This window comes from Gymnoscopelus microlampas (genome assembly GCF_963454915.1).
Source record: "Gymnoscopelus microlampas genome assembly, chromosome: 10".
Taxonomy (NCBI): domain Eukaryota; kingdom Metazoa; phylum Chordata; class Actinopteri; order Myctophiformes; family Myctophidae; genus Gymnoscopelus; species Gymnoscopelus microlampas.
Genome location: NC_139947.1, coordinates 32,061,111 through 32,205,289, shown reverse-complemented (window position 1 = coordinate 32,205,289; position 144,179 = coordinate 32,061,111). Strand labels below are relative to the sequence as shown.

The following is a 144,179-nucleotide window of genomic DNA, read 5'->3' as shown; positions in this document are numbered from 1 at the left end:
TAACTGGAACAAACTGTAATTGTGGGTTAATATGGTCCTGTATAAGACCAGTTCAAACACTGGATGCCTTTTCCCAGTAGCCTACTTTTTGCGACTAAAATAAAATCATATAATAAAAAGGAGAAAAGAAAGAAATAGTAAAGAAGACAGAAAAAATCACATACAAGAATAAGCTCTTGGTACATTGCTGAGGGATTTTGTAATGCAAATACATGAAATAGTTTTGGTTGTCTCTTTTTTAATGGAGGCATATTTAAAATAGATGACAATGACGTCACTACTGAGCAGCTGTGGGGTTGACTTGTTTGGCAAGAGTGGATAGACTGCAATTGCAATAGCAAAGTGTAATGCATATCTGATAGTGGCAGCATTTTAAATATAGCGGGGGGGGGGGGGGGGGGGGGGGGGTTGCCTTTAGACCTCTCACCTCCACTATCTCCACTCCACTGCAGGGGGTCCTTTAAGGTCTAGGTCAGGAAATATCAGTTTAGGAATGCAACAGTTAATCAAACTAATCGATTATTAAAAATAATTGATAATCAGTTTTAATAAAATATTTGCTTTTTGGCTATAACAAGGCTTCAGTATTTAATCAGAATAATCGATTTGGTAGATTAATACTTTTTTGTTTTGTGTCAGGTTAGGTTTCATGTGGTTACATGAAACCTAACGTTCCTATTCTGGGCCAGACATTCAACAAAAGTAGCAGATCTACATTTATTTACCCAGGGTAGTTAGCTGAGCACAAGTACTCATTTTCAGCAACGCTGCACATAGACACACACAGACAGACACCCACATACTGCATATGCATTGTGAGCATATATATCGGCTATTTTCTGCAAAGATTTGGTGTACACTGTAGAGGGAAAAGAGGAGGGGACTAAGTATAGACCCGGGGACCCATGTCAACTATATAGTTTTAAGTGGTTAAACTCCAGAAGTTCTACTTTGCAGACGTCGTAATTTTTTCTTCATCAGAGTGACTGTGAGTATTACCAGCCCCAGTGGCCACGACAAGAGCCTTTAAAAAGACCGGTTTCAGTGTCACAGCTGCGTCCTTCATAAAACGGAGCAGGGCAACAGGTGGGGATGATGTGTGTGCTAATCTTCCACATTATGGTTGTTGATAACGGACACTTGGCAACCAGCTCAGTTAAAACTCAGTAATTTAATATGGAATACATCAGCAATGTGACATTTGTACCATGGAAGAAGCAAAGGTTGGGAAGATTCTGTTGATGCTAATAATAGAAATCCTCCATCATTCACTTTGGGTTTCTGTTACCAAAGGAATTTGGTGAGTGCCACAGCCTTCCAAAACAAGACATTGGGTGACCAGTGGGGGATTTTGGGATTATTTTTTTCTCTCACGCTCCTTCTCACTAAGGGCATGAAAATGTGGATTGTATTTCGCAGTGACAATCCATGCCAATTTTGGAAGGCAAGGTCGCACAGACCACCCTTCTTTACCCATCAAACCGAGCACGTGTCACATGGTGGGTGGTAGTTTGGCCCTCTAGGCCGGGCCAGCACAAAAAGTGATTCAACAACTATGATTAGAGAGCTACAGGGTCAAGTCAGGCTGAGACAAGAAAATGAAATGAATGGTGCAGTAACTACGATTTCTTTTAACTGATAAATGGGTTTAAAAGTGTTTAACTGGTAATTGTTTATCCCCCAAAATCCCCAAAAGGATAATTTGACCTTTGGGATACACAAATAAGTCGGTGTGTCCAAATACGTAGTTACTGCATTTTGCCTTTGTAGGGCAGACTGGTTTTGTCGTCTCACTGATCATTGATGTTGACTTTTTAGACACATTAGTAGCGAGAGCAATATTATCGGCATGTAGTTGAGTGTAAACAATGTTTGTCCTGAGCTGGGCCCACTGTGTACAGTACTCAAGCCCCGGCAGCTTATTGCCACATCAACCAAGGTTGCACGGAATTTGTCTCGACATTAGGGACACAAGGCAGGACATTAGAGGGACACACAATACATGCGGGTTCATATACTGTAGGCCTACTGTGTCTTCTGCACAGCACCACCACTAGAATGCACATTCAAAGCAGAGAATGCATGAAGATGTAGAAAAGGCACAGAAAAAGCTTTGCCCCATCCCCCCGACCCCCCCCCCCCCCACACACACACACACACACACACACACACACACACACACACACACACACACACACACACACACACACACACACACACACACACACACACACACACACACACACACACACACACACACACACACACACACACCGTCTCTGTCCCCCCCCTCCCTCTCTTGCCTTCCTGGCCGCTGGCATGCTTCAGGTGTTCCACAATCAGGCCCTGTGATTAGTCTAATTTGCACAAGCATTGGGGCGAGCGTCGCACCTGTTGCCCCTGCGCCGCCTGCAGCCGTGGTCCTTCAACAGGCTGACAGGCCTACAGCACAGTACGACGCATGGATAATCCATTCTGCTCACAACAGCAGCGCTGCTGCTTTCCGCTGGTACAGGACAAGGGGTCGTTTTTTTCCCCCCCTCTCTTCCACGTTCTCATATCCGCCGCCATGCTTCTGATGGCTCATTACTGGGCCATTCATAAATATTGCCAGCCACTATCCAATCCCCCCCACCACCACCACCACCACCACCACCTGCCCTCCACGCCACCACTTCCAGGGGCTTTGGTGGTTGAAAGATTTATCTTCCTCTTTTACGGCCCACTATTGTTTTCACAAGGCCCTCTCTCTCACCAGTCCCCCACCGACACCTTCTCTTACCTGCCAATGAGGTGAGTAAAGCTTTCCGTCTATCCCCCTCAAACATACAGCCCCCCCCCCCCCCCCCCTTCCACATGACAACTGACAACCTGCCCGTTTATGTTTGCTCCATTTGGATTTGAAACAGGGCCAGGAGAAAATCAAGTGACACGGGCCACACAGCATGGAAGGGGGTGGGAAGGTGGGGGGGAATGTGATCCCACTCGATTGTTGAGAGTTTATATAACGAGTGATGACAAAGTGCTTTATGACTTTGCAGTGTTTGCTGGGCCCTGCGACGGGAGGCCTTATACAGGCAAAGCCCCCCGGTGACCTTGACTTGTCAAACGCTCTCATTTTCACCAGGAAGGAGTCAGTGTTCAGCTGCTGTTAAGGACTAGCGAGCAAACTGCTTTTAGACAGTCAGCTACAGCCTCTGGAGGTGACCCATGCTTACCTACGCCATTCACATGTGATTCAGTGAGATATTGATTAAAAGCCCTATATACTTTGTTGTACAATGAAGGGCGACAATAGGCGATCTACAAGCTTGCGATGCAATGCGTTGTGAGCATTCAGATTAGCTATTTTCACTATTTTTGGAAAAAATAAAACAATTTATACATTTTATATTTGAAAGAAAATATATAATGACATGCCCAAAATAGGGATGCCAGATTGAAAGGGGTTAAAGTATCGGCCGGAGTCAGATTATCGTCCGGAGTCAATTTAGAATTTGATGGCCCGCTATTGTCTCTTCCCAGCTGTGGAATGTTCTGACTGATTGGCTCGTTAACAGTCTAGTCAACTGCTAGTCGAGTAGTAATGTCTGTCTGTCTGTCTGTCTGTCTGTCTGTCTGTCTGTCTGTCTGTCTGTCTGTCTGTCTGTCTGTGTGTGTGTGTGTGTGTCCCATCTCTCTCTCTTGAACTCAGAGCTATTTAACATTCAATCTGGGAAAGCATCTGTCATTTTAAGATTCATTTATATATATATATATATATATATATATATATATATATATATATATATATATATATATATATATATATATATATATATATATATATATATATTTTTAAAAAAAAGACACATGCGTTTCTGGATTGAATGCTCCTTACAAATTGCATTTTGTTTTTAATGTCAATAATTAAAGTAGCTATTCTTCTTCATAATAACATGTTTTTAAAGGTGATATACTGTAGTTAGTAGCAGTGACTGAGACAACAGACTGAAAAACAATGCTGTATAACTGAATGCGTGTGAGCGCACATTAGCGTCCGCAACTGGTTTCTGCCCACATCAAGTCACCATTTGACCAATGTGGCCCGGACCCCAAAATGAGTTCGACACCCCTGATTTAGATGATAATAATTTGCTGCATTCAGTATGTAGCACTGCTATCAAAGACCTACAATGTGAAATGTGAAACCACACTACAGGATTTGAAAAGGATCTGAAAACTTCAAAAAGGCTAGCTGTACTGTAGCTGATTTCCATTGCATAAAAACTCCAAATAAACCTATTCCCTAGGCAAAGAAACAATAGCCGAATCCTTAGCTATTTTCAAATGATATAGCTGCAGTGTGACCTGTTGGTCATGATAACATCAGTCCAAGAATGGATTCCCTAAGAGTAAAGGGATATTTCCAGAGGGGTAAGGCCTCCACAGGCCTCATGACACATCAAATCTGACATCAAAGTGTTCCAATTCCGCCTTCTCAAATGCTGCACGCCACATGCAGCTTATCTCAAAGGGAAGAGGAAGGGAAAGAATTCCACCACCATGCCCCCTTTCTCCGCCGTCTATGACCTTTTCCAATGCAAAGTTTTTAGGGGACACTTCCTTTGTGAGACGAGAGCAGCGCTGAAGTTCTCTGGGAGCCAATGGAGGGGTGGGTGGAAGTTAACCGTTTCCGTCACCTCAGTCAGAGTGATGGAGAAACAACACCGATCCAGGTTCGGCCTTTGAGGGTTGAAAGCTCAAGGAATTAAGGCCCCCACACTGTTTGCCTTGTTGCACTCTCTCGTTTTTTTCCCTCTCGTCCGCTTCTGATGCAAGCCAGACACTTTGCCTGTGACTGTCGCACTTTTAAACTAGAAGATATCCCTTTCTCAACTCTCAATTCCTATCCTGAGCGCCAACACCAGAGTAGTGCAAAAATGCCCTTTTTGTTTTTGTCAATGCTGCTTCAGCTTTTGGTTCTCTTACTAATGCCGACTCCTGGCATAGGACACAACAAGCGACATCAGTCGACCGTTTGTGCTGTGTGAAGAGTGCATCTTTTCAACATCCTTACATCCGATGTCATTCCCTGAGCTAGCGACCTCAGTCTGTGTAGTGAGGACATGAGGACAACAAAGTCTGGTGTGTAGCCCGCTTACACAGCATGGAGTTTCAACCAGTAGTGCTCATGCATGCCGTATGCGCTTGTGTGTGTGTGTGTGTGTGTGTGTGTGTGTGTGTGTGTGTGTGTGTGTGTGTGTGTGTGTGTGTGTGTGTGTGTGTGTGTGTGTGTGTGTGTGTGTGTGTGTGTGTGGGCTAGACAGGCCCATGGTAGCCCTCTGACTGGCTGCAGTGGGCTAACAACCCTTGCATTGATCCAAGGAGACACTCAGCCCTCTAACCTGCTGAGTGCTCAGTTCCAACGAACAATGGAGTTCAGAGCGCGTCAATACACTATCCTATTGAGTGCTCTCCGTTTAGCAGCAAGATTGATGAGGTTAAGGCAGCTAACCAGAGAGCCAAATGGTGTCAAAATCAAGGTTCCGCTTTGGGCAAACAAGTCCTCTGTGCAGTACCAATGTTGGTACTACTTGCTGGGTAATACTCAAACTCGGTTCTGGACAGGAGTCTTTTTTGTATATTTGCAAGTGTGACTTGTGTTTGCAATGGTATGCAAACTGCAGAGGATGTTGACTGGTGTGCCTTCCCTCTAAAGATGGAGATGAGAATGGGAGATTAGGATAGAGGAGGCTTTCTGGGCAGGAATGCATTGCAAATCCCATAAGACACTAAATGATGTACAAGTGCATTTATTACAGAAGGCCCCTATAAATCTAAGGTTGGCCTGAACTCCAGGGAGAGGTTAATGGATTACAAAGGGATGCCGTATCGAACCTCTGAGAAGTTTATACACCTCATCAATATGTGAAACGCTATTGATCATTCAGACCTTGACAAATTAAATTCATAAACTTGATAATGCATTGGAATATTCAGAATGCCCCGGTATAAGAGAAATTGCCTTTTTTTTCTATGCAGCTTGTCTAGCATCAGGGTTTATTGATGTGATCCTTATTGGCAAATCCATAGAAAATAGCATAGTGCTTATTCTGGGAAAACAATTGAGTAATATGAGATTTGAACTACAAAAAGAAGGGAAAAAAATCCATCGTCTCCTATTCACTCATATTGAAGATGTAACTAGAAATGGACGCTCTGCGGAGCACATATCTCCGACAGGCTGGGTTGCTCACCCAGGGGTGTGTAAGTTATGGGTTGCAGGCGTCAGGAGCCGAGGAAGCTGCGGGAGGATATAGCAGTTCCATGACACGTTATTATGGATCCCACCGCAGCTCCAGGCAAACCCCGCTGTGACGGTTCTCGCTTTTGCAACTATGCCTAAACCTAAGCTTAACCCTAACCTCAGTAAAACTATGCTTAAACCTAACCCTAACCCTAACCTCAGTAAAACTATGCCTAAACCCTAACCCTAACCCTAACCTCAGTAAAACTATGCCTGCCAGGGAGCCAATCAGACAGGTAATTCCTTAACGGTTCCCTTTAACGATTCCTATAGGGGGTTCCAAAAGGACCCTTTCAGGTCTGTAACTCTGAGTGTACAAATGGAACCAAATGGACCCTTACAGGTCTGTAACTCTGAGAGTGTACAAATGGAACCAAATGGACACTTACGATCGGCACCCAATTCGAAACGCACGTCGCGCGGCTTCCAACGGTACTCCTCCCGCCGTATTCCTCGCATCCCAGTGGCCGCAACCCGCGACCGGCGTCGGCGCAACCAGACTATAGACGGGTTTCCGAGCGACGTCATCACAGAGCAGAATGCGCAATCTGCGCATGCCTGGGGGAAAGGCGCGTTCGAAAATACAGCCCTGAGCGGCAGTGAGCGCACTGGCCAATACAAACTAATAGGCGAGTGTGCTCCGGTGCGTAATTTCCAAACGCACCCATAGGCTTACCCCCTCCTCTGCGCGGTCATATCCTCTCAATGTTTACAAACATGAAACCCGTCTATAGTACTCTACCGACTTTATTCCACTTTCTAGATAAACTTTTTTCATATTCGCTATTTCTCCCACAGTTTATTTTTCCCAATTTCGTGCCATATGTCAAAATGACCGGCTTCACCGGGAATCGACTGCTTGTACTTTGCTAAGAGATTGGTTTCATAGTTTAATTGATATTGATTTATTAGTGCATTAAATGTCCCCATCTACTTTAATGGAAAAGTGAAAAAACTCAAATTCAAGTATTTTTTTCTCAGAAACCGTAAGAGCTAGAGTTACCAGATTTGGAGGGGAGGTTCATAATTTAGTCCGAAATTATTAAAAAGATAATCACACCATTCGGCCTTGTGGTGGCGCTATAAAAGTCCACTTTACGTTTTGGCTTATAACTCTTGAACCGTAAATTAACTGAAACGTACTCCTAACAGGTTTTTGGGGGATTTTTTTTTTTTTTCGTTTCGAAACGGAAAAAAATGTACTAAGTCCAGAGCTCGATGAATGTTAGGGACCAAAAAAAAAGTCACTACCAATCAACTTTAAATTGCCTGAAACGTACTCCTAACAGGTTTTTGGGGGAACAATTTTTTTTTCGTTTCGGTAGTGACACCATTGTGTCACTACCGAAACGGAAAAAAAATGATTAAGTCCAGAGCTCGATGAATGTTAGGGAGCAAAAAAAAAGTCTCTACCAATCAACTTTAAATTGCCTGAAACGTACTCCTAACAGGTTTTTGGGGGAACAATTTTTTTTTCCGTTTCGGTAGTGACACCATTGTCACTACCGAAACGGAAAAAAAATTACTAAGTCCAGAGCTCGATGAATGTTAGGGACCAAAAAAAAGTCACTACCAATCAACTTTAAATTGCCTGAAACGTACTCCTAACAGGTTTTTGGGGGAACATTTTTTTTTTCGTTTCGGTAGTGTCACTACCGAAACGGAAAAAAATGTGCTAAGTCCAGAGCTCGATGAATGTTAGGGACCAAAAAAAAAGTCACTACCAATCAACTTTAAATTGCCTGAAACGTAATCCTAACAGGTTTTTGGGGGATTTTTTTTTTCTTTTCGTTTCGGTAGTGTCACTACCGAAACGGAAAAAAATGTACTAAGTCCAGAGCTCGATGAATGTTAGGGACCAAAAAGAAAGTCACTACCAATCAACTTTAAATTGCCTGAAACGTACTCCTAACAGGTTTTTGGGGGAACATTTTTTTTTCCGTTTCGGTAGTGACACCATTGTGTCACTACCGAAACGGAAAAAAAATGATTAAGTCCAGAGCTCGATGAATGTTAGGGAGCAAAAAAAAAGTCTCTACCAATCAACTTTAAATTGCCTGAAACGTACTCCTAACAGGTTTTTGGGGGAACATTTTTTTTTTCCGTTTCGGTAGTGACACCATTGTCACTACCGAAACGGAAAAAAAATTACTAAGTCCAGAACTCGATGAATGTTAGGGACCAAAAAAAAGTCACTACCAATCAACTTTAAATTGCCTGAAACGTACTCCTAGCAGGTTTTTGGGGGAACAATTTATTTTTCGTTTCGGTAGTGACACCATTGTGTCACTACCGAAACGGAAAAAAAATTACTAAGTCCAGAGCTCGATGAATGTTAGGGACCCAAAAAAAAGTCACTACCAATCAACTTTAAATTGCCTGAAACGTACTCCTAGCAGGTTTTTGGGGGAACAATTTATTTTTTCGTTTCGGTAGTGACACCATTGTGTCACTACCGAAACGGAAAAAAATTTGCTAAGTCCAGAGCTCGATGAATGTTAGGGACCAAAAAAAAAGTCACTACCAATCAACTTTAAATTGCCTGAAACGTACTCCTAACAGGTTTTTGGGGGATTTTTTTTTTCTTTTCGTTTCGGTAGTGTCACTACCGAAACGGAAAAAAATGTACTAAGTCCAGAGCTCGATGAATGTTAGGGACCAAAAAAAAAGTCACTACCAATCAACTTTAAATTGCCTGAAACGTACTCCTAACAGGTTTTTGGGGGAACATTTTTTTTTCCGTTTCGGTAGTGACACCATTGTGTCACTACCGAAACGGAAAAAAAATGATTAAGTCCAGAGCTCGATGAATGTTAGGGAGCAAAAAAAAAGTCTCTACCAATCAACTTTAAATTGCCTGAAACGTACTCCTAACAGGTTTTTGGGGGAACATTTTTTTTTTCCGTTTCGGTAGTGACACCATTGTCACTACCGAAACGGAAAAAAAATTACTAAGTCCAGAACTCGATGAATGTTAGGGACCAAAAAAAAGTCACTACCAATCAACTTTAAATTGCCTGAAACGTACTCCTAGCAGGTTTTTGGGGGAACAATTTATTTTTCGTTTCGGTAGTGACACCATTGTGTCACTACCGAAACGGAAAAAAAATTACTAAGTCCAGAGCTCGATGAATGTTAGGGACCCAAAAAAAAGTCACTACCAATCAACTTTAAATTGCCTGAAACGTACTCCTAGCAGGTTTTTGGGGGAACAATTTATTTTTCGTTTCGGTAGTGACACCATTGTGTCACTACCGAAACGGAAAAAGAATTACTAAGTCCAGAGCTCGATGAATGTTAGGGACCCAAAAAAAAGTCACTACCAATCAACTTTAAATTGCCTGAAACGTACTCCTAACAGGTTTTTGGGGGAACAATTTTTTTTTCGTTGACTACCGAAACGGAAAAAAAGATTACTAAGTCCAGAGCTCGATGAATGTTAGGGAGCAAAAAAAAAGTCACTACCAATCAACTTTAAATTGCCTGAAACGTACTCCTAACAGGTTTTTGGGGGAACATTTTTTTTCTTCGTTTCGGTAGTGTCACTACCGAAACGGAAAAAAATGACTAAGTCCAGAGCTCGATGAATGTTAGGGACCAAAAAAAAAAGTCACTACCAATCAACTTTAAATTGCCTGAAAGGTACTCCTAACAGGTTTTTGGGGGAACATTTTTTTTCTTCGTTTCGGTAGTGTCACTACCGAAACGGAAAAAAATGACTAAGTCCAGAGCTCGATGAATGTTAGGGACCAAAAAAAAAGTCACTACCAATCAACTTTAAATTGCCTGAAACGTACTCCTAACAGGTTTTTTCGTCTCCAGCATTTTTTCGTCACCAGCATTTTTTCGTCACCAGTATTTTTTGTCATTTTTCGTCACCAGCATTTTTCGTCATTTTTCGTCACCAGCATTTTTTCGTCACCAGCATTTTTCGTCATTTTTCGTCACCAGCATTTTTCGTCATTTTTCGTCACCAGCATTTTTTCGTCACCAGCATTTTTTCGTCACCAGCATTTTTTGTCACCAGCATTTTTCGTCACCAGCATTTTTTCGTCATTTTTCGTCACCAGCATTTTTTCGTCACCAGCATTTTTTCGTCACCAGCATTTTTTGTCATTTTTCGTCACCAGCATTTTTCGTCATTTTTCGTCACCAGCATTTTTTCGTCACCAGCATTTTTCGTCATTTTTCGTCACCAGCATTTTTCGTAATTTTTCGTCACCAGCATTTTTTGTCATTTTTCGTCACCAGCATTTTTTGTCATTTTTCGTCACCAGCATTTTTTCGTCACCAGCATTTTTTCGTCACCAGCATTTTTCGTCATTTTTCGTCACAAGCATTTTTCGTCACCAGCATTTTTTGTCACCAGCATTTTTTCGTCACCAGCATTTTTCGTCATTTTTCGTCACCAGCATTTTTTCGTCACCAGCATTTTTTGTCATTTTTCGTCACCAGCATTTTTTGTCATTTTTCGTCACCAGCATTTTTTGTCATTTTTCGTCACCAGCATTTTTCGTCATTTTTCATCACCAGCATTTTTCGTCATTTTTCGTCACCAGCATTTTTTCGTCACCAGCATTTTTCGTCATTTTTCGTCACCAGCATTTTTTGTCATTTTTCGTCACCAGCATTTTTCGTCATTTTTCGTCATTTTTCGAATGTTAGGGACCAAAAAAAAAGTCACTACCAATCAACTTTAAATTGCCTGAAACGTACTCCTAACAGGTTTTTTCGTCTCCAGCATTTTTTCGTCACCAGCATTTTTTCGTCACCAGTATTTTTTGTCATTTTTCGTCACCAGCATTTTTCGTCATTTTTCGTCACCAGCATTTTTTCGTCACCAGCATTTTTCGTCATTTTTCGTCACCAGCATTTTTCGTCATTTTTCGTCACCAGCATTTTTTCGTCACCAGCATTTTTTCGTCACCAGCATTTTTTGTCACCAGCATTTTTCGTCACCAGCATTTTTTCGTCATTTTTCGTCACCAGCATTTTTTCGTCACCAGCATTTTTTCGTCACCAGCATTTTTTGTCATTTTTCGTCACCAGCATTTTTCGTCATTTTTCGTCACCAGCATTTTTTCGTCACCAGCATTTTTTGTCATTTTTCGTCACCAGCATTTTTCGTAATTTTTCGTCACCAGCATTTTTCGTCACCAGCATTTTTTGTCATTTTTCGTCACCAGCATTTTTTCGTCACCAGCATTTTTTCGTCACCAGCATTTTTCGTCATTTTTCGTCACAAGCATTTTTCGTCAACAGCATTTTTTGTCACCAGCATTTTTTCGTCACCAGCATTTTTCGTCATTTTTCGTCACCAGCATTTTTTCGTCACCAGCATTTTTTGTCATTTTTCGTCACCAGCATTTTTCGTCACCAGCATTTTTTCGTCACCAGCATTTTTCGTCATTTTTCATCACCAGCATTTTTCGTCATTTTTCGTCACCAGCATTTTTTCGTCACCAGCATTTTTCGTCATTTTTCGTCACCAGCATTTTTTGTCATTTTTCGTCACCAGCATTTTTCGTCATTTTTCGTCACCAGCATTTTTTCGTCACCAGCATTTTTCGTCATTTTTCGTCACCAGCATTTTTCGTAATTTTTCGTCACCAGCATTTTTTGTCATTTTTCGTCACCAGCATTTTTTGTCATTTTTCGTCACCAGCATTTTTTCGTCACCAGCATTTTTTCGTCACCAGCATTTTTCGTCATTTTTCGTCACAAGCATTTTTCGTCACCAGCATTTTTTGTCATTTTTCGTCACCAGCATTTTTTCGTCACCAGCATTTTTCGTCATTTTTCGTCACCAGCATTTTTTCGTCACCAGCATTTTTTGTCATTTTTCGTCACCAGCATTTTTTGTCATTTTTCGTCACCAGCATTTTTTGTCATTTTTCGTCACCAGCATTCGTCACCAGAAAAAAAACCAGCATTTTTCGTCACCAGCATTTTTTCGTCACCAGCATTTTTCGTCATTTTTCGTCACCAGCATTTTTTCGTCACCAGCATTTTTCGTCATTTTTCGTCACCAGCATTTTTTCGTCATTTTTCGTCACCAGCATTTTTTCGTCACCAGCTTTTTTTCGTCACCAGCATTTTTTGTAATTTTTCGTCACCAGCATTTTCGTCATTTTTCGTCACCAGCATTTTTTCGTCACCAGCATTTTTCGTCATTTTTCGTCACCAGCATTTTTCGTCATTTTTCGTCACCAGCATTTTTTCGTCACCAGCATTTTTCGTCATTTTTCGTCACCAGCATTTTTTCGTCACCAGCATTTTTCGTCATTTTTCGTCACCAGCATTTTTCGTCACCAGCATTTTTCGTCATTTTTCGTCACCAGCATTTTTTCGTCACCAGTATTTTTTGTCATTTTTCGTCACCAGCATTTTTCGTCATTTTTCGTCACCAGCATTTTTTCGTCACCAGCATTTTTCGTCATTTTTCGTCACCAGCATTTTTTCGTCACCAGCATTTTTTCGTCACCAGCATTTTTCGTCATTTTTCATCACCAGCATTTTTTCGTCATTTTTCGTCACCAGCATTTTTTCGTCACCAGCATTTTTTCGTCACCAGCATTTTTTCGTCACCAGCATTTTTTCGTCACCAGCATTTTTCGTCATTTTTCGTCACCAGCATTTTTCGTCATTTTTCGTCACCAGCATTTTTTCGTCACCAGCATTTTTCGTCACCAGCATTTTTTCGTCACCGGCATTTTTCGTCATTTTTTGTCACCAGCATTTTTTCGTCACCAGCATTTTTCGTCATTTTTCGTCGCCAGCATTTTTTTGTCACCAGCATTTTTCGTCACCAGCATTTTTTCGTCACCAGCATTTTTCGTCATTTTTCGTCACCAGCATTTTTTCGTCATTTTTCGTCACCAGCATTTTTTCGTCACCAGCATTTTTTCGTCACCAGCATTTTTTGTCATTTTTGGTCACCAGCATTTTTTCGTCATTTTTCGTCACCAGCATTTTTTCGTCACCAGCATTTTTTCGTCACCAGCATTTTTTGTCATTTTTCGTCACCAGCATTTTTCGTCATTTTTCGTCACCAGCATTTTTTCGTCACCAGCATTTTTCGTCATTTTTCGTCACCAGCATTTTTCGTCATTTTTCGTCACCAGCATTTTTTCGTCACCAGCATTTTTTGTCATTTTTCGTCACCAGCATTTTTTCGTCACCAGCAATTTTTCGTCATTTTTCGTCAAAAGCATTTTTCGTCACCAGCATTTTTTGTCATTTTTCGTCACCAGCATTTTTTCGTCACCAGCATTTTTCGTCATTTTTCGTCACCAGCATTTTTTCGTCACCAGCATTTTTTGTCATTTTTCGTCACCAGCATTTTTTCGTCACCAGCATTTTTCGTCATTTTTCATCACCAGCATTTTTTCGTCATTTTTCGTCACCAGCATTTTTTCGTCACCAGCATTTTTTCGTCACCAGCATTTTTCGTCATTTGGGCGCGCTCCCACCGCACTTTTATTTTACCTCTGGGGCAGAATCTGCCAATGCTTTGTCAATACAAATGCGTGGATTCCTGGGCTTGCAGATTTTTTCCAAGAATCCACGCATTTGCATTGACAAAGTACGGTGGGAGCGCGCCCTTTTTCGTCACCAGCATTTTTCGTCATTTTTCGTCACCAGCATTTTTTCGTCACCAGCATTTTTCGTCACCAGCATTTTTTCGTCACCGGCATTTTTCGTCATTTTTTGTCACCAGCATTTTTTCGTCACCAGCATTTTTCGTCATTTTTCGTCGCCAGCATTTTTTTGTCACCAGCATTTTTCGTCACCAGCATTTTTTCGTCACCAGCATTTTTCGTCATTTTTCGTCACCAGCATTTTTTCGTCACCAGCATTTTTTCGTCACCAGCATTTTTTCGTCACCAGCATTTTTTGTCATTTTTCGTCAACAGCATTTTTCGTCATTTTTCGTCACCAGCATTTTTTCGTCACCAGCATTTTTCGTCATTTTTCGTCACCAGCATTTTTCGTCATTTTTCGTCACCAGCATTTTTTCGTCACCAGCATTTTTTGTCATTTTTCGTCACCAGCATTTTTTCGTCACCAGCAATTTTTCGTCACCAGCATTTTTCGTCATTTTTCATCACCAGCATTTTTCGTCATTTTTCGTCACCAGCATTTTTTCGTCACCAGCATTTTTCGTCATTTTTCGTCACCAGCATTTTTTGTCATTTTTCGTCACCAGCATTTTTCGTCATTTTTCGTCACCAGCATTTTTCGTCATTTTTCGTCACCAGCATTTTTTCGTCACCAGCATTTTTCGTCATTTTTCGTCACCAGCATTTTTTGTCATTTTTCGTCACCAGCATTTTTTCGTCACCAGCATTTTTTCGTCACCAGCATTTTTCGTCATTTTTCGTCACAAGCATTTTTCGTCACCAGCATTCACCAGCATTTTTTCGTCACCAGCATTTTTCGTCATTTTTCGTCACCAGCATTTTTTCGTCACCAGCATTTTTTGTCATTTTTCGTCACCAGCATTTTTTGTCATTTTTCGTCACCAGCATTTTTCGTCACCAGCATTTTTTCGTCACCAGCATTTTTCGTCATTTTTCGTCACCAGCATTTTTTCGTCACCAGCATTTTTCGTCATTTTTCGTCACCAGCATTTTTTCGTCATTTTTCGTCACCAGCATTTTTTCGTCACCAGCTTTTTTTCGTCACCAGCATTTTTTGTAATTTTTCGTCACCAGCATTTTCGTCATTTTTCGTCACCAGCATTTTTTCGTCACCAGCATTTTTCGTCATTTTTCGTCACCAGCATTTTTCGTCATTTTTCGTCACCAGCATTTTTTCGTCACCAGCATTTTTCGTCATTTTTCGTCACCAGCATTTTTTCGTCACCAGCATTTTTCGTCATTTTTCGTCACCAGCATTTTTCGTCACCAGCATTTTTCGTCATTTTTCGTCACCAGCATTTTTTCGTCACCAGTATTTTTTGTCATTTTTCGTCACCAGCATTTTTCGTCATTTTTCGTCACCAGCATTTTTTCGTCACCAGCATTTTTCGTCATTTTTCGTCACCAGCATTTTTTCGTCACCAGCATTTTTTCGTCACCAGCATTTTTCGTCATTTTTCATCACCAGCATTTTTCCGTCATTTTTCGTCACCAGCATTTTTTCGTCACCAGCATTTTTTCGTCACCAGCATTTTTTCGTCACCAGCATTTTTCGTCATTTTTCGTCACCAGCATTTTTTCGTCATTTTTCGTCACCAGCATTTTTTCGTCACCATCATTTTTTCGTCACCAGCATTTTTCGTCATTTTTCGTCACCAGCATTTTTCGTCATTTTTCGTCACCAGCATTTTTCGTCATTTTTCATCACCAGCATTTTTTCGTCATTTTTCGTCACCAGCATTTTTTCGTCACCAGCATTTTTTCGTCACCAGCATTTTTTCGTCACCAGCATTTTTCGTCATTTTTCGTCACCAGCATTTTTTCGTCATTTTTCGTCACCAGCATTTTTTCGTCACCAGCTTTTTTTCGTCACCAGCATTTTTTGTAATTTTTCGTCACCAGCATTTTCGTCATTTTTCGTCACCAGCATTTTTTCGTCACCAGCATTTTTCGTCATTTTTCGTCACCAGCATTTTTCGTCATTTTTCGTCACCAGCATTTTTCGTCATTTTTCGTCACCAGCATTTTTTCGTCACCAGCATTTTTCGTCATTTTTCGTCACCAGCATTTTTCGTCACCAGCATTTTTCGTCATTTTTCGTCACCAGCATTTTTTCGTCACCAGTATTTTTTGTCATTTTTCGTCACCAGCATTTTTCGTCATTTTTCGTCACCAGCATTTTTTCGTCACCAGCATTTTTCGTCATTTTTCGTCACCAGCATTTTTTCGTCACCAGCATTTTTTCGTCACCAGCATTTTTCGTCATTTTTCATCACCAGCATTTTTTCGTCATTTTTCGTCACCAGCATTTTTTCGTCACCAGCATTTTTTCGTCACCAGCATTTTTTCGTCACCAGCATTTTTTCGTCACCAGCATTTTTCGTCATTTTTCGTCACCAGCATTTTTCGTCATTTTTCGTCACCAGCATTTTTTCGTCACCAGCATTTTTCGTCACCAGCATTTTTTCGTCACCGGCATTTTTCGTCATTTTTTGTCACCAGCATTTTTTCGTCACCAGCATTTTTCGTCATTTTTCGTCGCCAGCATTTTTTTGTCACCAGCATTTTTCGTCACCAGCATTTTTTCGTCACCAGCATTTTTCGTCATTTTTCGTCACCAGCATTTTTTCGTCATTTTTCGTCACCAGCATTTTTTCGTCACCAGCATTTTTTCGTCACCAGCATTTTTTGTCATTTTTGGTCACCAGCATTTTTTCGTCATTTTTCGTCACCAGCATTTTTTCGTCACCAGCATTTTTTCGTCACCAGCATTTTTTGTCATTTTTCGTCACCAGCATTTTTCGTCATTTTTCGTCACCAGCATTTTTTCGTCACCAGCATTTTTCGTCATTTTTCGTCACCAGCATTTTTCGTCATTTTTCGTCACCAGCATTTTTTCGTCACCAGCATTTTTTGTCATTTTTCGTCACCAGCATTTTTTCGTCACCAGCAATTTTTCGTCATTTTTCGTCAAAAGCATTTTTCGTCACCAGCATTTTTTGTCATTTTTCGTCACCAGCATTTTTTCGTCACCAGCATTTTTCGTCATTTTTCGTCACCAGCATTTTTTCGTCACCAGCATTTTTTGTCATTTTTCGTCACCAGCATTTTTTCGTCACCAGCATTTTTCGTCATTTTTCATCACCAGCATTTTTTCGTCATTTTTCGTCACCAGCATTTTTTCGTCACCAGCATTTTTTCGTCACCAGCATTTTTCGTCATTTGGGCGCGCTCCCACCGCACTTTTATTTTACCTCTGGGGCAGAATCTGCCAATGCTTTGTCAATACAAATGCGTGGATTCCTGGGCTTGCAGATTTTTTCCAAGAATCCACGCATTTGCATTGACAAAGTACGGTGGGAGCGCGCCCTTTTTCGTCACCAGCATTTTTCGTCATTTTTCGTCACCAGCATTTTTTCGTCACCAGCATTTTTCGTCACCAGCATTTTTTCGTCACCGGCATTTTTCGTCATTTTTTGTCACCAGCATTTTTTCGTCACCAGCATTTTTCGTCATTTTTCGTCGCCAGCATTTTTTTGTCACCAGCATTTTTCGTCACCAGCATTTTTTCGTCACCAGCATTTTTCGTCATTTTTCGTCACCAGCATTTTTTCGTCACCAGCATTTTTTCGTCACCAGCATTTTTTCGTCACCAGCATTTTTTGTCATTTTTCGTCAACAGCATTTTTCGTCATTTTTCGTCACCAGCATTTTTTCGTCACCAGCATTTTTCGTCATTTTTCGTCACCAGCATTTTTCGTCATTTTTCGTCACCAGCATTTTTTCGTCACCAGCATTTTTTGTCATTTTTCGTCACCAGCATTTTTTCGTCACCAGCAATTTTTCGTCACCAGCATTTTTCGTCATTTTTCATCACCAGCATTTTTCGTCATTTTTCGTCACCAGCATTTTTTCGTCACCAGCATTTTTCGTCATTTTTCGTCACCAGCATTTTTTGTCATTTTTCGTCACCAGCATTTTTCGTCATTTTTCGTCACCAGCATTTTTCGTCATTTTTCGTCACCAGCATTTTTTCGTCACCAGCATTTTTCGTCATTTTTCGTCACCAGCATTTTTTGTCATTTTTCGTCACCAGCATTTTTTCGTCACCAGCATTTTTTCGTCACCAGCATTTTTCGTCATTTTTCGTCACAAGCATTTTTCGTCACCAGCATTCACCAGCATTTTTTCGTCACCAGCATTTTTCGTCATTTTTCGTCACCAGCATTTTTTCGTCACCAGCATTTTTTGTCATTTTTCGTCACCAGCATTTTTTGTCATTTTTCGTCACCAGCATTTTTCGTCACCAGCATTTTTTCGTCACCAGCATTTTTCGTCATTTTTCGTCACCAGCATTTTTTCGTCACCAGCATTTTTCGTCATTTTTCGTCACCAGCATTTTTTCGTCATTTTTCGTCACCAGCATTTTTTCGTCACCAGCTTTTTTTCGTCACCAGCATTTTTTGTAATTTTTCGTCACCAGCATTTTCGTCATTTTTCGTCACCAGCATTTTTTCGTCACCAGCATTTTTCGTCATTTTTCGTCACCAGCATTTTTCGTCATTTTTCGTCACCAGCATTTTTTCGTCACCAGCATTTTTCGTCATTTTTCGTCACCAGCATTTTTTCGTCACCAGCATTTTTCGTCATTTTTCGTCACCAGCATTTTTCGTCACCAGCATTTTTCGTCATTTTTCGTCACCAGCATTTTTTCGTCACCAGTATTTTTTGTCATTTTTCGTCACCAGCATTTTTCGTCATTTTTCGTCACCAGCATTTTTTCGTCACCAGCATTTTTCGTCATTTTTCGTCACCAGCATTTTTTCGTCACCAGCATTTTTTCGTCACCAGCATTTTTCGTCATTTTTCATCACCAGCATTTTTCCGTCATTTTTCGTCACCAGCATTTTTTCGTCACCAGCATTTTTTCGTCACCAGCATTTTTTCGTCACCAGCATTTTTCGTCATTTTTCGTCACCAGCATTTTTTCGTCATTTTTCGTCACCAGCATTTTTTCGTCACCAGCATTTTTTCGTCACCAGCATTTTTCGTCATTTTTCGTCACCAGCATTTTTCGTCATTTTTCGTCACCAGCATTTTTCGTCATTTTTCATCACCAGCATTTTTTCGTCATTTTTCGTCACCAGCATTTTTTCGTCACCAGCATTTTTTCGTCACCAGCATTTTTTCGTCACCAGCATTTTTCGTCATTTTTCGTCACCAGCATTTTTTCGTCATTTTTCGTCACCAGCATTTTTTCGTCACCAGCTTTTTTTCGTCACCAGCATTTTTTGTAATTTTTCGTCACCAGCATTTTCGTCATTTTTCGTCACCAGCATTTTTTCGTCACCAGCATTTTTCGTCATTTTTCGTCACCAGCATTTTTCGTCATTTTTCGTCACCAGCATTTTTCGTCATTTTTCGTCACCAGCATTTTTTCGTCACCAGCATTTTTCGTCATTTTTCGTCACCAGCATTTTTCGTCACCAGCATTTTTCGTCATTTTTCGTCACCAGCATTTTTTCGTCACCAGTATTTTTTGTCATTTTTCGTCACCAGCATTTTTCGTCATTTTTCGTCACCAGCATTTTTTCGTCACCAGCATTTTTCGTCATTTTTCGTCACCAGCATTTTTTCGTCACCAGCATTTTTTCGTCACCAGCATTTTTCGTCATTTTTCATCACCAGCATTTTTTCGTCATTTTTCGTCACCAGCATTTTTTCGTCACCAGCATTTTTTCGTCACCAGCATTTTTTCGTCACCAGCATTTTTTCGTCACCAGCATTTTTCGTCATTTTTCGTCACCAGCATTTTTCGTCATTTTTCGTCACCAGCATTTTTTCGTCACCAGCATTTTTCGTCACCAGCATTTTTTCGTCACCGGCATTTTTCGTCATTTTTTGTCACCAGCATTTTTTCGTCACCAGCATTTTTCGTCATTTTTCGTCGCCAGCATTTTTTTGTCACCAGCATTTTTCGTCACCAGCATTTTTTCGTCACCAGCATTTTTCGTCATTTTTCGTCACCAGCATTTTTTCGTCATTTTTCGTCACCAGCATTTTTTCGTCACCAGCATTTTTTCGTCACCAGCATTTTTTGTCATTTTTCGTCACCAGCATTTTTTCGTCATTTTTCGTCACCAGCATTTTTTCGTCACCAGCATTTTTTCGTCACCAGCATTTTTTGTCATTTTTCGTCACCAGCATTTTTCGTCATTTTTCGTCACCAGCATTTTTTCGTCACCAGCATTTTTCGTCATTTTTCGTCACCAGCATTTTTCGTCATTTTTCGTCACCAGCATTTTTTCGTCACCAGCATTTTTTGTCATTTTTCGTCACCAGCATTTTTTCGTCACCAGCAATTTTTCGTCATTTTTCGTCAAAAGCATTTTTCGTCACCAGCATTTTTTGTCATTTTTCGTCACCAGCATTTTTTCGTCACCAGCATTTTTCGTCATTTTTCGTCACCAGCATTTTTTCGTCACCAGCATTTTTTGTCATTTTTCGTCACCAGCATTTTTTCGTCACCAGCAATTTTTCGTCATTTTTCGTCAAAAGCATTTTTCGTCACCAGCATTATTTGTCATTTTTCGTCACCAGCATTTTTTCGTCACCAGCATTTTTCGTCATTTTTCGTCACCAGCATTTTTTCGTCACCAGCATTTTTTGTCATTTTTCGTCACCAGCATTTTTTCGTCACCAGCATTTTTCGTCATTTTTCATCACCAGCATTTTTTCGTCATTTTTCGTCACCAGCATTTTTTCGTCACCAGCATTTTTTCGTCACCAGCATTTTTTCGTCACCAGCATTTTTCGTCATTTGGGCGCGCTCCCACCGCACTTTTATTTTACCTCTGGGGCAGAATCTGCCAATGCTTTGTCAATACAAATGCGTGGATTCCTGGGCTTGCAGATTTTTTCCAAGAATCCACGCATTTGCATTGACAAAGCATTGGCAGATTCTGCCCCAGAGGTAAAATAAAAGTACGGTGGGAGCGCGCCCTTTTTCGTCACCAGCATTTTTCGTCATTTTTCGTCACCAGCATTTTTTCGTCACCAGCATTTTTCGTCACCAGCATTTTTTCGTCACCGGCATTTTTCGTCATTTTTTGTCACCAGCATTTTTTCGTCACCAGCATTTTTCGTCATTTTTCGTCGCCAGCATTTTTTTGTCACCAGCATTTTTCGTCACCAGCATTTTTTCGTCACCAGCATTTTTCGTCATTTTTCGTCACCAGCATTTTTTCGTCACCAGCATTTTTTCGTCACCAGCATTTTTTCGTCACCAGCATTTTTTGTCATTTTTCGTCACCAGCATTTTTCGTCATTTTTCGTCACCAGCATTTTTTCGTCACCAGCATTTTTCGTCATTTTTCGTCACCAGCATTTTTCGTCATTTTTCGTCACCAGCATTTTTTCGGCACCAGCATTTTTTGTCATTTTTCGTCACCAGCATTTTTTCGTCACCAGCAATTTTTCGTCACCAGCATTTTTCGTCATTTTTCATCACCAGCATTTTTCGTCATTTTTCGTCACCAGCATTTTTTCGTCACCAGCATTTTTCGTCATTTTTCGTCACCAGCATTTTTTGTCATTTTTCGTCACCAGCATTTTTCGTCATTTTTCATCACCAGCATTTTTCGTCATTTTTCGTCACCAGCATTTTTTCGTCACCAGCATTTTTCGTCATTTTTCGTCACCAGCATTTTTTGTCATTTTTCGTCACCAGCATTTTTCGTCATTTTTCGTCACCAGCATTTTTTCGTCACCAGCATTTTTCGTCATTTTTCGTCACCAGCATTTTTCGTAATTTTTCGTCACCAGCATTTTTTGTCATTTTTCGTCACCAGCATTTTTTGTCATTTTTCGTCACCAGCATTTTTTCGTCACCAGCATTTTTTCGTCACCAGCATTTTTCGTCATTTTTCGTCACAAGCATTTTTCGTCACCAGCATTTTTTGTCATTTTTCGTCACCAGCATTTTTTCGTCACCAGCATTTTTCGTCATTTTTCGTCACCAGCATTTTTTCGTCACCAGCATTTTTTGTCATTTTTCGTCACCAGCATTTTTTGTCATTTTTCGTCACCAGCATTTTTTGTCATTTTTCGTCACCAGCATTTTTTGTCATTTTTCGTCACCAGCATTCGTCACCAGAAAAAAAACCAGCATTTTTCGTCACCAGCATTTTTTCGTCACCAGCATTTTTCGTAATTTTTCGTCACCAGCATTTTTTCGTCACCAGCATTTTTCGTCATTTTTCGTCACCAGCATTTTTTCGTCATTTTTCGTCACCAGCATTTTTTCGTCACCAGCTTTTTTTCGTCACCAGCATTTTTTGTAATTTTTCGTCACCAGCATTTTCGTCATTTTTCGTCACCAGCATTTTTTCGTCACCAGCATTTTTCGTCATTTTTCGTCACCAGCATTTTTCGTCATTTTTCGTCACCAGCATTTTTTCGTCACCAGCATTTTTCGTCATTTTTCGTCACCAGCATTTTTTCGTCACCAGCATTTTTCGTCATTTTTCGTCACCAGCATTTTTTGTCATTTTTCGTCACCAGCATTTTTCGTCATTTTTCGTCACCAGCATTTTTCGTCATTTTTCGTCACCAGCATTTTTTCGTCACCAGCATTTTTCGTCATTTTTCGTCACCAGCATTTTTTGTCATTTTTCGTCACCAGCATTTTTTCGTCACCAGCATTTTTTCGTCACCAGCATTTTTCGTCATTTTTCGTCACAAGCATTTTTCGTCACCAGCATTCACTAGCATTTTTTCGTCACCAGCATTTTTCGTCATTTTTCGTCACCAGCATTTTTTCGTCACCAGCATTTTTTGTCATTTTTCGTCACCAGCATTTTTTGTCATTTTTCGTCACCAGCATTTTTCGTCACCAGCATTTTTTCGTCACCAGCATTTTTCGTCATTTTTCGTCACCAGCATTTTTTCGTCACCAGCATTTTTCGTCATTTTTCGTCACCAGCATTTTTTCGTCATTTTTCGTCACCAGCATTTTTTCGTCACCAGCTTTTTTTCGTCACCAGCATTTTTTGTAATTTTTCGTCACCAGCATTTTCGTCATTTTTCGTCACCAGCATTTTTTCGTCACCAGCATTTTTCGTCATTTTTCGTCACCAGCATTTTTCGTCATTTTTCGTCACCAGCATTTTTTCGTCACCAGCATTTTTCGTCATTTTTCGTCACCAGCATTTTTTCGTCACCAGCATTTTTCGTCATTTTTCGTCACCAGCATTTTTCGTCACCAGCATTTTTCGTCATTTTTCGTCACCAGCATTTTTTCGTCACCAGTATTTTTTGTCATTTTTCGTCACCAGCATTTTTCGTCATTTTTCGTCACCAGCATTTTTTCGTCACCAGCATTTTTCGTCATTTTTCGTCACCAGCATTTTTTCGTCACCAGCATTTTTTCGTCACCAGCATTTTTCGTCATTTTTCATCACCAATATTTTTTCGTCATTTTTCGTCACCAGCATTTTTTCGTCACCAGCATTTTTTCGTCACCAGCATTTTTTCGTCACCAGCATTTTTCGTCATTTTTCGTCACCAGCATTTTTTCGTCATTTTTCGTCACCAGCATTTTTTCGTCACCAGCTTTTTTTGTCATTTTTCGTCACCAGCATTTTTTGTCATTTTTCGTCACCAGCATTTTTTGTCATTTTTCGTCACCAGCATTTTTTGTCATTTTTCGTCACCAGCATTCGTCACCAGAAAAAAAACCAGCATTTTTCGTCACCAGCATTTTTTCGTCACCAGCATTTTTCGTAATTTTTCGTCACCAGCATTTTTTCGTCACCAGCATTTTTCGTCATTTTTCGTCACCAGCATTTTTTCGTCACCAGCATTTTTCGTCATTTTTCGTCACCAGCATTTTTTGTCATTTTTCGTCACCAGCATTTTTCGTCATTTTTCGTCACCAGCATTTTTCGTCATTTTTCGTCACCAGCATTTTTTCGTCACCAGCATTTTTCGTCATTTTTCGTCACCAGCATTTTTTGTCATTTTTCGTCACCAGCATTTTTTCGTCACCAGCATTTTTCGTCATTTTTCGTCACAAGCATTTTTCGTCACCAGCATTCACCAGCATTTTTTCGTCACCAGCATTTTTCGTCATTTTTCGTCACCAGCATTTTTTCGTCACCAGCATTTTTTGTCATTTTTCGTCACCAGCATTTTTTGTCATTTTTCGTCACCAGCATTTTTCGTCACCAGCATTTTTTCGTCACCAGCATTTTTCGTCATTTTTCGTCACCAGCATTTTTTCGTCACCAGCATTTTTCGTCATTTTTCGTCACCAGCATTTTTTCGTCATTTTTCGTCACCAGCATTTTTTCGTCACCAGCTTTTTTTCGTCACCAGCATTTTTTGTAATTTTTCGTCACCAGCATTTTCGTCATTTTTCGTCACCAGCATTTTTTCGTCACCAGCATTTTTCGTCATTTTTCGTCACCAGCATTTTTCGTCATTTTTCGTCACCAGCATTTTTTCGTGACCAGCATTTTTCGTCATTTTTCGTCACCAGCATTTTTTCGTCACCAGCATTTTTCGTCATTTTTCGTCACCAGCATTTTTCGTCACCAGCATTTTTCGTCATTTTTCGTCACCAGCATTTTTTCGTCACCAGTATTTTTTGTCATTTTTCGTCACCAGCATTTTTCGTCATTTTTCGTCACCAGCATTTTTTCGTCACCAGCATTTTTCGTCATTTTTCGTCACCAGCATTTTTTCGTCACCAGCATTTTTTCGTCACCAGCATTTTTCGTCATTTTTCATCACCAATATTTTTTCGTCATTTTTCGTCACCAGCATTTTTTCGTCACCAGCATTTTTTCGTCACCAGCATTTTTTCGTCACCAGCATTTTTCGTCATTTTTCGTCACCAGCATTTTTTCGTCATTTTTCGTCACCAGCATTTTTTCGTCACCAGCTTTTTTTCGTCACCAGCATTTTTTGTAATTTTTCGTCACCAGCATTTTCGTCATTTTTCGTCACCAGCATTTTTTCGTCACCAGCATTTTTCGTCATTTTACGTCACCAGCATTTTTCGTCATTTTTCGTCACCAGCATTTTTTCGTCACCAGCATTTTTCGTCATTTTTCGTCACCAGCATTTTTTCGTCACCAGCATTTTTCGTCATTTTTCGTCACCAGCATTTTTCGTCACCAGCATTTTTCGTCATTTTTCGTCACCAGCATTTTTTCGTCACCAGTATTTTTTGTCATTTTTCGTCACCAGCATTTTTCGTCATTTTTCGTCACCAGCATTTTTTCGTCACCAGCATTTTTCGTCATTTTTCGTCACCAGCATTTTTTCGTCACCAGCATTTTTTCGTCACCAGCATTTTTCGTCATTTTTCATCACCAGCATTTTTTCGTCATTTTTCGTCACCAGCATTTTTTCGTCACCAGCATTTTTTCGTCACCAGCATTTTTTCGTCACCAGCATTTTTCGTCACCAGCATTTTTTCGTCACCGGCATTTTTCGTCATTTTTTGTCACCAGCATTTTTTCGTCACCAATATTTTTCGTCATTTTTCGTCGCCAGCATTTTTTTGTCACCAGCATTTTTCGTCACCAGCATTTTTTCGTCACCAGCATTTTTCGTCATTTTTCGTCACCAGCATTTTTTCGTCATTTTTCGTCACCAGCATTTTTTCGTCACCAGCATTTTTTCGTCACCAGCATTTTTTGTCATTTTTCGTCACCAGCATTTTTCGTCATTTTTCGTCACCAGCATTTTTTCGTCACCAGCATTTTTCGTCATTTTTCGTCACCAGCATTTTTCGTCATTTTTCGTCACCAGCATTTTTTCGTCACCAGCATTTTTTGTCATTTTTCGTCACCAGCATTTTTTCGTCACCAGCATTTTTCGTCATTTTTCATCACCAGCATTTTTTCGTCATTTTTCGTCACCAGCATTTTTTCGTCACCAGCATTTTTTCGTCACCAGCATTTTTCGTCATTTTTCGTCACCAGCATTTTTCGTCATTTTTCGTCACCAGCATTTTTTCGTCACCAGCATTTTTCGTCACCAGCATTTTTTCGTCACCGGCATTTTTCGTCATTTTTTGTCACCAGCATTTTTTCGTCACCAGCATTTTTCGTCATTTTTCGTCGCCAGCATTTTTTTGTCACCAGCATTTTTCGTCACCAGCATTTTTTCGTCACCAGCATTTTTCGTCACCAGCATTTTTTCGTCACCAGCATTTTTTCGTCACCAGCATTTTTTCGTCACCAGCATTTTTTGTCATTTTTCGTCACCAGCATTTTTCGTCATTTTTCGTCACCAGCATTTTTTCGTCACCAGCATTTTTCGTCATTTTTCGTCACCAGCATTTTTCGTAATTTTTCGTCACCAGCATTTTTTCGTCACCAGCATTTTTTGTCATTTTTCGTCACCAGCATTTTTTCGTCACCAGCAATTTTTCGTCACCAGCATTTTTCGTCATTTTTCGTCAAAAGCATTTTTCGTCACCAGCATTTTTCGTCATTTTTCGTCAAAAGCATTTTTCGTCACCAGCATTTTTTGTCATTTTTCGTCACCAGCATTTTTTCGTCACCAGCATTTTTCGTCCTTTTTCGTCACCAGCATTTTTTCGTCACCAGCATTTTTTGTCATTTTTCGTCACCAGCATTTTTCGTCACCAGCATTTTTTCGTCACCATTATTTTTCGTCATTTTTCGTCACCAGCATTTTTTCGTCACCAGCATTTTTTCGTCACCAGCATTTTTCGTCATTTTTCATCACCAGCATTTTTTCGTCATTTTTCGTCACCAGCATTTTTTCGTCACCAGCATTTTTTCGTCACCAGCATTTTTTCGTCACCAGCATTTTTCGTCATTTTTCGTCACCAGCATTTTTCGTCATTATTCGTCACCAGCATTTTTTCGTCACCGGCATTTTTCGTCATTTTTTGTCACCAGCATTTTTTCGTCACCAGCATTTTTCGTCATTTTTCGTCGCCAGCATTTTTTTGTCACCAGCATTTTTCGTCACCAGCATTTTTTCGTCACCAGCATTTTTCGTCATTTTTCGTCACCAGCATTTTTCGTCATTATTCGTCACCAGCATTTTTTCGTCACCGGCATTTTTCGTCATTTTTTGTCACCAGCATTTTTTCGTCACCAGCATTTTTCGTCATTTTTCGTCGCCAGCATTTTTTTGTCACCAGCATTTTTCGTCACCAGCATTTTTTCGTCACCAGCATTTTTCGTCATTTTTCGTCACCAGCATTTTTTCGGCATTTTTCGTCACCAGCATTTTTTCGTCACCAGCATTTTTTGTCATTTTTCGTCACCAGCATTTTTCGTCACCAGCATTTTTTCGTCACCATTATTTTTTGTCATTTTTCGTCACCAGCATTTTTTCGTCACCAGCATTTTTTCGTCACCAGCATTTTTCGTCATTTTTCATCACCAGCATTTTTTCGTCATTTTTCGTCACCAGCATTTTTTCGTCACCAGCATTTTTTCGTCACCAGCATTTTTTCGTCACCAGCATTTTTCGTCATTTTTCGTCACCAGCATTTTTCGTCATTATTCGTCACCAGCATTTTTTCGTCACCGGCATTTTTCGTCATTTTTTGTCACCAGCATTTTTTCGTCACCAGCATTTTTCGTCATTTTTCGTCGCCAGCATTTTTTTGTCACCAGCATTTTTCGTCACCAGCATTTTTTCGTCACCAGCATTTTTCGTCATTTTTCGTCACCAGCATTTTTTCGTCATTTTTCGTCACCAGCATTTTTTCGTCACCAGCATTTTTTCGTCACCAGCATTTTTTCGTCACCAGCATTTTTTGTCATTTTTCGTCACCAGCATTTTCGTCATTTTTCGTCACCAGCATTTTTTCGTCACCAGCATTTTTCGTCATTTTTCGTCACCAGCATTTTTCGTCATTTTTCGTCACCAGCATTTTTTCGTCACCAGCATTTTTCGTCATTTTTCGTCACCAGCATTTTTTCGTCACCAGCATTTTTCGTCATTTTTCGTCACCAGCATTTTTCGTCACCAGCATTTTTTGTCATTTTTCGTCACCAGCATTTTTTCGTCACCAGCATTTTTTGTCATTTTTCGTCACCAGCATCTTTTCCTCACCAGCATTTTTCGTCATTCTTCGTCACCAGCATTTTTCGTCATTTTTCGTCACCAGCATTTTTTCGTCACCAGCATTTTTCGTCACCAGCATTTTTTCGTCACCAGCATTTTTCGTCATTTTTCGTCACCAGCATTTTTCGTCACCAGCATTTTTTGTCATTTTTCGTCACCAGCATTTTTTGTCATTTTTCGTCACCAGCATTTTTTCTTCACCAAAATTTTTCGTCATTTTTCGTCACCAGCATTTTTCGTCATTTTTCGTCACCAGCATTTTTTCGTCACCAGCATTTTTTCGTCACCAGCATTTTTTTCGTCACCAGCATTTTCGTCATTTTTCGTCACCAGCATTTTTTCGTCACCAGCATTTTTCGTCATTTTTCGTCACCAGCATTTTTTGTCATTTTTCGTCACCAGCATCTTTTCCTCACCAGCATTTTTCGTCATTCTTCGTCACCAGCATTTTTCGTCATTTTTCGTCACCAGCATTTTTTCGTCACCAGCATTTTTCGTCACCAGCATTTTTTCGTCACCAGCATTTTTCGTCATTTTTTGTCACCAGCATTTTTTCGTCACCAGCATTTTTCGTCATTTTTCGTCGCCAGCATTTTTTCGTCACCAGCATTTTTCGTCACCAGCATTTTTTCGTCACCAGCATTTTTCGTCATTTTTCGTCACCAGCATTTTTTCGTCACCAGCATTTTTCGTCACCAGCATTTTTCGTCATTTTTCGTCACCAGCATTTTTTTCGTCACCAGCATTTTTCGTCATTTTTCGTCACCAGCATTTAAAAAAAAAGTATCAATACAACGATGTAGAAGTACTCTGTTACAAGTAAAAGTCCGGAATTCAAAATGTACTTGAGTAAAAGTACAAAAGTATTGGCATCAAAATGGACTTAGGGTCGGTTGCACCAAGAGGGATTAAGCTTTAACCTGGTTTAAATCAAGGTTTATCTATTAATCCAGTTGCACCAAACTTTAAACCTAGTTTCCACTAACCAGGTTTAGTTTTAAACCATCCTTTTAATCTTGGTTTTCATTTTCACAGTAAACCTGGATAATGTGAATCCTGTTGCACCACTACTTTAAACTCCAATTTAAACGTCAGTAAGGGATTAATTTTAAACTTGCAGTACAGGTGGTTTAAATGTAAACATGGCAGCATATATCAGATGGCTCCATGAAAACGAAAGAGTAGCTCAAAGAAAAATAAGGGACCGTCTAAACCCAGTCGAATGTTATGAGAATGCTGAATTTAAAAGGCGGTTTAAAAGCCATTACTTTTGGCTGCAGGAGATATTTTTAACACGCCTGCCCACATTATCTCAAAAGTGAATAAAAAAAGTAATTCTAATGATATTTGGCTCAAGAGAAGAAGTATTCCTTTTTATTTACAGCGCAAATCCAAGATGGCGGACACACAACAAAGTTTAATCCATGAAATAATCAGTGTTTAAAGTTTTAATCACTGTTTAAAGTTTTAATCACTGTTTAAAGTTTTAATCACAGGTTAAGGATTTAAATCACAGATTTGTTAAGCAATGCTTAAAATTAAGTGGTGCAACACAACTCGAATTAAAATAAATCCTAGATCAACAAATCTTTGATTAACCCTAAACTAAGCTTTATTTAATCCCTTTAGGTGCAACCGACCCTTAAAGTACTAAAATGTTTTACTGAAGTAAAAGTATCAATACTGCAATGTAGAAGCACTCTGTTACAAGTAAAAGTCTGGTGTACAAAAGTATTGGTATCAAAATGTACTTAAAGTACCAAAAGTACTGAAGTACTGAAATGTTTGAAAATAGCAGATCTACAAGCTCACAACGTGGTAGTTAGTTACTTTCCCACCACTTAGATTGGATACTTTCAAACAGCTGATGCATAAAATAGGGTCAAAGTGGTTCAACTGATTTTGACAGTTTTTTCACGAAAAATGACGAAAAATGCTGGTGACGAAAAAATGCTGGTGACGAAAAATGACGAAAAATGCTGGTGACGAAAAATGACAAAAAAATACTGGTGACGAAAAAATGCTGGTGACGAAAAATGCTGGTGACGAAAAATGACGAAAAATGCTGGTGACGAAAAAATGCTGGTGACGAAAAAATGCTGGAGACGAAAAAACCTGTTAGGAGTACGTTTCAGGCAATTTAAAGTTGATTGGTAGTGACTTTTTTTTTGGTCCCTAACATTCATCGAGCTCTGGACTTAGTCATTTTTTTTCCGTTTCGGTAGTGATACTACCGAAACGAAAAAAAAATTGTTCCCCCAAAAACCTGTTAGGAGTACGTTTCAGGCAATTTAAAGTTGATTGGTAGTGACTTTTTTTTTGGTCCCTAACATTCATCGAGCTCTGGACTTAGTCATTTTTTTTCCGTTTCGGTAGTGACACTACCGAAACGAAAACAAAATTGTTCCCCCAAAAACCTGTTAGGAGTATGTTTCAGGCAATTTAAAGTTGATTGGTAGTGACTTTTTTTTTGGTCCCTAACATTCATCTAGCTCTGGACTTAGTCATTTTTTTCCGTTTCGGTAGTGACACTACCGAAACGAAGAAAAAAATTGTTCCCCCAAAAACCTGTTAGGAGTACGTTTCAGGCAATTTAAAGTTGATTGGTAGTGACTTTTTATTTGGTCCCTAACATTCATCGAGCTCTGGACTTAGTAATTTTTTTCCGTTTCGGTAGTGACACTACCGAAACGGAAAAAAAAATGTTCCCCCAAAAACCTGTTAGGAGTACGTTTCAGGCAATTTAAAGTTGATTGGTATTGACTTTTTTTTTGGTCCCTAACATTCATCGAGCTCTGGACTTAGTAATTTTTTTTTCCGTTTCGGTAGTGACACTACCGTCACCAGCATTTTTTGTCATTTTTCGTCACCAGCATTTTTTCGTCACCAGCATTTTTTGTCATTTTTCGTCACCAGCATTTTTCGTCACCAGCATTTTTTGTCATTTTTCGTCACCAGCATTTTTTCGTCACCAGCATTTTTTCGTCACCAGCATTTTTTCGTCACCAGCATTTTTTGTCATTTTTCGTCACCAGCATTTTTTCGTCACCAGCATTTTTCGTCACCAGCATTTTTTTGTCATTTTTCGTCACCAGCATTTTTCGTCATTTTTCGTCACCAGCATTTTTTCGTCACCAGCATTTTTCGTCACCAGCATTTTTCGTCATTTTTCGTCACCAGCATTTTTTTCGTCACCAGCATTTTTCGTCATTTTTCGTCACCAGCATTTTAAAAAAAAGTATCAATACTACGATGTAGAAGTACTCTGTTACAAGTAAAAGTCCGGAATTCAAAATGTACTTGAGTAAAATTACAAAAGTATTGGCATCAAAATGGACTTAAAGTACTAAAATGTTTTACTGAAGTAAAAGTATCAATACTGCAATGTAGAAGCACTCTGTTACAAGTAAAAGTCTGGTGTACAAAAGTATTGGTATCAAAATGTACTTAAAGTACCAAAAGTACTGAAGTACTGAAATGTTTGAAAATAGCAGATCTACAAGCTCACAACGTGGTAGTTAGTTACTTTCCCACTACTTAGATTGGATACTTTCAAACAGCTGATGCATAAAATAGGGTCAAAGTGGTTCAACTGAATTTGACAGTTTTTCGTTTCGGTAGTGTCACTACCGAAACGGAAAAAAAATTACTAAGTCCAGAGCTCGATGAATGTTAGGGACCAAAAAAAAAGTCACTACCAATCAACTTTAAATTGCCTGAAACGTACTCCTAACAGGTTTTTGGGGGAACATTTTTTTTTCGTTTCGGTAGTGTCACTACCGAAACGGAAAAAAGAATTACTAAGTCCAGAGCTCGATGAATGTTAGGGACCAAAAAAAAAGTCAATACCAATCAACTTTAAATTGCCTGAAACGTACTCCTAACAGGTTTTTGGGGGGACGATTTTGGCCTCCACACTTAGTGATTTTTTCGGATTTAACTTTCGTTTCGGTAGTGACAAACTTTCGTTTCGGTAGTGACACAATGGTGAAAAAAAAAGAAGTCACTATAAAGTACTACCAATCAACTCTAAATTGCCTGAAACGTACTCCTAACAGGTTTTTGGGGGGACGATTTTGGCCACCACACTTAGTGATTTTTTCGGATTTAACTTTCGTTTCGGTAGTGACAAACTTTCGTTTCGGTAGTGACACAATGGTGAAGAAAAAAAAAGTCACTACAAAGTACTACCAATCAACTGTAAAATTGCCTGAAACGTACTCCTAACAGGTTTTTGGGGGGACGATTTTGGCCTCCACACTTAGTGATTTTTTCGAATTTAACTTTCGTTAAACGAAAATTACCAATCAACTCTAAATTGCCTGAAACGTACTCCTAACAGGTTTTTGGGGGGACGATATTGGCCTCCACACTTAGTGATCATTTCGGATTCAACTTTCGTTTCGGTAGTTTGATTACAAAATGTAAGTTGTGTAAAAAATAATCTGACTATACTAAGTTGTTATTTGTTTGTTTAAGTCAGGCTATACTCTACTCAGAGTCATAAGTTTACAAAATGTACTAAAGTACAGTGAATGTCTGTGCGATTTGTCTCCATCACTGAAAATAACGTATATGTAAACTGATGTCATGTGCAGTTGGGGTGAAGAAAAACAACCATTTCACTCCTAATAATACCTATTTGATTTGACATCCTGACTTGCTGCTGTAGCTGAGGCTTGAACCTGTTACCTGCGGCTCACTAGTCAGTGACTCTATCCATTCACCTACAGCTGTTTCCTTGGAATCTGCGGTTCTGAAACCTTTTGTTGTCAACCCCCCAAATTGACATGTATTTGGGCAGTGGACCCCAATGTGAAAAGATGTAGTGTCAGGGCCCCCCATGAAAAAGATTTATATTTATGCTGTAACACATTTTTTTTAAAGTTATTTGTCTTGTTTGTTGTTCAAGTCAAAGCACCAGGAAGGCTGTACTTGTCAGCCATCTGTTAGCTCAATGGGTTGAGACGCAGTATTCAAGATCCAGAGGCCATGAGTTCAAATCCCATTGATGTCTTTCCTATGATTCTTTCCTTTGCAGACTGGCTTCCAGAAGATCAACTGAAAACTACCAGGAAGGCTATATTTGTCATCCAACTGTTAGCTCAATGGGTTGAGACGCAGTATACATGATCCAGAGGCCATGAGTTCAAATCCCATTGATGTCTTTCCTATGACTCTTTCCTTTGCAGACTGGCTTCCAGAAGATCAACTGAAAAGTACCAGGAAGGCTGTACTTGTCAGCCATCTGTTAGCTCAATGGGTTGAGACGCAGTATTCATGATCCAGAGGCCATGAGTTCAAATCCCATTGATGTCTTTCCTATGATTCTTTCCTTTGCAGACTGGCTTCCAGAAGATCAACTGAAAACTACCAGGAAGGCTGTACTTGTCAGCCGTCTGTTAGCTCAATGGGTTGAGACGCTATATACATGATCCAGAGGCCATGAGTTCAAATCCCACTGGTGTCTTTACTGTGATGCTTTCCTTTGCAGACTAACTTCTAGAAAAACAAGTTAAAACCACCAGGAAACCTGTAACTCTCAGCCAACAGCTTAGCTCAACTGGTAGAGCGTCTGTCCAATAACATGACTTGACTTGACTTGAGTGGGTTCGATTCCCACTCGAGTCAAGTGTCCCCGGTAACTTGAGGCAACGGATAAATTGACTGATATCCTTAGTGATGCTTCCCTTTGCAGACTAACTTCTAGAAAAACAAGTTAAAACCACCAGGAAACCTGTAACTCTCAGCCAACAGCTTAGCTCAACTGGTAGAGCGTCTGTCCAATAACATGACTTGACCTGACTTGAGTGGGTTCGATTCCCACTCCGAGTCATGTGTCCCCGGTAACTTGGGGCAACGGATAAATTGACTGATATTCTTCGTGATGCTTCCCTTTGCAGAATAACTTCTAGAAAAACAAGTTAAAACCACCAGGAAACCTGTAACTCTCAGTCAACAGCTTAGCTCAACTGGTAGAGCGTCTGTCCAATAACATGACTTGACTTGACTTGAGTGGTCAAGTCAAGTCAAGTCAAGTCTACGGATATCAGTCAATTTATCCATTGCCCCAAGTTACCGGGGACACTTGCCTCGAGTGGGAATCGAACCCACTCAAGTCAAGTTAAGTCATGTTATTGGAAGCTAAGCTAAGCTGTTGACTGAGAGTTACAGGTTTCCTGGTGGTTTTAACTTGTTTTTCTAGAAGTTAGTCTGCAAAGGGAAGCATCACTAAGGATATCAGTCAATTTATCCGTTGCCCCAAGATACCAGGGACACTTGACTCAAGTGGGAATCGAACCCACTCAAGTCAAGTCAAGTCATGTTAATGGACAGACGCTCTACCAGTTGAGCTATGCTTTAGGCTGAGAGTTACAGGTTTTCTGGTGGTTTTAACTTGTTTTTCTAGAAGTTAGTCTGCAAAGGGAAGCATCACAGTAAAGACACCAGTGGGATTTGAACTCATGGCCTCTGGATCATGTATACTGCGTCTCAGCCCATTGAGTTAACAGATGGCTGACAAGTACAGCCTTCCTGGTAGTTTTCAATTGATCTTCTGGAAGCCAGTCTGCAAAGGAAAGAATCATAGGAAAGACATCAATGGGATTTGAACTCATGGCCTCTGGATCATGAATACTGCGTCTCAACCCATTGAGCTAACAGATGGCTGACAAGTACAGCCTTCCTGGTACTTTTCAGTTGATCTTCTGGAAGCCAGTCTGCAAAGGAAAGAATCATAGGAAAGACATCAATGGGATTTGAACTCATGGCCTCTGGATCATGTATACTGCGTCTCAACCCATTGAGCTAACAGTTGGATGACAAATATAGCCTTCCTGGTAGTTTTCAGTTTATCTTCTGGAAGCCAGTCTGCAAAGGAAAGAATCATAGGAAAGACATCAATGGGATTTGAACTCATGGCCTCTGGATCATGAATACTGCGTCTCAACCCATTGAGCTAACAGATGGCTGACAAGTACAGCCTTCCTGGTACTTTGACTTGAACAACAAACAAGACAAATAACTTTAAAAAAATGTGTTACAGCATAAATATAAATCTTTTTCATGGGGGGCCCTGACACTACATCTTTTCACATTGGGGTCCACTGCCCAAATACATGTCAATTTGGGGGGTTGACAACAAAACGTTTCAGAACCACAGATTCCAAGGAAACAGCTGTAGGTGAATGGATAGTCACTGACTAGTGAGCCGCAGGTAACAGTTTCAAGCCTCAGCTACAGCAGCAAGTCAGGATGTCAAATCAAATAGGTATTATTAGGAGTGAAATGGTTGTGTTTCTTCACCCCAACTGCACATGACAGCAGTTTTATATCAGTTTACATGTACGTTATTTTCAGTGATGAAGACAAACCGCACAGACGTTCACTGTACTTTAGTACATTTTGTAAACTTATGACTCTGAGTAGAGTAAAATATCTATAAATCCTTAGTACATGTTATTATGTGCCCTATAGTAAAGTGAAGACAGTTCATCATTTACAACTGTCTGTTAATGTGAGTTTCTCCTTACCTGTTGCAAACTACCTGGCTTTCATGAATGCAGATGCCAAACAATTACTAGAATTATCTTTCATGTTTAATATATGATTCGTAAGACATTCGTAAAGAGTGTGTTGACCATTTGCTAACGTTATCATGGGCCTTGTTGTAAAGTGAAGACTATGCATTATTATTTCATGTTTAACAGTGATTAGTAAAACATGTGACATCAAAAAGTGGCAAAAGTAACGTTATATAGTATACAAGTATACAACAATTTATTAAGATATAAAATGTAGCAACTCTTGGCCACAGCACACACACTGACATTTAAACAAAGAAATTAATCACAACAGAATCACAGAGTAGCAGCTTGGAGCCTCTGCAGTCACCACCTCCCAGTGCAAGTTAGCTTTAGCTGCTAAGCTAAACTGCTAAGCATGGAGGACATTACTAGCCTACACATCAAAACAAACATTGTGATTAAAAAGAAACCTGCCATCTTTCAAGAAATTTGGGGACAGTTCATGCAGTTTATGGAAGGTAACCCTTTAGGACCTGTGTAAATAAATAATTCTGCTACTTCGTATTGTGGGAGGGAAATTCATGACCATATCTTATTATTTTTGTTTGTTTGTTGGTTGTTGTTGTTGTTTTTTGTTTTGTTTTTATGTCTTTGTAACGTTTTGTTTAATTTTTGTTTTTGGATGCCAGATGCTATGTATATGTATGATTGCTATGTGTTGTCTTTTTGCTTTATTTTTGTTTGTTGTTTTATTATAGACATTTACTACAATTGCCATATTGTTGTGTTATATACCTGAAAATGCCAAATAAATATATTGTTTAAAAAAAACAAAAAAAAAACATTGTGGATACAAACAGCCACCATCAAAATACCCCCTAGTCATAATGCTACTTCCTGTGTGTAAGATTAGCCATTTTATGTTACCTCGATCACCTGCAACAAGACAGTTAAAACACATAAAACATGAATTAGACATATTTCTGTCCAGTCTGCAACTGCATCACTGTTCACTTCCTCCCTAGTAGGCTACTGCAGGTGTAATGCAGGTAATCAGTGTGTTGCCAGATTTTGCAAAAGAAACAAGCGGACAGGTCTATGAAAACAAGCCCAAAAGAAGCAACTAGGCTCAGGCTCATGATAACGTCTGCAAATGGTTTACATACTCTTTACGAATGTCTTACGCATCATTTGCTTAACATGAATGATAATTCTAGTAATTGTTTGGTGTCTGCATTCATGAAAGCCAGGTAGTTTGCAACAGGTAAGGAGAAAGTCCACATTAACAGACAGTCATAAATGATGAACTGTCTTCACTTTACTGTAGGGCACATAATAACATGTACAAAGGATTTATAGATATTTTAGGAATGTTTTACAAAGCATGTTAAACATGAACAAACACATTAACAGACAGTTGTAAATGATGAACTGTCTTCACTTTACTATAGGGCACATAATAACATGTACTAAGGATTTATAGATACTTTAGGAATGTTTAACAAAGCATATGTTAAACATGAACAAGCTACCAATAGCTTGTATATATTATGTAACATCAGTTACAAATGATTTAATAATCATTTACAGATGTATTATACATGGCTTATTCATGAATAGTTACTAATACCTTTATAGATGATTTGTAACCGTAGTTATAAAGGTTTTAGTAATCATTTACGAATGTCAATAAACAGGTTGTTAATGATTTGTTAATAGTCTACAAACTGCTTATAAACGTTTATAAATGCTTTAGAATGGGTCGTTACAAATGATTTAATAATCTTTTACAGATGTATATAAATGGCTTATTCATGAATAGTTCACTACTTACTAATACTTTACAAATGATTTGTAACTGTAGTTATAAAGGTTTTAGTAATCATTTACGAATGTCAACAAACAGGTTGTTAATGATTTGTTAATAGTCTACAAACTACTTATAAACGTTTATAAATGCTTTATAACGGGTCATTATTGTAAAGTGCTACCAAATCATTTGTAGTTTGGGAGATATTTAACTTTAAGCGCCCAATGAATTGTCAATGCGGCCAATGGACATTTAAAGGCAGGCTTACAACTACATACTTACGCCTAGTAACCTCAATCATACTTTAAAATGTTCATCTTACTGTGGACATGTTTGCCTGAAAAGGAATCTTTGAAATGTTTAATAGTTTAAGAATTGTACTCCTTTACAAGTTCAGAGATTTAGAATGGAGGTCGATGGACGAATTTGGGACCTCAAAAAAACACTTTCACCTAGAAACTCCATTCACAGTTCAAAAATTCCACCTTACTGTGGACATGCATGCTTGAGATTTTTTCTTTGAAATCATTTGTATTTTGGGAGATATTTAACTTTAATCGCACAATGCATTGTCAATGCGGCCAATGGACATTTAAAGGCAGGCTTACAACTACATACTTACGCCTAGTAACCTCAATCATACTTTAAAATGTTCATCTTACTGTGGACATGTTTGCCTGAAAAGGAATCTTCGAAATGTTTAATAGTTTTAGAATTGTACTCCTTTAAAAGTTCAGAGATTTAGAATGGAGGTCGATGGACGAATTTGGGACCTCAAAAAAACACTTTCACCTAGAAACTCCATTCACAGTTCAAAAATTCCACCTTACTGTGGCCATGCATGCTTGAGATTTTTTTCTTTGAATCTTAAAGGGGCTACACCATGAATTAAAAAAATATATATTATATATAAATATTGCCCCCTAATACGTTTTAAACAGGTTGTAAGCCTAAAAAACATCCAGATATTTTTTCTCACAATCTGACTGTCTGTCATTCCAAGCTTTTTCAGCTGCAATACCAAAACGTCCTATTGGGCAGGGGGGAGCTACTGAGCAATTCTGTCTGGCCATCATCAATGCAAAATCAGGGCAAGTGACATCACTTGCCCTGCCATTCTGAAATGGCCTGTTCAGACACGCCCATTCAGGAAATCCATGAAATGAGCATGAATGACTGAATGTTAAAAAAATATATTTTTTTGGGTACAAGAGACACTGGGGAGCCCAAAAAATACTAAAAACCAAAAAAAAAATGAAATTCATGGTGTAGCCCCTTTAAGTCTTGGGACTCAAGACCCAAAAGAGAAATTTGATGTCTCCCCGGGAGCCGGGACCCAAGCCTCAAGACTATTGAGCTAAAAAGTTTGTGAACCACTGCCATTTAGAACAGTGGTTTTCAACCTTTTTCATGCCAAGGACCCCTAAATTGACATACATTTGGCCGCGGACCCCCATCTGAAAATGTTTTGTGCCAGGGACCCCCAGAAGATTTGAGTTAAAAATGTATATATATTTCAAAGATATGCACACATTTTCAAGATTTTTCAAAAATAGCAGATCTACAAGCTCGTAGCGCGGCACTCGGTGCCGCGCTATGAGTTTGTAAACCCACCGTAGAGGCAGGAACTAAAATCTCGCCTCCCCTAGAAAATGAAGTAAAAGACTGACTGAAAAACAAGCAGTGAAAAAAATCCAAACTATATAGTGGTCGTCTGACCATTAGCCCGCCTCGTCGTCCATTCACGCGGGCAGGCAGCTAATCACCACCGTATCCATTCAGCAAAGCGACACTCGCCTATATAGTGATGCAAATATACAGTATGCCTTTGTCTTCATGGGGCACCAGGAGTGCCAGGGGTGGGGGTCTGGGCCATCACCTGTACTGAATACCGGTCAGGTGGGCACACTGGACATCTGGGCACACAAGTTTCTAGACAACTGGGCACACCGGATAAGTGGGCATACGGACATCTGGGCACACGAGATGAATGGGCACATGGACATATGGGCACACAAGATGACTGGGCACACGGACATCTGGGCACACGAGATGACTGGGCACATGGACATCTGGGCACACCGTATGACTACCAAGGATTTTTGTGTTCCTTTGATATTTAAGTACCCCCCGCCCCCCCCACTGTGAGAGAGAGACGGTGGGAGACATTGTGTAATGTCTGTTACTGAGATAGTGTATTGCAGTGTGTCCTTGCAGTTCTGACAGCATCCTCATCCATTTGTTGTGAGCTGTGTATTGCCTCTCCCATGTGTGTGTGTGTGTGTGTGTGTGTGTGTGTGTGTGTGTGTGTGTGTAGGTTGAATCGGTGGAGACTCTTACATTCTAACCCTAACCCTAAACCCTAACCCTAACCTGGGTGGAGGGTGATTATGCGGGTGAACTCAGTGGAGGAGGGCCATTAGGTGTAAGCAGTGGGGAGGGACCACTAGGTTGAATCAGTGGAAACTGTCACATCCTAGGCCTATACCTAACTCTCATCCTAACCCTAGGGGGGTGATTATGCGGCTGTCTGAGGGGGGGAACTCAGGAGCGTCTGCTCAGGAACTCAGGAGCAGACAATTCACAGCAGGGGTTCACTAATCTCTGGATTTCATAGAAAGGGGGGGGGGCACATCAAAGCAGAGTGCCCAGCTGTCTTGTGTGCCCACTTGACTGTGTGCCCAGTTGTCTTGTGTGCCCAGTTGACAGTGTGCCTAGTTGACTGTGTGCCCAGCTGTCTTGTGTGCCCAGTTGACCTGTATGCCCAGACGGCCGTGTGCCCAGTTGGTTTTTGTGCCCACCTGACCGGTTACCCCTGTACTCACCTGGCATAAAAGGGGCTCTGAGAGCAGCTTGAGCCATTCATTACTAAACTACAACATGAAGAGACCACCGCTCAATAATTGATTGATTGATTATACTTGCTTATTGTTTTTATTAACGTTTTTCAGTTTTGTAGTCAGTGTGTAGTGTTGTTGTTAACTTGTTTCCCCCGAGATTTTTCCCCGAGTACCCCCTCGACACAGCCTGGTCTAGCTCGACAAAGTCGCACCTTTTCAGCCTGGCTTGACGTTCATGGAACGGAATAAACCAGGCTGTACGGACCAGACTTTGTCAAACCTGGATTTGACTTTCTCCTTTAGTGTAATAGGCCCCAGAAAGTCTTCTTTGGCCTATTGGCTGCGTGGCGTGGTTTCCAAAATTAGCTGCACGCAGACATAAAGACACTCATGCACAGACACACAGAGCGCAGGTGAAAACATAATCTCCGCCTCCTGGACTGTCAGAGCTAATGATAGCTCAGATTCAAGATAAGATTTATTGAACTTCAGACAATGCAGAATAGATGTAGGTTACTATTGCAGGTCTGCTACAACTCTGTTCTTTTAAATCAAAGCCGAAGACCTTTCGGTTTGCTGCAGACAAAAACGAAACATTCTGCATTGTAAATGTATTATTTTTCTGTTATCTTACTTGCTTTTATTTTTCTATTGCTTCATTACTCTCGTCATAATGTCTTAATGTTTTATGTATATAACTTTGAATTGCTTGAAATGTGCAATACAAACTTGCCTTGCCTTGCCTATTGCTCAAATCTAAGCTGTCAAAATTAAATGTGATTGATATTAATCAAATTAATCCTCCTAGTTCATGACATCCCATTTATGGTACTTTAACAATCTCAAGTTTAATTTATACTCCATTGCGCAAGGTGTTGCTTGCCAAAAAGTCAATGCTTAGTGTTATTCTCAACAACTTATTTGAAATGAATGTGACCAAAACAGCTAGTGATAAATGGGATTTATTACAATTACAGTATATACATTTCTGGTTGATATCAGACAATTATAAGCAGGGTACAGAGACACTTTAGGACCACTTCTTTTCTACTTCACTATTCCCCCTCATCAGCCAAACTCGGTCGTTCATAACCAAATCCAGTTGTAAACAAGAATAAACAGTGAAAAAACATCTCATTTTACAGTATTATGTTCTATTGTCAAGTCATCCTTTACACAGAAAATAGGCGTTTGACAGTGTGCAGGCAGGGTATACTGTGACTACTGTCACACGCAAATGTTCAATGTGCCTCTAGTTGTAACTGTACTAGAACAGTATAAAATGCCATTAGAGTTCTCCTCAATCGTGGACTCTTTTCTCGTCAGCTGGAGACAGAGTGAGTAATTCAATATGAGCATTCATTTGTTGGTTTCAGTTTCAATCAGGGGGTATTCACTTTTTTTCAACCCCTACCCTCTTCCGCCTCCACACTTTGAGCCAAGACCAGGCACACCAAAAGAGAAAAAAAAAAGTTCTGCAACTTCCATCTGTGGCAGCGCTCATTGTTTTTACCACAGTTTAATTACAAAATATTGGCGGCGTTTTGCGTAAAGATTGCTCACTGTGGGAGGCCCCTATATAATTTGGACCGGAGGGTTTGTCACGGAATATAATATAATGCAACAGGGCTTTCGGTATTAGATTTCCGCTTTTAGCCTCCTTGACATTTCAAGCTGCATGAACTAATACATCTGTTATTTGTTGATCATTTGATTATTAACATACTTCACAAACCAAATCAGCTGCCCTGCTGGAGACAGAGATGCCGCTGAGCAGACAGCCTGGGCTTTTTCACCAGCCCCCCATCCCCCCTGCCCACGCACACACACACAGGCATACACACACGCAGGCATACACGCAGGCATACACACACACGCACGCGCACGCACACGCACGCACGCACACACACACGCACGCACGCACGCACGCACGCACGCACGCACGCACACTTCAGCCGTCAGGGAAAAGAAAAACGCATTTATCTGCCACCCCTCCTGCTTTGAGTGTATGAACACAGTCTGTGACACCGGCATGGAACAAAACCCGTCATCACATTCTAATCTCAAATTTCAGGGCTTTTATTTCACCCAAATGCCACTCTGCTGGCCTTGTGAATTATTGACAGACTGACACCAATGCGAAAGGACACATAAAAGAGGCTAAAAGCTCCATGCCCTGGAAGAGCCTGTCCTCTCCTATTGCCGCCAACAGGGAAGACAGGAGCTGTGCTAATGATTCTCTGGAACTTCATGGTGACTTTGAGGCTAGGAGGCACCTCCGGTATGACTCCTGACCCAAAACTGTGGTACACAAGCGGGGTTGGAGACGTGCCATGTACTGTACAGCTTCTTTGGTCTGTCACTACTGCTAGCTCCCTGTAGTCACTGTGGCGCTGCCAGAGGCTCAGCAGCATGTGTGGCTGATCAACTCATGAGAGTCGCCTGAGACGATGAGGTACTTGCATACAGGTTCTTGAAAGTAATTTTTTTTTGTGTGAATATTGCTCGTTCATTTCTCGTTCCTGCTGAAATCCCACATTGTGTGTGGCTTTTCACGCTGAAAAGTAAATTGAGGTAAGCTGGGTGTCAACTAGGTTGCTTCACCCCCTTCCCACCTCTGCTCCTTTTTGCTCTTGATTAAAAGGTAATAATAATAAAAATAAAACATTAATTGGGGGGAGAAAATTAAATGAAAAACAAAAACCGAACACAACCCCCCCCAAACAAACAAACAAAAACAAAACAAACTGATAACATAAAACTGAGAATGACTCACTCAAGAGGAGCAAAAATGAAACCAGTGGGCTGAAATGAGAAGCTGTGTTACAGTATTGTTGACAGTTCTAATCCACCTCGCTCTCATTGCTCGCCCCCTCAGGCCTCCTCAGTTTGTCCACCTGCTCGTTGATCTGTCCATCCCCGCCACGGCGGTCCTCCGTCTGCATGCTCACGAGCTCCCCTTCCTCCACATGGCTTACATCCTCCTCCTCCTCCTCCTCCTCTTCATCACCATCATCATCATCATCTTCCTGCTCCTCCTCTTGCTCCTTCTTCTCCTCCTCCCCCTGCACCTCCATTCGGACCTGGTCTTTCAGATCCAGGGGGAGCGTGGCTCCCAGGCACAAGCCGCCGGCATGTCCGTTGATGCCGACGTGGGCGCCGTCGGGGTCCCCCAGGACGTCCTGGGGGCTGTGGTGACCATCTTTGATGGGGGAGGAGCACGCAGACTCATTACTTACGGGGGAGATGTCGCTGCTGCTGTGCGTGTGGTTGACGGACGGCGGACTGGAGGCTGGCTTCAGGGGGATCTGCCACGATGGGATCTTGGGAACAGAGGGCGTGGCAGGGAACTGCCTCCTGTGTGGCACAGACAGGACATGAGGACAAACATGGCTAGAATCAGGCCTGATCACAATGTCACCAAAGCAGGAGTCATCAATGTGTCTGTGGCAAATTTTAGATTCTTTTTGTTTGACATATAACATTATAATGTTGCCATTTTGATCATAAGACCCAATTACTGAATGTCAGTCTCCAGGTTTTCTCCAGAATATGTATGACACTGATTTACTATGACACTATACTATATGGCACATTAATTAGGAGTCCACTAGGACAGTGCTTCTCTAACTGTTTTATTTTCAAGGACCCCCATAACAAATGGAACCAAATGGACCCGTTCCATGTGTGCACAAATGGAACAAATTTGTTCCATTTGTGCACTCTCAGAGTTACAGACCTGTAAAGGCTATAGCTCTTTATGTGTTTGTGGTAATTATTATTATCCGCTCATTTGTATGTCCATGGCAAAAATAGAATTTTGACAAAAATGTCCACCACAAGCCAGCATGGCGATGACCCCTGCACCAAAGCATTGCTGTGATCAAAGTGCTTGAAAGTACACAGCATATAATCAGCAGTAACTGGGCGTATTGCGGCAAGAGAAAGAGCCCCTGTTCAAAGTAAGATGTTCAAATGAGAACAGAACATACATGTCTTTTTGTCCCTAAATTGCCAGATGTTTGTCACACCTGGTAAAGATGGTCTAAAATGTTTTTAATTGCATCCTCTGCAGCGTTTTCAGATCAAAAACTCAAAGCTGTATCTTAAAAGGGATCATTGCCGACGGACTGAATAACAACAGTTTACAGCGGTTTCGGATCATTTGAAGAGAAGGGGAACCAGCTTAGTGACAGATGGTTGTTGTGATTTACCCCATCACCAGAGAAGTAATTGAGGGAGACAGGCAAAAGTGTAGAAAGCAAATGACCTGAAAGGCCTTACTACTGATTAGGATGTACAAGACAAACAAAACATGCTCAACCCTACTGTTCTATGCCAATTTTCTGACTTTTGTCAGTTTTCTGACATAAACCATTACTTGAGGCTTCATTAGCAGCAATGATACATAATCATGCATGCTAATGGCTAGTATAAATCAGGATATCCAAAGTAGTGACAGACGGTACCTGACTAGATTGGGCAACCGAGGCGAAAAGAACGGGAAGAATTCTAATACGATTCAATGAGACCTTTGACAACATGACCTCCTTTAAACCTGGCATTAGCATGCATCTTAAATGTTTTATTTTTTATTATGAAGGTGCTTTTCATATTCATACTGTATGTATTCAGCTACGTACAGTATAATACCACCATTACCTACTTACCAATATATACATATTATATATTTTTGTATTTGTGCCTCTATTCATTCAGGACTGACTACATAAAGGGTCATACCAGGTTGGAAGGTTCAAGGTTCAAATGTATTTGTCAGCAATACCAATTACAGAGTTTGAAGGTTTTGAGATAAAGCAAAAGTGCCGAAGCTGAGATGAATTGGACATGTGCGGAGGAGGGATGAGGGGCATATTGAGAGAAGGATGCTGGAGATGAAGCTGCCAGGCAAGAGGAGAAGAGGAAGGCCAAAGAGGAGGTTTATGGACGCAGTGAGAGAGGACTGCAGGAGGTTAGAATGACGCTGATGGGTATTAGCCAAAAGAAGAAGAGTATTTGTACCTCTCTTTCGACTAAGAAATTATGTAGTAGCATTTTAACACTTGTGTGCAATTGTGGTTGACAGCATTGATGTACAATAATTGTACTTTAATATGCCATCTATCACAATTGTAGCACAATTTGTGAGTTCTACTCTCAGGAAGGATGGCGTGCTCATGTCATTGGTACACTATATATATATATATATATATATATATATATATATATATATATATATATATATATATATATATATATATATATATATATATATGCACACACACACACACACACACACACACACACACACACTCTGCACATTATACCATATATATGTATACATACAGTATATACTGTACGTATGTGTGTGTATATATAGACTAGAGGTTTGTGTGTAATGTAACATTATTTTTTTATGTCATAACCTGTTTAAGGTGAATTACAAAAATGATTACAACATCCCCATTGCCTTGTTTCAATTGTTTTAAATACAGTACATACATACCGTATATAAGATTAAGAATGTATGCTTACGTTTTCAGAGGGAAATAATAAAGTAACTGTGTTTGGATCTGTCAGGCACATTTTCAATACCAGCCAAATAATTTGTATGTGGATGCAGAAGACTCATTTGAATACAAAGGTTAATAGTATGTCTGTTTATTTGGCACTGGACACAATTGAGTCAAATACATCACGTTAGACATGGCCACCCGGAGGTTGCCAAGCATTGTCCTATTGCTCAGGGATGTGATCAGCAACTTTAAAAAAAAAAGAAAAAAAGGAGGAAAACAGTGTCTCCCGTACCCACATTAGATATACAGTAAACGATCTAGGTAGATCTAGTTACCTGCTGAGCAGTAGGCCTTTCAAAGAAGCTATCTCACCCTTCAGCTCTCCAACGCTCTGACTGTCAAGGATACGGTTGGTTGCAGAGGATGCCTGTGAGATGGAGTAAGTGAGATAAAGGTTAACAACTTTCAACCTGGCGCACCCATTTTGGGAATGTCACTATAGGCAATTAAAAAAAAAATACATATGAAATTAAAAATAATTCATAAAAGCTCAAATATATCTAAGTAGATCTGCTATTTTTGCTATTCGTTGTACAACAAATTATATAGGGCTTAAGTGGTTAAGGGCTTAAGTGGCACACACACACACACACACACACACACACACACACACACACACACACACAGTTCAGGTAACATGGATGTTTACAGTAGAAGGTTATGGACATGTTCCGCACTTATTTCACTGTTTCTTCTGCTTTCACTTACTGTAATTGTAAAATGAGGACCCAATTTGTACAGAAAGAGGAAAAAAAGTTTTGTTTGAGGGCAAACAAAGGTAAACAAATATAGCAGATGCAAATCATAGATACATGATCTTGTGTAGTCATCAGTTACCATAGTACAACTTCACAATAGTCTGCCTATGAGGCTGCATGTTATGACAGAAAGGAAGACAAACAGTCCCAGTACTGTCATCTTTACGGCCATCATTACTCAAAATGGCTACTGAGAGTGAATCATGCCATTTTTACATAATTTTCCATACCGCCTAGGAAAGATTAGGGCAGGCCAGGAGTTTTGGATAATGGCCTCATCTTGAACAATGGTATCATTCATGAGGGCAGACCTTAACTTGGCAGTTTGTTTTGTTCTTTTTGTCTTTTATCAAAGGTGAGTGTTATCATTGCACTTGGCATAGCATGAATTGCTACAGGGGAGCGACGGCTAATTGTCACATCACGCAAAATATTTGAATGGCAAATTGGCGTTGAAAATCCGTCTCTGTGGACTTTTATTTTTCCGGGCAGGGGCATCAATTGTCAGAGGAAAATATAAGCTGATGTATGTTTTGATGATAAAACGCAGACAAATGCAAAGGTGATGGCAATGACCTTCTTTGTTAGTGTGCAACTCGCGAGCAAACTCTCCGGGAACACAAACGTGTGGCATATTAAGTGGGCAGGCGATTGAAAATCCACACAGAAAACTCCTCAGTTTTAATTTAACTCTGAGAGCATAAAAATGGACCCGCAAGGACCCATAAGAGAACAGGATTTTACTAGCACATTCTGGTAGCGTGTTTTTCTTTCTTTTTTTTCTTTTTCCAGACGGCTGATGTTCAAGCTGATTGCACCTGCATTCCTCGATCCCCTTCCCTCAGTCTATTCCTGAAGAAAAGTACAAAGCTGGCTGGGAGAGAGCAGGGAGAGGACCACGGGGAGGTGAGGCAAAGGATGGGGTGGGGGTGGGGGGTTGTTCTCAGGATAAAAGAAAGCTAAAAACTGTAATTAAGACTCTCCTGACTCACCAGAGGCAGCTTGTTAGGAAGCGCAGACCCCCTATCGAGGGGAGAGGGATAACTCGGACTCTATCGCTTGTAATTAAATCTAAGAGAAATTAATTGAATCACATCTGAAAGGGATCAGACTCATTTACAGTGGAACGAAGGAGGGAGGGAGGGAGTGGAAAGAGAGGAGAAGTGAAAGGAGAGAGAATCGCAGAAGAGACGGCAGGGTGGAGTAGGTGAAAGTATTTGGCTTCTTATCAGCTCCTAAACCTGCCTGATTAAGACAATGTTTTTTAGAGGTGGCGCAATCGAGGCCTGGTGAGGACACTCTTATTACAGCCTTCACCTCATTAGAACCATTCTAATCCCTCCGCCTCCCCAAGGCAGCCACATAATAAGGCTGGAATCTGCCTCACTCTCATTTTACCTTTGGAGGGGGGGGGGGGGGGGGAATAATTGCTCCGAGCAATTCCAGAAAAAGGGGAGGACATTGAAAACAGAAGTCTACATGGTTACGTCATGAACATGGCGTAACACTTGACATAACACGAAAATGTGGTTTCATAAAGGAGATGGTTCATAATAGAAAGCGTTTTTTTGCACGATAATAGCAAAAGATTGCCGTTCTACAAGCTTGCATCTCGTTGCCTTGCAATGCATTGTGAGATTGCAGATTGGCTATTATATCTTATTATATTATATATAATTCATAATATATTTATAATATATTATATATATATTGGCTTTAAGCAGAGGCATGGATCCACAGGTTTGGGCAAACAGAAATCAGCCTCACCTTTATAATTCGTTCTTTCTATCTATCTATCTATAGTATAACTTGTTTGAATTCTTATCTATCTCAAGTATTCTAAACATAATACAAAACAAAGATGGCAGCATTTGATAAAAAATATACAATTATTTAGAAGAGTATTTTAATTTTAATTTTAATATTTTAAAAGAGGATGTTAGCCTAGCCTGTAAGATTGGCAGTAATATCCTTTTTTTTTACAGTGTAAATCCACAGAGATTCCTGTTAACTGGTGTAATAGCATTGTAACTAATATGTCTCGGGTGGTTGCCTGGATATGATAGGGGTCAGACCCTTTCGGCTGCTTAACTAAGCGCTTCAGGGAAAATAAATAAATAAATATATATTACAAGCACAAAAAAAGAGCCTCAACTCCAGCAGCACCCAAGGACGGCAACGCACATCCAGCTAAATGAAGATAAATGCCTATGGACCATTAGCAACAAGATAAGATCTTTAACAAGCCTTGTTTAAGAGTGTCTGAAGGCAAATTAATTCACAGTTACTCTGCCGGCAGACAGTGTGCTTTTGTGTAATGCATGTATATTTATGATAGAATTAGTTTCAAAAGGAAATTCCCAGAGGAGCATTTTTGAGTGGAAAACACTGGTACAGTGCAATTGATTTCAGTCTATTTATGCACTTTCCCACTGGCAGTTCATCTCGCGCAAGCAAAGAGAGGCGGGTTTCTAATCTTCTATGTGCATCCACTAATAAAGAGAACTATCAAGCAGTTGCGACGGCGGGGCAAACACTGTTAACTGGCAGATTTGTAATGATAATGGAGCAGAAATAGACTAGGCTGTTTAACATTAGAGACGAATCAGCCTGAAGCAAATTCATCCTTTAGCCAGCCATTTAACATTTAACAGCAGTGGTAAGAAGCAGCTACACGATAATACTCTTAAAGAAGTCATGATTACAGAGAAAAATGGCAAAAGAGTCAATTTGTCCCAGCCCCTGGAGCCTTATACGCACTGTGTGCGTGTGTGTGTGTGTGTGTGTGTGTGTGTGTGTGTGTGTGTGTGTGTGTGTAAATGCAAGTCAGGCTGACTCTCTAAACTGACTTCCATAACGAGGTCCCCAGCTTGGGGACACTGTACGCACACAGCAATTCAGTGGTTTCCTAACTATAAGAAATGTTTACTTAGCAGCCGAGGGAACAGAAGTCTCCATGTGTTTTGGGTTAAAGGCACATTTCCGCGTTGAGAGGTGTAATTGCCAAGCAGCGTGGCGCACTTCGAGCGATGCGGCGAGGCAAACCAGAAAGCCACGAACGACGAATGATAAGCAGCTCCACGGCTCCAACATGTGTTTCTAATCACGCGCCCCGGGACCTGAAAACAATTTCCCAATTTCCCCTATGGCCCGAGACAACAGAGGGACCTTACGCTGCCTCACAAGGAAAATTTAAGATCCAACACTATAGCTATAAAGCAGAGTTTATGATTTGTTTAATGGGTGTTTTGATGTGAAATATACTTTTTATACACTGCCGCCGTCCAACAAGGCACTCATGGCAAATGAAGTAGACACTTTTTAATCCAATCTGTGTATCGTGATGAAGAATGAAAAGAAAAACATCCTTCGTTGCTCCGTGCCTTAGAGGTAGCTCATTGTTTAAAGTGGGCCTTGTTGCTTGGCTGAGCGTGAACCTTCAGCATGTTCCGTTTTAAGTCTACGTGGGTTCAATTAGGGCGTTGTTCCCACGCAGACACACACTCACACACAGCTGATGTATGCCGACACTCCTTTCAAGTCAGTTTAGAGAAACTGTGTGCCGTGTGGGGGAGAACAGCCTAAACGGCGCAAAATGAGCTATGAGTCGTCAGTTTTTGATGAACCTCATCCAGGAGAGAGATTCATATTTTTCTTCCCCGTTTGGGCCAAAGCAGATGTGTTCACATATGTTTTCCTGCAGGATCCAGATGCTATACTCAAACACCCATGTGCTTAACAAGCTGTGGACATAAAACATTGTCTAAGATAGACTCTTTTCCAAAGCACTTTTTTAGGGCCCAGGACCATAAAGCGATTTATGACTGCTGTTATAAAAAGCAAGCAACATTTCATCCTCTCACTTAAGTTGAGCAGTATTTGATGTGGTGCATTTTAAGACGAGTCCCCTGGACCTAAACTGTTATAATCCTGTGCAGATTATGAACAAGGCCAATAAAAATCAAGGTGAGGATGAGCAGTATTATGACTGAAAATGATGATGCCATGATAAGATGCACCATATTGTTTTTGATGGCGTATAATAAGGCTGTCTATCTTAGCTGGTTATGGGTGATGCAGGAGTTTCCAATACAATTCAAAGAAGCCTGTGTGGGTCCTTGTCAGAAGAACATGTACTGTAGTTAATGGGGGATTTGACCTAACGACCTTCCTGTTAACGAAACGTTTCGAAACTCATGAATACTCGGGGTGAACAACAGTTCAAACAACAGATCTTAACACGTTTATAATTAAGGCCAGTGTATATGTTTTCACCAGTTTCCAGGGCAATTTTTTTTTTTATGGATAATTGAGTACAAAGCAAAAAACAATATTTGTTTTTGTGTAGCCAAACCAAGCCCTCAGAACCCAGAGGTAGCAGTGAAGCTGCATTGGACATGCTGGCCATTCATAGGTACTGCAGCTTAAAACCACTGGGGCTACTAACATGTAGCCTGGTTCCAGATGAATCTGCCATTGCTCGAAAAAAAAAATGTCCTTGGCAGATTAGGTCTGGCCCTCTCAATAGAGATTTTATTTCTCTCCCTCCGAAGTTGTGAGGGACCAATCAGAGCCCAGTATGCAAATATGGGGCGGGTATATCACCAGAGGCATTTTTTTTTATTTGCCCCTCGGAAAGGCAGGTTCCACACAGAGATTCCAGACTAATATCTACGCAGTGATATTAGTCTGGCCATGCCAGGCTAACTAACATGAACGAGCGAAACCGGTTTCGACCGATGGGCTCGACTCACGAGCTTGCGCACGAGGCTGCGCACTGAGGTGACGCAAAACGCATCACCTCCGTGACGCAAAACGTGTCACAGAAGCCCCAAATAGGCCCCGCCGGTCACATTTCCCAACCCGGAAGAAGGGGTGATTTAGGAGTGTGCGCTGGGTGAGCAACTCAATGCAAGTGGATGGGCGGGGACAGGGACGTGCACAGATAGACTCTAGGTGGTGATAGAGCACCTGCCCTTTGCCCTCTTGACCAGAAGTGCCCTTTCGGAAAAAAAGTGCCCTTTTTTTTCAGTTTACAGCAGCTGTCTTCAACAGGGGGTCCGGGACCCCTAGGGGGTCCTCAGAGTTACTACAGGGGGTCCGCCAATTCTTTATGTGATATGATTTTTCTTTTTACCATAACCACTCAAAACCTAGCATCCCTTTTCTGAGGAGAACTTTAGCCAAAAATAGCAGATCTACAAGCTCACAACGCCTCGCGCTGCGAGGCGTTGTGGGCTTGTAGATCGGCTATTTTTGGCAAAGAGGTATAGGTGTAGAGGGAAAAAAGAGCAGACCAAGTCAACAAAAAAAAAGTATAATTTACTTGAGCACCTGCCCCTCAAAATGTCTGTGCACGCCACTGGGCGGGGATTTCCGGTGCGCTCTTTATTATTTTTAACTCTTATGAGCCAAACAGGCAGAATCCTAAAGAAGTACAGCTAGTAGCTTCTGATCCCTGGGAACTGTGAGGTAATGAGAAGAGGGTGCCGAGTTGATGATGAGGTGTTACTGTTGTTACCTCTGCTGTAGTCAGTTCCTGGGACAACTCTTGAATCCTCTGCTGCTGCTGGACCAGGAGCTCCTGGACCGCAGCCAGGGTCTGCTGGAGCTGGTTCACTGTGGACACACACACACACACACACACACACACACACGCACACGCACACACACACACACACACACACACACACACACACACACACACACACACGTTGGATTTCATTACTTTTGAGTACTTCCATAGAATAAAAGTAATCGACATCCCCAAATTATAACCCTAACCCACAACACTACATTTCCATTGAATAAAAGTAATCGACACCCCAAAACTAACCCTAGCCCACAACACTACACGCTTGCCTAACCTTTAGCGTTTATCCAAACCTAATTATAACATCTAGACCTGATGCCTAACCCCAAAATACATCCTCCCACAGTGAGGACCCGGCACAATGTCCGCACAACTTGTCATACTCTTCCTACATACATTATGTACAGTATATCCTAAAAAAGCACACACACACACACACACACACACACACAAGGAAGTCTTCAGTCACAACAAGGTTAGACTGCCAACTTCACAGTAAACTATCTTCTGTCAAATACTTTGACACAAATTCCCACAAAAAAAGTGCCTCATGTTCCTCTGTGACCCAAGAGTGTGATCCTATCTCCAACATCTTTGTCCTCCACTTGACATAATTTACATACATAATACCTACTACTCTTCTCTTAATATCATGTTTTCCTGCCCCTTCAGAGATCAGTTCTGATGTTTTAACTTCTCACTCTCGCAGTTGTTGGTTATTTGGAAATGAAGGCTCGTGATACACCTGCACTTGTTCCAAGTGTTATAGGAGCATCAGCTGAATGTCTGTCTAAAATATGAAATCCACATGCAGCAGGATTAAAACATATTTATTTCTGACCTAAGGTCTAAATAGGAAACAGAACACTTCAGAAGTGTTGGAGTTAGTTTCATGTCATTGATCAAAGCTATCCTCCAAGAATTGTAATCAAAGCTAATAACCAGTAACTTCAGTCTGAGCTTTTTGGTCACAGAGGCGTTGGAGGGGTGGGGGGCTATTTTTGAGCATAGGATGGAGATATTAATCTTTAGTGTCTGAACTTAAATCAAATAACAGTCTCTAACCTTCCATTATCCACCCAGACACTGCCTTCTAATGCATCTTAAGTCCTTAAACGATCAACAAAGGGAAAAACAAAGGCTCTCATTTGGGAGGAGGCTGCCAGACAAAATGTCCCTCCTAATCCCAATAAATATTGCTCTTTTTCCATTGACTTTGAAGATTGAATTAGTTCAAGTGTTGGTGTTGGAAGAGGGTGTATGATTTCAAATAACACCGGGCACAGTTTGTTGCCCCCTGCTTCCAGTCACACGCGTATTACCAAACAATGCATTAAGTTTCCCCGAGCTGATTGTATTACAGAAAACCAATAAACATTCATATAAATCATGGGCGTGTAAAGTGTTAAATCAAGCCTAATAGGATTAACATCAACATATATTGTGGCGGTCCACTGCTGCGGGTGTTGGCCCCAATGGTTAAAAGCCTGCAACCGACTGGATGGGATGAGAGGAACCCCTCCTTCTCCGATTAACCTGAGTGCAGGACAAAGGCTGGAGCAGGGATTGGAGACTAATGTTTCATTTTAAACACCAACGCAGAGATAATATTTGATCTTTCAAAGGTAATATCTTGAAGCTACACCTGTGTTTAAATGGGTGGAGTTGTATCAATATGGGTGTGGTGCTGAAATGTTTGATCTTTTCATGCTGCTTATGTCGTGCTAAATCTTAGTGAATATGAGTTTGGGCATGGTTGTTGGCTGTGCTAAAACAGTGCAAACGCAAAAATTCACTCATGAAACGTGTTGCCCTGAGCTCCAAAATGCGGCCAGCGTTTACTGTTTGGTGAAGGCGGGCGATGAAACCAAAACCCCTGACCGACCCTGTTTAAGAAGGTGTTACTGACACAGGGCGTGCACACTACACCAAAAGTTACCCTATTAGTCTCAATTGGTGCTTACACTATACCACAGCTCAACATTTCCAGATGTGTGGGTCAATTTGCCAGCCTGGGATGCGGTACTTGCTGAATTACCATTGGCATCGAGTTGTAAACCAGGTTACAGCTTTAGCCAAAACTGTTTACTGCTCAGCTCTTTCCAAGTGCATCCACAAAGTTTTCTTTGTACTGCAGAGACGCAAAAATGCACAGCGTCTTACCCTTGGCTATCACAGCTATGAAGCCAAGAATAATGAGGCCAGTGGCTTTGGCCAGGCATGAATCAGAAGGAGACTTTGTAACACTGGCAGGTGTGTGTGTGTGTGTGTGTGTGTGTGTGTGTGTGTGTGTGTGTGTGTGTGTGTGTGTGTGTGTGTGTGTGTGTGTGTGTGTGTGTGTGTGTGTGTGTGTGTGCGTGCGCGTATTTTGTGACAGTGAGAATCCGAGACAAGCTGAGGAGTGAGGCTCGCAGCTGCTGCGAGGTGGGCCCACATTGTGTATTCAGTAAATTATTCAGTAAATACCTCCATATAATGTACACTACATATGTCCAGGCCTGTGTCTGCCTTTAATGGCCAGCTGGTCACCAATATGGCTCCCACCGCCAAAGAGTGCCCAAACAGCCGCACAATTCCATTACAGCCCGGGTGTGCTGAAGTGCTTCCAAGATCCATTCATTAATTGTCCGTGTGAAGTTGTAGGAAAATCATAATGGGAGTCAAACCCCCCCACTTTGGAGCTGGAGCGAGAGAGAGAGAGACAGAGGGGGTAGAGAGAGAGAGAGAGAGAGAGAGAGAGAGAGAGAGAGAGAGAGAGAGAGAGAGAGAAGGGGGGACGACGACTAATGCAGCCCCCATTCAAAAGGATACATCACTTCATTGCGCCCAGCACTAGAGAAATACATGAACTTTAACAAAAGGGGAGTTCAAGCAATTGGCAGCAGCCAGGCGGTTGGTCGCTATTACTCAGTGCAGTGAGGAAAGAGAGAAGAGAGAAAGGGAGAAAGAAAGAGCGAGACAGAGAGAGGAGGAGAAAGAGCGAGAGAGAGAGAACACACAGGGGAAGAAAACACTCAGTGTAATTGTAACCCCTCTCCACAACTGTTAACTACAACAGTCATTAACTACAATAGCAGCTTGGCTACTGCAGTCATAGCAAATTAGTTCCTCACAGTGACTAAAGGAAAGACCCTGGGTTTTCAGTCAGAACAGTGTCAGGGTGTCAACCTCTTTCTTTGGTCATAAACTTAAACTCATCTCTTAAAAAAGTACCTCACATCCTCTTCCCCCAAGTTCTTCCACTCCCTGAAACATGTCCCTATATTTATATATATATAACCTAAATCTCCTTCTCTCCCTTCTCTTTGCTTATGTACTGTACCATAATCCCGGGACACAGTTATCACCTCTACATTAATTTATTAACACAAAAGTCTGCCTTTTTTATTGGAACATTCCCTATACCACAAAAGAGACAAAGCAAGAGGAGTGTGTGTTGCAATATATTTATCCATTGGCAACTCTTATTCTACAATTTTAGGATGATATAATCTACCTACTTTGCTATACCAACCTACAACATATAGATCATTGTATATTATATTATACTGAGTTCCTAGCTTATTTTTGCTTATTTCATACTTTGAGTAAACCATGTAAATAATTTGTAAATGCGTCAATGACATGCATATTTTATGAGTGCATATTTTTTTTTATAAACTAATCAATTACGTTGTTATAGTGCTGCTTTCAGTGTAGTGCTCCAGCCTCACAGCATCAAATTCCTCGGATGTGCAAACATTCCTGGCCAAAAAAAGGGAACTCTATCTTCTCTGAAGCCACATTTTTGGGTGACGCATTGTGAGCTTATAGATCGGCTATTTTCGGCACACAGCTATGTATAAATCAAGCATTACACTTCTAGTCTTCACAACTGACTACTTGCAATGATGCGGATCTATGAATTGAAGCGTATTCCATGACTTCTTGTAAAGGTCTCTGAATATTAGCATCAGCAAAATACATAAATTGTAAAAATGTCCTACAAATATAATGCAGTATATTTATCTTTAGAATCCTACCCACTCTCCCTGCAGTGAGCATAGAAATCCGGTCTATTATCAATAAACAAAACAAGGGTTGTGTTGGCAGAACTCCAAATAAAAAGGGAAAAAGTACAATGAATAGGTGGTAAGGCAGCCAGAGGAAACGTGATTTGCATAGTCGAGGCAAAATGACCATAAAAGAGAGCATATTTGTTAATCAGATTTCGAGTGGTGCACCTTGCACGCGATCTCACAGAGTTGTTGCCCTCAGCCTACCTAACTCGCCCAGAGTATAATAGGACGAGTGTGATCTGATGAAGTGCCACAAGTGCTTAATTTGCTTCAGTTCAACCCTGAAGGGAAAACAACACAATGGGTTTTTATAGTAGCTGATGATGAGATATTGTTGCTGATAAGTGGTACAGCGTGGCCTGAATTACACACTTACATTGGTTCCTTTTAATCCGATCAACCCAACTTGTCATTTCTACCTTATTTTACTTTTATCCACACTGCCGAGGAGACTTTCACTCCCTGCAATGTTTCTACCGGGCTGTATTGCACTGTATGTGCATGTGAAAATAAAACACCTTGAACCATGATTGTGATTTACATGTGTGTTGATGTATCAAGCCTGGAATAACAAGGGAAAAGCCTTAACATTTTCACTTTGAGCCAACGCTTTAATGGAAAACGACTTTCAACAAATGCAACGAAAAATAAGTTAGAATTTGCAGATCATCTATCTATATTACAAAGAACATTACAGTGAAGTAGATGGTCAACCCCATGGAGCTCAGAACAGTTCATGATTCATAGAGAACAAGAGATCAGAGAAGAAGTATTGCAAATATTACACTCAACGTGTAATATCTCCCCTGCCCAAGCAGGCTTTCAAGCTGTAGAAAATTTGGCACTTGTGCGGGACACAGTTTTGAATCCTGGTAGGACATAAATCTTACAGATTACAGCTTTAATCACACACCTATTTTATGTGTGATATCTTATGTATGTTCTTTTTTTTGCGCTATTTCAGTGTCTCTTATGGGAGGGCCTTTCTACAGCATGAGGCATTTTAAAACGGTGACTCGTCTCTCTTCGGGTGAAAGCGGACACAAGCTGAACACCATCACTAATGAGACCAAACTTTCTCCCTCTCTCTCTCTCGCTCTCTCTCATTTACGCCTCCCAGGATGTTTAATTACATTGACGAAGAGCTAGGAATGCATCTCCCTCTCTCTCCCCTCTTCTCTCCCTCCCTCCATCCCTCGCTCGCCGTCTGACAGCCAGGTTGAGAATCCTCACCTGTCCGACATGGGAGCCGCACCTGTCACTGCGCACTTAATCACACTGGGCCTAGCGCTGAGCTCAGACACCACGCCATACACACACACAAACATGCACGCACACCTGCACGCACGCAAGCACACGCACACAAGCACACACACACACACACTTGCATGCACACAACAAAATTAAAATGAACTTTCTCGCCACCAAGGGGAAGGAGGGTGGATGATGATGGTGGAGGGGTTGGTGCGGGAAGAGAGGGATGGATGGGGGGGAGGGAGAGAGGACAGAAGGGTGGAGGGGTGGGGGGAGGGTGCGGGGGGTGGGGGGGGAGAAAAGTTGTCATTTCCCAACCCCTCATTAATATTCCGAGGTTAAGAGCTTTTCAGCGAAACGTAATTAATTGAGCCCGAGCCTGACAGTAAACAAGCAATTTCAAATTAAAGCGAAATGACAGCAGCGTCATTTGTTAAAAACGTGCAGGGCCCCCCGATTTTTGGCGACAGATAAATGAAGGAAAATGTTAAGGAGGGAGAAAGTGATGAAGATATTAATCTTCACCTGTCTGTGTCAGTGTGCCACTCATCGCCGCAATGTTGCTCTCCATCCTCTGCAGATGCTTCTTGTCTTCTCGGCTGCCCATAATGAGGGGAAGGATGTATTTCTGCAATTAAAAACATGACACGCCATTACACTTCTCTCCACTGGGAAGGGACAGACAGAGGAGGAAAACAGAGGCAGGGCACCTGGGTTTGACAATGCAGGGTCGGGGACCATGTTTTTATTGGACGGGGGCCTCGATCACCAAAATGATAATGTGCCTGCATTGTTAGTACTTTACGGCAGCTGGACTGGTGTGAATGACAGAACAGAGGAAGACATGGGACAAGCAGAAGTCCAGGCTGGGACAGTGAAGGACAAATACATACAGGAGGGCTACCCTCAGCAGAATAACCAAATGTGATCATTAACATTGAAAATGGTCCCCTGAATTGCGAGACGGTGTCAGCTTGTTTGTCAGCACTCTGCATTCGAGTAAACAGGAGTGATGTGTGTACCTCACAGCCAAATGAGGATCTTTGTGGTCCAGGGTGACTGTTATCCAGATGACAAGCCTGCGAGTGCACGACGGAATCGTGTCCATGTGTGTGCATGGAGCTGAGCTCAGCAAATAAAACCACGCCTCACGTGGTCCTGAAGGACCTCTGTGGGGCTCTGTTTCAAAATCTTAAGACTTTGTGGTTTGTGCATTTTTGCTAAATTAAAAAATACATTAAAATAAAATAAATTCTCTTCTGCCCCTCACGACACATGTTACAGTTCTGAAGCTCTCTGCTGTCGCTGCTGACCCCAGCCGGGTTTTCTCTCCAACTCAGGTGGCGGCTGGCAACACCGGTGCGAGTAATAAACACTTTTTAGAGGAAAAAAGATTAAACGAGTGTCAACACATAGTAATTAATAAGTGGGCTGCTGGGAGTGTGGTGTTTACAAGGCGCTCCATAGCATAAATAAAGTATGGGCAGAAGCCGGGGCATATGGTGCGACTGGCGCTGCACTCCGGTGACATGACAGCAGCCGGTGCTGTGCCCGCCAGGGAATACCACCTCCCAGGTTACCAGCGGCTGGCTGGCCCTGCTGCAAACAGGGACCAGTGGACAGCAAGTGTGTGTGTGTCTCTATATGTGTGAGCATGTTGGACAGTGAGAGAGACAAAAGAGGGAGTGAGAAAACGTGAGAGAAAGAAGGTGGAACAGAGTGGACAGCGGGGAGTATGATGGAGATAGAAATTGGTTAGTGATAGACGTACTGTACACTACAGTATTGGCCAACACAGCAGCTATTTTGGTCTTACTTTATACTCTTCATACTTAATACCCAAGCAGGGCTTACGTTAGGCAGGCAATTGATGTTCCTTTGGCATTTATTCTTTTGTTTTATCACAAAAACAGGAAAATGTCATTTCCACCAGACATTTAGAATGGTAAAAAACACATTGGATATGTCCCGTCTGTCAGCTACGCTCATTATTGTGCAGAAGATGTTCCAATATCAAAACTCAAAACAGCTTCTTTTGTTGAGAAAACATGACCCACCTTCACGCAAACCAAATGCACAATTTTAATGTCATTCTTGCGCACAGGCTCATTGGCCTTGTGGTTAGAGTGTCCTCCCTGGTTAGAGTGTCCACCCCGACCCGGCCGGGTCATACTAAAGACTCTGAAAAATGGAACCCAGTGCCTCCAACCCTTCATGCACTCAGCATGAAGGGTTGGATTGGGGGTAAGTGCGACATACTGTACTAGCATCATGTCCAGGGGTGTACTTGTACATCAAGTTGCCTCACGCTACAGTAACAGGAGATAGGCCCCTGCCCTATGGGCCTCATGGCTCGGCAAGGCTTACTTGTGCACGGTGAAGCTGTTAAATGTATTTATTAATTAGTGTTCCTTTATTTTCAAACAGTTTTCAGTACATATTATAATACTATGTTGTGATATATATTGTTAGACTGCATAATTAAATGCACCTGCTAGTCATTCATGCTTTGAAAATAGATATGGCCATTTCCTTTACAGTATATGTCTGCAAACTGTAATCATTCTGGACATTCTGGCTGGCAGTTTAAAATTCTGTACCCAAGCATGAAGTAAGACCAAAATGGCCACCATGTGGTTATGGTCAATATGGTGCTGTTTTCCACCCTATAAGTAAGGCCAAAACGTGAATATGGTCAAAAGAGAAGTGGAAAGAGACATAAAGAGAGATTGCAATGAATGGGGGCATGGGGGAGAGGAATGTAGGAGACCTAAATGTGTCAGGTACGGCCCAGTGGCAGGCTATAGACGTAGACGTAGAAATAATGGGACATCTTAGGAGATGGCAAAACATCTCATGGGGTCATATAGTACAAATATATACTGTATGCATACACGATATGCATATGCAACATCGAGGTACACACAGAGACATGCGCACACGCTTGCGCGCACGCATACACACACACAGTGAGTGTACTATAAAAGGTCTGCTGTCCGGGGGAAAGAGCTACTGCAAAAAGTGCCGTCCTCCTCTAAAATGAGAGTAATAGTTTCCACATGCCACTCAGAGGCCTGCTAACAGCCACTGAGGGATTAATGTCACTGAGGGACAAGGGGCCTCCCGAGCTCATGTTCAAGGGTTGCTAAGCCCGATAAAAAACCCACTGTGATTATTTTTAGACAGCAGGATATCAGAAGAGGCTTGTGTGCTGCATTAGCAACTTTATTATATATAATTTTTTCCCCCCTGAGGAAAAAAAAGATATATACATCAAGAAGAGGGAGGGGAAAATTAACAAAAAAATGAAATAAATAACAGGGGGTCCAAATGAGATCATGCTCTGATGTAAACCAGAGTAAATTTAACAACGAGACCAGAGTGATGTTGTATGGAGGTGCTATAACTCATGATCGAGTGACGTACCCACAAAGCCCACCAATATAAAAGTAATATCAGGGGCAGACGGTGCTGACAGTTCTAAATGTACAGTGAATGAGAAATATCAATAGTTAGAGTATAATGAAAACTGTACAAGACAGTAAGTCTACTGAAGAGTGCTCTCTGAGGGCCAGGAGAAGCGTGGTGTAACCCAGAGCCGTTGAAAGAGAGAATTACGACTCTCTTTGATCTCACCACAAAGCGTTCATGTGGTTCACGTAACGCGTGTGCTTCATCAACACCCATTATGAGGATTCAATATTTTGAACTATACAGTCGTGTTTGGAACTACTGGTCGCCCGATGGCAAGTATTACTTCCGCATTCTTCTTGCTCCAAATCAACTGTATGTTGGGTTTGGCAATAAATGATTAAAGATTGAGTATTAAATGAATATTCTCCGTTTAAAACGGAAGTCTGTGTCGTAAGTCGTAACACTCTCTCTCAATAGCTCTGGTGTAACCCAGTGGAGTCATATTGAGGGGGTACTCTCTGAGGGCCAATGGAAGCATGGTGAAATGTAGTGTTTCTCAACAAAATGGGTAATTTACCAAAGTGGCTTGCCGTGTTGCCACATTATAGGCGATTCTTCAAATAGATCTATAAGCTCACACCGCATCGACGCACTGTGAGCTTGTAGATTGTCAGTTTCTGTTGCAAAACCATCGTACGAGGTGGACAGAGTACTCGAGTACTCCTGGTTAAATTTACTCCACTACAAGTAAAAGTAGCTCAGTCAAAATGTTACTCAAGTAAGAGTAAAAAAATACTTGCTTTTAAATTAGTAAAAGTAAAAGTACATTTCTTATTTTTCACATCAATGAATTGCTGTCATTTTTTCAAATGACTGCAGCATTGGTTCAAAACGAGTAAACTAAATTAATATGTTTATAGTCTAGTGGTGCAGCACAAAATAACCAAATAACCACAACATATTAAATTTAAATATACTGTCTTGAACAAACAAAAAATATGTCTAAAACCTCAGCAATTCCAATGCAACAAAATAACTCCTCATCTAAGCCAGTGGTTCTCAACCTTTTCAGGCTGTGACCCCCCAAAATAATCATATTTGAACTGAGGACCCCCCACCCTGACTGTAATGTTACCACAAAATTGACTGAAATAAACTAAAGCAGGGGCGGCTCTAGAGCCGCATGTGGCTCTTGGGCCCTCTCCCGTGGCTCCCAGTTGCTTGGGCAAAGAAGTATGCAAAGGAATAAGAGGTTTTCTTTCTGTTTTTTGTTTTACTTTAGGCATAACGTTAAGTTATTAAAGTAAAGTTATTAGTACAAAAAAAGGGTCGCCCATACACCAGATAAAAATAAGAAACAAATCATTGAAGGAAAATAAAGAATGTATTAATGCTTGGTTTGTTTGCTTTCACCACCAACGTTTCTGGCTTACTGGTATACTCGATCTGCTTTGAGAAATTAGCAAACAATAAAAAAAAAGTTATATCGAAACACCAGAAAAAGCACACAAAAAAAGCCGCTCGAGACAGATTTTTAATAATCTTTTGGGACAAAAATGGCTCTTTTGATAATAAAGGTTGCCTACCCCTGCACTCAAGTATAAGCACTTGGAATGTAGGAGTTGAGGCATTCCATTTAGTTTGACTCAGTACCACAGATAAATACTGTGAAAATACCCTATCTACAAGCTCACAACGCCTCGCAAGGCGCAGGCGTTGTGAGCTTGTAGATCAGCTATTTTCAAAATGTTTGCCTCTGTCTTTTATTATATTCTATTATTTGACAATTTGGCCAATGTTGACCATTTTTTATAGTATAGTTTGTTGCTTACTTTTGATGCAGAATGGACTTTTTAATTTCTTTTCTTTCTTTTTTTAGGTATTAAAAAGGTCTTAAAAGTCCTTAAATTGTCACTTCACTGTCATCTGGGGACCCCCCTAAAATCGGGACCCGACCCACAGGTTGAGAACCACTGATCTAAGCAGTAGCAGTGATGTTAGGTTTTCAATGTAGTTAGTGGGTGCCAGGACCGGAGTGGTCATTTGAATGGGTCCCAGCCCAGGGACATTTTGTGATTGAGTCCTAATAAAATAGAAACGCTTCCCCATTCAAGGCGCATGCATTGTTTTCAAGGTGAAAAACTAAAAACCATGTCACTCTTTGCCTTTCAAGAATATTCAAGGTGAAAAAAGTACCATATGTCACTGCTAAATACTAGTGTTAGCCAAAACTCTCTAAAGGGATCTAAAATGTTGTGCTTACCTCGACAACAAGTGTTATTTTAAGCTTGATGACAATTGTAGAACCCAGTGCAGAATGAGTGGAGAACAAGTTATGTAACCTACCCTGTATAGATGATGCAAGCCAAAGGCCATGCCCACCATGATGATGGTGAGGGCCCCATAGTCTCTCCATCTGTAGCCTGTGGGACCTGGACAGGAGACAGGGAGAATGAATGTGATGTCCAATTTGTTCTTGTACAGTACTAATCTGCATTTATGTTTCATTACTACAACAGGTATTTATTAGGCAGATTTTGCTTTATTATTGAGGTAAGATTGTTGTAGAGAGACAGGACGTTGGGAGGGGGGACTGGAAAATAAGATGGACAATTGTGTAAATACATTGCAAATTATTTTAATGAATTTACTTTGGTGAATGTTTCATTGCCTAGAACGAGTACGTGATTTTTACTCTTGTGAATGGGGCAAAATTGCTCCTGTGGTTTAGCAAACCTGCAGAAAAAGAGGAACTTCTAAAAAAAAGCTGCAGCCGTAATCCAGAATGGTGACAAAATACCACCATCAAATATATACCGTCATTTGCAACAAACACCAGTGATGTTATCCGACAGATACTGTAAATATCATAAAATGTACATTGTTTAGAGAACTAACTGCCACACTCCATAGACACAAGGCACTTCTTTGTGTTTTTACGACACTGCACTGCAGGAAATCTACACATTAAAATGTATTTGCAGAGAATAAGCAAACAAGCACTGAAAGTCCTGTTCTTAACAGAACACATGCCTTTGTCCTGTGCTTCTTTTGGAGAGGGAACAAGCAGAATCTACGTATTCCATAAATCCTCAAGAACCAGATTGGGCGGAAAGGTGAGTGAGTGCATGTTTATAAGTGGATTGTGTCGCTGAGTGACAGACAGTGTGCTAAATGTGTCATTGTGTGAGCTGTCTTCTGGGTGGGCCAACTGTCAGTCAAGGTGGAATTTTCCCCACACATAAGAGACGCATTCAACTGAAAATGTCACTAAATAGCAAACAGTTCAGTGTAGAGGAAAATGTAAGAGTTTTTCTCATGTTGACTCCGGTCGGGCCCCAAATGAAAGGGGAAATAATTATTAGACTTGGCCATTAACTACTTAAACCCTATATACCTATATAATGCCAATATGCAAGCTCACAGCGTTTCGCATTGCAAGCTTGTAGATCTGTTATTTTTGCCAAGATTTTTTGACAGAATGTGAAATCAATTTTTGTTTCCTATGATGACATTCCCAGAGTTAAAGGCTAAAGGTCAAAGTGCACCATCTATTATTATGATTCTGTTTTTCTATAGGAGGTATACATTACAATAACAGACACGTTTACCATACGCCTGATTTATACTTTGTCGACCAACGGTGTCGCACATGGAAAAGAGCCGATCTACAAGCTCGCAACGCGCAAACACTGCTGTATGATGGAGTATAAATTAAGCATTACAGTAAATTTTCAAGGTGCAAGCAATATGACTCTCCTCGCTCAAGGGCACATAACAACCCCAGCCAATGCACTTGGGTACGAACCCACAACCTTTCCCAATGAAAATCCTAAATCATCCTGCATTGTCCACATAAATTTGGGTCTTCATCAACATCACGGCCACGATAGATCGTCACCTATCCCTATCCTATAGAATACGGTGCTTCTGCAAGCCCTGGGAGTCCTTGGGGTAGGTGCTTGACCCTGAGCAAGCCTCGCCTGTATCACCAGGGGTCTTTTACTTGCTCTCCCCCTTGCAGGACCTTCCATCCTTCCTCTATCTTTCCCTCTTCCACTTCCACATCTTCCAGTTTTTTTTATTTGGTCACTTAAGCCATGGAGCTGTGGTCTCCATCCCCCGTTTTTCCAATCTCCTCTCAAATTTATTGGGTTCAGTGGAGGCCTTCCTGTCCTTCCGCTGCGTGGAAATAGAGATCAGAGTATCCATTACTCCGACAGAGATGGATGCGGGTCCCCGTGCACTGTCCCCATAACAAGGACATCAAAGGGAGGTAGCCCCCTCTTTTCGGCGTGACCCCCCGTACAAGACTCCCCGCTCTCACCTCATTATGCAGCTCCCTTATAGCCGTTTTGATATAAAACCCCCCACTATGGACAGAGAGGCGCGAGTGTCTCTAACTACATGGCCATCCCATCAACATCACTTTCATTACAAAACATGAGATGCCGGGGGAGTCAAGGACAGTGTGGTAATAAATGAGGGTGGAATACATCTGGAATCATTGTCATACGGGTTAAGCATTATGCGGACTTCATTCTGCATTGGTAAATCAGTGGACAGCGCTTATAACCTACTGAGGTAATAAAGATACAGGTTGCAGTGTGAGGTCTTGCCAGGGTGAAACCCCTTTGAAACGGACTATGAGGGGTGATTGCACAAGATGGAGCCATGACAGTGTCATGTTCACTATATTTGAACAGGATGCTTGCTAAACGATTCCCGATCTATAGGCACGTGTTGGATTAGGCATAACTGTTACATTTTGTAAAGGTTTAGCCATTTGGAGAGCTGATGAAAATTCTGTTCATTGTATTTAAAACATTTAGCGGGCTAAATGTGTTCACTTCATTTATGTCAAGCAAGTTTCAAAGAATAGACATAATTAAAGGGAGATGAGAAAATAAACACATTTGATAGTATGCATGAATGCGACAATCATGTACATGTAATGAGCATCAAAGAGAAGATCGTTTGTGAATGTATGGTCTCACTGTGTGCCAGTTGGTGGGCGAGGAGTGGATGCGGGGGTCCCACAGGGCTAAGTGCAAGGATCTCCTCTGTGCTGCCGGAACGCTGGATGGCCAACTCAACTTCCTCATCTGTCAACCCTGAAAACAGGAGACACACACCTTCAGTATCACTAGCATGGAGTGGACAATGACTGTCTGCTCACTCCTGTGTCACTGGAGATGGCTGCTGGAGGCGTGGTGGGGAATGAAAGCAATGGCTCCTGGCCCGTCATAATATTTGTGCTATAACATTTCCCATGACCCCCCCACCACCCCCAAATCTTCAAAGTACAATTCTGGGAAGCTGTGACCAAAACAGATCTTTGTTTCATGTCCCAGACTTCTTCAAAAAATGTGTCAGTTCTTCAATTCTATGGTGAACTACTAAGTGGTGGAGATCCATCTAAGAATGATCTCACAATGGAAACTGAAGCACGGTGAGCCTATTAGCTGTCACCAAAGGCAAAGAAAAATAAGACTGTCCACTTCTTCAGATATATTTCCCAGGTGGAGATTTCAAACACCCCAGACAGAGAAAATGCATTATTTTAATTTCTTCATTGTGATGTAAATGTATTACATAATTTTGCAAATGCCAATATAATTTAATCTTCAGATCTTTTTAATGATTTTAAATTGCAAAGGGCTCCCTGATGGAGAATCAGAGGGGAGGAGTGAGAAAAAAAAAGATTTAATATGAACATCTCCTTTAGTTTTGTGGGAAGATAGTATTTTATTTCAGGCACCATATGCAGCCATTGCTAGAGGTCTCATCCTTTAATGAGGATCATAATCTAAACAAAATAAGAATAATTACAATTACACCCTTATTTATTTGAAGCATAAAAAAAGAAAGGAGGAAGCTGTCAAGAATTATTTAGTCACTCTACATGAATTCCTTTATAAATGCACAGGGGACCCTTAATTTGAAATCAACTGACTGCTGTCAAGGTCTCACTTATTGATACGTACAGTATATATTATGATGAAACATCAGCCTGGTCTATACTGTACTACAAGGCTATAAGGCCCTCTGCAGCTTAAGAGACTCTCTCATGACCATTTTAACATAATTTCCCGGCCCATTTCCTTGACAGTGTTTCCTGGGTTTCCCAGTGCTTCCGCCTGACAGAAAACACCCCTTTGCTGAGAGGCCCTTTTACTTGTTCTGCTCCCATGGGCTTCGGAGAATCCTTTACATGCTCAATATACGCTGCCTACGCTGAGAGAGAGAGCCGCTGGGAAGATTTTGTTTGAGATGTTTGTCACAGATGCCTGTTTGCCAGTTAGTTGTTCTTGGTACTACCTGTCCCCATACCCTGAGAGATCGTCAATTGCCTGTTGGGTGATTTTCATAACACCCACGTAGAGCCTTACACCCACGTGGATTGTTAATAACACGCATTATTGAAACCTGCAGCATGAAATCCCATCCCATGCCAAGTTGAATGAGATTTAAGAACATGAAAACAATCCTGCCAAATTATTTGAGAGTGCTATGTGAAAAGTCTCACTACCGAGGGTTAATAGGAACATAGTCGAGAAATATAAGTCAAGCTTAAACAGTTGGCATAACCTTCATTCAAATCCACTCTGGCCTATCCAGTCCAAAAGCATGCAGAGATCTTTTGACAATCTCCCACAAGGGCTGATGCCAGAGGGGACGTCCGGCTCGTCACCTATTTAAATGCTTCAAGGACTCCAAATGGCCATGAAAATGGTTGAATAATTGAAGGCAAATATTGGCCAGCCTGTCGTCTACGGCAGGTCCTGAGTGCCAGGAAGTGGCTAGCGCCATGTGCTGAGCTCGTGCAGTCGGGCTGCACTGTTCAATAAGCAATAATGTGTCCCCGGACTCCCGATTCATCTGACCACAGCAGACTATACGGTGGCAGACTATTGAGTGAGACATGCAAGATCTCTATTCCACCAAATGGCAAATAAATAAATAACTAAATAAAGTAGAGACCCCCTTTTTTCCCATTTCACCTTGAAATGTTTTTTTTATGTAAACAACTTCTAGGGCTAGCATTAACATTAATGTATGTACATCTTAATGGCTATTCATTTCTTTAATGTTGCTGTTTGCACAGGAGAATAAAAGAAGCTTGCCCCCCCCCCCTCCCCCCCTCCCCTACTGCCCGCCCGGCATCAAAATAAAATACATGTAAATTCATAAACCTGTTTTCTTGTCGAATTACAGCTCACTTGACTAGGTTGCGGGCTCTGATCTGTTTATTGTCGCGGGGAAGACAACAACAAATGAAAGCCCTCTTAGATCCATTTATAAAAGAAACAGAGAACAAGGTGAAACTCAGGTTTTACATATAAAAGGCAAAGAACGCAGAAAGGAATTGTGAAATTTATTACGGGTTCCAGAACCTGTGGAATGACCCCCTGGACCCCCATTTCGGATCGACCTGCAGGGAGATGAATTTTTTTAAGACATAAATTACATCTAATGATGACACCGTAAAAAAGAACAATAATGGAAAGCTATTCTGTATTTCATTATACTGTATTATTTGGTGCACCTGATACACGCCGCGCCTGTTTATGAGTCACCGTATTAGCAGATGCTCAGCAAAAGCATTTGCTTTGACCTTGCCATTCTCATTGGGGCATGAAATTACGGTGCTGGCACCTCGATATTACAGCTATAAATACTGTAAACTGCATATCTGGGCTACGTTTTCTATTGTCTTTCAACATAAACCTGATCGGTATTTATTTAAAGGAAAACCCATTGCTCGTCACGTTATTTACGGCTCTATTTTCAGAGCCCCTTATTCTCTGGGCACTTTTTAAGGGCAAAGAGGCAGCGAGGCCCCTACAGAAAATCCATTTCTCCAATTCTGGCACTTCTGAACTTTATGGGTCAAGACCCAGGCCGCAGAGCCAATTATAAAAATTGCTTACTAAAATATTTTGGGTGGTAAAAGGTGAATGCCTTTTTCACTGTCCTCCAAGGCCTGAATTATGAAGTTGCCCTTGAGTGGAAATTACTTACATTTTGAATATCACATTTAAAAAAAAAAGAAAAATACATGTCAGGGGTCATAAATAGATGGAGGTCAGTGGGTTATTGAGAGCTGGAAAGCAACTTCAAACCTTCTTCTAATGCCGTGCACTGGCACAGGAGATTCTACATGTCATTTGGCGTGGTACTACAGCTGCTTGAGAATGGCATGCCCTAAATAATGACCACTCTCATAGCGTATTCATTTATGTATTAAAAAAGGCGACTCTACTCTCATTTCCCTGCTTTATCGCCTTGTACTGATGACAAAGTAGGCAAGGCCTGGGCTAGGTGGCGCCGTAGAGTAATTTATAACCACATCAATCCCTTTACCTTCTATGCAGGCCTTGGTCATTGTCATTTTTGTCCGAGAGGTGAGTCACATAACCCCACTTGCAAACAACATCCTATTAATATTGGGGATGATGAACCTTATCCTTCCCCTTACCTTCATACCCAGGTATGGTAATAGGCCATCAGCCCCACCTGTGCTCCCCATGACCCTTGATCACTGGCCCTCCACTCAGGGTTAAAGATATTAGCATTATTTTAAGTCAAGAACAACTAGGACATTCTGATGGGAGAAATAAAAGGAACAAGTCAAACTATCATTTAAGTCTTACTGACAGAATGCGGCGTCTACTATCACACTTAAAAAGAATCCGTTTTTGATGAACTGTACTGTGCTAGGTTATCTGGTTGTCAGCTTTTGGCCAGGACGACATGACATGTTGAAGGATGGAAAATGTTGTTGACAATGTCCTGAGAATTACTTTTTCCCCCGCTTTTGTAATTATACTGTATGTGGGATTGCTAATTGTTGAGATTCGAATAGCAGTGCCAAAATGAGTCCCTAAGCTTGTTGAATGTCACATCTGTTAATTGTAGAGGACATGGATGGCACAATTCACAAGATGAGGCAGAAACACATTACATTTCACTCCAACACACTCAAATTTACTTGATCTTGGCAAAGCCCAAAATTGCTTTAAGATGGCACTCTTTGGTAAGACACTTTAAATGCAACTCATTTCCCACTCAATAGCAACACTGTCAACAGTAGAAGGAGGAGGAGGAAGTCAATCTTTGCGTATAAGTCTTGATTTATATTAAGTTCTATGTGACAAAGTTTCAATATTTTGGCAGTTTATTCAACAAGGACTGGAGGAAGAAGAGAAGCTATAAATATTGGAGTCCATAATTGCCAATTCATATCATGAAATTGACAGCTGGGAAGAAAATAGAAAATTACATTTTTCAATGAATATTGAAATAAACCAGACTATTAGGATCTCTTCAGAAAAAACAGGAGATGCAACCAGAGAGACATCCTTCAGTGCAGATTAGGGCACAAATATGCAGGGAAATAATATGCACTGGTGAGATTATTGTGTAAAGATTCTGCAACATGCAATCAAAGTGCGGCCTATTTTCCCCTTCATCAGCTAGCCAGCGTAAGTACTGCCAGCAAGAGGAATCCAATTTAAATTCCACTCTACCGGGAGATGGTATTGTTTCATTTTATGTGTGCTTTGACATTTCTGGCTGTTAATATAGAGTAAAATCCAGAAGTATTTACATAAATATGACATTACTCTGCATTAGAAATTAAGACTGACATATTTGCTGTGGTGGCAGGAAAGGAGTATGAGGATGATTGAGTTTCGGGGTCAAAAGGTTGAGAGGACAGTACGGTACGCTGGGTACATATGAAGAAATAAGTGGGCCATGACTCTTGGTCCGTCACCATGTCCACCGTTATGTCTGACTTTGGCTCAAAGGATGAAATGAGACGGACGATGAACCAACTGTCATCATGTTCTTTACTTATAGCGGGGTGACCAGCTGGGTTCTTCCTACTCTAGTAATTTTACCCACAGCAGAAATCATGGGGGGATCAGTAATAACAGCACAGGAATGTGGTTAATTTAAAGCACAATTAAACTTTGGTAGAGGTTTGGGTTGTGTAGTTACCTTGCCATGATCTAACTCCAAATATTGGCCAGATATCTTCAATAGTTGCTCCGTAGATTAGAAATTGATGATCCAATATATTCTCCCCATTTACTTACCTTGCACTGTGAAACGGGCCGAAAAGTCACACTTTTGGCACACAACGCTAACAAAGCGTATTCTGCCAATGTGTAAAATTACAAAACCCTAGTCTGTTTACAATGACTGATAGGGTATTATTGTCATTTCTTACAAGTGGAATAACAAAACATCCTCTAAATACAAATGCTGAGTCGGATTTTGTAATTCTATACATTACCAGAATCCACTTTGTTCGCAAGGTAACTAGACTACAGTGCATAACCCACACATGTAAAGTTTAACTGTGCTTTAACTCAACACCAAAGTAATGTAAAAATAAATACATTCATAATAATATTTTTTTTCACTCAAATTGACTTGATATGAATGGTTTGTGAGCCCTTTCTTTTTAAGGATTTGTTTCCTTCTTAACCTTCAACTTGCACAAGGCACTGACAAAATCACACAGCATTGTGACATAATAACTGCATTGCTCGATGTGAGGCTAAGTCAAACTGGCCTGCTGCTGACATGAGGCAATCTGTAACATGCACATTACATTTTACAAATATCCCTGTAAGCTCAAAATCAGTCTGGGGCAATGGAATAAAAAGGAAAAGACTTTGTTCAAATCAGTCTGAGGTGGTTCAGTCTCCAAACCCTGAGGAAGTCTTGACAGTCCAAGTGTTGGTTTGCTCTCTGGATCACTGTTTCTCAATGTAATGATGAGAGTGTAGAAATGGGACCATGTTTTCCCTTTGGGACCCCAATCTACACTCTACAATTCTCTGTGTTAATTTAACTCTGAGACTGAACACATGGAATCAAATGGTTCTCTTTGTACACTCTCAGAGTTACAGACCTGTAAGGGTCCGTTTGGACATCCTAGTGTTCCCCGGACCTGACGTTGAGAACCAGTGCTCAAATATTTTTGCATCAGGTCTACGATTTGTGTGACTTCATTTTACTTATTTTACTCACTGTTTTCAGCACCTCCATAACATTGGTGTGCACGCCTCCCTTAGTTTGTTTCCCCATTTGAATTAGGGCTGACATCATATTATCATGGGTAGATTGTTGCACAAGTTTACCATACGACTCATTAATCACCCAATGAATACCTCGTCCAGGCAATTTGGCAAACAGCAGGTTGTGCTTAGTGTTTTGTTACTCTATTTTTTCCCATCTTTACCCTCTCTCGCTTGGATCAATGCCCTTATGCAAATAAAGACTTTCCGTTAAGATCCAGAGTGGAAATTACTTTCCAAAATAAATCTGCCATTAAAGCATCATACATATTTCATATACTTAAAGTGCAGTAAGAAGGAACCATTTCTGGAGCTTGGCGGAGTTCAGAACAAAGCTGAAAGTAAGAATGAGGAAATGTGACAGAGTAGTGGATGACGTCATTCGGTATTGATGAGCCCTTTATCGAATTTGAGATAACCAATGGTGGATTATGAACATGCCTTACTTGTCAATAACGAGACGCAAAGACAGGGAAATTTCAAAAGATATCAAGAGTCATTAGGGCCAGATGAGACGTGTGTAGCAGCAGCCGGCAACCATGGATTTGGTTTCAGGTTACCTTCCCCAGTCATGGAGCTTTTAGGCTCACTTTTCACTGCTGGGCTGCTCTAATGATAGAGGCAAAGTCCCTAAGCTCTGCCGATGAATTAGTCCCCCAAGTACTGAACTGTTTTGTGAAGAATTGAAAGAGAAGCACTCGCCGCTAAGGGTAGTTTATCTGAGGTAAAGCTACCATTCTTTAATCAAAGACCTATTTGAGAAAGGAAAAAAGGCAAAGCACCTTCAGCACAAGTCTCCTCTTCTTTTGGAGCACCAAACAATTTGATTATATTTTGCCTTGACATAAATGAGCCCTGAGAGTGATGGTGCCGTCTTGTAGCCTTATTTTATCAAACGATTCTCTAGTATGTAGAAATAATCTCAATCTCGTGCAAAGAAACTGATGAGCCAGCAAATGTACCCATCCTCCCTACATCTAACATCCTAACCTTCCCGTGTCATGCCTCAAATTTACGACAACAGTTAAATTAAGTAAAAGGCTTAAAATGCTGGAAGGTAATATTGATAATTCCATTGAAAATGCAGAGGGGTTTTGTCAATATTAATTTTCCTGAACCCAAAGGAGCATCCCGACTGGTGGGTCATTTATTCAGAGGGCCTTGAATCATGCACTCTGCAGCTAAATCGACCCATATCTGAGCCCCCAGGGCAAAAAGCTATGGCCACAACCTTTGACCTCTACAGATCAAGCCTCCCAAAAAAGGACATTGGGTGTGCATCTCTGTCCAATCAATGTAAGAGATTTGCATTTAATTGTTTTAATATAGATTTTGTTAATGCTGTTGCAGCAATGCTGTTGCAGCATTAACCATGTGTATATGCTAGACTATTGTAATAGACATTTTATATTTGTAGACTGCAGTATACGCCCCGCCCAGCAAAGACCAACAGTAATACAATTTGAGGGCATATCTTCTTCACTTTAACCCTCACCTTTTTTCTTCAAGAAGGCTTTTCTGGTGGCCAGTGGACTCTGACGTACTTTTGGGTTCTGAAGGAATTTCACAGCCGTGACAATCTGGAAATACACACACATGCACACACACACACACACCAAAAAAATGGTTAATCCTCGCAATGAGATAATGTGACAAGCAGTAGACACTACTAGACAGTGTATGCAAGAACAGCAGTCCAGTGCAAAATAACAGTCCAGGCATTCTACAAGAAATATATTCGTTAAAAATCTGGATGAAGAGCCTAAATGGATTCCATTTGACAATTGCTTCAACTCCCCCAGCCGTGAGGAGGTGAAAGACCACCTGACCACTTTCCAGCTAAATCTGGGGAATGAACAAATCAGCAGTTATAAAATTAGCCCATCAAGAGTGCCGGACAAATGGAGTATGGAGCTTAATTTGCTATTACCCTCTTAAAGACAAACTTCCACTCTTAAGTGCGCAGGGGAAGAAAATCTATACTTAATGCAGAGGTGATCATTTGTATCTAATAACTTCTGAATCCTAGGCTAAAACTTCTGTAATTCTTCCAGTTAAAAACGTGCCGTGATCAAATCACCCGCCCTGAAGGTTGTAATGACTTGAAACGTTAATGCACTAGAACGTTAAATGGCATCAGAACATCAGTAGTTTTAAGTGCACAGCGTTCATCGATTCTATTATGTTTTCCTTCGAGATGCACCTTAATTTTCCACCCCGGTATGCATTTCCTAGAATTGGAAGGAGGGAAAAAAATCATCCACAAATGGCATTAAAACATAAATTTGAAGTGGGCGCCACTTCACGGCGCCTCCTAAAATAGATAAACATGAAAGAACACAGAGAAAGGGGAACACAGAAGATGGAAGCGTTTAGATGACTTATTATCGCACCTGTGGTCCCCGTGATTCAATTGTAAAAGTCATCCCTCTAATAGGTTGAAAGGTTTTGATTACTCCGCTTTTCTTTTAGTGTTGAAAGATACAAAGTGATTGAGCACACTGCCACTGGTAATTCGTTTTGGGTAATGCATTGCATATACTATGAACCTGTTTCAATTCAAAAGAATTGCATTTCAAAACTCATCCACGGGGCAGGTTTAGCAGTCTAAAGACTTAGATTATTTTTCTGTGACAAAAGCACCACTATATCAGGGGAGATTGGTAAATCAATCTCGCATGCAATGTTTCAAAATTGACAAGTAGGCTACATCAAGGAAAAAAACAAGATTATTGACCCATTTCACACAAATGTATGTACAGTTAGGAGCACATAATCAAAATGTCATACAGTTTTCACAGATCTAGGACCGTCACCGAACACTACACTGCAGCACAATTCATTCATACACCATTGCAAAAAGAAAAAGGTGAAGATGATTAATTTTATCAAAAGCTACTCTTTCTCCCCAAAGACAGGCCTCCACAAATTATTTAGGGACACAAATCTCCTGTGTCACTGTGACATTACCATGACCTTTGCTGTACATACGGGTTACGCAAGGGGGGAGAGGAATTTCCTGGATCTCTATATGCTGAGGGCTTATTAAAGGCAGTCACCCGGAACCTTCATTGTGACAAGCAGATTAAACCATTTGCATGGTGAACCCCCAACTGATGTTGTGGGCCAACGGATACTGTAAAAACACACACACACACACACACACACACACACACACACACACACACACACACACACACACACACACACACACACAATCCCTTTGGTAACAAGACAACATCATTCTGCTCACAGAATAAGCTTTTGCCTTTCAGAGTAGCAAAATGTCCTGACTAGCTGCGGTTATGGCAGCAATAAGCAGATGACAAGCAGGCGAAAAAAATCTAATATAACAATATTCATTCCAGTTAATAGGAGAATGATGCAGGCCCCTATGAGAAGCAAATTACCTAATAGTGGATGAATCTGCTGAACTAGTGATCCTTGTTTACATTTTCCTAAATTGTCAATACCATACTATTGACAAAAAAAATTGTGTCAATGTTAATGGGCGTAACTATGACATCTTAATAAAGACCACAGCTAGCTCAGCTGCAAACTAATAAGGCAAATGTCCATTTGGTTAAAATTGTAGTGGGAGATCTTCTGGGAGAGGAAAAGTGCACTTCTTAGCAGATGACATAGCTGCTTTGCGAAACTTCCACCCAGACATCTCAATCAATTATAACCACATTGCACAGATTTCAGTCTTGTCTTGTTATTGACTTATAGATCATCCCTGTTATAGTGTAGGGTAGCACACAATTGGGCTTTTAGGGGGCGGGCTGCATGTTAGTACAACACTTGCACATTTGGTTTGGCAGCATAAAGATCAACCAATATTAATATAATGGATGAGCCCTGCCTTTCTGAATACCGGTACAGTAAATACCTTTTGGCTAGTATAACTATTAATCTCTTTTTTGTAATGCTTCTTGTAAAGATGAAAACTGCTAATGCACCTAAGTGCCTCCATGTTAAGACCGATAATCTTTACAAACCGGATAACCAATAAAGTGTCAGGTAAAGCCGAAAAAGAGGCGAAAACTCAATCATAGGAAAAGATAACATTAACCAACACACTTAAAGAGAGTGAAGTTGATGAGTGGACAAGATTACGGCAATGTTATCGAGTTTGAATTGGACAATGCGCAAAAATGCACTTGTCTCAAAATTACAATCGTGATTTTTTTTGTCCACCTTCAAGTGTGAGCAATGAGTATGAAATCTAATTATGTTCGAACTCCACTGCTGGATGCTTGTAGAAAACATGTAACCAGTCGTGTGTTTTTGTTCTAACTAGTAACAGCAGTGGAAGTATAGTATAATATGGCTGTAGAACAAATACCGGTACTTTTCAGCTGTGAAATGCAAGATCGATTTCAGGAAGCGAGTAAAGATACTGACTTCCAACAAGTGGATAAGGCAGTATAGAATCGAGTTATTTCCTTTAGCTCAGTGGTTCTCAAAGTGGGGTCCGGGGACTCCCAGGGTCTGCTTTAGCTGGTCTCAGTATTTGAAGTTAAAAAGAGTGAGCGGATGAACTCTGCAGAGCAACTTTTGAACTAAAGCAGATAAAAAGGGATCCCTTGCGCTATAATTCCATTAGGTCACAATTGTGGGGGAAAAAAGCCATTTCCTGAGTGACAGTTTGCAGAGGGCCAGCTTGAGTTAACCCATTCAATCCGGGAACGCACCGTGTCATTTTAGATGTCTTTGGCTATTCAAAAACAGCAGATATACAAGCGCTATGAGCTTGTAGATCTGCTATTTTTTGAAAAATTGTGAAAATGTGTGCAAATATTTTAATGTAGTTTTTAAAGCTAACATTTGTAAAATATTTTGTTCCAGGGACCTCCAGAAGCAAAGATTTAAGTTAAAAATGTTGTTTGCAAAAATATATGTATTCAAAGATTTGCACAAATTTTCAAGATTTTTCAAAAATAGCCAAAGTATAACAATGGTTATAGCTCAAATCTAGAATGACACAGATGCGTTCCCGGTCTTAATGGATTCACTTTCAAGAATGCTCCTTTCACTTTTGGATATCCAGGTGCAAAGCATTCTTACTTACTTGTAGCCAACCAACAGCTATCATTCATAGTGTCATAATGCAGTGACGCAGCATTTTGCAACTCACCTTCCGCTCTTTAGAGCTTGTTGTCTATTTGTATAACTCCGGTCCGAGCCACTTCCCCAAACCAATGTATGGGCCTTTAGGTGTGAGCAGTAAATGCATTAACGGCCCAAGCTCCACTCATACCCCATATTCCACTCTGCTGCTCAAGATATATACCGTAAGGCAACAAAACAATGCATATGGGCCAATTCAAAAAGTGAAGAAAGACCCATTCATGTTACATTTTTTGTTCAATAAAAGTTCCTTGGCAGGCTTTAAACACTCCCTAATCCAAGCTATCTATTCTACAAAAGGACGGTATGTGTGTACATTTGTCTGCAATAATGAAGACACTCAGAGTGGATGGTAGAACTCTCAGCCAAGGGGGGCAACAATGGAGGGTCTAAAAGGAAATCATTAGCAAGTATAGGATTCAGTCTCAGTGTGAATCAATTCATTCCAAATTGCCCTGGCCTGTACATTTGTGGAGAAGTGCCCCTGATATAATAACAGGCTGATAGACATGCTAGAAATTACGTTACGCAAGTCTCAAATTCCAGCCCTCCCCAAACAAAGGTTCGGAGGTCTAAAAGAGAGAGAAAGAGAGAGACAGCGAAAAATGAAGCTCTATATTAATTAGGTGCTTTCATGGGTGACTCGCTATCAGTCTGTCTTAAATGCCATAACCCAATACCTTTCTGATACCAGAACCCTGAATTTAAAAAAAGAGAACACGGTTTTAATGCAATTATTGCATTTCCTCTTTGTCTCTTATGTTCTCCTTTATGTGACCAACAGTGCATTTTAATCTTTTAACGAGAACAGATTTAAATGCCCTTCTAATTGTGACATCTTTTACGCCTAATATGACCTTTAGCCGAGGGTGCTTGGCCTCATGGGAACAGATATAAGGAATTAGTGACCCGGAGAGAGGGAAAGTGAGGTGTAGAACTAACCGTTTAGCCAAGCTTTCACATCTACACTAGCGCAGACACAGCTAGCGCAGACACCACAGGCTACACTGGAAGAAGCCTGCTTGAGTTCAAACACTGTGAGGCAGTGCTCTATATACTGTAGAGTCAGGGTGCAACAGTTAATCAAACAAATAGATTCAATCAATGATAAAAAAAAATATATATATACGCATCTATAATCAAATCAAATCAAGTCAATTTTGTGTGTGAAACATTTTAATTTCCCTTTTTTCCTTTCAAAATGTTTTAAAAATTGTGAAAATAGCCAATCCACAAGTTCACAATGCATCACGGTGTGTTGTGAGCTTGTAGATCAGCTATTTTTGATATTTTTGATTGACACTCTTGTAAGACAAAGTATAAAACAGGGCTCAAATGCTTAATCAGACTATTCCATTTTTAATTAGCCCATTAAAATCTGAGACCAATTCTACAAATGCATTCTAAATCAGTAGTTCTCACACACGTTTCATAAATGTTCTGAAATAGCAGATGTACAAGCTCTTAGCGTGGCTTGTATATCTGGTTTTAATGGGTTAATTTTGAGGTTGATTCATTGATATATAAAGAATTTAACACATTATTAAAGGAAAACACGGCTCTGGATTAGTCGAAAAAGTGATAGATAATCACAAAAACAACTATAAAAATAGTTGCAGCCCTACTCTTGAAAACGGCTACTTTTTACTTTTAAGACCATTTCAGTGGAGGGATGACATGCAGCTCACGCAGCCATGAGCCTATGATATCATGAGGTCTGTGGCAGGTCTGTGGCATGCACAAAAAACAAAAAACTCGAGGACCACTGGCAAAACTGAGACTAGCTACTTTATGAAGCATTACCGTGAGTGATCTTTACCAGAACCCAACTTTGGCACTAATAAAATTTGATAAAAAAAGGAGTATTGGCAAAATGTGAGGCTTGTCCTGTGACTAATGACAAACTAATACAGTCCTAGTTGTACATCTGTTATAATGCTCAGGGGGATACAGTACAATACAGCACAGTAGGCTGGTTTTCCGAACCGTACAACCCCCAAAATGCGGTTAATCTTTATTGAATGGCCTAACTTCTGAAATTAAAGGTCAGAGTCAACGTTTCAATGGATGAAAAAAAAGAGGGTCATGGAAACCTTCATTGATGTTGGGTTTAAAAATAACACAGTGCTACATGGTGACAACGTAGCCCCGTGGGCAAGGCTACAAACATGACATCAACAGCATATTACACACGTTTTGCAGACAAAATAGGGAGGAGGGGGGTGGGGGTGGGCGCATGGAAACCAGGTTCTTTTAAGACCATCGCATGTTCAGACCAAACTTTCCATTCAGCAGCAGTTCCCTATCAGGCCTTTCGCCATTAACATGGAAGAGTTGACTGGATCCGTGCTGTTCAACCTTGAAGGATAAAACAAGTGAAGACTGATTAAGCTGGTGAAACTACGTGGATTAGCGAGCACTGAATACTTGCATGCACATATATAATAAAGCCCTGGAGGTAGGCTAAGCAGAAACAGTATAAAAGTTGTCCAAATCCTTCCCCCTTTAGTATCATTTTAGCACAAATAGAAAACACGTTTTAGCAGGTCAGTGTTCTGTGTGATTTTTCTTAGTTCCATATTGGGAGTTTTCAAGAAAGAATTTTGTGCAGATAAAATCATCACTGTCGGGCAGAAACCTTGTATCTCAATATTTTATCTTTTTCGTTTTTTTTTTCATGAAAGAATCCTATGTTATGCTTTGTTGTATGACAGTGTTGTGCAAAAGGGGCAGAAATAGCGGCAAACTCACATCGTATTGCGATGCTCACGTTGTGAGCTTAAAGATTTTCTTTTATTGTTTGAAGCTTTTTCACCTATAAAGACATGCCCAAAATATGGATGCCAGGTTTAAAGTGGTTAAATCTGTCTGTGGGTTTTATAAAGAAATGTAAAGTATAAACAAGAGCTTGTGACTAAATAATAACCATTTAACCATTTTTTTCCATTTCCTGAAAAGCCTCATAAAAAAAGATGATAATGTTTTGAGAGATTGGTGAGAAACTAAATGTTTTCCATGCCACCTGCCTCACTGGACCTTTGGCAATTTGCATATCGTCAAAACAGATCTACTGACAATGAGGGGAACAGATGACGGGGGATTAGATACAGTTCAGCATTCAACACAATAGTTCCTACCAGGCTCAACAAAAAGCTCAGAGGCACCCGTCCATGGCAACTGCACACTAGACTTCCTGATGAGCCCCCGCCAAGTGCGTATATCCATTTAGCAAACCGGTTACGCAAAGACCCGCCCCACCCGACTCTGATTGGCCAGAGCTTGTTGCCTTGTCAACAACGTGGCAACGCCCCCTTCTGTGACGCACGCGGAACTGCCTGTTAAATAACTCCCAAACCCCTGAAGCACCAGATGTCTCTGTGGCGTGCACTGTTAAGTATTAGACTCCCAATAGCAGTGCCATGGGATGGAATCCTGTTTCCGCCACTGTTTATTTATCTCATCTAAAATGCGTTGCAAATAATTTTCTTAGGGTTAGGTTTAGGCATAGTTTTTGGCGGACTACTCGGCCCACTTGGTGAGAACAGACTAAAGGATCGTAAATTAGCCCCCCCCCCCCCCCAGGCAGTGACAGCGCAGGGCACTATTTTCCACCACGGAGGAAAGCCGGGCAGTGCTGTCCTCCTGACGGTGGGGGCGAAGCAGTTCCGCATGCGTCACAGAAGGGGCCATTCGGCCAATCAGAGGCAGGCGGGGGCGGGTCTTTGCGTAATCGGTTTGAAAAATGTATATACGCCCGGCACCAAGTGGTGAGATTAGGCAACATCACTTCAGCCCCTCTGACCCTCAACATAGGAGCGCCTCAGGGCTGCATGCCGAGTACTCTGTGCCGAGAACCACTGTGCAATTGGCAAACTGTTAATAAAGTATTTAATCAATCAAAATCTCCTCAACTCCCTGTATACACACGACTGCGCGGCCACATTGATTGATTGATTGAATACTTTAACAATTAGCAAAAAGTACAGTGGTACGATTATACAATGATGATAAAAGGATAACACAATAAGCCCTGAAGGCTTGTTTCTATTGTGGTCCTATGTATTCAATTCATCAAGACAGCTCTAACTGCATCATCTGCCTACAGGGACTGCCTACGGGGACGAGGTTAGATCACTGACATTATGGTGTCAGGAAAACAACCTTGCTCTCAGCGTCGTCGTCAACAAGACCAAGGAGCTGATCATGGACTGCAGGAGGCAAAACAAGAGGGCCAGTGAGTTCAAGATCCTCAGCGCACACATCGTTGAGGACCTCAACGGCCACACACACCACACACGTGGTGAAAAAGGCTCAGCAACGCAAGCCTCTGCCGCTTGAAGAAATTCTGTGTGAACACCTGCATCCTCACGTTGTTCTAAAGCAGCACCATGGAGAGTGTCCTGATGAGCCAGACCGGAATCATGGTGCGATTACGGTGAAACTTTTCACACACATTCTCACTATAGACCAAGGAAGAAATGTCTGGCTAATTTCTTCAAATTGGCCACATGGTTGCGCTACAACATGCTGATTCACCTTTTGGCCTATAACTATTGAACCGTCAGAAATTCCCCGTATAGGCCACGCCCATTTCCACTACTTCTACAGACTTTGTCCAAACCTCGCTCAAATTGATACACCTTATGTCTGTAGTCATGTGATCAAGATCTATCTGTCAGATGGTTCAGATTCTATTCCCACTAGATATAATTGGCTTTCAATGTTTGCAGGAGCGGCCCGTTTAAAACAAACTGCAACAAATCCTGAACGCCTTGTCCGATTGGTGGGAAACTTTGCACACACACTCCCAGTAGTCCAAGGAATCTGGCACCCCAAATGTTTCAAATCGGCCTCACGGTGGCACTATAACATTCGCAACACAGCCCTAGGTAGGCAACCCGGCCTGGTGGGGATCTGAGCTCTGAGGAGCGTACTTTTCTTGTTTACCTAATATGGTAATCGTGTGATATGACAAGAAATTTATATCTGTATTCGAATCATCTAACCTTCTTGGACCCAAGTGAAATATCACATATTAACTGAAATCTACAAGAAACATATAAGTATCCTACCATTTTTTTTAAATGCCCTGAGAAACAGATTACAGTTTAAGCCAACATTTCTCAAATGTGTAATTGTGAAGTGTGGTTGTCTACACCGCAAACTATTCAGTGTTAATTTATCAATATGTAACTTAGAGAGTGTACAAATGTAGCCAAATATATCAGTAAGGGTCAATTTTGATACATATTCTCTACACTCTCAGAGTTAAATTAAAACTCAGGATTTTGCAGAGCAGGGTCGCCCTACTCCTTGCTAAACTACAGAGACAGATGACTGTTTGGATAAGGACATCCCCACAGGGGCCTTGTGAGTCCCGATGACTAAAGAGAGCTGCCTCTGTCAGTGACACCTCACTTTCACTCACTTTAGCCAAAAAGACTGGCTTGTATAGCTCACAAATTCCTTTTAATTCAGGTAAAAGGCCCAAACCATGGAGGCTGGGGCCGCTCTGAGAGATAAGGGTCATCAGAGATTAAACCGTGGCACTTTAGCAGTGAATGGGGGTGGAAGGGGGGGGGGGGGGGGTGGCGAGGCAGCGGTGGAGCACAACAAACTACTCAGCCACCCACAAAACATTCCAGCCCCCTTCTCAGCTGCAATCCAGTAATGGATACTTCCTCGGCTCCTCGATTGGTCAAAATGTTTTCATACAATAATTTAATTCAGAAACACTTTTACAAAGCAGGAGTAATCAATTTTAATTAGTTGATTTTTTTTTTCATTCGCATAAAATTTAATGTACTGCCATCGATCTCCTTTGTTCTTTAATGCAGTGCCTCTTTCCTGTAATTCGAAGCTTTTTTTTCTTTTTTCTTTTACAGTCAATGATGACATTCGGTGACAAGCAGCTCCATGTGCCCGTTAGTACTGGGAACGAGCATTACCAGACACCGGCGCACTTGCTGTGCAACTTCAATTCAGTAGAATACACCTAAAAATGCCTTCATAATGTGTAGGAATTCAGACTCATTATTATTAACCACTTTAACGCTGGCATCGCAATTTTTGGGCATGTTAATATAATTTTTTTTTAAATAAATACATACAAGAATTTGAAAAATGAAGACAAAAAAAGAAAAGAGATCTACATGATCACAATGCGTCACAATGAGCTTGTAGATCGGTTATTTGACATACAATTTAGAACGTTTTTGTGGTTAGGTGATTAACACAAAGATTTACTCTAAAATCAGATGACACTGTTTGATGACACAGTAGCCCAAGTGATATACAATAACACGTAAACAATACTGTTTAAACTTAAACAGTAAGTTTAAACAGTTTGTAACATACATGATTGAATGAAAAATGTAATGAAAAAGTAACTAAAACTTACATATTTTAGAGAAATTTGAGGATGAAAACAATTTAATAACAATCACATTTTTGTACAAAATACATCTTGTAATTTGGACAAAAACGTACGTAGATAAAGGGAAAATGTGTTAAAGTGCCTCTCAGTTTACATTCTGGAAAAACAATCTAACCAGGATGGCTAGTTTAGACTTAAGAAAAACATCAATATTGCAGGAACAATATGAGCTTTTAGCCTCAGTGAAGTAATTCATATGGATTAGGTCTTTCCAAGTACTTTCGTGAACTGAAAAGAAAACCAAAACCAGTAATACTCTGAACGACATGTAAACAAAGCACAAAGGCATTCTCGGAGCTGCCATCGCTCAGTAACGTGTCCTTCATATCATCAAGTCTCCCCTGGCCTTTCACAACCAATTACTTGATTGAGGCAAAATGCAAGCGGCACCAGTAGCGAACAACGTGGAGCTTGTGTCCAGACGACGCACCACAGAAGTTCTGTTGTGGTGACAGGAGAAGAGCCGCCTTCGTCTCAAGCAACTTACAGTGACAAGCCTATCCCTCTACGTTAAGCCACACCACTCCTCTCAGTGCAACACCCACTCACAAACACACGCGCCCCCACACACACACACACACACACACACACACACACACACACACACACACACACACACACACACACACACACACACACACCAACTTGCAGGAAGCCACGGCAATAGGCAAATGACTGAGAGCTTGCAGGGCCAAAGACGCAGCAAGCTGGCATCAGTTTGGAGTGCAGTCATCCCTGTCTGCCAAGATGTCTAATCAAGCTACAATGGAGAGGCCAGTGACAATAGGGAGAGGTGTTCCTTCTATTGATCAAATGATTCCTTCTCGAGTGCACTGTGACACAGGATGAGAGGATGCCCACAACGACAAGCCAGACAGATTGTGACATTCCGGTGACATTATAATCTCGCGTCAACCCCTCGCCAGTCAATAGCCTGAATGCGCTAATCGTGCGTCTTGGATCAACAATTTCATGGTCTTCAAAGGGGGGTTAGGAATTGGTAGCATGACCCCTCCACAAGGGGTGAAAAACCCCTCTTTCCTCAGTGAGTGCCACAGAGAGAGAGAGGGGGAGAGAGAGAGGGCGAGAGAGAGAGAGAGAGAGAGAGAGAGAGAGAGAGAGAGAGAGAGAGAGAGAGAGAGAGAGAGAGAGAGAGAGAGAGAGAGAGAGAAGAATGTTGGTGAGAATGGCTAGGCATTTTAAGGCCTGGGCAGTGCCAAAGAAGATTAACATCGCCATCTACTGGTCAGGAGGGGTAGGGTGGCGAAGCGGAGCTGGGGAAGATGGAAAAAGCCTGACAGCTAAGCCAGGCACTCTGCCTCACACTGAGACCTGTCAGAAACATTTAGACACAGTTGCCAAGACAATGGGCCACACATCTACAGTGGGGGATAAGGCAGTCTGAAATCACCGTAACAGTAAGGGGGGGGACTTAAGACAGTAGACCTACTCTCAGTTTTAGTCAGAGGTATCAGGCAAAGTCTGTTTCCAATCAGCACAAGTGACAGAAAAATATTGGCTTTTTTTTTCCTTCTGGGGCCTCCAACTGCCAGTGAGGATGACGTGTCTCATGTCAAGCCTAGGATTACGACAGGGGTTCCCAAACGTTTCCATGCCAAGGACCCTCAAATAGCCATAGCCTCTGGCTGCGGCCCTCCTGTTGCAAAACGGCTTCAAATAAATAAATAAAAAGGCCTATCTACAAGAGCTTGTAGATTTCTTTTTTGCTATTTTTGAATACTTTTGAAGAGTTTTGACAATAATCACATGTCCGAAATGGAACATGTGACAAACTGGTTTTACTGAATTGTATTTGACTTGAAATATATATATTTTTAATGGTTGCCATCTTCATCCCATCGTCAGGGAACGTCATTAGGACGTCATCAGACATGAAGTCCTTCTCTCTCAAACCTAATTTGGGGCGTCATTAAAATATTACATTTAATCAAACATAACTTGATAAATAAGGTTTTCTTTTATTCCAACTGAGCTGGATTTGCATGTAGGGAAATGTGGAGATTAACCCATTCAATCCGGGAAAGCATCTGTGTCATTTTGGATTTCTTTGGCTATTAAAAAATAGCAGATATACAAGCTCATAGCGCGTGCAAATCTTTGAATATATGTATTTTTAAAGCGAACATTTGTAACTCAAATCTTTGCTTCTGGGGGTCCCTGGAACAAAATATTTTGAGATGGGGGGGGGAGTCCGTGGACAAATACATATAATTTTGGGTGGTCCTTCACATGAAAAAGTTTGAGAACCACTGATATATATAGCAACATAAGTAAAGAAAACAAAAAAAGACATTTTGTATAATCCCCAGAAGCAAAGATTTGAGTAAAAAAATGTTCGCTTAAAAATACATTTAAAAAAATAGCAGATCTACAAGCTCGTATGAGCAATTTTTGAATAGCCCAAAGTATAAAATAATGGTTATAGCAAACAAAAATATCTAAAATGACACATACTGTATATGCATTCCCGGATTGAATGGGCTAAAACTCTTGACGCTCCTTTTTCTGTACCTGGATGACCTTTTCCATCGAGTTCAACCATATTTTTCAGGTTTTACAACATACTTAACAAAACAATGCACTCACTGTGAAGAACGTGTATGCTACGGTGCTGTCAACCAACTATTTTCACTGCAGCCATAGGCTATAAATCAGAACTATCGTATCGTTGCTGTCGGGCAGAAACATCTTATCTCCATATTTTAACTTTTTGTGTTTTTTTTCCGTGAAATGAATGCCCTACTTGATCATACTACAGCATCACACAAAACTAAAAGCATCAAAAGTAGCAGATGCACAAGCTCAAAATGCGGCGTGACGCAACAGGTTTGAGCTTGTAGATCTGTTACTTTTGAATTTGAGTCCTGAAAAGTAAGTTTTGGACATATGAGGCTGAGAGGTTTCCACCCGACAGAGACTACTTTTTAGCTGTGTATCTGCTGATTTAGGTTCTCTTTCTCTTTTTTTCTACAATATATCCATTAGTACTATATTGTACTATTCCTCTTGTGAGTGCCAAAAACTACACAGCCTGGATCTACGCCTCTGAAATAGTAATATTATGTACATAATATATATATTTATATACACGGTACATAGTCTTCATACTCTGTTTGACCTTAACAAAGCATTAAAAGATGAACAGGAAATAACAAAGCCATCATAACGACATGCTGTGTGTGTTGCCACTACAGTACATGGCGTCCATATGCGTCTTGACTGTGAGTGTGCAGCAGTCAAAGCCACAGGGCAAAGTTCAGCATGATGTAAACGCTAAAACAGTGACTCTCAACCCTTTTCACGTGTCATTTTTAGATTTCTTTGGCTATTCAGAAAATAGTGTATCGAGTGCCGCGCTATGAGCTTGTAGATCAGCTTTTTTTCTTTTTTCGTGAAAATGTGTGCAAATCTTTGAATATATATATATATATATATATATATATATATATATATATATATAATCTTTGCTTCTGGGGATTCTACAAATGTCTTCTAAATCCTAACAGTTCAAAATATATATATATGTTGCTATATCAGTGGTTCTGAAACTTTTTCATGTCAAGAACCTCCCAAAATGATATGTATTTGGCCGCGGACCCCGCCCATCTCAAAATATTTCGTTCCAGGGACCCCCTGGAACTAAATATGACAAGATTTGAGTTAAAAAAAATTACAAATTATTAAGATTTTTTTTTTAAATAGAAGATCTACAAGCTCATAGTGCCGCACTATGAGCTTGTATATCTGCTATTTTTTAATAGCCCAAAGTATAAAATAATGGTTTAAGTGGTTACACACAGATGCTTTCCTGGTTTGAATGGGTCCTCCAGTTTGATAAGCATTAGGCCACACAGACCCATATTTGATACAAAATGTCAATTTCACTCAGAGTGTGAGTGTACACTCTCAGAGTTACAGACCCGTAAGCCTCCGTTTGTCACACAACTATCAATCATTTAGCTGGGGACCCCCTTGGAACCACCTCAAGGACCCCCGGGGGTCCCCGGACCCCACGTTGAGCATCACGTGCTGTTGAGAGTTGCATGTTTAGGTTTATTTATTTATTTTCTTACCGAGGCTCCTCCAACAACAGAATGAAGAGCACAGGCAGGCGTCCCATGGCGAGCCACTGTAATGTCACACAGGGTGGCGTGTTACAGCAAAGGGGCTGAGTTGGCAAGCCGCTCAGCAGCAGACGCGCACCTGTTCTGACATTCTCTGTCGACCTTGACACAGAAAACACATGACAATGCCACTCTCTGCATTTCAAAAACGCACAGAGGGGCGTTCGACAAAGCCCCTCAACTTCTCCTTTTCTTCTTGCCCTCCTCTCCCCTGATACCTAAAACCACTTTCCACAGCATGCATGGCGGGAGGGGGATAAAATGTATGACATAATATGATAGGAATAGCCAGGGATGGACGGGAGACAAGTCACATAGTGATAATAATAAATGAGGAAAAGAGTGATGGGGCGGGTCATATTTAGATTTGGGTGGGGATGGGGGGGGGGCAAGGAGGATGTGTAGTATTGCCGTTGACTTACAGGCCACTGACATCTTATCCCTAATTTATACTCTTACACCGTTCCTAGGACGGTGTCCGCCGCATCAACGGCAGATCTACAAGCTCACAACACCGTTGTACGAGCAAGTATGAATCCGGTTTTACTGAGCGGCAAGTTGAAAGGTTCACTTGCTCTTTTGTGTCTGCAGAACTCTGCACACAGCAAAATCCTACGTGTCAATTTAACTCAGAGAGTGTAAAAATTGACCTGTAAGGGTGCACCGTCTCCCGCTACTCCCTTCCTGTACATGTTCAATACAAAGCCGCTCCGTGTCCGTCCATCAGCTATTTTAATCAAAGCGTGTCGGGCTTAAGACAGATGCCAGGAGAGCTGCAAAAGGAAAACAAATGCAGTCTTCCTGTCAATCAATCCATTAACAAGAGGACGACAGCCTTGGCGTTCGTGCCAGGAAGGGGAGCCAGTCCAGGTGTTGGATAATTGCCGGTTGTGCCAGTGGCTTGAGCAATGACTACTTTTTATTGTGCCAGCCTCTGTTTCACTGCTGGTCTACACTTGTGCCCCACCTTAATGATAGCTGTTAAAGCTACTCTTTCTGCTGCAGACTGCCTGCGGACACAAAGAACTTGGCAAGGGTTTCTCCCCCATGCTGACTGTAGTGGACTGTGGATGAGGGTATACATGTCCTATTATTTTCTCTTCCCAGTGCAGCTCAAGGTGCAAGAGGAGGGTGCAGTTCAAGAAGAATCAGTAAAAAAAAGAAGAAAAAAAAAGGTCCTTGACAAGACGCATCCACACCCTGGAACGTGTGTTTAAAAAAGCAAGCCCATGCATTGTCTGTCTGGCATACAGTATTACACAAAGATCAGATATAGCCATGTGCCAGAAATGCCTCAAGTCGTTCTTTCTGTCAGGACACACTCCTTCAGGAGCAGGTGAGGAAGGCGTCATTCCAACAAGAAGAGGTAAACCGAGGCCTAAAGCTTCCTTTAGGCCTTGCCAGATATAACAGATTTTCAAGCAAACAAGTGGGTTGGGAAAATCTGTTCTTTTCGGCAAGCAGCACCATCGTACCACAGAGAACAAATTAGGCCCATGCCGGATTTTTACTTGGTTGCGTGCCAAAAATAGAAGATCTACAAGCTCACAACGCATTGCAGTGTAGATCGGCAATTTTCGGTGCACGACACCAGAGTGTAACTAAGTATAAATCACTCTGTAACTTTTCCACACAACTCAGACAGGCTCAGAATACCTCACAGTGAGTGCACTACTCTATCACACTCCCAGCATCTATCTACAGTATGACTAATTAAGGTACAGCATTTTAGCTTGAGTACTCTATTTAGTAGGATTTTAAGATGAATGATCGCTGTTTCTATGTTCTTAGTCACTTTCATTGAGGCCCAGTGAGTAGCCCACTATCTCTTTTTTCCTGATTCCCATGATAAAGCCACAATCACAGGGCGCCACACACACAGAGAAACCCTGAAATCCCATTAGCGTTTTGCTGTCATTATTTTTCATCAAACGCAGAAAACTGACGCGTATTAATTAATATCCATTACTCGTTTTTTTTCCTTTTCACCCCTCTAGGAGAAAAGACATTGGGGGGGGGGAAAGAAGCAATTAGCTTAACAAAATAATCAAAAAAATTGTTTCAGAAATCCCTGATAAATGTCCTGTAAGGTCCCGTCTAAATGTAAGAAGTGTAATACATTCTTGCTGTCATATTCCATTAAACTGCTATTACAGTCTTGATAGAACTATTAGTCACTACATTATTAATAACATTAATGTATTTACGTTTTTGGTGTACAAGCCTGCTTTCATGCAATAATTTATGAACCCGTCTTCAGATATGTTATAATGTTCTCCATCTAGGCTCTTTTGTGTTTATTATTGATTGAGAAAACAGTCAGAATTCCAAGTTAAATCCCCTCCATGCCCCCAACCCCCTTTGTCTTAATGTATTGGAGTGGGCTGTTTGCATTAAAGGACTGAAATAAAGTGCATTTACATCTGAAGCATAACTTCATAATTTACATTCCAACATTTATTAGAGGTGACAAACGAGCATTTGGTCCACTCATGCTTTTCCACAATGCAGCACTCATTCAATCCATATAAATTACAGCTCGGGTAGTGAGTGCAAGTGCAAATTATTTTATTATATTTATGCATGTATGACTCTATAGGGGGTTACCAGTGCAAACAGGGAGTTACTAGATTAGGCCGACTGTGGCTAACAAAGCAGCTGTGAAGTAATATGACATAAGGGATTGGACCAATCAAATTTCAAATTTATTTTCAATGTTTGAACCTAATTAAAATATGTACAATACACAGATCCTAGTGGAGTTTTCTTTTAATTTTTATATAGTATTTGTTTGTGATAAGAATTATTGGGCCCATGCACATTGACTACATGAACAGTAGGCTGAAGATAATTCCATGATAGCTAGGTTATACAGGATTATTCTGCATACATAGCTGTTAAGCGTTATTGTGCTTATCCTTAGCTAGTCCTAATATTATTTCATTAAAAGCCACTAGCCTAAAAGGCAATTTTATATTGCATAATTAGACGGGGCAGAATTTTCAGAAGAGTACTGTAGTTACAAATACACTGAGGGGATCCCGGCATTTAAACAAATATCTGGCGCTGCAGGGGAGCTGGCAGACAAATTAACAGCTAATAACTTAGTGGGAAGCAAGATATAAAGAATAATAACGTTCCCCTAAGTGTCAATTACTAATCATTTTGTTCTCTGAGTTCCACACGTCTGAAAACAAGATGGGCAAAAGAGAACCAGAAAAAAAAACACAGTATTCCTCTTTTCCCACAACTCTACATGTCAAAATGATGTATTTTATACAACTGATTATTTTCTCGGAGAGAAGAGAATGTGGCTTGAGCAGGAGGCTCACGAGGATGGTCTGTGCAAGGCCTCACCTGCTAGTGATGACACTCCTGCTCATTAAATGCCTAAATTGTAATTAAAATCAGAGGATATATATATATATATATATATATATATATATATATATATATATATATATACACATACATACAGTATATACGGTATATATACACTGTACACAATCACACACACATAAAGATGCTGACAAATCAAAGGACCTCAGTACCTGAATTACCATAGTCATTTACTTATTAAAGCCAGGATGCTTCCTGTCAATCAAGAGCCATCACATCCCCCCATTTGCGGCGGAAAGCCAGCGTAATTGCTTCTCATACTAATCAACACAACTTGTGTAATTATGCCTTGAAAGTGACATTGGAGGCTGAGAGCGATGTGAGCAGTCCTGACAGCGGAGACATCTCAGATTCATCGGGAGATTTCCATGTCTCGCTTGTTGAGGAGACAAGCCACTCTCAGACCCAGTTACCCGCTCCTGCAGTTTACGTCCATAAACACAAAGAAAAGACAATAAATCAAGCCAGAGTAATTACAAAGTGGGAATAGTGAGTAAAAAGGAAGCTCGGCTGAATAAGGCTTCTTTCCCAAGTATATTGAGGTAAAAATGACTGCACTGTAATTAAACTGGTGTCGTATTTCTATCATTCCTTAAGTAAACATATTATGACAGTTCACTAAATTGTGGGAGAATAGGAAATTACAGCTCGGTTGCCATGCAGTTCACATTAATGTACTTGCCGAGATAAAAATCCCTGCAGATAAAGTCCTAAGTATTCATTAAAGTTCATTGAATTCTGCGTAATCACAGACTTCAAGCATGTCTCCAACATGAACTTTCTTTAACCCATTAAGACCAGGAACGCATCTGTGTGTCATTTTTACACGTCTTTGGCTATTCAAAAATAGCAGATATACAAGCTCATAGCGCGGCACCGAGTGCAAAATCTTGGATTATATATTTTTTAAAACGAACATTTGTAAAATATTTAGTTCCAGGAACCCCCAGAAGCAAAGATTAGATTTACAAATGTCCACCAAAAAAAAGAAAGAAATTCAAATATTTGCACAACTTTTCATGATTTTTCAAAAATAGCAGATCTACAAGCTCACGGCGCGGCACTCAGTGCCGCGCTATGAGCTTGTATATCTGCTAATTTTGAATAGCCCAACGAAATCAAAAAATTACGTTCCCGGTCTTAAAGGGTTAAAAGTAGCAGAGGCATTCTTTCTGCGCATTAGAAGACTCTATCCAAACCAAATTCCCAGGCAGCATCTGTCACTAGTCACACTGTGGTTAACCGAGGAAGGTCAGGGTGAGGTCAAAACTACTACAACAAATCAACACCCAAGGTCTGCAATATGAGACACTATCTATACATACGTGCATTATTGACACGTCCTGGTGACAGCTAAGTATTTGGATCCCATGGCAACTGGTGGATGTTTCAGTAAAAGATGTGATTTACCAAGTTTAGGGAACAAGCTAAAAGCAGTAAAGCACTGTTGCGAAAGGGCTCAACACTGCCTCAAAGGAGCTGTCAAACACAGATCTAGTCCGGCTACAGCACATGAGGCAGAAACCACAAAATAATAAAAATTTGGGTTGGACTCATCTCTGCTCATCATTTTCAAAGAGCTGGGTGGAACCATCAGAAAAAAAAGTCACCAACATCAAAAGGAATTCTGGCATGTGAGGAGAAGAGAAAAAAAAGCATGTTTTCATCTACAAACAGAAATGAATACGAAAGAGATTTATGGACCATAAAAAAGTTCAAACGATAAAAAAGCAAAACTCCTTGTGTGTGTGTCATGCGTAACTCATGACCTCCAAGTTTTTGCACATGTTGAAGACCAAGTCGAGAAACGCTGTTTTGTGGCCAAACGATGAGGAAAACCAAAACACTTACAGTCAGAGAAAATAGAGGCTTTTACAGGAAAAGCATGTCTGATTCACTCCCTTCCGCGCTCTAACTCTAATGAGTCAAAAAGTGTGACCTGCACTTAAACAAGAAGTCAAAGCTGGAAGCTGTAAACTCATTTTCCCCGCCCAAGCCAGCAAACGTCGGCAGGACCTGGGAGATGTGCTCCAAGCACGCACGATAAATCTGACGTGAAATCATAATCATAAAAGCAATTAGCTGACCCTGCGCCACTCGTCCTTGGACATGACAGTGAGAATTCATACGGAGTCCTCTAAGGAGGCGAGTTGCCGGGTTGGGCGAGGAGGCGAAAAAGTGCAACACAGCAACAATAAAATGGAAAGACCTTCTTGTATCATTAACTACTGAAACAAACACAGCTCACGTCGTGCGACAAAGCGACACACTGAGAAACAACAGAAGTGTTGCTTACGCATCTCCCAAAGAGAAAAGGCTCCACAACAGGCCACGCTTGACGATAGAATGTGGTAAAAGAAGTTTATGTCTTAATCTATAGGCCTGCTTTAGGAAGGTCAGTGGGGGAAAAAAGGAAGATGTCATTTTGCCAACCTAGTAGCTCACAGAGCCATGTGCTGGTCTACACACTCTAATGTTCACATAATTGAAAATGTATCAATCTGCAGTTAAAAAAAATATATATATAATTCAAAGCACTGCTGCCTGTATAGGCAGCTTTCCTTTCTAGCTCTGTACAGCATGTGATGTAGGTACTGTATAGGTTTACACAGTAAACCATATGTGAATCTATTCACCTGGTAACGGCAGGATCAGATTGATCTGACTTTTCCCTTTCAAAGTTGTTAGCCCATTATAACCGGTAAAGCATTTGTGTCATTTTACATCATTTTGCATCACAATCTTTTAACCACTTTAATCATACTTTATACTTTGGCTATTCAAAAATAGCAGATATACAAGCTCATAGCACGTCAAGTGAAACGCTATAAGCTTGTAGATATGCTATTTTTGAATAATCGTGAACTAACATTTTTTACTCAAATCTTTGATTCTGGAGGTCCCTGGAACAACATATTTTTAGATGGGGGTCCGTGACCAAATACATGTCAATTTGGGGGTCCTTGACGTGAAAAGGTTTGAAAAACCATAGTATTTTCAGAAAACTGTTAGGCTTTAGAAGACATTGTACTGTAGAATCGGCCTCAGGTCTTAATGGGTTAGTATTGAAGACGTCTCACTCACGACACGACGTAACACACACAGACACACACAGACACACACAGACACACACACACACACACACACCATCACTCCCTACCTAGTAATTACAGCAAGGCCGAACTAGTGGCTGCCACCTAGTGACCGTCTTCTCCAATAATCATGAAATATCTCTATGGCTCGCGCCCCCACTCCAACCATAACTCTCCTTTACTGCGGACAGCTCCAATAAAGGATTACAATTACAATTAAAGTAATGAGCAAAGACGAAAAAAAAGGAAAATCTCAGGGAAGGTTCCCTTGACTAACTAAATGGCAGCCTAGTTTCTTGACAGAATGAAGCTACACAACCAGACTCATTACGGGCTACCATTTCTTATTCTGCCCAAGTAATTAATTTGGAGCGTGTTGAAACCAGGAGTCCTCAAAAACCAAAACAATATTCTTAAAAGTGATGTATGTGAAATTAATGTCAACATGAATATCAGATCATTACTCCGTTTTTTCAGGTGGGGATCTTTTTTTTTCTTGAAAAGATACTAAGACTGAAACGACAGAAAGAGTCTTGCTCAAGCTACACAAGCCAAAGTATTTTGTATTATGAGGTCCCCGAAGTAACCCAAGCCCAGTCGTTTAGAAACTATATATGCAGTGTGTGTATGTGTATGAGCATATATATATATATATATATATATATATATATATATATATATATATATATATATATATATATATATATATATATATATATATATATATATATATATATATATATATTTATTGTTAGAAAACCAGAGTTTGTATATAAAAATGACTCCCATGGGGGGACCGTCTGACTTCCTATCACTATTGTGTTACATTTGCCTTACACCCACGCAAAGGAGGGAAAAAAATATCTCTTTTCAAAGCTAACATGTGAGCAACATCTGTCGGCCTGGGACTCAAGGGATGCGAGAGAACAGACGTTGGGGAGTAGGAGGTAAAATGAGGAGAAAAAGAGCTACAGAGCCAAAGGGGGGCAGCAGCAGAGGGTTAGGCAACCCGTCCAATGCACCTACTGTATGCCACTGGCTGTACTGTTAATGTTGGCATGGCCTCAACCAACAAAACATCACCCCCCCCCCCCTGCACTTTATACACCACCTTTTCCCTCTCCCTCTCTCCATAGTGCAATGGCGAAAGCAGAGAGAGAGGCTACGGAAATTCGGAGACTGCTGAGCCAAAACAGATCACTTCAAAGCGCCTTATTTAACGCTCGCTAAATTTTTCATCACAGTCGCTTAATATCCTGGGGAAGGGGAGCTTTTGAAGTTGCTGTGAGACCGGGGATGTTCTTCTAGCGACTCTTTTCCCCCTCCCATTACCTCCCGCCCCTCTGCTCCACCAAAACCCCCAACCCTAAACACAACACACACACACACACACAAACACACAGAGTACACAGAGTACACGGAGTGCAAACTACACTGGTGCACTTCTACACATAAACCCATGCACTAGCTTCCGACATGGACAAATGCAACCTTTTTTTTCACCTGGTCGATATTTCAGTGCACTGAGAGTAAAAGGGGCGGCTTAATTCTGCCAGGGGTGCCCTGTCGAATTAGAATTTGGCGGGGTGCTGCAGACCCACACATCATGTAGCCACATCGCGATCGCACAACTCAGTATGCAACACAGACAATCTGGTTCTCATTTAACAGCAGAGGGTTATGCCTCTTATGCAGAATGTTCAGGGCTAAAATTAGGGACAAATTGCCTCAGGAAACTCACCACTGTGAAATTATTGGGCCCGATATTAGCACACAGTTGAGTTTTGAAGGCTGTGTGCCTCATGTTGAGTTTGAGCTGTCTTACCCCAATCAGGCCTCGTCTTTATTTGTGCAACACATTTTTTCCCCTCAAATATTATTAAAGCATTGACACTGAGAAAGAGATAAAGACAAAGTGATTGGTACTGGAGAGCTTAAGGTGAATTGGTGGGGGGTACCAGGATGGAGGCTGAGGCGGTGACGTGGCACCGAGAAGGATCACAGAGATTAGGGCACCAGCAAGACAGAGGGAGGGGTAATGGAGATGGCAGTGATGAGTGGTGGCGGGTGGGGGGTAGATGCAATGTAAAAGGGTAGAGGGTGAGGAGGGAAAGCAGCCCTGGAGGCAACAGCAGTGGCTGGTAGTGACTGGTACGTCAGTCAACCAAGGAGCATTCGACATCACAAGCAGTCTCACGTTTCCTCTCTTACTGCACGTCCAACTCTGCCCCTCTTGACCTCACGGGGGCAGTCGAGGTAGAGATGGCAGTGTGGGCCCCCAGAGCAGGGCCGGCTTGCCACCAAGGACAGGCCACGCTGTGCGGTGAGCCTGGGTCTGCTGATCAGCGCGAGGTGAGTCAGAACCTGTTAAGATGACTGGTGTCCCCAGCCTGACACATCGATGCGCCTGACGCACACGCACGCCCAAGTGCCCGCGTGTTTGTGCACATAAATGTTATGCAAACGCATGCCCTCACACACACGCACACACACACACACACACACACACACACACTCTCTCTCTTTCTCGCTCCTCTCGCCAACCCCTGCCAGCAGTCCCTTTCCTCTCATCCAGATAAAATCCTTTCAGACACAAATTTCAATTATTCACCTCATCCAAATAATGCCAAGTGACAAGAATTATCCCTACTGTAATAATCCACTTAACTGGGAAAGAGCAGCTCATCAAAAAGAGAAAGGAGAAATAAAGGGGAAGGAGGTGGGAGAGTGGAGGGGGACTTGTCAGCCGGTCTGGAATCAGGACCTTCATAACAAGAATTTCTTCCCCTTTTTGAGGAGGCAGTCTTGAAGCGCACTGGGATGATGAAATTGAAGTAAATTGAAAGAAAGCCTCGGAGAATGCTCCCACAATCAATAGCCCCAGGATTAAATTAGCCTTGGCATGAAGGGATGATGGGGGGAGAGTGAGGAGTGAATGGTGCTGAATGACATTGAGACATGTACGTAAGCGGAATAATACACGGTAAAAATCCTCAGTGTTAATTCATCCATTTGTAAATCTGAGCGTGTACAAATGTAACCAAACGCACCCGCATTGTTCCATTTGGTCACATTTGTACACGCTACTTGTTAAATGAGCGCTGAGGAGTTTACCGTGTACGGCTCTCTCGGCTTTAACCTGGATCTTGTGACCGCACACAGTGAAGATGACCTCACCTGAAAATGTGTTGCGTTCCACTGAACAATAAGACATGCTTGGTTTACGATCCTTGTCACCACATAAGACAGTGCATTTACTGTATTATGCACATTTTTCAAAAGGGATTACCGTTAACCAACTGTGTTAACTGACTCATACCAATAATCTGGCCTCTTTAAATGCACACTCACATACTACTTGTGTACTTGTGCAGTCTGGGGCTCTGCAGGGCCATTTAATCTGAACAAAGAACAGTATATACTTTAAAATTATTCAAACAACTTTGGAAGCGCCGGTGACAAAGACAGTTCAAACAGGTCTTTCTACAGTACAGTGTACGTGTTATTTATTCTCCAAAGACAGGGGACATGAAGTAGCCCCTCATTAGATGGCTAGGAGACGTCAGTGTGGTGCCAAAGTGACTGCCAGATAATTGGAAGCCATATACACTTGATCTTAAAGGGAACTACAGTACAATCACACATCCAATCAGCCAAGGAAATAGAAAGTAGTTAATCGACAGCATGATTAGGAACTTCTAAAGTAACCCGATAACATGTAGTAGTATATTGTCGCTGTCGGGTGGGAAACCTCGTATGTCCAAAACCATTACTTTTCAGGAAATGGAAAGCGGAACCTGTGTTCCACTGGATCCAATGTAGTTATTTAGTCACAAGCTGCCTTTTCATTGGTTAAATATTTATAAAACCCAAAGTAAAGACAGACTTAAACACTTTCACTTTCAAAATGTAAAAAAAAAACAGGATCTACAAAAGCTGCATACATATATATATAGATCTGATATTGTTTTTGCTACTTTTGAAGAAAAAAAAAAAATTTGTGTCATGAAGAAAAAATTGAATAACTTTATCTATGGGAACCACTTTAACCATATTTTATACTAATCAAAAATTGCAGCTATATGAGCTTGTAGATCTGCTATTTTTTTTAAATCCCTGGCGCAAAATATTTTTCAGATGCGGGTCCGCAGCCAAACACACATCATTTTTGAGAACCACTGGTCTAGCTAAGCGTGCAGACTTGGTTGGGTTAGCAGGTGAAGCCTTACCAGTGCGTCTCTGGGGGGAGCCACTGTGTCATCTCCAGATGGAAGGCCCGGCTGAGGAGACAAACAAACAACTGCATGAGATCGCCATCTACTGGAGGCATGGAGGATGTGCTGGTCTTACTATTATGACAGCAGAGCTGTGTGAATTACATCCTGTAAATCAATACTTAGCATAACAAATCAAAAAACAGGGTGTTGTTGTTTTTGTCCCCATCTAGATTTAAGTGCTATTAATGCTAATAACAATTATGTACAGTATATCTTTCTTCTGCCATTTAATCTAACTAATAATGATATGCCTACTCAGTTGCACTACACGTCCAGTAGCATGGAGGTACAGAAACATTTATAATAGCGTAGTCATTAAAAACCAATGATTCAAAGATAGAATTTAATACATTTGTTTCAAGTCAGCGTAGAGGGGAGAATATTGTCAAAGCAGACATAATTTGCTCAACATGTACTGTGAGGAACATAACTAATATTTTTGACGATCAAATTCAAGATAGGTCACTGAATTATGCAGATGTTCATAATGTACAGTAGCACTACTGGGTGTACAGCTAATAAATATGACAATGGAGGCCAGGGGCCAAACAACCGATGCTCCAGTGTAGGCTGAAAGCATTCTCATTTTCTCACGCACTGGTTGATGACTTATAAATATTGATTTGCTTACTGGTAATCTGACAGTGGAATGTCATGAATTGGGTTATATTAAACACAACACACACACACACACACACACACACACACACACACACACACACACACACACACACACACACACACACACACACACACACACACACACACACACACACACACACACACACACACACACACACACACAGTGATATACCTGGCTTACACAATATGCCACTCATCTTGAGGTCAAGCCCACTAGATGCAATGTACCTGGCCTTGTAACCTTTTATTCAGTGTTTTTAACTAGGTAGCCTAATTCGGAATGCAACATACAGTGACAACCAGTGGTGGAAAGTAACTAAGTACATTTACTCAAGTACTGTACTTAAGTACAATTTTAAGGTCTTTTTTTAACTTTAGGAGTTTTGGAGTATTTCCAATTTTCAATACTTTTCATTATTACAAAACATAAATTAACCCACTTTTTAAACTTTGGCTATTTTAAAATAGCAGATTACAACCTCACAACGCGCCGCTTGTAGATCAAAAGATTTTAATACATGTTATACATAATACCTTGTGAAATGAGACATACTGCATAATGAGTATGTTCTTCTACATTTGGTACTTTAAGTATATTTTGATGCCTATACTTTTACTTGTAACAGTGAATTTCTAAATTGTGAATGCATTCATTCTGAATGCAACATACAGTGACAACCAGAACACCACTGAGCTAACATATTAATGCATTATTCATGTAGCATCCAAACAATACATTCTTGGCTAGATGAGATCGGATGAGATGTATACATGGAACTTTGTGTCAGGTTCTAGAATTGTTGAGACAACACGTGTGTTGACAGTAAAACAAAAAATCCTCAGGATCATTATGGAGAGTGGACCCTGAACAGTGAACATGGTACATGGGCACCTCAATGTTAAGAATGTGAAAGAATAATGCATAAAAACATTTATGATATGTTCAAATCATGTACATGAATTGAACATATCATAAATGCATGCTTTGGAAAATGGTCTGAAATAAGGTAAAGTATACTATATAATATATTTTACTTTACCTTATTTTTCAAAGCATACATGTATAAGTTCAAGTTATAAAATCATGTACATGATTTGAACATTTGACATTTTTAAGGTCTAATATTTTTACACAGTTATTTTCAAATCCTCTGTTAATGTATCCTTGTAACTCTGACACATGTAACCAAGTGGACCCCAAGGGCTGCCAACCCTCCTTGGTTCTGCAGTAGTTTCCTTGATTTCAACCACATCTCCCTGATTTGGAATCAAACTCCTAAATTCACCAGAACACAGGACATTACATCTACTATGTACACTCAAGAGTTACATTATTAACACTCGTCATTTCAAAGTGTAAGCACTGACACGATCAGTGACTGCAGTTCAGGCAAGCAAGCTAACTCCGACCTTTCCTCTGAGTGATATAATAACGTCACAGCATGGGAATTACACCACTAACGTTACTTTTAATAGCGGATATGTCTACGTTTACTAAACACTACTGATGTTGCACCCCCTGCACCTCCACCTGTCAACACCACAATACTGGACAACTTTTTTTTAATGTGCTGCTGGGCTAGCTTGCTAAACTTAGCTAAACAAGCTAACCTGTGTATTATTAGCTAGCAGATATCAACACGTTACAAGCATTAGTCGATCACTAGAATCAGGTGGTCGTTTCAAGGACACAACTTGTCCTCTGTGGTGGGGTGTGAGTGAAATGAAATGTCAAAGGAGCATAAATGTAGTGCTAGACCTTCGTTGGAGGCTCAGGTTGATCAGTGGATGCCATCTTTCTTGCTTGGAGTTCCTGGCTGCTCCAGATCTATTGCTTTTCCCTGACCTGAACTCATAGCTGAACTAGACGAAAAACAAACAAGACAGGACAGGTGACTTGTTTGTTTATTCGCCGAAAAAGTCATTACTAAGTACATTTACTCAAGTTCTGTACTTAAGTACAATTTTGAGGTATTTGTACTTTACTTGAGTATTTCCAATTTCCAATACTTTTACTTCTACTCCACTACATCTCAGGGCAAATATTGTACTTTTGCTCCACTACATTTATTTGAAAACTTGAGTTACTTTTCAGATATAAACTATGATATTATGAAACATACATTAACCACTTTAGCCCTATTTTATACCTAGGCTATTTGAAAATAGCAGATCTACAAGCTCACAATGCGTCGCGATGCTACACGTTGTGAGTTTGTAGATCGGCAAATTTCAAATATTTAGTACTTTTACTTTTGGTACTTTAAGTACATTTTGATGCCAATACTTTTGTACTTTTATAGTCAAGTAAATTTTTAATTTTGGATTTTTACTTGTAACAGAGTATTTTTATATTGCAGTATTGGTACTTTTACTTAAGTAAAGAATTTGAGTACTTTTTCCACCACTGTATAGAAGAATGAATGCTAAAGTAGAAGATCACTCATTGCGTCTATAAAGTTATTTTCAAACTTTTTGTTTTCAAGGCACACCAAGACTATGCAGGTCCTCAACCTTTTCAAACTGCGACCCCCTAAATAATCATATTTGAACTGGGGACCCCCACCCTGACAAGCACTTGGAATTGTAGGAGTTGAGGCATTACAAGTTTGACTCGGTTGGCTCCACAGATAAATATTGTGAAAATAGCAGATCTACAAGCTCACAAGGCCTCGCAATTTTTGCCCCTTTCTTATATTATTTGACAATTTGGCCTATGTTTGACCAGTTTTTTGTTGATTACTTTTGATGCAGTATGACCTTTTTTCTTTTCTTTCTTTCTTTCTTTCTTTTTTAAGGTTTTTAAAAGGTCTTAAAATACCTTAAATTGTCCCTTCACTGTCATCTGGGGAACCCCCAAAATCATTTGGGTCCCCCCCAACAGGTTGAGAACCACTGGACTTATAACAGCACACCAGTCATTAATTCTAGCCAGTAATCGTTTTAGTTGGCTCGAGCTGACGTACCAGAAAAAAAACTACATTTCCCATGATCCCATAGACCAGCCAGCCCTTCCGCATTCGAAATTGTCAAGAGTAAAAGCCATAACTCTATGGTTCAAGCTGTGGAGTCTTGCTTTATACACATCTTTAGCTTTTTGTCCACGTTATAGTAGGATGACAGAAGTTAAACCTTGTAAAGTGTGTAATTTCACACGACAAAAATCCTATGGATTGGTCGTTCCCTCTTTGGACCAGCTGAGGATAAAAGGTGAGTACATTTGGGAAGGCTAACGTTGACGTTAGATGAAGAGATTGAGGTGAGGACTGCATGGGACTGGAGATCTTTTATTTTAAGTATAAATGTACGTAAACAGTTCGCTTTACATGTGCACGAAATAGCCGTTCAGTTTTCATTGGTTTGTAATGCTTAATAGAGTTACATTTAAGCTAGTTTGTATAACTATCTTTTCGATGAGTTATTGCTCTTTATCAAAACCTCAATCCACCCTATATGTTTAGCATGCTGCTATACAATTTAAACTGTATCTATATGTTAAGTTACTTCTTATATAGAAGTGTGTGCTACTGCTATTGCTACATTTCCGTGTTCAGACTTGTTCAAACTCATACACATGCATCATGCAAGACCTCCCCACCTGTCCTGTTCATACCTAGAATGCTACTCACCAGGCGTGGCCCATACAAGACCTTTCATGATGAAGGCCTGTGGGCCTGTCCTGAAAAACCATCATCCATTACCTGAAATCCTATCTTTTAGAGCAGGGGTCTTCAACGTTTTTCAGGCCAAGGACCCCTGTTTTAGAGCAATTATTGAGAACCATGACAACCAAAATATGTCTCTTTTTTCTGTGTTCACTCACTGTAGTGTAAATAATTACTCATTGGGCTATAACTCTGAGCAGCAAATACATGGACTGAGGTTCAATACATTAACCAAACTGTGTGCTATAAAATTTGCTATCACGTGATTCAGTCATTTTTTATTATCAATGTTCTTCCCACAGGATGCGAGTTCCTTGGTTTCAGCCCTGATGCCCCTTTTGCAGTTGTCCTTGAAGATGATGGGACGATAGTGGAGGATGACTCCTACTTTTTGTGTTTACCCAGAAACACGAAGTTCATGCTCTTGCAAGAACAAGAGTCATGGTCGCCCGTTCGCAGAAGTAAGAAGAATGCCCATCTGTGTGACTTTGTGTGACCAATCAGACCATTTCCAACAAACATTTCTATATGCAGTGCTCTTTAAAAGTCTTATCCTTCCATTGTAGTCGATGGCGGTACTGCCTGGATGGCCAGAGATTCTATGCTTTTGGAGATGGACAGCGTGGACGGCTCTGAACCAGAGCATTGGCAGATACTGGCCCAGCAGCTGAAACAGGACCTCGCCAGTATCATCCTTATGTCAGAGGCAGACTTGCAGGTATCTGGTTCAGTGGTATAACTACCACATTCAGACAACTTTAGGTTTCATGATTTAATTGATATTTTTGGGCCTTACTATTTTAAAAAGCCAGGACAGTGAACATGAAGAGAAACGGGAATAAGTGGGCACTGGGCAGAGTGGAGTTGTGGCATGCAACACATGGGTTGGGGAAAGTACGTTGCAAGTACGTTTGCAAATACCTAGTATTTGTCCTCCGTATGTAATCTACTGTATCCTAACCATTAGGAGCAGTGGACAGCTGTTCAACATTACATTACAGGATCATACCGAGCTTCCAATGCAACCGCTCTACGTTATAATTATGGTGTTGGTTTAGCAACCATGGCACCCCTAATAGATCACACCTATCCACTGCCACACAATCAGGGGCTGTGGTTATTGCTTTCCATACAGTATGATGGGAAGGATTGGCCATATCATTCATCTGGGATTATCTCTGCTACATATACAGTACATGCATAACAAATAAATAGACCAAGCAATGATGCACAGCTGAACAGTGCAGAATATTGCAGTGCAGGGGAGAATCTGGAAAAGACTATAAGCTACATTCCTATTAGAAATGCCATCAGTCATCATTTGCCTACTGGGGTGATAATGGAATGCATTTATTAAATAAAATACTCTTAAGTGAAATAAATCTGTTTACAATAACAAGTGAATCGTCCAGTAATTATAACAGAAAGATAGTACTTCTAATTTATGTTCCAATCCCAGCCATCACCACAGTGTGTTATTACACTTTATGTACACCCTGGGTTGAAGTTATAGTGTTGTAACTTGTATTTATTTGACCAAAATCAAATCAAACCATGATCAGCTGCATGTTTGTATCACTTGTGTCTCCTTGCTGTTCCAGATCTTGGTTGAAAGATCTGTCCCTGAGCTGGCCTCTGAATTGGGCTTCCAGCAGAAGAAGGTCCAGATGCTTCAGGAGACCCTCCTGAGGGTATTGGACCGCAAAGAGGAGGAAAGACAGTCCAAGGAGCTGCTCGAGCTCTACCTCAGGGCTGTAGAGAGAGAAGATGGAGAACAGACAGAGCCCAGGCAGGATGGTAATAACTCTGTTACGTACATACACAGTAAATCCTGAGTGAATTCAAACTCGGTTATGCACCGAATGCAAATTCTTGGCCGAAACCGAATATAGGAAACAGTTGGCTTATGGAAGATAAAGTTGTGAGCCTCTATAGAAATACCTAGCATATTCTTGTACATTTACTCTATGGCACTACTAGTTCCTGTAGAATGTATGGTAAACAGGCCTGGATTTGATCACATAAGTCAGTTGCTTATTCTTAGTATCAGCTGAGTAACAAGGGCGTTACTATCAGCTCCCAGTACTTACCTCATGTCTAGTTACCCAAGCCATGTTACTGTTAATGCAGAGTTGGCGGTGCCCAGGATCTAAACCAGAACCTTGTGATTCACTGGTGAGCGCTATACCGACTGAGCTAGGCAGCTAGGTGACACTAGGTGGAGCCATTGTTGCAAATGACACCGACTTCAGATACTATTATACTCTAGGAAACTCTAGGAACTAGGAAATAACATTTTATTCCATACAGTGGTGGATGGTGACATGGATGTTCCAGACGGGACAGAGGTGGACTCGGTGTCTGGATTTATGACTAGAACACTGATGGTGCTCAAGGGTAAAACAAGCCCGGAGACCAGACTCTCATCTGAGGAGCTGCAGGTAGTTCACGTTGATAGACTGTCGCACTCACTGAATAATATGACCGTTTTTACCATTTAAACATTCTGGCTCAAACATATTATGCATCCATGTACAAAATGTGCCCGATTTTTATTTTGTCACTTTGATATTATAATTGCACTTGCCAGTGAGGGCAGGCTACACTGATGTGAGTTTCAAAGTAAGGCTGCCGCTGTACATGTCGTTATAGCCTGGGGACTGTGCCACTGTACTCTAGCTCTCTCCATAGTCTGCAGTCTGGTTCAAGAGGGAGAAAATTAACATACTGAGACATGGTCAAGCTGTTGACTTGTCAGTAAATAGCAAAACAGCATGCACATTTGTTTTTTTGCCCTGAAGAACCCCATTAAATCAACAACACGCTATTTAAAAGTTGCTTCATGCGCATAATACAACACTTCAGTAGTGAAATCATTTTCATTGTGTGATCTAAGGACAACTACTGTGGCTAATCGTGAAACAGTCCAATACAGATATTTTCTGGGGTTTTCATATGGGGCAGTTATCATTATTTTAGGTACTATTCATTTCCTGTTTCTTATACGTTCCTTTATCCATAGTGGCTAGCCCACTAAAACAAATCTAAAAACAATGTAACATCTGTCCTTAAGTGGGAAATAAAATGTAGTAATTGACTTACTGTGTAGTTTGTCAATTCATATTAAGGATAAGGATCCAGTGAGAGCTATTTCTTAACTGAAATTATTCTTTACAACCAGCAGCAAATGTGGGTCCTAAAACTAATTAACATCTTGATGAAAATCCTTTGGGAATTGAAATGTTTCTATTTTTATCCTAAAACTAATATCCCACACCCAAAAAAAGGAAAACTCTTAGATTGATTATGTCGGCAGTTTTAAGTGGAATCACTGCATCCGTGCTGGACCACTAACCTCATCCACATTCCAGGTGTTCAGTATAAGACTCTGTCCTATTCATCTCCAGATGGTGGTGGCCAAGGGGCCTGCGGTCATGGCGCAGGTGCTGGGCTGGAACGCAGAGAAGACATCGGGGCTGCTCCAGGCCTGTGACGCTGAGCTGACCAGAAGGCTCCAGCAGGTTCAGGTTATGAACTCTCTTAACAGCCAAACACAGCTGGCCAGCAGCCAGCAGCAGCCAGAGGAAGAGAGTGCAGAGGATAGCCATGACACATCAGCCAAAGACAACGAGTAGGACAAGCCTTCATGTGAGCAGAGACTGATAAGTGTACACGACAACCTATTCTCCTCATCACGGGCAAATAAATGGGCTTTACACACTGTTTTAGGGATAATGTCCATAATGCTGGAATCCACGAATGCTGATGATGTCACCACTTACATCATACTAGCACAGTATCAAATTATTATGCCACTCACCTATGCAAACCACTTTAATTCTATCATCTCACAAAGGTGCAGAATACCACAAGTATGATTTGCATAAGTCATGTTTATCTAAGGTATGTTGGACTGAACCACTTATGTGTCCATTATGCGTCTTTATGTTAATGAAATGTGATGCTGTGGAAAAATTGCCTTTAAAAGAGCCTTGGCAAACTCTAGGTCTTTTCGTGATGGTTACTCACAGAAAGGTTAGGCAATATGTTTTTTCTTAAGAACTAAGATCGGCATAGCTAAAAAGGTTGTTTAGGTCAAAATGTTTTCCCTTCTTTTTAATTAGATTGAATGCAGCAAGCAGTTAAGTGACAATACAACTTCCAGCTAATGAATACGTGTCTATTCAAAACAAGTCTTGAATAGACAGTATAGTTTTCTGGTAACACAAAATGAATGTTTAGTAGATGTTAACCTTGCTGGTAGCTCTTACACTTTCATCTTAATTCAAATTGACCTCTTTACTCTTAGATGTATATTGGGATTATATTTAGAATCAGATTTTAGGATAAAATATCAAATTGTCTGTTAAAAAAACATTTCCTGGATTCGGTGGATGCCCCGAATCCCATTCCATCAATCTCCCAGCATTAGCGCCAGTGTGGATGTCCACACACTCAATCCACAAAAAAATATCCCAATAATTTTGCTGGATGTAATTCATTATATTTGTGCTTTTTGTGGACACCCAGACACACAGATTCTGTGAATTAATAGATATCTCAACATTTTCAACTACAGAAGGGATTTTAAATGTATGAAATGTCTCAATCTTGTAGATTCAATATTCTATTGAAGCCATACTGTGTAACATTCATTTCAGTGGTCTTATTTTGGTGACACCTACTGGTAGCTCTTCATTACAGCGTTTTGAAGAAGGAATGGTAAAAGAAAATGCTCTAGGGTCCTAACGCTCAAGGATATTTAGGAATGCAACAACAACGCATCATCATAAACTGTATTTATTAACGCTACAATACATAAATAATGTATTTATGTGTCTAAGTCAATGTGGTGCGAGTGTCGGGGGCTGACACTCGTTTAGAGAATTTGCCAAAACACATTTTTCACAGCTTGGAATGGCTGTGAAAAATATATGGCTTTAATAGAAACTATAACGATACATACATAATCTGAATACAGAAATCTCTGTGTGTGCATTTGTCTGTGACCTTTTTATGCACAAATATGCAGATCCCGGAAAAGTTTGTGCATCATAGATGACTGGCCTCTGACAGTACTCTGACAACAGATAGTAGTGCTCTAGTTATTATTATACAATTTAATTGTGCAACCCTACATCTAGGCTCCTGAGTAGTGAGTAGTCCCCCCAGTTTAGTGTTTGTGCCAAACTGGATCTTGGCAGAGCACTACTGTGAAACGGAGTGTGGAAGGAAGGCCACAGGCAACATACGACTGACAGTGACCATTTTTTGTAATACACTGATAAGCCAGCACTTGTCAAACTTGTCAAAAAGTGTAGGGATGAGGCACTACACTTTTCCACTAAAAACACTACCACTACAATTCAATAAACGTAGAACATGTTTAGCTTTTTTTTGACTGGTCAAAATGTTAATCTTGTTACTACACTTTATTTTTTACTTTAGGCAGCATCCCTTCTCAGGGTGTTTGATACCGAAACCATTCAAACCCTTCCAACTACCAAATCATTTTGTATTTTATACTACAATCATGTACTATGCCAAGTTTAGTACGCTCTCGTAAGCTCTAGTACAAATTAACATTCAAGAATAAAGAGTTAGACAAGAAATGTTAAGTCACTTAAAAGACACAAAGACATGCTGCATTTATTATGGCTCATGTTAAATCACAGAGTATAGCAGCCTTACCCTGCGAGAGTTGTGATGTAAGACTATACAAGGGCTGTCTGTCCATGTGACATAAAAGGACTTGCACTGCATCCATTGCCACCTCTGACATCACCCATGAACAATCGTAATTGGAACCTCACACAAGAGCTTTTTTTATTATTCTCTTTTTCTTTCAGGAAAATTATCCTTTTGTGTTTTGGTGAGATTGCGATGTCACCACAGCCATGAACTTAACTTTTCATTAGGTCCAATGCACGAACCATTGTGTGTTATGTCAAACAGGCAGAGCCACTGACACATTATTTTCAGGTTCACTGACGCTCTATACTGAACCTACTATGAATTCAATTGAATGCTTAATGCTACCGTTTCGACTCAACCCCCTCCCCTTCATGAAATCATTGTGTATGTGTACGTGTGCATGAATTGTTTACACGGGAAGTTGTATAATGTTCTTGTATATATATATATTAAGTATTTTTCTATATTTCTATTTCACTTTATACAAGTGTTAACTGGAGAAGACTGGACATGTTTTAACAAGCGGTGGAGTGGGTTTGACAGCAATAAACTGGTCTGCATGCTACCCACAGTCGCTTATTTTTCCAGTGTTCGCACCATCCTCAGTCTGAGTGACACATAACATGGTTTCTAATGAGGGGAAGCTGGAGGATGCTTTCATGTGCTGAAGATGTTTCTGGGCAATAGATGCAACTTTTATTTTCACTTACACTGTAATGATCATGTACCACTTGTGTGTCTGGGAGCTCATTCTCTGTGTAGAATGGAAGGAAATATCTTAAAAGGAGCCTCTTGTTGAGTTGCTTCCTGCCACGGGAAAATACACCATTAATAAAGGGGAGGCCTGTAATATTTCTGATACCATGAGCAACAGCATTATTGTCACTGTCCGACTTGTTATTGTCGGACCTTGTATCTCGATAGTATATATTTTTTAATAGATCATTGGTCACACTTGTCTTTCTGTCGGTTGTACAAATTATTGAACCGCTGAAACCCTATCTTATACTTTTTTTTTTTTTTTATAAAATAGCAAAATTATCCGATCTACAAGCTCTGGTTGTGAGCTTGTGGGTCTGCTATTTTCAAAAGATATGCAAAATCCTCGCCTATAATGACATGACCAAAACAGGGACATCAGGTTGAAAGTACCATTAAAAGGTATTAGAGCTTGCGACTAAATCTCATGAGATCCATCTACAAATCTTATAGATCCATTGGATTTTTTTTTTTTTTTGGAAGGGCATACGATTTTCATGGTTTCCACCTGACAGTGACAACGTTTCTTTGCACATGTCAAGTTCTCACTTGAGATGAATGACTGAACAGCGACGGTCACATCGAGGCAGCTCATGCAGTCTTGTGGCTGCATGCACCTGCTTGCTAGACATGTACCAGAGATGATTTAATAGGCTTCATGGTGTGCGTAGTTCCTGTGGCATTAGGCTCCACCTAAGCTGACCACCAGAGGGTAATGCTCAATTTGAACTTTGTTGTACAGCAGTGTCACGTGCCGAAAATAGCAGATCTACAAGCTCACAACGCGTATGACAAAGTATAAATCAGGCATAAAGGACCAGCAGGGGGATTTACAGAGCAGATGTTTTGCAACATTTCGACACATTTAGTGGAGACTACAAAGGTGTTGTCAGTGTACAAGAGAAATGTTTTTAAAGTGTATTTCCTGTCCTGTCAAAAGATGTGCAGAAGTGGATAGTACATTTTGTTGCATTTATCTATAGATAGTGTACAGGCACTGAAGTTATGCTTAGTTATGCAATCTGTTACCCCTATCTGGGACTTTGTGTATATTTGATGCACAACAAATTGATGTTAATTTATGTGGTCAGATTTATTTTGGGAAAACATGTTGAAGGAAGGCCATGTCATTTGGCTAAGTTGGAAATGTCAAGGCAATGGCACGCTATGTGTCAGTATGTTGCTGGCCTTCAGACCACAAAGCCTGTGCTGGGGCAAAATTGGGGTATTGTCTTTAAGACAAAACAGTTGAGTAAAAGTTGACTTAATGTGGTTCAAGAAGAACTATAAATTCACAAGACATCCTACATCTACATCAGGGGTAGAGTGGCCGGATGGGAACCGTGAGGTTCCCAGTTCGAACCCGGGCTCCCCCAGTGTTAGTGTCGAAGTGTCCTTGAGCAAGACGCTGAACCCCTAATTGCTCCCAATGAGCAGGTTGGTGCCTTGCATGGTTTCCTCTGCCATCGGTGTATGAATGTGCACAATCTATGTAAAGCGCTATATAAATGCACCATTTACCATTGATTATAAATGAGATAAATGTGTGGCTTCCCAACAGCGACACATTCCAACAGGTGCCTTTAATGGTAGCACTTTCCTGTACTTGGAGGTCACAGATTGAACAAATATTAGCACGTAAATGCAAGCGTGTCAAAGGAGAGGTACTTTCATGGGACTGAAGAACCCTATAAAGACTGTTTTGATAGAGAAGTAGTGGGTGAGTGAGTGCTGAGAACAAGCTGCATAATGTATGAAGGTTAAATGACTACTATTCCCCGCTTCTTCCACAGGAGAGACACAGGCAGTTGATTTGACTTTCAGACTTGCTGAATTTATTAAATATTTCTGCCAAGATATCAAAATGTTTGTGTCTTTTGTCTCCAGCCAGACTGAATAACCTTTAGCAAATGTTCTTTTGTTTTATTTTAATTACAATAACCATATGTGTGCCAAGTCATAAAGGTGCATTTTATAGTCTAAAACTATATTTTAATGGCCCACCGTTTTAATCATAGAGTGGTTGAAATTAAATTAACAAATTAAAGAGCTTGAATTCTGTCTTTAAGGTGCCATTTTAAACACCATAGCTGTCCTGCAGAGGGAACTATGCCTTTCCTTCACTGTAGACATAATATAGTCACACAATACATAATATCTCACACTACAGTTATCTAAATTGAAACCATTAACTATGGTGTTGTTAATAGGAAAACAGTTACTTTACTTTTACATAATATACCATAAAATCAAGAGCGTAATTAACACTCTTGCTGTGTAAGTTCCACATACAGTAAGTACTATGTCACCTTGATACAGGCCAACAACAAATGAGCAGGACTTGCAACTTAGGTTCTAATGACTTTTGCGCTAGTGTACTTGATCTTCCATCCCTTGTTTTTCCCAGAAGGATCAGACCTGAATTTGACATGCACCTGGTAACTTCCGGTGTCAATTGTGCCTGGTGGTGATGATCCACAGAATGGCCCGTACTCTTGTCCTGCTGTCGAAATCTATAGGAAGAGAGGAAGAAATGGAAATCAAGTTGTTATACGTTTGACTTATTTGTGTATTGGCCGGCTGAAGTATGCAGCAGACCGCAAGGAAATATATCTCCGAGGAGGACAACACATAGTGACAGGCTGCCCCCACAAGCATGAGGAGGAATACATTGTTTATTCATCAGCCTCTGTCTGTGTCTCAAATTGGTTTGAGGTTCCCGAAGTCACGTGACTGACCTTCAAACTATCGTATGGACAGGGGACTTCAGGGTGACCCTCCACGTCAAATGGTGCCAGGAATTCTAGGAGCACTCTGTATCCCTCCGGTAGACGGATGGTGTGGTCACAGTGAGTCATGGGTGGGTAAGGACCTGGGTGGCCTGGACTGGTAAGCACCCCTGACAGCGTAGTCAACACCTGGTTCTGGCATGGCACTATATAAATTACAGCCAGGCATGGTTCAGTCAGACACTTTATAGGCACAAAATAAAGCACTAAATACATTATGTTATGTCAATTATTATTTTCATGTCATTATCCTGTTCCCACTTTCTTAGTTTTGTAAGGCTTTTGCAATCAGTTGAATACAGATGAATGAGATGTTCTCATAACATCCGCTGAAGTTAGAAGGTGACAAGGAAGTTTTGAGATTAGAAAGATTAGTTTTTATTTGCCTTTAAGTCCATTGAAATATTTTCTGGCATCATCAAGGACGTGAATCATTTAGGTAGGCTTATTGCACCGGTAAGTACGCAGATGTTGTTAAAGACAACAATAAATGAATATGGCAAAGAGGCTGAGTTGCTGTAATTCATATAATTATGGAAATATATGAAGGCAGATAATCGTTTTTGCCTATTCCTCACATGATTTGTTTTGTCACTCTTTCCTTTTTGCAAATAATAACCATTTAAAGCACAGCCACGCTTGTAATTGTGATTAATTACCAGGCATCAGTACACTATTAGTGCTGCAAACAGGTATCAATTTTCACAGCCTTTTTTTTGGGCCGCTTTTCCCATAGGAATCATCAGTAATTAACCTAGCTTTATACTGGTTGGCAGAGATCAACTACTTTATGCATTAGTATTCCTCTTCAGTCTGAAATTACTTAGCACAACCCGACAATGTTATAATGAAATCCAATCTCAAACACTGCAACTGTGTGCCCTATGCAGAAATGTCAACAAATTACTTCTTATGGGTTCTTACATTCTGCTGTATACAGAAAATGTAAAAAAAAAGGGAGAAATAGGGGTTCATAAATATTTTAGGGGCAAACAAAGCTCTATTCAGTACGGCCATCTCCCACCATACTCTCTGCTTCTATAGGCCTACCACAACGTTGTATTTGTATGTTTACCTTGCTGGATAAATCTCCTAAATGCCTAAATTGTAAATTGTACTTTCCATTTGATTACTTTGTTTAATACCACAGTGAGGATGTGCCAAAATGTCGCAATTTCATCGGGGAACAGAACTGAAATATCTCACTAGTGTATGCATTGAACAAGATGTCATTTCAATATGACAAATTACCCCATAACTCAATTTCTGTCCCTGATAACTGTGATTTGAGGTTCGGAGCAGCATTTTATCCAAGTAGAGGAGCACCTCTGAATGATGGAAATCGACTTACAATTAATATCTGAGCACATCATTCTGGCTGCCACTCACTTAAGTGTTTGGACTGATGCTTGGACTGATAAGTGCAGTACTACCATGACAGCTGAATTTACCATTGCAGGATCAATATAAAAGTCATCTATTCCCACTCTTGACTGATCTTAGATGAAAATGCGTCTTAAGACTTTTTTTTGTGTGTGGTCCTTACCAGTGCACGATCTGTTGTTGTCATGGAGAAGATATCCCAATTTGCACGAACAATAGTATCCACCAATATAATTGTGGCACATATGGTCACACACACTCTCCCCGTCTGCTGTGGTCAGACACTCATTGATGTCTGTGAAAAAGGAGATCAAATGTTAATATTATACAGAAAATAATGACATGAATGGCCAAAAGGGCATTTTTTAAATCAATTACTGTACACTGTATGAAATGGTTAAAGTGAAGGATAAGGATGCCTTATAAATACGTTTAAAGTTCACACAAAATCATTATTATTTTCTCTATCCCTTGTTTTTGTTTAGTTTTTTTCCATGACGCTATCAGAGCCCTGAACATTATCAGAACAGAGCAAAACAAAACAAAGCTGCCAGGTCAAAAGTCTTCAATATGCAAACACCCTCTTTTTGCTGACAATAGAGCATAAACTGTTTTTATTCTCTTTCTTTTTGGGGAAAGAAAACCTGCACATTTTGTTTGCACTGTGTATATAATATACTATTTAGGCTTACATTTCCTTTTTTTTTTAGTTTACCTGTATTGTATATTATACCCAGTATCATATCATGTAGCCTACTGTATTGCCAGCTACTTTATTGTCACATCACAGGTTTAAAGAAGTGGGTGAAAGTTTTTGTACTAGCTCCATGTTCTTTGTTGTTTGCAGGAACAGAAAAAGAAAAGAAGAAGTGGGGGGAGGTTGGGAGCGGGGACAGGGAGAGCAAGGAGAAAAATAAATCAAACAGTAAAGAGAAACATGTCAAGGGTCGGCAAAAATATAATTATCTACCAATGTACACAGCATAATCCAGCTGGTACAGTATGTACATGAGGTTAGACACAAGGTTGTTATTTAATTAGCACAGTCGGCAGGGCATGCTGCTTGCTCTTGTATGAGCAATGAATAAACTCCTTTGAATCTTGAATCTTTTAATCTAAACCTCTTATCCTATATTATTTCCATTCTGAGATTCTATGAAGCTCTGATCAATAGATTTAACACCACCATTGCCTTGAGGCAACGATGACACCATCCTGTGTCACCTTCAGACGTGTAAAACGCTTGAAAGCCGGTGAATCGACCCTCGTTAGAGTAGTCACTCCTAAAGATCACTGACATGAGGTTGGCTGCTGACAGGATGACGGTATTTCTGGGGGCATTTTCATAGTCCTTCTCTCCTTCTCCGCAGAAGCGCAAAGTCTCGTTGCCCTCTGCTAGTACCTGGTTCAAAAGGTCAAAGAGCTTTTAGCATGATAGATGGTTAGTGCATATATGTTGATATTTATTCTTGCCCTTAAAGAGGTAAACACTATGAAAACATTTATAGGTTTAAAAAAAAACAGAAAGATATAGGCTAGGTTACTTCACACTTCTGTACAAAAAATACTTAAGAGTGCGACAGGAGATAAACTGTAAGATAAGAGCAGCGTAGCACTACCTGAATGTAGTCATATTCACAATGTTGGGAGGGCTCAAGGCTGAAATGTGTGAAATAGAGTTTGACCCGATGGCCTTCGGGGACAGAGATGTTCCACACCATGCGTTGGTTGTTGGGATAGTGATTGGGGAAGTTGGGTGAGGTGAAGCTGCCGTACAGCCCTGTCATTTCCACACTCCGCGAGACATGCAGGAAGGAAAATAGAACCGCACAAAACACACTGAGAAAATTAGGCTTACAATAGATGACTACGCACTCCCACATTGTTATACAACACAGATACATACAGTATAACTAATGGCAGACACTTACCGGTTCATCTTGGTTTCTGTATTCCACAGATTTACGTGCATGTGTGGTGAGTGTTTGACTGAGAACCTTTGATCTTAAGGTTAATGAACCTTTGCAGCCCAATATTTGAGTAAACAGAAATTGACTTGGCTTAATCATTCACTTTTCACTCGTTTACGGGTTTTAGGGTGAAGAGGGATGAGAGGGAAATAAAAGGGATGTTGCATTATTAATTACATTTGAAACCAGCTCTTCTCCCAAATTCAAGGGGATTCAAGAAAAAAGGTCCACTAGCAAGGGAATTAAACTACTGTACCACATCTACACTCTGTTGGGAAACGATGGCAAAAGGATCCCTGGGATTTGAAAACACTGAATGTAATTTTAACATAAAGTTTTGCTGGATTTTCTTAGTCTTTATATATAAATGATATAATTGACATTCATTTAATAAACATGTCTCGATTTGTACAGAGGAATTACTTGGAAATGACTCCCAAAACACCTATCACTAATATCACACATCAGAACCCTGCGAAAGTTTGTCCTGTTTGTTTAGACAGTGATATTAATCAAAGAAGACTCATGCAGCTAATTATATCTGACCTCGCTTTCATAATTACTGGGCAGTGTTGGCATTTTAATAAAACCTTGAGGAAAAACAAATGCACTGTCCCCCAACATTTATCACAACAGTTTTGTTTACACCTAATTACTGCATCCAGAGGGAAAGAATGATCAGTGCTGTTGATCAGAATGATCAAAACTGAATTTCCGGAAGTTAAACCAGACTCCATCACAGTTTTCATTTTATTATATAAAATTAATTGCCAACACCTGCGGTGTGTTAATTACTTTAAAGGCGGGCTGTATTGTAAGGGCTCGCTTGTGTAATGACAGTGCTGCAGCTCATGTTGTATGCTTTGACAGGATGACGCAGTGTGTTAGCTGTTATTCAGAACTGATGGGGCCTTTCAACCAGAAACAAATGCCCGATAAGTAAGCTCATAATAACCCCACCACCTCCCTTTCCCTAACACTGCAGCAGTAAATGGCTAAAATTATAATAATTATCCACATATAAAGCAATGGTAATTTTCCTTTGCAAATGACCTATGATTGTGCTTTTCTCAAATAGTGCCATAACCTCTTCCACTTAGTGTCATTGTTAACTGGTGGGACATGAGGCCACCTTTTTCCAACACATTTTGCTAGCCTAGGATGGCTCAGGGTAGAAGACAGGGTTAAGCAATTAAAAATGGGATTGACTTTCGAGAGCGACACCCACAGCCACAATACTAGAGGGAGCGACAGCAACGATCTGGCAACCCCCACCTTTAAAACAAACATGGGTAAATTCTCCTTCTACAGCACTGCCACCCAAGTTTGGAATGCCCTGACCCCATCCATTAAAACAGGTGGATCCCTGGCTTCCTTTAAAACAGGCCTGAAGATCCAACTTTCAGGAGGCCAAATACTCATGATAAAATGGTAAAAAAAAGATTCTACTCGGTCTGTGTCTCAGAGGAGGGCTGTGGACAGTTCAGAGTCCCGTCTACCAGTGACATCATCAATGGGGAATCCAAGCTAATAGAAACTGCAGGCTTTCTATTCCTGGAAAGTTGCAATGCAATAAAAGAAGCCATTGTTCTTGTGTTAAAAAAAAATCTAAATAAAAAATGTGAAATCTTGTTGGAAAAAAAATGTATGGCTAACGATGATGTCACTGGTAGACGGGTTTCTGGACTGTCCACAGCCCTCCTAGACACAGACCAAGTAGAAAAAAATTGTACCGTTTTACCATGAGTATTAGTGAGGACCAAATTATATGAAGATAGGTTGAAAATCGGTGAAGTCGTCCTTTAAGTATATTTTGACGCCAATGCTTTTGTAATTTTACTCAAGTACATTTTTTTCCCCAGACTTTTTACTTGTAACAGAGTATTTCTACATGGCGATATTGATACTGTACTTTTACTCAAGTAAAACATTTGAGTATTTCTTCCACCACTGCTCGTGGCTCAAGACCGCTTCAGCCGTCTCAGTGCTGTTCGAGTTACGTCCCGATAGGGACACAATCGTTAATCATCGCCTAAGTAGGGATGTCCTGATGAAATCACCCAAAGCATGTTATTGTCAAATCTAGCATGCTCACCTGGCAAACACATTTCTGTCTCACTGTCACAAGTTGTGTATAATGTCTTGTGTATATAACAGATGTAGCACAGAAATATACAAATGATTGGAAATTCATTAGGCCCTTAATGATCAACAAGAAAATACGACAGATCCTTAGTTTCACAATGTAATGGAGGTGCTGAGTACCTATCTGTTAGATATATGTATTTTATACAAAACCATTTGTCTGGTGAGAACTAGGGCTGTGCTAAAAATATCAAATAAATATTGGGTCAGTGATGGTGTTATATCGATACGATAGGCCTGTATTGTTTAAATGTCTGAATTTGTATTGCACTGAGCCCTATCCTACATACTGGTAAAGCCATCTGTAATGTAGAGGGAGAAAGAAGTGAAAAGAGAGTGGAGAGGAAATTAAAAAATGACAGTGAAACTAAAGCTGTAACTTCATCAGTCAGTCAGTCAGTCAGTCAGTCAGTCAGTCAGTCAGTCAGTCAGTCAGTCAGTCAGAGAGTTCCCAGACCTGCCCACACCTGAGGGGCCATGGACATCGATTGGACGGAGGGGAAAACAAAGGAAACAGAAGGACACCAACAAAACCACACATCCTGCAGGGAGGAACACGGAAGTACAACAGAACCCAGGAAACACCCCGAAACCACAGAGGAAACATCCCACCAGGAGGCAGACTACACCACCCAGGGACACACCCCAGAGGACAACCCAGGAGAGGAGAAACAGTGGAGGGAACCAAACAACACCAGAGGGACCCACCGAAGACACTACTACACAGAGGGAAACACCAACACAGGAAGAAACAATCGAGACGAGACCTAGGAAACCACGCCACTGGAGAGGCGGAGGAAAGGATAATAAGGCCACATGGAGATTTGTAACCGAACCGAACCGAAACATCATCATAATTGGGGACTCCAACCTGGCTAGGATCCCAACAATCACAGATGACAGAATTCAGATAGAATCCTACTCTGGAATGAACCTGGAATGGGCCGGAACAGTCTTGCAAAAAGCGGAGAAAAATCCGGACGTCACACACCTCATCATCTCAGTAGGAATTAACAACAAGAACCAAAAATCAAGAAAAACAAGCTACACAGCCCTGAAGAGACTCCGCACTGCAGCCGAAGCAAAATTCCCCAAAGCAGAGAGACGCATAGCACTAATCAACTACTCAGATGGCCTGAGTACTGACCAAAAGGATACTCTGACATACATAAATGAGGAGATAAAGAAAGAGCCCCACCTCCCAAAATTACCTGCAAACAGCTTCAAAACAGATGACGAAAACGTCCACTGGCTCAGGGGCACAGCCGAATCCATGTTACAGCATTGGATAAACTCTTTAAACTAATAAGGCCCAACAGCTCAAACCGGCAGGGCCTCATGGAGTCAGATATAATCAATCTGTCTCATTATTTCCAACCAAACGAACACCAGAAAACACTTCTGGAAAAAGGTTTGTCATTCGTCCCCACCTTAGACCTCTACAGACAACAATCACAAAACTTGAGAACAGATGTGTCGAAATACCATCGCAGACTCAAATTAGCCACACATTTTGGAGCTGGAAACAACACGGAAATTCCGCGCTTCCATCTTCCATCCTACTGGGAACCAGACAATGACAAACTACCGGACAGCCTAAAGCAATTAATCCAGATGGACAGAGCCACAGTACAAAATGTACCAGGACACCTGAAAGAAAAGAATAACATCACAACGGATCAGGTGAGAGCTCTAAGATCATTAGCTAACAACCGGGACATTGTGATTAAGCCTGCGGACAAAGGGAGTCGTATAGTCATTCTGGACAGACAACAATATGTTTTTGAGGGTTTAAGACAGTTGAATAACTCAAATCACTATGTGGAATTGGAAGCACCCATTTTTGAACAAACAGCAATAGAGGTGAGGGGAATCATCACAAAGTTAAGGGAGAAAAAGTTTATAGACCATAAACAAGAAAAATACCTACGGGGCGAAAATTCCCCCAGGGCTAGAGTCCTTTATCTTCTACCCAAAATCCACAAGGACCCAAACAGCTGGACTATTCCTTATGAAATTCCACCTGCACGCCCAATTGTCTCGGATTGTAACTCAGAAACATATGCCACAGCAGAATATATTGAGTTCTACTTAAACCCACTATCTGTAAAACACCCAAGCTATATTAAGGATACATATGACTTTATTGACAAAATAAAAAACATCACGGTTCCTCAGGGTGCCTTCTTGTTTTCAATAGATGTTGATAGCCTTTATACCAACATAAATACATTAGCGGGAATGAAAGCAATCAGAGATATCTTTAAAAAGTATCCTGACAGACAAAGACCAGACGCAGAATTATTGGAACTACTAGAATTAAATTTGACCAAAAACGACTTTTCATTTGATGGGAAAACCTTCCTTCAGATCAGTGGAACAGCCATGGGAAAGAAATTTGCACCATCCTACGCAAATATATATTTGGCTTTATGGGAAGAAACCGCCCTTAAAAAATGCAGATTCAAACCCACACATTATTTTAGGTTTCTAGATGATATTTTTGGAGTATTTGAGCACTCCACAGAGGAATTTGAGCAATTCATACGAGTCTTAAACACACATCATGCCTCAATAACAGTGAAATATGTCACAAACAAAGAACACATTGACTTCTTGGATGTTACAGTCTTCAAAGGGAAAGATTTTAACACCACCGGCAAACTAGACTCAAAGGTGTTTTTTAAGGAGACTGATACACATGCACTGCTCCACAAGACATCCTTCCATCCAACCCATTGTTTCGCAGGAATAGTCAAGTCTCAACTCCTACGTTTCAAGAGAATCTGCACACAAACAGCAGATTTTGAAAATGCCTGCAAAACTCTATTCACAGCATTAAGGAAACGTGGATATACAAGAACATTCCTCAGGAAATCATACAACACATTCCAGGAAGTGAAAGTAAGGAATGAGAAACCCACACTAGCCTTAGTAACCACATTTTCCAGCCAAAGTTTATTGGCAAACAGAGCCATCAAAAACAATTTTGAAAACAGGGGGGGAAACCTCCTACAGAACTTTAAGATAATTTCGGCCTATAGGAAAAACAAAAATCTGAAAGACTACTTGATCCACAGCAAATTGAAGCCATGGAACCAAGTAGCACGGGCAAGGCCTAACTACTTTAGCCCGAAACAAACGGTTAAAAACAGGACAAACAAAAACATTATTAGCCTAAGACAGAACATCACATACAACACCAGAAATTGTGTTTATCTGATTACTTGCCAAGTGTGTGGATTACAGTATGTAGGAGAGACAGGCAACTCCATAGCAATGAGAATAAGCCAACACAGGTACACCATTAATAATGAAAAAGATACCCATTTATTAATTGTTCAACACTTTATGACACATGGGATTGATGCCATAAAAGTATGCGGCTTGGAATTCAATGACTGCTGGACAATTGGACAGAGAAGATTCCATGAAAAAGAATGGATTACAAGACTTAGCACAAAATATCCAGGAGGCCTAAACTTCTAAACTGCCCAAAAAAACTGAAACTATCCACATACTCTTACTAAACTAAACAATAGAGTTGATCACCTACATCAACCACAAAGTGGAGGGGGAGATCTCATTGTTGAGCTAATGAGAATATCAATGAAGGCACATTGATACCAAGAGCCATCAAAATTTGGACCATCAACAGGGAGCTAATTGTCTTCCAAATTGGAGGTGGGAACATCAGAACTGTGGATATGCTAACTTGTTTCCAAAACTGTATCCCCTCAGTATCTACCCCATAGTCCTAAAAAATATAGTGTAAACACATCCTTAAATGGAATTAGGAAATAGTTTTAACCCGAGGGTATGCGGTCACCCTGACTCAGAGATTAGACGCCTCTGCCCTGCACAGTCTAATAGAAAGCACAAAGCTTTAGAAAATAAGTCTGCCTCATCCAGGCAGTTGGCCAGGAGCCACTTTGAGTGGTAGTTGGGATAAACGCAGTCAGTGGAGCAAACGCAGTCCGCACCAATAATATTTACGATTCTGTCCCTATCGGTACATAACTCGGACGGCGCTGAGTCGACTAGCAGCCCAGCGGCTGGTCGACGCGGGCACTCGCGCCTGGAGGCGCGAGGGCGCGTCTCCTCAGCCTTAAGGTCTGCTGAGTCGGCGCGCCTCCGTCATGGCCCATAACTTATAATTATAAATTATAGGGAAAACACATCCTTAAATGGAATTAGGAAATACTTTTACCTTTAGTCTGGGTAAACTTAATTATTTGCAAAACATGACATCCCTTATTCAAAACAGATGGCGAATGCATTCTTCTCTTTATAGGGCCTACACAGGTAATAAAATTGCCTGTGAGACCTTCATGAATTGAACCTCACAGTCAGCAGTCAGTCAGTCAGTCAGTCAAAGACATGTTCATCTAATGGGCTGGCCCCACTTGTCCAGCCAAAAAGGTTTTATATAGAATAGATATAAAATAGAGATAGAAAAAGTGCTCCTGGAAGTGCTTTGGAAGCCAATCAGGATGGAATATAAAAATTTTGAAAGACCAATTCCGTTTAATGACTATGGTGGCGTTACAACAGGCCCATGTGAATAATTTGGGGCAGAGGTTCTGCTCTAGCATCCAGGGAGTCAACTGTGCGGAGATTAGCTGTTAAGGCCTGACGGAGACAATAAACTCACTTAAAAATGCAGACAAACATCAAATCTTTGCATTTCACAAATATATCTATAGAAAAAGAACAGATTTCCCACATAGTAAGTAATGTATAATATTAGGTATACTGTTTGTTTTGAGATAGCACTTTATATTGGTTAACAATCAATCGGGCCAGTAACCTGTGATTTCTTGTTCTTGATAGTCATTCAGTGACATGAGACATCAACTGATATTGCCATCAGTTCCCAGACTATTAATGATCTGAAATACACTTGATTTAAAAAGTAAGTGAGCGCTAAAGAAGGCAACGGCAAATTAATTCAAATTCAAACTTGTCTTGTCTTTGAAATTAGATGATGTCATGTTAAACTATTTTATGCCATAAACAGTTAAACTGCTTTCTCATGTGTTAAACTGGATAATACAGTACTAACCTAACTTTTTGTATTAATGTAGAATGTTGATTTATTTTAGTAGCGTTGTTTTGATTTTCCCACTTAAATTGGTTTGGTGTGTGCAATTTATTGACAATTGACTCACTAACAGACCAGTGAGTTATAGTTTCCTGCCTTGATTGTCGCCCACACTGACTTTGGCGTGCAGTGATTACATTGATTTCATTATATACCGCCACATGATTGATCATAATTGTCCTGTCGATTTGTTAAGAGTGTAACTTCCTGCCGTTTTGATTGAGCTATCAATTAAGGCTTCAAGAAAGCAGTTTCAATTGGTTAGATGTGGTTATCTGCCCATAAGGTCAATCGACATCAATATGATTAATCATAAACAAGACCAAAAAAAGGGAAGCACTACAGCTATTTTAACTATTAACTGTAATAATTCAAGCTTTCCAAAGTAGTACATTTATGAATTTGACAAACCTGTACGAAAATTTGAAAAATTCAATGGCATTATACAAATCGTTAACATCAAGACAAAGAAAACAAAAACAGTGTCCATGTAGACATCTTTGCTGTCATAGTTAGGAAAAGAGCTATATTCAGTGAAGCAACATGTTATCTGGTGAACGATGTGAGGGCCTGTCGCCCTCACCTCTGTTGTCAGTAAATGCTTTGATTGGTTGATGAGGGCCATATTTGTTCCATGCTACCTGTCTCACAGATGATGCCATTGCCATGGCTCTTCTCATACCGCCCTCTCTCACATGGATGAGGGGAAGAACAGATGTGTACTCATGCTGTTCGTTGACTAAAGTGTAGCATTCAACAAAATAGTTCCTGCCAATGTCTTAGCTCACAAAGCTCAGAGACCTAGGCCTGCACCCGACCATGTGCAACTGGATACTTGATTTCGTCACAACCTCACTCTCAACGTTAACAAGACCAAGGAGACCAAGGAGCTGATCGACGGTGGACCACCACAGGAGGCAGAGGAAAGTGCACGCCCCTGTCTACATCGACTGTGTTGCAGTGGAGAGGGTCAACGTGTAACGTGTTATCATGGTTATGTGTTATCATGGTAACGCATTACCATGGTCACGTTATCATTGTAACATGTTCTCAGATAATGGTAACGTGTTATCATGGTAACGTGTTCTCATGGTAACGTGTTCTCATGGTTATCATGGTAATCCAAGTACACATACTTTCCCAACGTATCTATCTATATATATCATATTAAAGGACTTTACATTAAAGGAAGTGTACATTACAAAGTAATGTACACTTTATAATATAGCCACATCACTTGCCAAGAATAACTGATTATTAACTATAAATTAGGCTTAAAGCAGCAGACTCAGCCTAAAAGCATCATTCATGGGTTGACACTAGGGTCTAACAGGTCAAGTTCTACTTGCCCAAAGGTCATGCCCACTTGCCCGAAAAGTACATCAAATTAATGTTAAATCCAATCGGTAACTGCAGAGTGGTGGTGACAGTTACTTTGAAAGTCTGAATGAGCGCAACTGCTACTTGTGAAACGGTAGCATTATTTGTTCTTTCATGAATAACCAATAATATTTAATGAAGACGGTTGCTTCCCCATTCAAATACACTCGCCTGTCGGGCAACCTGAAAGCAAACTCCACTTGCCCGAACGTTTTATTTACTTTCCTTGGGCAGTCGGGCAACCGTTAGTGTCAACCCCTGATGAATCATAGTCCATTATAATGGTATGGTCTCTGAAGGAAGATAATACAGCATCTTGAACCAAGCACTATATCACCATTTGCCATACGAGGCCTAAACCCAATGGTTTATTTGTGCACAAACCATATATAATTAGGAAACCAGGTACATGAAACAGCCAACAGACAAACACTCACTTAAACTAAGCAGACACTTGAAACATGTATGGACAGGGCACAATACCCTACCCTGAGATAGATCATTCCACGTGCTGCTGTTTCCCGTGTTTACGGTATCATGCCCTAATGAAGTGCTTCCCTATAAGAAGTCAGCCAGTCATTAAATATAGAATAGGCCACATGAGATCAATGGAAAACAATGTCAATGTTCTCATTCAGAGAGTAGAGCAAATACAAGGAAAGAGATACAGGCACAGATATTTAAATAAATACAAATGAAAAAGGTAGAGGCAGAGGAATATGTTTTGGGGAAATCTCTCAGAAGCACTGGAGCCTAAGCCTAAATTATATGTACATTTTCTTTTAATATATTCAAATTTTTGGGGCTTTTCTGCCTTTATTCATAGTACAGTGGAGATATGACAGGAAACGGGGAAATATTTGGGGAGTGGGAATCGAACCCGCGACTCGCTGTCAGGCTGCAACGGAGCCTATATTATGGTATGTGCCTTAACCACTAGTAGGCCATCGGTGCCCCTCGCCTAAATTATACTTCATCGTATGACAGTGCCACTCACTCAAAATAACTGACTTTAAACAGAAACATTTGACATACTGTACTGTCGTACGACCAAATTAGCCATATGGACCTCTGCTGACCCTGTGGCAATGCTGAAGCCCTCTGGCATGGCATCGCCTTGACATCTCTGTGAAAATGTCAGGCCAGAAACAAATCAGAAAGACTAATATCTTAACAGTTGTCAAGGGATACGGTTTGTCAGCGCAGTTACAGCATTGGAAGCAATCACGACCGTCTCAACCACCCACATGCTGTAGTGTAAACTGTAATTAAAGACTTGAATAAGTGGGGAAGGATGTGTCACTTGATTTGAATGCCCATGAACAATGTGGCGTTAATCCACTGCAATTTGCTCATCCACCACAGCCATGTACGAAAAATATATACAGAGTAGAGGAAATAAAGCACAGTTTAAGGCATAAATAATCGTGAGTTAAATCTTACGACTCAGAACACTGAATGAGGTATTACATAGTGTTGAAATAGTAAAACGCTGCACATGGCATAACGGTTATCAAGTCCCTCACGCTCACTCTCTTCAAGTAGGCTAATTACTGATTTCCAGTTGATAACTTTCAAATCTCTTAAATCTGAACAGCAATTCAAAAGGTAGCAGCATGCGACATCCACCTTTAATTCAGAGCACACCGAAAAATGGAGTAAACAAAGCTCCTGCCTGGTGACTTGCCTCTGGGTATAAAATGGTCTCTTCCTTGTTTTCACACCCAAAGAATTGCCTTGATTTGCACCCTGAGGCCAGATGTTCCTGGAGAAGGCAAAGAAATGGAATTGATTGAATGACGGAAATGAACTGAGGACATTAATGTTTCTTTGTTCTGCGGGAACCAGCCATGTTTATTTTAATGTTTCCATTAACGGTGCCAAGGATGGCAGCGTGTGTGGGTGGAAAGAGAGAAAGGTAAATGGAAAACAGCAAATACCAAGAAATGTCTCAAAGTGATTCATCATTGCTATGCTCTCACCTCAGGTGCCAACAATGAATAGGAGGAGTATCCACTGAGATGTTTTCTATACATGTGAACAACTCTGCATGGGTTATACCAGCCATATCTACAGGATAGATAATGATACATGATAGATTTTTTATAGAGCCCCAGGAATGATTTGATCATTACTATGTCAATATAGTTTTGTATAACTGCAAGTTGCAACAAACACCAGTGAAAATGGTGCAGGATTTTGTGAGATTGTAAATCTCCAGCTCCATCCCGGCACCCTGATTTAAGCTGTGCCCTGTTGCTAATGATCAAGAAATGGCTGCTGATGTATCGACGTTGAACCCTTTTACGTTGGAAGTTCATTCCTGACGTCACACATCCATTACGCTTTCAATTTGGCCACATGCGCCTCTTTTTCACAGATAACAAATACGTCCATTCCCTTGCTGTTGCAGCCAGGCCATGGCTTTAACAATTCAGTGGACTGCCATAAGGCAGTAAAGCAGTCAATGACATTGGGGCTAGAAAGCAATGATGAGAAATGGCACACAGGTGCTGCTCCCACCATAACACCCTCTCCTTCATTATGGTGCTGCACTCACTGCTGCACTCATTCCTTCATTATCATTCAAACAGCACCCTGTGACAAAACAAGTGAATTATTGTATGAAGCCACGGGGAATTTTCTTAGTATTTACAAAAAAAGGCACTTTATGCAACATCCCTTTCATTAAAATAGTGAGTTGGTTAAAGGAAGCTTGTCGGAAAATGTATGCAGCTAATAATACATTGAAAGAATTAGGGAAATTAGTAATCTGGATGGTCTGTACATTACGCCCCCCCCCCACCCCCCCATGGCAATGACTAATCAGTACACGCCCATTAATGATATGAAATTGTATAATAGTGCTGACAGACCATGATTCAATAGTTGTAGTAGGGATATTAATTGTGTTTCATTTCTACCATAATTGATTTAACATTTTCAGGTCTGTTACCCTCGAGAGAAATGACAGTCACCCCAAACACTGCACATGGATTTCCAATATGAGTAATGGTTTAGTTCTCTTCCTCACTACCATTATTAAACAAAGGCCATTACTGTCAGCCATAATGCTACACTGACATTTAGTTTTCAGTGTTCATAGGGTTCACATCAGTTATTTTGCCTCCAGATAGAGCCATGCCATTCGACACAAGGGTATTCCACAATGTTAAAGCCTGCAATCAAGGTGTACTGCCAACCCACAAGGGCCCAATTGTCCTCAACACAGTCTTGAACTGTGACTAGTTTCTGTGAGATTCCCATCTAATGCCGTGGCAACAAATCTATTACAGTTCCAAAAGTGCTAATGGCGCAGGCTAATCACAGAAGAATTGCCCTTGTGATCAAAGGCTCATATCGGGCAAATAATACAGGAAGTCGCAGTGTATGAACAAGATGGTCATTACTGTCATGTGGCACTTTTCCCCCTCCGCCTCAAACCTTTTCCTCTACTCTATCAACACAAGAGGGCCTTAGGATGCTTTCAGGGACTGGGCCCAGTTCCAAGTACACTTTAAAGTTCAGTTTGTTTTATTAGTGTGAACACTGTGTACTGGACCCAGGCACGGCTCATCAAACAGCCCGGGCCACAAGGTGGTACGGTTCTTGTGTAAATGTTTACGGTTCGCATCAGGTGTGAAAACTATGCAATTGTACTCAGGTACGGAACAACACTGAGGGTGGTTCCACACTTCATGTTTTTCGGTGAGCTGAGAGCTTTCGTTTCCCCCGTCTCCTCACATAATTATACCACATTAGTAATACTGCTCCCATAGATAGTTGTGTGCGTTACAGTGAAGTTCTGTTTCCTCAGCAGAAAAACGTTTGCATCTCCTCCAACCTGCCGAATCTGTCATTTAAATAACAATGCACCAGGTGCAGGTGCACCTGGCTCTTAAACGGAATGAGAGACTAAACTCTGATTGGTCTAATTTATATTATGCCCAAAACACACCATGACTAATTCAGAGATTAGTTACAACCCCTCTGCGCTCTACCCCCTCTGCCCTACTTTGCGTCCACATTAGCAAAATTGATGAAGAACATGGCCCCAACACATTTGCACTGCATGCATTTTAGACCTAGCACCACCTTCGTCTATATAGGGCCCCTTGTTGTTACTCCTGGATCAATTTGGCTGTCACTTAAAATATCAAGGATCAGCATATAGAAAGGTTGTTCTCTAATCCGTCTTTCTCAGAACTGTTTAGGCTCAGTTCAAGATACCTTTTCACCGTAACAAATAAAAATATAGATGCAAGCAGCGATAATACGGGGCCAGGGAATGCAGAAAGAAAAAAGAAAGAAGCAATGATAAGTAATATGCGCAATAAGCCATAGAAACATAGAAGACTGAACTTGAGAGAAAGAAAACCATGCAATTAACATGAGCATTTTAAACCCATAACCCTAACCTCAGTAAAACTATGCCTACCCCTAACCTCAAGAAATACTACGCGTAAGCCTAAGAATGCCAAATTCACGTCACTCAACACGTCGTCGGGGACGGGGATTGAACCGGTGACCTCTGGTCTCACAGGCTGCCTTTTTTCTCATTGAGCTAGAGATATGATAATAGTCTTCCGGTCCCTGATGGACCAAGCCTCTGTTTTGCTAATTACTCTAGATCACTGGATCTACCGACAGAGAAATTGTACGTCTCCTCGGAACCAAAACTAGTGAAAGTAGCCGATCTACAAGCTCAGAAACACGTTGCTATCTGAAAAGTTGTGAGATTGTAGATCGGCTATTTTCACAATGAAGTATGTCATACATTGAAAAAACATACTCTCAAATAAGCATTTCAGGTTATCTTTAACAATTGCACATGCATTAATTGACACAATCATGTTGTGTGCAATGCAACTTAAATGAAGTCTGCATCAAGCAAGGTTTGAACTGGCGACCTTGAGGTTGTAAGGCACACGCTTAAGCGAGAAGCCATTGGACCAACAGACCTGATCTAGTGAAAAAGGAGTTAAAAATGTGATACCGTTTCAAGCAAATAGCTGAAAATCCTGGGTGTAAGAGTTTTTCAAACTGCTCAAAATTGCGGACAATCTAAGGGCGGAGCTTACTGGTCAAAGTGATAGATGTGTTCCTCATGAGTCAAGGCACAAGTGTAAGCAAGTTTCACGCCTTTCGGCGAAACGAGGCATGCGTTATGCCTGTTTAAAATTAGCATTTTCAAAACATTGCTATAGCGCCCCCCTTTGGCCAATTGGAGTAAGATTGGTTTCAGTGATATTTGGAATGACCCTCTACATTACTGCAAAGTTTGAAACAAATGTGAGTCTGCATGTATGTGTTAGGCGCAGATGAATAATCTTCATAAACCTGCAATAGTTCAAATCTATCTCCTCCTGGGATTTTTGAGCAATCTGCACGAAACGTTTTACACATGAACTTAGGACCTCTGCCGACAAAACGTTAGTAGCAGATTTTTGATAAGTGAAAAAATGCAGAAGTTATGAGCCAATAACTGTTTTTCATATAATTCAAAATGGTGGGAGATCTAAAGGTCAGAGGTCAAAAGTCAGAGTGTGAAAGTTGTTCAGCATACTGTATGTGTATTCAAGTTTCATGGCAGTAGGTCAAACAGGGCATGAGTTGTACCTGTTCAAAGTTGGCATTTTGCTATAGCGCCACCTTTTGACGAAAGATTGTGAGATTTATTTCTTGATAGTTTTTCATGACACACTACCATATGGCCGAGTTTCGTAAAAAGCGACAGCACGGTTCAGCCAGAACTGCGAAAAGTGGCAGAAGAAAAATAATGCAAATCTTAAAACGGAGCCCAGCTCAGTGCCTGAGCTCTGGCCCTGTAATAAACCACAGTGAATCGGACTCCATGGTTGAAAAAAAGAATTGCTGTTGTGTTTACTTCAGGACGATAATAACCATTGATCAATATGTGGCATCCATAAGGAACAGGGTCACTATAGGGACTGGCAAACCCCCATGCTGTTGATAACTCATTTTCTGAGCTATGGCTTTAATGTTGAGACAGGAGAGACCCTTATAATGATCTGCTTTTAGACCACTCACTGGGCAGTGTTTGACTTCAGTCCACAAAGCATCAGGCATCATTAGCCCCTACTGTGTGAACCAAACTCTGCTAACAATCCTCTGGCGCTCCTAAAAAGAAGATTAATCATGAGACACGTTGTATTGCTGTGTGTGCACATCCTTCCTTAAAAGAGAAATTTGGACTAAGGTTTTCTTACCTTTTCTATGATGTTATGATATCTTAGGGTGAATGGTACAGTAGAAAAATTTCATAGCTCCATCCCGGGTCCGCCACAGCTTAAAACGTGCGCGGATAGGCCTTGCGCTAGATCGCGTATTTTAATAGCTTTTAAAACAAAAAAAAAGATTGGTGAGAAAAAAATAAATAAAAAAAAGCTATTAAAATACGCGATCTAACGCAAGGCCTATCGGCGCACGTTTTAAGCTGTGGCGGACCCGGGATGGAGTTATGACATTTTTGTACTGTACCATTCATCCTAAGATATCATAACATCATAGAAAAGGTAAGAAAACCTTAGTCCAAAATTCTCCTTTAAGTACAGCATTTCAGTTTGCTTTGTTTTTACTTCAAAATGTTTCAAGAAGCACAACCATAGGGCATTTGCATAGTGCTCTAGAGAATCACAAATGTCACAAATATACAAATTGAGCGCGACTGGCAGTAGATGAATAATTCCGCTGCGGGCATTAATTGCACCCAGAGTCCCCAGGTTAATAAAGAGCAATAGGTGAGTCAATCTATGAAGAAATGTCACTTAACCTAAAAAAAATTATACAAAAGGTTTTTCAATGGATTCTGGTACTATTGGGCATGCTAAATAACATACTAAAAGTCTACCAAAATATACTCCCCAGAAAGACTCCATTTTCAAGATGGCGTCCCAGATGGCTGTGGGGAGCTTAAAATGGCTATATCTCAAATAGAAAAAATGTTGCAATTTTTCAACTGATTCTGGTACCTCTGGACATGTTTAAGAACATACTACAAATTTAGGAAAATATACCTTCCAGAAAGGCGCCATTTCCAAGATGGCGTTCAAAATGGCAGCCGGCCACGCTTAAAATGGCAATTTATCTCAATAGAATGACATGCTAAAAAGTCATATGCAGACTTCACCATCCAGCATTATGGTTCATCTACAACCATTAAAGAAGGGGAAACAATATTCACCCCATTGTCAACTTCACTGCTGAGACAGAGTTCTCAGGTAAGAAGGAGGAGTTCCTGTCAAGAGATCTGAGACTGATCCAAATGATAAGTGATTAACTGAAAGAAAGGGATTGTACTGTGGTCAATGCACCTGGAGATGGTGATGTAGACATAGTAAAGGTTGCAGTGGATGCATCTCTTCTTCACACCACTACGCTGATTGGAGAAGATACTGATCTCCTTGTCTTACAAGGAGTAAGACTGTGCACAGGGAGATCGTAAGGGCCTTTATTTCAGATCAGACAAGTCGAAAGCCAATAGTAGTTTTAAAGTGTATGACATAAATAATTTAAAAGAAGTACTCGGCCGTGATATGTGTTCTCAGTTCATGTGCATCCATGCTGTGACTGGCTGTGACACGACTTCTTGGATCTTCAGGGTTTGCAAAAAGACTGCTTTCCAGAAGCTTGCAAAAGGGTATCCTGTCCTTCGGTCTTGTGCCAATGGATTCACTATCCCAAATCAGACCACAGAGGTGATCGATGACCTTGGGTGCCAGGTAATGGCTGTCCTCTTTGGTGGAAAGTGCACAGATTCGCTTGCAACAATGCGATACATTGTTAGTAGATGTATGTGTACTTGGACCTCGCGGTTACAGTTAGACCCTATAAACTTTGTCGTACGCCAAATAGCAAAAAATAAAATAGCTGATCAACAAGCTCACAATGTATCGCACACGTATCGAATGTTGGCAATGTTTTTACTAAATGTTCGCCTATTATGACATACCTAGAATAGACCAGGTTCTTGTGGTTATGGAAAAATTGCAATTTTAACTTCGGATAATGATGAAATGATAAAGATGAAATGGCAGCCATAGATTATACAAGCACACCAGTTCAAAGATCTTGCCTGTGAAATGCATCATGAGAAGGCCCTACAAGAACTGACTAAATAGAAAGGTGAATTGCCTATTGTTGTTTTTATAGACTATGACAATAATCAACAATTAATTGAAATGTACATCAACAGCGTAAAGTATCTTTAACATTCCAAATGTAATTTCTGAGTCACCTCCATACCAGAATCGTGGCTAATGGCCAGAAACATTTTAAAAAAACTCCTTGATACAAACAAAAACAACTTTTCCTATTTACCCACAAGCATCTTCACAGTAACATAATCTTTGTTACGGTGAAACAGTCACCAAACTGTCTTATCTTAGAAGAAATCAAAAGGTGTTCAGCCCATTATTGGGTAGACCTGAGGTGATGAAAATGATCTACCTATAAAACCTAAGAATAGCTAGGTTGTTCTCAGGTTTCTTGTGGAGGACATTTACCAGCATTACTTGGCTATTTATGCAAAAGACAATAGATGGCTGCAATACCGTGGCAGGACCATGTACGGAACACTGTAGACCTTTATGACAACATAATGAGATTAACAGACAAGATCAAGGGGCACCATATGAAGATTGTTGGCCACGGAGTCTCACATCTTGAGCTTAATGTGCCGCCTGCCCCGACTACACTTGTGAGCCCAGGCAGGGCACTGCCTCAAGGGGGAGAAGAAGACTGACATACAAAGACCAACTCCAAAGGGACACCGCCCTCACAATCGCAGAAGAACTGCACTTCTGCATGTGGATAGGGACTGTTTTTCTGACTTGTGATGTCATCAATGTCCAGGTAGTCTCGCGTAGGCAGGCGTTCAGAGATCTCTGCCTACTGATACGTCTGGTGATATCTAAATTCAGTGAATGGGCTAAAACTGGGTGAAAGAAAATCATACATTTAAGAGCTTCACAGAACCAATGCAAAAGCTTTTGGGAAGCCATTCCTTTGTGTTGGGCGTTCCGAAGTCAGAACTAGGTTTGGAAGTTGGGAATGTTTTTGTCTCCGCCAGGCCGAAAGGCATGGCGAGAGAGTATGTTTTACTCCCTGTCCGTCCGTCCGTCCGTCTGTCATTCTGTCATTTTGTGTACAGCTAATCTCTGGCACCGTTGGCTTGATCGCAGCGAAACTGTGCACACACACTCCCTGGATGCCAGAGCAGAACCTCTGCCCCAATTCTTTCAAATGGGCCTGTTATAGCGCCACCAGGAGGCCGCTTTTTGCAAAACACATTTTTTGACAGTACTCCTACAGATTTTATCCAAACATCACGCAAATCAGTACACAGTATCTCTATAGTCTTGTGATCAACACGGATCTGTCCAATTTCCCATATTCCATCCTGGTTGGCTAAGGTTGGCTTCCAAAGTTTGCAGGATTGCTCCGTTTTCAACAAAATGGCTCAAATCATGAACGCAGCTTACGATTTCCGTGAGATTTCACACATACATTCCCACTAGGCCGAGGAAGAAATGCCACTTGAACATTTTCAAATCAGCCTCATGGTGGCGCTATAAAAGGCAGATTTGTTTTTAACTATAACTGCACCGATCTGCGTGAAACTTTGCACACACACTCCCTAGAGGCCAAGGAAAAACAACTGCCCTGCCCATTTTTCACATTTGCCTTTCATTGCGCCACCAGGAGGCCGACTTATGTAAAACACATTTTTTGATATTAAGCCTTCAGAATGTATCCAAATTTCACGCAAATCGGTACACATGATCTCTATAGTCATGTGATCAAGATGGATCTGTTTAATATTTCATATTCCATCCTGATTGGCTAACATTGACATCTAAAGTTTGCAGGAGTGGCCCGTTTTGAACAAAATGCCACAAATCATGAATGCAGCGTCCGATTGCGTTGACACTTTGCACGCACATTCGCACTACGTTGAAGAACAAATGCCACCCTTTTAATATTGCCCTATTAGAGCGCCACCAGGAGGCCGATTTTGCAACACTTTTCTTTTTTATGTTACTCCTACAAATTCAAACATCATGCAAATCGGTACCCATTGTCTCTATAGTCAAGTGATCAAGATGGTTCCATCCGATTTTTCATATTCCATCCTGATTGGCGAATTCCGAACATTGCTGCCCCACAATAACCTACCTGACCAGGCGGAGACCTGTGCTCTGAGGAGCACTTTTTCTAGTTTATTTTTATTTTTATCCCACAATTTTGTAACCCATTTTTTCACCAGTGCTAATTGCCTATGTAATCCTGGGCGCTACTCCCCGTCTCCCAAAACTGAGCTCATGCCTCCTTCAATGCATGAGGAGCTAGCAAGCCGCTTCTTATCACCTGACAGGGGGGAGTTTCCCCGATTGCACGTAGTGCGTGGAAGGAACACGTTATTCCAACCAGTTCCTTTCCCCTCCATCAGGCACCCCGGCTGACCAGGGGGAGGCAGAATAAAGACCACTTGGAATGGGATCTGAAAAATCTAACTCATACATCTTGATCACATGATCCCAGAAAAAATGTGCACCGGTTTGAGTGAGTTTTGGCACTCACACATTAGTGATTTGGGGTGGAGGTTCTTTCTTGGCCTACTGTGAGTGTGCGTGCAAAGTTTCACAGCAACCGGGAGCTACGTTCATGATTTGTGGCCTTTTGTGCAAAATGAGACACTAATTTGGACAGCAATCATAGCCAATTGGAATGAAATATGACAAATCTGCGAGATACGTCTGATCAAATGACTACAGAGATAAGATGTACCAAATTGCGTGAGGTTTGGACAAAATCTGTAGGAGTAATAGCAAAAAATGGGTTTTGCAAAAATCAGCCTCATGGTGGAGCTATAACAATTTGTAAAGGATCTTTCTTGGCCTTCTGGGAGTGCGTGTTAAACGTTTCTCACTGATTGGTCCAGTGGTGCTTGTGGCATTTCATGCAAAATGGGCCACTCCCGCAAACTTTGATAGCCAATCGTGATCAATCGGAATGGAATCTTGATCACATGACTACAGAGATATAGAGTACCAATTTGGGTGAGGTTTAGCCAAAATCGGCAAAAAGTGTTTGAAAAAAAAAAGTTTTTAAAACATGCCGGAAAACTTGTCCTGTGGAAATGGTGGAAATGATCCAAGGGAGGGAATGTGCGTGTAATGTTTCGAAATCGGACGCTGCGTTCATGCCACTCCTGCAAACTTTGGAAGACAATCTTAGCCAATCAGGATGGAATATGAAAAATCGGACAGATCCGTCTTGATCACATGACTATATACAGTAGATAATGTGTACCGATTTGTGTGATGTTTGATAAAATCTGTAGGAGTAATGTAAAATAATGTGTTTAGTAAAAATCTGCCTCATGGTGGCGCTAGTTCTGGCAGAGGTTCTGCTTTGGCCTCCAGGGAGTATGAGTGCACAGTTTCACGCCGATCGGTCCAACGGTGCCAGAGATTTGCTGCTCACAGACAGACACACACACACGCACACACATGGATGGACAGACGGATCGCAGGGGCGAAAACAGTCTCTGGCCACGACCTTCTGTCAGTTAGACAAAAACATTATTCTATGTATATGCAAGATGCATGACACAGGGACAGTTGATAGTGACATTCCCATGCAGTACACATAGTTTACAACTATTTGCAACATGTATGTGGCCACAATAGGCTCACTTTGAAGTTGTAAGGATATACAAAACGTCTTACTTTGTTATGTATTTATTTTTAACGCTGGCACGTATTGCGTCACATTTAAATTTGAATTACACAGTTAGACCCGTACACTGCTCCCTCCCCTCTTCCAGATCAAAAGGAAAGGCAATAAAAACAAGCTTTGGTTGCAGGCATCAGCTTTGATGTGGCTCCTCTGCTTGCTCTTTGAGCTCAAGGAGCATAACATAAGGAGTGGGCACCACATCCACTGACATCCGCTTTTTTTTGGGTATTCGTATAATTTCAGTAGCAGTGACACTGATTAGTATTGATCACTGCTCTTCCGATTGGAGCAGACGTAATATGGCAAAAAAAAGAAGGTACATAAGAACTATAATCAAATCAGTGCACAGCGACATCTCTCTCCTCAGTACCAGTGCCACTAAGGTGAGAGAAAGCATATTTCCAAGCTATTGTAGAAGGCATGATTACATGGCTCTGAAATGCGACGTTGAAATTCGTAACTATATCTCATCTTAGATGGTTTTAGGTGATTTTCATTGTCTTGCCCATGTTCAACGCAACAATGGGACGATGGATGTAACAAGTAGCCTACCGTATGTTGTTATCCCCTCCAACCGCCTGGTGTGTGTGCACCATGAAATCATCATGACCTTTTACGTGCTGCAATCAGACTCAAGTCCCACAAACTTACTTCTACTTATGTCGTAGCACATATGAGAAACAAACACACTTATGAGCAATCATCTGCTATTCATCCTGTACTTGTAAGAAACCCCTAATGATGATGTCCCCATCCCCTCTATGATGAGCTGGGGAAGATGACGAGCATGTTCAGCCACAGACTCATCCCTCGTCGGCACACTATGAATCACTCCTTTGTACCAGTAGCCAATGGGCTCCGCAAACCAAGCTTGACCCTATATGACAACTTTAAGACCTGCACTGTTTGCTACTGACTCCTGCAAGGACTCTGGCCCACTTGTATGGGCTACCAACTAGACTATACATTATACATTCTTATATTATTTATTGATAGCGTGCGTGCGCGCGCACACACACACACACACACACACACACACACACACACACACACACACACACACACACACACACACACACACACACACACACACACACACACACACACACACACACACACACACAGTCAATAGATCGATAGATAGATAGATCCCCTTCTGTGGCAACACAAATGGACTTGATCGACCCTTTGTAGTAGCCATCTGGCTCCACAATCAAGCTGCATTCGTTCGGTTCTGTTCTTGGATTAATAACCTGCTTGACTCTGGAATGCACACCACAGAACCATAACAGATGTCTGTTAAAGATAACTGTAAATTAAACATTTCATTCTTGATAGATTGTATATTTGCCCATTATATTCAACATTGATAGACATTAGAATGTATATCCATAATACGCATTGCTGAAGGCTGGCTGTCACTGTACATATATCAGCTTCATATACACAATAGTCTGTACTATTGTTTGTAAAGTATATAACCATTCATAAGTTACAGATGTATGTTCATATTGTGAATTAGGTGTACATTATACTTTTGGCCAGTCTACTGAAGCCATATACCTCCAAATCAGGTCTGAGTCTGACATGAAGCTCTTCAACTTGTCAAAGCTGAAGGCAAAAACCAAGGTGTGAACAGTAATTCTAGGAGACTTCCTCTTTGCCGACGACGCTGCAGTTGCCACAGATGATGAGCACGGTCTCCAAGGACTGATGGACTGTTTTTCCAAGGCATGCAGGGCTTTTGGCCTGTAACCATCAGCATCAAGAAGACAAATGGTATGGGTCAAGATGTGGAAAGTCCCCCTCACATCCGGATACAATCCTATAAACTTGAGGCCGTCCATGCTTTTACGTACCTCTGCTCGGTCATTTCAGACACCCTGTCTCTGGTGACAGAGCTGAATAGCCTGATTGGAAAAGCCTCTACCAAGGCTGACCTAAAGGGTGTGGAAGAACACCTCACAGAGCACACTGAAGTGCAGGTATTCAGGGCCTGTGTGGTGAGCACACTCCTGTATGCCTGTGAAACATGGACACTCAAGGCTCATCAGGAAAGGAGACACGCCTTAAAGGAGACACGCCTTAAATATGCGCCGTCTTCGCCAAATGTTCTTGGAAAGACAAGGTCGTGGTGTCACAGAACACACAGAAAACCCGCGCATATACAGATCTAACAGCTGGAGCCGTCCCCCGTCGCCAACACACACACGCGCGACCCGTCGCGAGCGCGCACACACACACATGCACACACACACACACACACACACACACACACACACACACAACTCAAAATGTGTTTTCAACAACAACTGATTTCAGTAGAGATCATAAATAAGTTCAAGTTGAATATTGTTTTTGATTATGTTTTAAAAGCTTATGGTCTGTGCTTAGGTTTACACGGGGTTTAGTGTGGGTTGATGTTCACAAAAAAAAGGATTATTATTCAGCACCACATTATTCCTGTTATGTCAATTCCTGATGTCATCTAGTGCGGCTAGTTAACTTCAAATGTCTGCAAATGGGAGATGTCTGCAAAAGCATTTCTAATGCACTGCTCCAACAACAAACATAGTGTAGAAGAAAAGTATATTTCATGTATGTCATCTATCAACATTTAAAGGCTCTTATGAAACACTATATTCTGCTACTGAAATAACCTCTCATGCCACTGTCTGACACAGCAAATTATGATCAGCCACACATTAACATGATGAATCAATGACAGGACTATAATTATAACAACATGTAATTTACCACATGAAATCCATAAGCTGACTACAGCACTGCGTGCTCAAGGTTCACAGTCAATATTTGATTGCATCTAGGCTCTACCTCTCTATGTGGTTATGAAACTGTCGTAACAGCCCTTACATGCCAGAAGGACTTCTACATGTGACAATTGATAGGCATAGCACCATGCCTCCACTAGCTAATGCAGAGGCCAGTGTGCAGAGATAATCAAAGAACAGGTCGTGGGGTCACTTGAGTAGTATTTAAGTGCAGATTTTGCATCAGGTGTGTATATATATATATATATATATATATATATATATATATATATATATATATATATATATATATATATATATATATATATATATATATATATATATGGTGTGTGTGTGTGTGTGTGTGTGTGTGTGTGTGTGTGTGTGTGTGTGTGTGTGTTTGCCATCTCATATGTTAACATCTATTAGTGCTAAGTGCGAAGAAGTTATAGCATTAAGTGAATACGTGGGAAGTATCGGATTTACTTACTTCTCTGTCTACACTGTCATGTTTTATGGCCTTTGATAATTCACTAACGTATCTGTCTCAACCTGTGACCATGAATTAATAAGGATGGCCGTTTGGGAGCTGGTAAAACTGTTGGAGGACGGAGCCTGAATCTATTTTACAAATTGAGTCGTGGCAAATGTATCCTTACATGCCATCTAAAATGGAACTTATTGTTAATAGCATAAAACTCCAAACTGTATTTATTAATGTATCATTTCAGTATTTGTTTTTAAAGACCCAAATAATCACTAATGTTGTTTGCCGTGTTTATATTCAAAGGGACATTTTCTTTCCAACATCACGAGTACTTATATCAGTTTTTGTTCAGCAAGTTCAAGCAAGCAGCAACAGCAGATTGCTCTCAACCCATTAAGCCTTATTATATAGTACTGACTAGTACTAATTAGTACAATGTTATCAACTGCAGACAGAAACTATTTTCAACAAGCAGCATTGCCGTGCAATGGTATAAATTAAGCTTAACAACAAAAGGCAAAATAAAACAATCCCACTTTGAAAAGGAGGAAGATATTTGAGATTTTCGTGAATTAAGGCAGCCAGAATTTGTCCGGATAATATATTTGTACTGGACAAATAGGCTACGTCACAAAATGCTGCAAATTATATTAATTAAATTGAATTACACACTCCATTTCTTGTAGTTTATTTCGGTTTTATTTTCTATCACAATTGTTTTTACAGAGATGGCATTATGCAGCAAAAAGCAAAGAACACTAATCACAATCTCGAATAAAACCATGCTTTATTGACCCTGAAATAAATAATTACATAAATACATACATTGTATACACAAAATAGATAAATAAATCATCAATATTCAAACAGACAGACTGCGTCAATGAAGTCCATCGAAAACTGCATGTCCGGCAAGTGTGGATGATATACAGTATATTTACAGCTGAAGTCTACTACAGTTCATGAGGAGCTGGGCGGTGTCTGGTTCAGAATAAGGTGTGCAGTGGAAGATATATGGACGGTCAGTTTTGGAACTGCTAACAGGAGGTGAAGGTTTTCCAGAAGAAGTTTTTACAGGGGGCTTTACGGTCACGCTGGGGGAACGATAGGCGGTTGTAGACAGCCCTCTCCTCCAGCCGCGACTCCAGGGGCTCCTCTAGATCCACAGGAGATGCCTCCTCTGGCAGCACATTGTTGTCCAGCCCTCCGTCCAACAAGCCAGACACCAGCTTCAGAATCAGCTCCTTGCGCTCTTTGCTCAGTTCCTGAGAAGGATATGGAAGGAGCTAATTATGCCGGAATGACAATATACACGTACATCCCATACATTGGGTAAAATGATCTCAAATGTGATCATGTTTTACCCGTATTGAAATTAATTATCTGAAGTTCGACAGGTGCAATACTATGCCAATTCCATCAAATAGCTTTTATTACATTCAGGGAATTTACTTTTAAAAAGGGCCATCCTCAATTCAGCATTATTTTAAGTCTTAAAATGTAAAATCATGGTTTATGTAATTCAGCAATTGAAGACACAAGATTTATTTCCTGATTGAATTAGACACCTTGATTTTAGATTTAAACATCTTAATTGTAAAATTCTGAATATTCAAGCATAAAACATCCAAATTCATAACTAACCCTAAATGATCCCACAAAACAATAATACAAATAAATTATAAATGTAAAAATAAATAATAATATTGTAACAAAAAACATTAGAAAAAGATGAAATATTAACTCACCCTGTTTGCATGAATGGGGGTCCTCTCTTCCGCAGGAAGCACGGAGGCTGCTCTTGCACTGAACAGAACCCCTGTGAGAGCTGCTAAGACCACCAGGAACTGCATACTGTGACAGGAGTGTAGGGGGTGGACCAGAGCTATGGTGGTAATCAGTGGAGCAAGACACTCACAGACGCACCGCGAGAGGAGTGGAGTGGAGTGTGAAAGAGACGGAGAGAGCCTCAGCCGTCAGACTTCTCAGAGTTCTGGAGCCAGGAGGGCAGTGGTGAAGAAAGTGCAGCGTAGCGGGCAGTTGCGAGCTGGGTCAGACCAGAACTGCTTTTCACTGTCACAAGATTTGGAAATGACCGCTGTGTCTTCTGCTATACCCCCAAAGTCACCCACTCTTTTATAGCCCTCCGCTCTTGACTGCTGCTACTGACGTAGAGGATGGTGGGTGTATGTCAGAGGGTGGTGGGATGTGTGTATGTGTGTGTGTGGGGGTCTGTAAGATGATGGGGTCAGGGCATAACAAATGGATTCTTTAACCGTTTTGGCAAACAGTGAGGCGTTCCATCTGTCTGGTATACTGAGAGGGAACATTTGCAGCAGACCAAATAGTACTGATATCAATATCTAACTAATACATTGACAGTAATATGATGGAATATGTTTGTGGAGAGTACAAAACACTGAATGAACAAGTTCCAGTCGGTGATGGGCAATGGCAGAGGTCATCAAATTTGCAGGGACATGGCAGAACTTCCAAGTAACTTCAAGAAAACCAATCTCAAGTTCCGTAACACTAAAAATAAAAAAGGTCACATTTCCCTGCAGCAGCCATCAACGGTAAAAGGAGAGAAAATGAAATGAAGGCTGGCCCTGGGCTGAACATCTCTTACCTTCACATCCTGGTGTTCTGCTCCACTGTTGTCTCTAGATCTGATTCCTGTCACTTTGCTTCCTTCTTCCTCCGACACCTGCAGATTACAATCGAACGGTCTGAAACCTTGCATGACTTTTTTTATGTGAAGCATATCACAGACATACATGAGTAATCATGGTACATTTGCATACTAAGTCTTTAAGCCATTTGTTGACCTCTGCGTGTGTTTTATTAAGGCCCTACTTATTAATATGCAAGTGGCTGCTGGAACTCTTTTATTCCAAAAATATTAGTATTAATTCAAACCAAGTGATCCCTGGCAGGATAAAGGAATCTACAGTACTCTGTTCAACTACTGTAGTACTCTGAAAGTGAAATTTACCAAGCTGCATTTCATTTCACCTAATCTACTAAACCACATTTTACAAATGATCATATTTGAGTCGTGAATTTGATATGGCTGAGAGAACACATCATTCTAGAGATCAAATGTACTGACAGTAAGATTAGTTTCTTGCCTATTTGGCCTGACACTCTAGCATTGCAAGGTTTCATAAAATTGACTAGGTGGTTATGCCTGAACTGTGAAAAACTGTGGAATAATAATAATAATGATAGTAAAAAACTAACAGATACAACGACCAAGGACGAAAAGTTTAAGGGACATAGCTGGATGGGTAGAGAGGCCATCTGGGAATCAGAAAACCTATATTTTATGGTTATCATTTATGTGTTAGCGAATGTGTGCTGCAGTTGAGTAAACTAAAACAAAACATTTACAACCGAAAAATGTAGGCTTGAAATATAAAATGCAAAACAATTTAGAAAATAAAAGTGATCACTGGCCCTGAAAACATGTAGTCATATTTGAAAAATAAATTAATTCTGTATTGAGTTTGTTATTTAATCCAATTTCCAGTCTGTTGTTTTGTTATGTCTGCTGCACATAAACTAGTCAGACTATTATGGAGGTTTACTGTTGTGACGTCTGTGGATGGTGCTACCTGCAGGGAACTCACTTATGTTACTGTATGTGTATGCTCATGATGATAGATGATCGGATGTGTTCAAAATGGATTCGCCTCAATTTCAAATCATGTTTTCAGAGCATTTTCCTTCATACACAGCTGCTCACAATCAGGCCTATCTAGCAACTAGAATAGCTAGCTGACAGTGTGACGTGTTTGAAGAATTGGCCAGTGGTGTAAAGTAACTAAGTACATGTACTCAAGTACTGTACTTTTACTTTACTGGAGTATTTCCAATGTTCAATACTTTCACTTCTACTCCACTACATCTCAGAGACAAATATTGTACTTTTACTCCACTTCAATTGTTTGAGAACTTTAGTTACTAGTTACTTTGTAGATTTTGATTATTATTACAAAACATACATTAACCACTTCAGTCCTATTTAAACTTTGGCTATTTGAAAATAGCAGATCTACAAGCTCACACCGCGCCACGATGCGATGCGTTGTGAGCTTGTAGATCTGCTATTTTCAAAGTATGTTTATACATTTTATACATTTGAAAACATGTGAAATGGGACCTTCTGCATAATGGTGAGTAAAAGTACTCACCATTATGCAGAAGGTCCCATTACTGTTGGTACTTTAAGTATACATTTTAATGCCAGTACTTTGCCAATACTCACAAAATGTGAGTACTTCTTCCATCACTGGAATTGACCTCCACAAGGATATCTCCTGCCCATGCAGCTACAGACTTCAAACAGATGAAAACATCAGCATGACAACAGGTCTTTCAAAATTGTAATTACTGTACATGGTGTGCTACATTTTCACCACGGCAGGCCTCCAGCACCACTTGGATAGCTCTCCTAAGAGATAAACACAAAAAGATTTTACTTCCAAGTTCACGCCAACCTTTGTGCCACCTGCCATGTTTCCAGAACGGCGAAAACATTGAATATGGGGTTTAGACTTTTAAACTGTCTGCGTTGTTTAGCTGCAAGTTATGATATTCCCAAAGTGACTATACATTACGTTACAGCAGTATTATTCTTACATTACATTACGGTCATTTAGCAGACGCTTTTATCAAAAGTGACTTACAATAAGTGCATTCAACATAGGTAGGGAACGAAACTACTAATCACCAGAAGTAATAAGTGCATTCTCTTCTAACCAAGCAACTAAGAATACACCTAGCGCTAAAGTAAAAGTCCAATATATCAGCTACCTACTTTCATAAACAGATGAGACAAAATAGGAAAATCAAATGAGCAAGAGCTAAAACTAATAAGTGTATCGAATAAACAAGATCCAATAAAATAAAACAAGAGTTTGTACAACTAGTTAACAACAAGTAGGCAAGGCGAAGATTCTTACAGCGCATAAAGACCAACTGAAATATTTAAAAGTACCCATTTACAGATTGACGGTTTTCATTGTTTTTTATGTGTACAATCTTTAAAAGCAGAGGGAGCCTGAAATACACCCAAGGGTACAGCCTTGGTAATCATATGGTTAAAGTAGCCTGAGAGTAATGTTCTGCATTTTTGAAGGTTGACCACAGTCCAAAGGAA

The 144,179-nt window shown here is 40.7% G+C and overlaps 4 protein-coding genes across 4 annotated transcripts; 1 reads left to right on the top strand and 3 right to left on the bottom strand.

Moving 5' to 3' along the window:
- Positions 1 to 41,195: 41,195 nt before the first annotated feature.
- On the bottom strand, positions 41,196 to 100,921 carry pex14 (peroxisomal biogenesis factor 14). Its single transcript, XM_084069097.1, has 9 exons — positions 100,865 to 100,921; positions 98,416 to 98,466; positions 73,477 to 73,561; positions 65,883 to 65,999; positions 63,232 to 63,317; positions 57,997 to 58,099; positions 52,088 to 52,185; positions 46,084 to 46,175; positions 41,196 to 43,589 (listed from the first exon to the last, which is right to left on the bottom strand). Exons 1-9 carry the CDS (start codon positions 100,898 to 100,900, stop codon positions 43,076 to 43,078), a joined length of 1,182 nt encoding a protein of 393 aa, XP_083925223.1. The 5' UTR covers positions 100,901 to 100,921; the 3' UTR covers positions 41,196 to 43,075.
- A 1,206-nt stretch (positions 100,922 to 102,127) lies between these two features.
- dffa (DNA fragmentation factor, alpha polypeptide) lies at positions 102,128 to 109,318 on the top strand. The gene is made up of 6 exons (XM_084069093.1): positions 102,128 to 102,315; positions 103,073 to 103,231; positions 103,337 to 103,488; positions 104,372 to 104,567; positions 105,081 to 105,211; positions 106,178 to 109,318. Exons 1-6 carry the CDS (start codon positions 102,222 to 102,224, stop codon positions 106,403 to 106,405), a joined length of 960 nt encoding a protein of 319 aa, XP_083925219.1. The 5' UTR covers positions 102,128 to 102,221; the 3' UTR covers positions 106,406 to 109,318.
- A 2,253-nt stretch (positions 109,319 to 111,571) lies between these two features.
- masp2 (MBL associated serine protease 2) lies at positions 111,572 to 115,182 on the bottom strand (the record flags this gene model as incomplete). The annotated part of the gene is made up of 5 exons (XM_084070065.1): positions 111,572 to 111,736; positions 111,962 to 112,158; positions 113,559 to 113,690; positions 114,620 to 114,797; positions 115,015 to 115,182. 5 exons carry the CDS (start codon positions 115,180 to 115,182, stop codon positions 111,572 to 111,574), a joined length of 840 nt encoding a protein of 279 aa, XP_083926191.1.
- Positions 115,183 to 140,052: 24,870 nt separating this feature from the next.
- sst6.1 (somatostatin family member 6.1) lies at positions 140,053 to 140,868 on the bottom strand (the record flags this gene model as incomplete). The annotated part of the gene is made up of 2 exons (XM_084068514.1): positions 140,053 to 140,280; positions 140,764 to 140,868. The coding sequence occupies 2 exons, from the start codon at positions 140,866 to 140,868 to the stop codon at positions 140,053 to 140,055; spliced, it is 333 nt and encodes a 110-aa protein (XP_083924640.1).
- Between the last annotated feature and the right edge of the window lie 3,311 nt (positions 140,869 to 144,179).

Coding starts and splice junctions, on each gene's coding strand:
- pex14 (XM_084069097.1), bottom strand. CDS start 100,900: ATGGCATCCACTGATCAACCTGAGCCTCCAACGAAG. Junction 52,186..57,996: donor TGGCACACTGACACAGACAG/GTGAAGATTAAT, acceptor GTGTGTCCACAG/TGAACCAGCTCCAGCAGACC. Junction 43,590..46,083: donor AAAGGCCTACTGCTCAGCAG/GTAACTAGATCT, acceptor TGTGCCACACAG/GAGGCAGTTCCCTGCCACGC.
- dffa (XM_084069093.1), top strand. CDS start 102,222: ATGACAGAAGTTAAACCTTGTAAAGTGTGTAATTTCACACGACAAAAA. Junction 103,489..104,371: donor TGTCAGAGGCAGACTTGCAG/GTATCTGGTTCA, acceptor TTGCTGTTCCAG/ATCTTGGTTGAAAGATCTGT. Junction 104,568..105,080: donor GACAGAGCCCAGGCAGGATG/GTAATAACTCTG, acceptor TATTCCATACAG/TGGTGGATGGTGACATGGAT.